The 144,179-nt window shown below is 41.5% G+C and overlaps 2 protein-coding genes across 3 annotated transcripts; both read left to right on the forward strand.

The window, feature by feature from the left end:
- The first annotated feature begins 37,584 nt into the window (after positions 1–37,584).
- SH2B2 (SH2B adaptor protein 2) lies at positions 37,585–118,720 on the forward strand. Of its 2 annotated transcripts, none has more exons than XM_063449908.1 (9): positions 37,585–37,732; positions 83,123–84,000; positions 91,875–91,976; positions 105,696–105,787; positions 107,938–108,032; positions 108,549–108,734; positions 111,374–111,567; positions 114,338–114,509; positions 116,912–118,720. In XM_063449908.1, the coding sequence occupies exons 2-9, from the start codon at positions 83,149–83,151 to the stop codon at positions 117,205–117,207; spliced, it is 1,989 nt and encodes a 662-aa protein (XP_063305978.1). In that variant the 5' UTR covers positions 37,585–37,732; positions 83,123–83,148; the 3' UTR covers positions 117,208–118,720. The 2 variants fall into 2 exon arrangements, with proteins under 2 accessions (XP_063305978.1, XP_063305979.1); XM_063449909.1 differs by having other exon boundaries at positions 108,552–108,734.
- Positions 118,721–125,220: 6,500 nt separating this feature from the next.
- Positions 125,221–135,659, forward strand: PRKRIP1 (PRKR interacting protein 1). Its single transcript, XM_063444158.1, has 6 exons — positions 125,221–125,375; positions 128,344–128,422; positions 130,256–130,356; positions 130,673–130,758; positions 132,141–132,193; positions 135,162–135,659. Exons 1-6 carry the CDS (start codon positions 125,253–125,255, stop codon positions 135,233–135,235), a joined length of 516 nt encoding a protein of 171 aa, XP_063300228.1. The 5' UTR covers positions 125,221–125,252; the 3' UTR covers positions 135,236–135,659.
- Positions 135,660–144,179: the final 8,520 nt, after the last annotated feature.

Raw genomic sequence — 144,179 nt, forward strand, 5'->3', positions numbered from 1 at the left:
CGGTGGTTTGATTTTTACCACTCAGCAGTTTATTATTCTGCACTATTTGTATCTGCCTTTAAGATTGTTTATTGTTATATAAACTGAGGTGTCTATATGATAGGAACAAGAGTTCTTACATTTAAGATGTATTTGTACACAATAATCTATAAACTTGGTGAAATGTTGAAAAAAAGTATTAGTAAAACCAGCTTTCTATGTTGGTTCAAAAGAAAATCCAAAACAGTGTACATATGGTGTCTTTTTGAGGGACACCATCAGGGTTATTCAATTTAAGTCAAATTGAATTTAAATTTTAAGACCAAAATAGCTGAACGCAAAAAATTCTCAAAGTCAGTTATGCTTTCAGTTTGGCTACTTGGTCTGAAATTTTAAATTAACGTAGAATGCTAGACAATTCTCTTTTTAGCAGAAAATCATCCATGCTCTATTTAGTGTTGAGAGATTTAAAGTACCTTCAATACTTTATTAGACTGCATAAGAGATTTTTTTGTTACTTTTTTATCCTCCACTTTATTTACATGTCATTATATATATATATATATATATATATATATATATATATTATATTTATAATGATAGTTCAAATTCCCTTGCTCCACTGCCTAAACCACACAAACAATTAACTGTAAAGCACTATTGCAGGGGTAGGCAACCGTTTAGTAGTACTATGACAAAACAGGTTCTTAAAATCCCTGGGCGTGTCGGTCCTAATTTCTTAAATAGAGTTGTGTATGTTGCCATATTCAGTTTGTGTTTTTTATGGGTGCTGCAGTTGTTTTGTAACATTGTATTTCTGCGTATGCAGGCTGTTATATTGTATATATTCATGAGTAGTTTGTTGTATTGTGTGTGTGGATGACATGTCGCATTGCGTGCTTGGTGGTGTTTGTATGTGTGGGGCTGCTTATGGTGTTGTGTGCATGTGGATTGTCAGTGGTGTTGTGCTTGTGGGGACTGTGTGTGTGTGCTGTTTGTATTAGTTGTATGAGTGAGAAACTTATTTTGCTGCTATGTTTATTTTTAGGAGTGTGGTTGGCTTCCCTGGAGTCCAGTGGAGAACCGTCTGGCCAGGTACAGGTCAAGGGGAGGAGCTGTGATAGCTGCTGCTGGCTGCTCTTCTCCAGTGTTCACAAGTGCTAAGAGGAAGTGATCTGAGATCACTTCCTCTAAGTGCTGCAATGCGTAAATTGTGGATTTTCCCTTACCACCTGCACTCACCGCTCGATTTGCAATAGCAGATATCTGAATCCCACTGGGACTCCTGATAGACCAGAGCCTATTTGTCTCTGGCAGCCTTGAGTGCCGTGCAAAGGTACCTCGAGTGCCGTGCACAAGTGCCATATGTTGCTGACCACTGCACTAGTGCATCAGTGTCATTTCATTGTAAATAATACCAGTGGTACAATTTTATCTTGAAGCATGTCTGTGGGGACCATGGTTTCTACCTAATATTTTACATATTTAGTGATGTAACTGTCATTGTGAAGTCTGCACAGAACTGCAGGTTAGAAATTAGATTTTCTTTACCTGAAACTAGAGTTTAAATATGTTGTTTTGGATGTTGGAGAAAAGGAAACACCTGGCACAGAAATAAAAACAGTTCACTAAAGTCATATTTGAATATTTAGAAGAGAACACAGAAAACTGAGTTACATTCAGTTATGTGCCTAAGCATAGACATACTCCTGTCTCTAATGTCTACAACAGATCACATACAACATAAATGAGTAATCAAAACTGACCAAAATTGGGCCCCACACAGCAACCATAACCATAGAACAAATTAAATGTGAAGTACTCCTCTTCCCAGTATGTTGCATTCTTTTATTATGTCCATAATAAAATAATTTTATTACATTGGACAGAGAGGTGCTGGGCCTTCTTTTATTTCTTCAGCCGTCATTAAACCAACCAAACCTAAGTAATTTTGTATGTGTAAATAGTGTCCTAATCCATGGATTTACACAGATGTAAAGCATTATATCAGTATCTGACACTGGATATCCTCACGCTCTGCATGAGGACATCCAGCTTCAGAATTTTGCATTTGCCACGCACGTGTATTAGGACCTGCTCGTTGTGGACCGTCAGAGGGGATGGAGCCTCGACCCAGCACAGAGGGACACCGGCGCTGGGAAAAGGTAAGTAAATAAATAATTTTTAACCCTTTATTTACCACAGGGGTGGCGATGGAGCGGGTTGCAGAGAGAGCTATAATGCCGGGAAAACAGCTTTGCATTCCTGGCACTTATAGTATCCCTTTGAGAAGATATTTTTTCAGTGATTAGGGTTTTTGCTATAAAGTCGTAATTTGCTCTGGCTGTGCCTTATCTGAAACTCCTGATAAAGGGGAAACCAGGTGTTTTGGGATTCTGTAGAGCAGATATTCCACTGCCGATATTAAATGTGACAGTACTAGAAACTGCTTAGTACTGACTCAACACAGAATTTAAACGACATGAACAGAATTTATTGAGGAAAACAAAAAAGGTTCTAAAAGAATGAAGAGGAGTAAACATGAACACAAAAAATTACAGTAAACGGACATCAACAATAGAGGTGGCAATTAAATCAACCATTGAAGCAATGGCTGTTCTGAAGACATAGGCACAAATGAGAATGTGTTCCTGGAATACATAATCAGAACATGCACAAATCCTACACCCAACAAAATTCAGAGTGCTGTAGAGCGAAAGACAGAGAGGGAGAACAGGACAGCCCATGGGATGGGTTTGGCACAATGTATTTAGGAATGAATGGAAACAGTATATGGCTAGCACATCACAGGAACAAAGACATTTCATATGTTTACAGTGCACCTCCTTCCACTTCAATAATTAACTAACAAATTACTCACAACAAATTGACAGTATGAGTGTACCCCCTTAGGGTATGATATGGTGTGTGGAGGGTTTGTGTATTGAATATTGTCTACCGATGTATAAATATGCAAGACAGATATAAAAACAGCCAACCATTGTAATGGCAAAGAAAGAAAATAAAACAGATCTATGCAAACGTAAATTCAGAATATTTTACAATTAAAATAATAATAATATTCACAACCTTTGGTGGAGATTGATAGTAATTTTAAAACACCTAAAAAATAAATAAAAAAATAAGATGAGTAAAAACACAGCAAAATAAAGATACATAATGTTAGCTAGAAAATAAACAAAAATAAAGTGCCCTCATTAATGTGAAATAGAAATGAATCCTTCAATAACCACTGGACATGAAAACAGTGTAAAATGTTGGAGACTTACAAATTAGAGACTGTAAATCTGACATATATATATTTGTCTTTTCAAATCCAATACTGCTCTATTCCAGTGGTGTATCCTGGTTTTGTGCTGCCCTAGGGAGGACAAAACTCAGGCGCCCCGCGTCACCCCCACCCAACCCTTCCCCCCCCATCCCGCCTTCTAAATACACACACACACACATTCACTGACAGATACGCATACACTAGCTAACAGACACACACACTCACAGGCAAACATACTCACACTAACAGACACACACACAGTCAGACACACATTAACAGACACACACACAAAAACACACACAGTCAGACACACACACACACACAGTCAGACACACACACACACACACACAGTCAGACAAACACACACAGTCAGACAAACACACACACACACACACACACACACAGTCAGACAAACACACACACAGTCAGACAAACACACATATATATATATATATTTTTTTTTTTTTATTTTTTTTTTTAATTTAACCTACCCCCCAGCCTCCTTACCTTTGGGAATGCTGGGGGGGGGAGGGGGTCTCTTTCTCCCTGGTGGTCCAGTGGCTGCCGGCCGGGCGTGCAGGTTGCTGTGCGCTGGCGGGTAGGCGGCTGGCGAGGGAGCTCTTCCTCTAAGCTCTCTGCTCAGCTCCCTCGCGCGCCGCAGAGTGAGGCTGGGAGCCGGAATATGACGTCATATTCCGGCTCCCAGCCTCACTCTGCGGCGCTTGAGGGAGCTGAGCAGACAGCTCAGAGGAAGAGCTCCCTCGCCAGCCGCCCGCCCAGCCCATCAGCCCGACCGGCAGCCTTGTTAGCCGCAAGGCTAACAACTCATTTGCCCTGGGCATTTGGGGGCGGCGTTTTTTGCCGCCCCCTGGAAAATGCCGCCCAAGGCAAATGCCTTGTTTGCCTTGCGGTTAAAACGTCCCTGCTCTATTCATTATAAAACCATACTGCGTGTTGTGACAGATACCCTGCAGTGTGTGGGCTCTGGCACTGGCAGGACCACTTTATCAGAAGTGCTAATGAAGTTGCAGCTCCAAGCCTTTGCTCTGTTAATAGGCCCACAGATCCTGACTAAGAACTAACTAAACATATTGTAAAAAAAAAAATATATATATACACACACATATATACATATATATACTGATCAGCCACAAGATTAAAACCACTGACAGGTGAAGTGAATAACATGGTTTATATCATTACAGTGGCATCTGTCAAGGGGTGGGATATATTAGGCCGCAAGTGAGTCAGTTCTTGAATTTCATGTGTTGGAAGCAGGAAAAATGGGTAAGTGAAGGGATCTGAGTGACTTTGACAAGGACCAAATAGTGATCGTTAGACGGCTGAGTCAGAACATCTCCAAACCGCGTGGGGTATTCATGGTAGGCAGTGTTTAGTACCTACAAAAAGTGGTGCAAGGAAGAACAACTGGTGAACCAATGTCAGGGTCAGGGATACCCATGGCTCATCGATGCACGTTGCGAGCAAAGGATAGCCCGTCCGATCTGATCATAGAAAAGTTGTGGCTCATGTTGCTGAAAATTCGAATGCTGGCCATGATAGAAATGTGTCAGAACACACACTGCATTGTATTTTGCTGCGAATGAGGCTGCATAGCTGCAGACTGGTCAGAGTGCCCATTGTAACACAAAAAGAGCCTTCAATGGGGACATGAGCCTCAGAACTGGACTCTGGAGAATTGAAAGAAGGTTGCCTGGTCTGATGAATCATGTTTTCTTTTAGATCAGTTGAATGGCCAGGTGCGTGGACGTCGTTTACCCGGGGAAGAGATGGAAGCAGGATGCACTATGGGGTAGAAGGAAGGCCAGAGGAGGCAGTGTTATTCTCTGGGCAATGTTCTGCTGGGAAACCTTGGGTCTTGGCATTCATGTGTATGTTACATTAACACATACCAAGTAACCAGAGATTGTTGCAGACAAAGTCTCCGCTTCATGGCAGTGGTGAAACCTGATGGCACAGAACATCCCCACTCCTGTCTTTCACTGTGCTTCGTGTGGCCTTGTGGTCTGTGGTATAGGAGCTTCATTATTTGCCTGGTCTGAAAATGCGGTTCTTGACATGCTGGGACGAGAAGGGGCAAGGGTATGATGTCTTTGTAAAGGATAATGATGTTCATCTACAATGGTCCATGAGCAGGGTTGTCATCATACATTTTTGGGCCTTGTACTAAACCATTGGTCAGGGTCCACTTCCATACCCACCCACAGACATAAAAGCGTCACCCCCTGATGGCTATTCTACCTACTGGGTCCCATGTGGGCCCCAAGCCTGGACTGTGCTCCCAAAGAGTATTGCCTGTACTCCCTGATGGTGGCTTTGTCTCATGAGCCACGCTTCAGAAAAGTAAGAGAAATAGTGGGGAGTGTTAAAACATGAGGGGGCATAAGAGACACAAGAAAGGGAGTAGGAGACACAAGAGTTGAGACAAATGGGGCATAAGAGATGCAAGGTGGGCATACAGTTTTGGTGGGTGTCATCATACAGCTTTGCAGCGGGTTGTAAGAAACCTAAGTACACCTCTGACTCTGAGTGCCCTGGCATCTTTCCACAGTAAGTAGTCAAACCATTTTAGTAAGGCTCAAAAACTTAACAGGGTTCTACCAGACACCCACATGCCCCAGTGTTGAATTAAACAAACACTCCAAGCAGCATTACCACGCAGTTCCACAGCTTGCAGTCACAGCTCCTGCATCTGGTGTTCTCCAGCTCTCAACTGTCCTGCATTGCTCTGCCAAGCTCTGTAAACCTAACCATGTACAGGAGAAGAATATTAGCAGGGGCTGCACATACAGGTACTCCCCGTGACCGAGGTACTAAAATCGTATAACTACTTATCGTGGAGTGACACTAGGGCACTCCTGGCACCATAACATTCATATAAAAACCCTTTACAGTAGCTGCCACCATTTACGTGACCCATTTCTCCATAACAATATTCCAGGAGAGAGGCTGGGGAGAGAGAGACTCCTATTCTACCATAATAATGATTAGGAGAGGGGCCTAATTAAGGGCAACAGCCACAAGTAAAAGCATTTGCTTGAGAATGTCACTACCACCAGTCTCCATGATATATTGTATTTTCCTGTGTATGAGTGTGTTTGTGTTTCTGTGTGTGTTCATGTATATACAGTATGTATGAGTGTATTTGATTGTGTATGTTTGTGTATAAATGTGTGTTTATATGAATGTGACTTAGTGTGCTGACATATTTACACACACACTTACACACACACACACTTACACACACACACACTGACATATTCACACAAATATTCACACTTTCAGACACATATATAAACATGTTCTACTTAGAACACAGTCATGTAGATGAAAGAAATCCAATAAATTCTTGGACTAAGAATGTATGCTAAGCATGCTAAGCTTCTTTCCCTTCTCCAGGATCTCCTCTTACCCCTCTAAAAGCGGCTCTGTTATGTATTTTTTTTTTTATTCAATTTTACTTTCCTTATGCTTTTTTGTATATTAATGGTTATACTTCCCTCTTTGTCACTTGCCTTTATGTATATTAATGATCTTTCATGGGATCTTAATATCTGGACGCCTCCATTTTGTTCTCTTCTATCCATGATGTCTGCAGTGTGTCCTACGGTGGGATTGTTTAAACTGATGGATTGTGGGTAAGTTAGCTTAGTAGATGAAAACAAACCTTGCTTAAGCTCCGCCAATTACCAAAATATGCCGAAGCTAACGCTCCTCATGAGAAAAAGTAGTTCCTACCTTTTCTTATGTCTAACTAAAAAACTAAGTTCGAAAAAAAAGGACAAATAGAGTGACAAAAATTAAGCTGGAGTGTGTCCCGGGTAATTCACCCTCCCGTGACAGTCCCAGGCATCTTGCAGGGCCGGAGAGAGGTGCTGGGAGATGCTGGGGGGATATAGAGAGGTGCTGGGGGCTGCATTGAGGCTGTTGGGGGTGGGAGGGAGCAGCTTTCACAGCACACAGCTTTCACAGCACACAGGCTCCTGCTTCGCCTCGCGGACGCAGGCTCGGCCCACACGATGCAAGCTCCATCTACGTTTGTTAACCCCGTCCCTGCTAAGCAGCAGAATTGCTGCAGGAGGAAGAGACCCAAGATGGCTACCTGACCTCCCAGCAACAGCCTCCAATACCAAGTAGGCTTGAAATACTCAGGGTGTGTGTGTGTTAGTGAGAAAGCTTGTGTGTGTGTCATTGAGCTTGTTTCTAGTGAGCTTGTGTGTGTGTGTGTGTGTCAGTAAGATTGTCTGTAGTGAGCTTGTATGTGTGTCAGTGAGCTTGCCTGTAGTGAGCTTGTGTGTGTGTCAGTGAGCTTGTCTGTAGTGAGCTTGTGTGTATCAGTGAGCTTGTATTTAGTGAGCTTGTGTGCCGGGCCCTTTTTCTGCATGGGCACCCTGGGCAGTTGCCCAGGGGCTCCACAAACATGGGGGTCCCTCCATGATGCCCGTGTGCCCAAGCCAACAAAGGAGACCTGCTTTCTTGCTGTGGGCCCTTCCGAAGTGACAGGGACGACGGGTGGACCTGGGAGGCAGAGAGCTTATCCTGCTGTGCGGAGTGTTGACGCATGTTACCATGGCAATGCTCCGACACAGCATTCTGCTCGCGGGAGGAGTAAAGACAGCCTGCAGCCAGAGGAGCTTCAGGCTATAGACAACTTACCACCACCGGACAACAAGGGCACAGCAGCCCTCACACATACAGCACCCTCACACACTCAGCACTCCTCACACACACACAGAATACGTCAAACACACTGCACCCCTTACACACACACAGCACCCGTCACACACTGCACCCCTCACACACACAAACTGCACCTCTCTCACACACAAAGAACCCCTGACACACACACACACCACCCCTGACACAAAGCATTCCTCACACACACTCAGCACCCCTCACACACACACACACAGCACCTCTCACACACACACATCACCCATCACACACTGCACCCCTCACACACACACTGCACACACACACATTGCACCTCTCACACACACTGAACCCCTCCCCCACAAACACGTAAACTTAACCTATCACTGCAGCCTGGGTGAATTCAGCAGTCTGTATGTATTCAGCAGTGTGTGTGTGTGTGTGTGTGTAGTGTGTTCAGCAGTGTGTGTGTTCAGCAGTGTGTGTGTTCAGCAGTGTGTGTGTTCAGCAGTGTGTGTGTATTCAGCAGTCTGTATGTGTGTGTATTCAGCAGTCTGTATGTATTCAGCAATCTGTGTGTGTGTGCATTCAGCAGTCTGTGTGTATTCAGCAGTCTGTGTGTGTGTATTCAGCAGTCTGTAAGTGTTTGTGTGTGTGTATTCAGTGTGCTGTGTTTGTACTCAGCAGTCTGTGTGTACGCCGCAGTCTGTTTATGTTTACTCAGCAGTCTGTGTGCGTGTTTTTAACAGTCTGTGTTTGTGTGTGTATTCAGCAGTGTGTGAATGTATTCACCATTCTGTGTGTATTCAGCAGTCTGTGTATGTATGTGTGTGTATTCAGTGTACTGTGTGTATGTACTCATCAGACTGTATGTGTGTACTCAGCAATCTGTATGTGTGTACTCAGCAGTCTGACAGTATTCAGCAGTCTGACAGTATTCAGCAGTCTGTGAGTATGTATTGTATATATGTATTGCATTTGTTGGAGGTACCAATAAATATAAGCTTAATTTTATCGATAATTAAAATTTTTATTCCTGTAAGTTTTTGTGTAGGAAGGGTCCCAGTGCACTGCTTTGCCCGGGGGACCAGAACGATGTTAAGTTGGCACTGCATGTGTCAGCAAAGCTTGTCTGTAGTGAGCATGTGTGTGTCAGAGATTGTATTTAGTGAGCTTGTGTGTTTCAGTGAGCTAGTATTTAGTGAGCATGTGTGTGTTAGTGAGCTAGTCTGTCAGTGAGCATGTCTGTAGTAAGCTTGTGTGTGTCACTCAGCTTGTCTGTAGTGAGCCTTGTGCGTCTATACAAGTGAGTTTGTCTGTAGTAAGCTTGTGTGTGAGTCAGAGAGTTTTGTCTGTCAGTGAGTCTATTTGTGTGTATCAGTGAATTGTGTTTTGTGTCAGTGAACTTGTCTGTCCTTCAGCCTGTGTATCAGTGAGTTTGTGTGCTTACTGTATAATATATATATATATATATATATATATATAAATAAAATGGAAGATAGCTTGGCACTCGCCTTACCAGAGTTTGAGGTACGATAGCGATATATATATATATAAACACATAGGGCTGACATACATTGCCCAGCCCTGTTACACATGTCTGCGAGCTGCTGTTAACAGGTACTAGTAGTCTACAGATTGGGGCATGGGGTATATCCTCAGCTATCTGTATAATACTGCTCTCTGTATAATACAGGTCTGTGTGTATAATAGTAAGCAGTAAGAGAATGCAGAGTGGTAAGTGGATACCGGCCACCTCTGCTCTTATACTGCAACACCAAATAGACACTCCAGAGGTGTCTTGGAGCTTAACCCCTAATTCTAAATGCAACGATGACAAAATTCTACTTATTCGAGCAAAAACTCCAAAAAGTAATTGTCAAGCTGGAATTCTAATAGATAATGTGCTTGATATTGTATAATCCATACTGTCCCATGTATCATCCACAGATATAGGAGGTCAATAGAGAGAAGAAAAAAATTGGCTATTCCTCTAATTACCTCAAATTGTCAGTATCCCATTAGGTCAAACTTCAGACTTTAATAGAGTGTGTCTATGTTAGACTAGGCTAAAATAATATAGTTGGGTAATATTGAAGGTGATCTAGATCAAATAGAGTAAATGAAATATATGGCTTCATAGAGAACTCTGTATCCCAAAAATCGGGATAAGTATATACCGTCTATCTAATTACTTATCAAATGAAAGATAGGTGTCATACTGCTGATAGATTCATAAGCATCATAGAAAGTAAGCTGGCTGTTAAAGGACCACTCTAGGCACCCAGACCACTTCAGCTTAATGAAGTGGTCTGGGTGCCAGGTCCCTCTAGGACAGTGATGGCGAACCTGTGGCACGCCGTGCCCTCTCTGTGGGCACGCGGCCATAGGTTCACCATCAATGCCGAGTAGGCACCTGCCTGCCTGCCTGCCTGCCTGTTTTGGGCAGGCGCCTACTCTGCTTCCGTGTCGGGAGGTAGGGGGAGGGATCTGTGAAGCAGCTCCCCTGTCCTCCCGCACGATGCTGTGTGGAGCGTTGACGAGCGTTACCATGGCAGCGCTCCACACAGCATCGCGCGGGAGGACAGGGGAGCTGCTTCACAGATCCCTCCCCATGCAGTGCTTACCACCACCGGACCACCAGGGATGGCTGTGTTCCCCCCCCCCACTTCATTAAAGGTAAGAAGGAGGGACGGAGGGGGTACTGACACACAGCACCCCTACCCCCCAGAAGTACCCCTACCCTCCACAGCAGTACCCCTACCCCTCCAGAAGTACCCCTACACTACCAGCAGTACCCCTATGACCCCAGCAGTACCCCTACCCCCCCACAGCACCCCTACCCCCACAGCACCCCTACCCCCCCAGCAGTACCCCTACCCCCCAGCAGTACCCCTACCCCCCACAGCATCCTTACCTCCCACAGCCCCCTAACCCCCACAGCAGTACCCCTCCCCCACAGCAGTACCCCTACCCCCCCACAGCACCCCTACCCCCCACACACAGTACCCCTACCCAACACACAGTACCCCTACCCCAACACACAGTACCCCTACCCCCCACAGCAGTACCCCTACCCGCCACAGCAGTACCCCTACCCCCACAGCACCCCTACCCCCCCAGCACCCTTACCCCCGCCCAGCACCTCTACCCCCACACAGCACAGCACCCCTCTCACACACACACACACACATACAGCACCCCCCCACACACACAGCACCCCCACACACACACAGCACCCCCACACACACACAGCACCTCACACCTCAATGCAATATGTGTGTGTATTCAGCAGTGTGTGTGTGTGTGCGTGTATTCAGCAGTCTGAGTGTGTGTGTGTGTATTCAGCAGTCTGTGTGTGTGTATATTCAGCGGACTGTGTGTGTGTGTATATTCAGCGGACTGTGTGTGTGTACTCAGCAGTCTGTCTGTATGTGTATTCAGCAGACTGTGTGTGTGTATTCATCAGTCTCTGTATTCAGCAGTCGTGTGTGTGTGTGTGTGTGTATTCAGCAGACTGTGTGTATGTATTCAGCAGTCTGTGTGTGTATGTATTGCATTTGTTGGAGATACTAATAAATATAAGCTTAATTTTATCTATTTCTATCATTATTTAAAATTTGTATAATTGAACTCTGTTTTCTTTAAAAAAAAAAAGTTATTAGTTCGGACAACAGTACGAGTTGTTTTTTCTAAACTTTAACCGCAGTATTTGGGTTTAATTGCCGTGTTGGCACTTTAAGGAAAAAAAAGTTGGCATGTATTGCGGTTTGGGCACTCGGTCTCAAAAAGGTTCGCCATCAGTGCTCTAGGATTAACCCTTTTTTTTTTTATAAACATAGCAGTTTCAGAGAAACTGCTATGTTTATAATAGGGTTAATCCAGCCTCCAGAGCCTCTAGTGGCTGTCTCACTGACAGCCGCTAGAGGCGCTTGCATGATTCTCACTGTGAAAATCACAGTGAGAGCACGCAAGCGTCCATAGGAAAGCATTGTAAATGCTTTCCTATGAGACCGGCTGAATGCGCGCGCGGCTCTTGCCGCGTGTGCGCATTCAGCCGAAAGGGAGGATCGGAGGCGGAGAGGAGGAGGAGAGCTCCCCGCCCGGCGCTGGAGAAAGAGGTAAGTTTAACCCCTTCCTCACACCAGAGCACGGCGGGTGGGGGCACCCTCAGGGCACTATAGTGCCAGGAAAACGAGTGTTTTCCTGGCACTTTAGTGGTCCTTTAAGTCTGCATGATTTGTTGAAAAACAATGTTGCAATGATGTTGCCAGTATAGCTACTTTTTGCTTAAGCAGATATGTTGATAGACTCCCTATAACAGTGTACTCAGTGGTTAGTAACCCTGCCTATCTATTGTGATATCGCCAGATTGGTGAGGATATACCTGACTTGGCTAGTATTTCCAGTAAAGAGTACATACAATTACATTGTCCCTCATTGAATGACCAACAGAAACCTCTCTTGTGCATGGCCGACGAGGTGGAGGCTGAGCCTGCGCCGGCCCCGGACTGAAAGGGTGAGACGTCAGTGCCCCCTCGACCCATATGTGATGGCAGTGGACCACTGGGGCCCGACTCACCTGGTATAGGACCAACAGCAGTCAGCAACGAATCCGCCCTAGCAGCATTCCTTGAGCCTCTGGAGCCTGCTGTGGAAGGAGCCTGTTCCCTGCCCGGCCGTCCTCCGTGAGGCGCTTTGTAGACTTTTTTGCTGACCAGTCATCCACCGTGAGGCGCGGTGCCCTCCGTGCTGTCGTCCCGCCGTCCGCCGTGAGGCACGGAGTAATGTCTTCCGTGCCCGCAGCCGCGCCTGTCACAGGATCACTTAGACACGGCGCGGCCACGCTTTTGGCTGCAGGCCCTGCCGAAAGGCTCCTTGCAGCCTCCTTGGTACTGTACTGGGGCTCAATCGCTGGGGTGGCCTTGTCCACCTCGTTGGCTGGCGCAATGGCGCAGTAGAAGGCCCAGGCCCGGGATCCATAGAACCAAGGCAGTCTTGAAGCCAGGAAAGTCCCCTCTCACGAACTGCAGACCGGATTCCGTCCTTCAGAACCTCCATTCCAGGATCCATCTGAAAAATAAAGCAGAAACACACCACACAAATCTGCAGCACACAACAACAGGTAAGTATGGCTAATTAACAAGGCCCCTAATCTAAAATGTCCATTATTAATAACTGATTAACTGATTTCAAATTAAGCCCTGGCCCCCACAACCACCTAGCCAATAAACACCCACCACTCCATATGCCCGCCTCCTAGCTCTGTCAAGGCCCATTCCTTTAGCTTTGCTGGTCCCTGGGCTACAGGAATTCTGTGAGATAGGAGGTAGCCATTTTGCAAGTAGCAGATTCCACTCTTCAGCAGGGTGTTACCCGAATGCATCTTCCCCACCCCTTGGGATGTTATTTTTGGGTTGATAAGGGCAGCTCTTAAAAAATTTAGAAAATAATCCAGGCACTCCAGCGATTTCCAAAAAATAGGCAATTTATTAGAACCAGCAGCTACACAGCGACGTTTCAACCCCTCAGGGTCTTTATCAACCCACAAGAGGAGGCGGAGGTCAAACAAACAGGCCTCTAGGAGGCGAGATGCCCGACCGGCACAACGCCTGCAATACCCAGCGGCGAGCATGGGGTCAGCGCAGCAAGATAAGGTACAGAGCAGACAACTAGAACCCCTACCAGACCGACTGCCTGCACATGCAACACCAATCCTGAGACTCTCCACAAACCGGACTGTAAACAACCTGCTAAGGGCATAGTAAAGATAAAAGAAGAATAAGGTACAAGCGGTTAGGAATAGGTGCTACAATCACCAATGTGAGTCACTCATTCACATAAAACAAAACCATACAATAAGTCAAAATCAGTGGATGGTGAGAGCACACTTATAAGTATAATAATGCACGTTACCCTTATTGCACGTTGAGTTATTACAACAATCCCTCCTATAAATATAAAAACAGGGAGAATACCAACATAGGCTAATAACGCAGCAACTACATATAGTTTCAACTGTGAATTGGTAACACTCACATGGTCAGGAGCCACTTAATAAAAGCTGGCTCAGACTAGAAGCTTATCAGACTAATGCTCCAAGTTGTATCCCCTCGGTGGTCCTTGGTTTCGGCTGCAAAATGAGGAAAGGAACACATAGAAAGATTTCAAAATTTAAATCAAAAGTTACTAGCATGTATACTCTCGTATATTAATTGACATACACTGCTCTCCATGTCTAGTTACCCTTCTCTGAATCACAGCTACAGTCTTTCATAGTACCCAGATGTGTGGCGAGACTATTGAAATAATAATAAAAAATGTGCAGTATTCTCAAATGCCCCACAAATGTTCTACCATGTCTTATGTATGCTGGCAATAGCTGTTGGGGCATTGACAGCTTGTTGTAATGCTGTGCACAGTAAAAACAAAGAATTATATAAAAAAAAAAAAAAACCAACAACTGTGTCTTAAAACATAAGGTTATATGTTCAAAAAAACTAATTTTAAAGCGTAAAAACAATATTGTATGAAAATGACAGAGATGAAAGGCAGTTAAAATATATAATTATTACACATTTTTAAAAAGAATTCTCATGACATGCGCACAGTCGATTATTCGGCAGGTGCGCTGTTTACCCCAACCCCCCAATAACTTACAGACACCGTATTTCTGTTGGAATATAAAAGTCCACAGCTTTATTTATTATTATAAACAAGGTAACAAATTGGGGTCATTGCCACATAATGTAAATTTACCCCCACCCCCCACCGTACATAAATTACCCCCGGCAATGACCCCGCCCAATAACAATAAATAACATTATAAATAACAAATAACACATAACACATGGCCTACCAAAGAGGCCCCATAACCATAACTTTTTTAACTGTAGGGGTGTACCGAGACCCCCCTACACCACCTGGTTCGGAGCCACCGATGAGCTCGAACCCACAAACCATTTCACACTCCAGTCTAATCCAGCCTAACCAATTTATACTCCTCCTACCTTCCAATTACCCAAGCCCTATCCCGCCATAGCAAGAGACTTGAACCCTTAATGTCTCGAGCGACCCCCACCACACATAAATAGGGCTTTTGCAATACCTTCCTGGAAACCTAAATTTAATAGGTCACACCCAACCTCAGACAGGTGCACACCATCCTGCCTAAAATAACCGGGCAACCCGCCCTCCAATTCAAAGTGCCTCACTGGGACCCCCCCTATCCTCCTAATAAAGACAGACATGGCCTTGTTTACTTTACCTCGGCAACGTGCCACAGCCGCCGGGTCCCTGGCATGCCTCCAGTTCAACCGCGGCACCATCTTAGACCACACTATTGCAACTCCAGGGACCAGTTCCCTTACCCTATCCAGGTCCCTCTTCATTCTCCTGACCAACACCTTCTGGGGGACCAAACCCAAGTCGTTGCCCCCACCGTGAATTAAAAGTATATCCGGGGCAAACCCCCTTGACAACATCCCAAAAATCTCCCCACTTATGCTCTGCCAGCTGAAACCCCGAAAACCAAACCACCGAAGGTCCACTGTGTCCAGAAGAAAACCCAGTTGTGTGCCTTGTCTCCGAACTGCGGCCCTCTTCTCCGCCCAGTAGACAAACGAGTGACCCACCAGCCAAGCGACCAAGCCTGAAAGGAAACAAATTCAGTTAACCGGCAGAGCACCCTTTACCCACATCCACAACATTCCATTCACACCAACTTTTCCGGCCTTACATATGCCCGGAACCTGATGGATTCCCATCTCCCAATCTGCTTTATCCGCTCCTCCCCTAGCCCGAGACGCGCCGCCTCAGTCGCAGCCCCGATACGGAAGGAGTGCGTACCAAATTGTCCGGGCTGCAAGCCCAATCTCGTCAACCCCATGCGGAAGACTCGCAAGAACTGAAAGCGCGACAGCGCTTTCCCATCCTCGTGAATCAGGAAGCAACCACCAACCTTCGGGCGAATCTGCAAGAACACGTCCCCACACACTACCGGGCACACCGAGGACCCTGGTAGCGAGGACAGAACAATTTTCTTACCCTTTCCGAAGACGTCCGTCTTCGAGCGCCGGAGCCAAATCACGACCTTGTCCTGTTCGATAACCACATCCTCATACCGGAGGCCCGATGCCCCCGACCTATTGGCGCTCACCAATTCGCCAATACGAAAAGCCCCAAAGAAAGCCCATACGAAAGCCACAGAGAACAAAGTTACCTCAAATGCTGAACTGCACACTTCGCTCAGCAACCCCACCAACCCTTGAAGGGTGGCAAAGGACACCGGCCTCCTCGTATCCACAGACCTCCTGCCCTTCTTGAATCCCTTCAAAGTTTGCTTCACCAAAAAATGTTTTGTCAAGTCTTCCCACCCGTTAAACTTGAACAGGAAAGCTAAAGCAGACATGTAGCGCTCTACCCTAGAAGGGGACGACCCACCTGCCACCAACCTGCAAAGAAGCCACAACAGCGTATCCAACCTACCGGCTGCGGAATCGCCTGCTCCCGCCTGGCACATCATCTCCTCCCATTCACTCCAAACCTTTGTATAAGCGGCCCAAGTCCCCGGTGCCAGCGAGCTCCTTATGTATCGCCCAAGCACAACGTCCCGAGCCGCCACATCTCCTCCGGGCACGCCTGCCCTTTCGCTTGCGCGTCCGGTGCTGCCTCCCGGAACCGCTCCCACTGCGAACGAGACAGAGCGTCAGCGACCACATTCAGCAGACCCGGCACGTGCCGTGCCCTGAAGACAATGTTCCAAGACATACACAAGAGCACTAGCTGCCGCAACAACCTTACCACTGGAAGGGACGAAGCCGATAGACTATTAATTACCTGTACCACTGCCATATTATCCGAGTGGAAGATAACTTTCTTGTCCTTGAGCTCCCTGCCCCAGAGCGATACCGCTACCACAACTGGAAAAGGCTCCAAAAAGGCGAGGTTCCGAATCAAGGGGCTCTCGGACCAAGCCTTAGGCCAAACCTCGGCACACCACTTGCCCCCAAGGTAAGCCCCAAAGCCAACGCTCCCCGAGGCGTCCGTAAACAGCCCGGCATCGCCAGATGCCTTCATCGCATCCCTGAAAAACACCCGCCCGTTAAATTTAGTGAGGAAGCGGTCCCATATGTCCAAGTCCTCTCTCATGCCTACAGACACCCTGATGTAATGACTTGGTAGTCGAACACCACAGGTAGCCCTAGCCAGCAATCTACAAAAAACCCTACCCATAGGGATCACCTTACAGGCGAAGTTAAGGCTGCCGAGCAAGGACTGCAGTCCCCGAAGCGTAACTTTCCTAGCGCTCTTTATCGCGTTCACCTGCTGGCGGAGCACCCTCAACTTCTCCTCCGGCAGCCTACATTCCCCCACGACCGAGTCGATTTCCAGCCCTAGAAAACTCAGGCACTCGGTCGGGCCCACTGTCTTGTCCTCAGCCAAAGGAATCCCAAACTGTTGCGCTATCCTCTGAAAAACCCGTAGTATTTGGGCACATCTGTCGGACCCAGCCGGGCCCACACACAGAAAGTCGTCCAGGTAATGGACCACCGTACCCCCGCCCGTTTCCTTACGCACTACCCACTCCAAGAACGTGCTAAACTTTTCGAAATACGCACATGAGATGGAGCAACCCATGGGTAGGCACAGGTCCACGAAAAACTTACCCTCAAAAAGGCACCCCAACAAATGGTGACAGTCTGGGTGGATAGGAAGGAGCCGGAATGCTGCCTCCACATCCACCTTCGCCATCAAGGCCCCTCGCCCTGCTCTCCGAACCAACTCGACAGCATGGTCGAATGATGCATACGATACGGAGCACAGGGCCTCATCGATGTCATCATTTACTGACGCCCCTTTCGGGAATGATAAATGATGAATCAACCTAAACTTACCCGCCTCCTTCTTGGGGACTACCCCTAGCGGGGACACCCTCAAGTCAGGCAACGGCGGAGCCTCGAACGGCCCTGCCATCCTACCCAGTTGCACCTCCTTCAGCAACTTGTCCCGCACAACTCCCGGGTGCTCCCCCACCGACTTGAGGTTACTGCATAACCTCCCCACATCCCTACTCTGAAACGGTATTGAAAAACCCTCCGTAAAGCCTTGCCATAAGAATTCGGCGTCCTGATGGTTACCGTACTGTTTTAGCCACGGCAGCATCTCGCCTATTTTCACCGGGGTAGCCCCCCGCGGCAGCGGAGGGGGCCGACGCTCCATTGGCTCCCACTCCTGGTGCAGACTTACCTCGCTTAAAACACCGACTGGCTCCATGGGCCCCCCCACAACCGGAGCACTCGTGCTTAAACTGGCACGACGTTCCGCACTTGCATTGGCCCTCGTTAAAGAGCCAACAGAAGCCTTTCTTTTGCCCGGCCGATGCAGGTCCCCCAGGGGCCGCACCGGCCGTCCCGTGAAAGGGCGCAGCCTTCTGCGCCATCATGAGCCGCATCCAGAGGGGAAGGTCCATTTGATCCCACCGCATGCTGGGATTCGCCGCTAACCTCTGGCGAAATTGTTCGTCGTACCGCCACCAGGCGACCCCGCCATAAGTCCGGAACGCTTCCCCAATCCCGTCTAGGTAGCAAAACAGTTGGGAGCATTTATCCGGCGACTTTTCCCCTATCACGCTGGCCAGGATACAAAAAGCCCTTAGCCAGTTCCCAAATGTTTTGGGAATCTTCCGATACCTACGCTTTTTCTCCTCCTCTTCCTTCTTCGCGTCCTTCTTGTCCTCCTCCTTCATGTCTAAGAACTCCTCCAACGGGAGTAAGGAAAAAACCTCCACAAACTCACCCTTCCAAATTTTCTCCTTTATGTCCATTTTTAGATGACAACCTAATGGGCCCGAGAAAGACACGTGCACGTTTTGCCGCGCAGCGTCGGTAATTTCGCCCCCAATACCAACCTTCTCCCCTGACTCCTTAATAGCTTCGGACGCAGATAACCCCACCTCGCTATCCTGTGCTGGACCCACGGCCCTACCCGGAGACCCTTGGCCCTTCTCACACGTCCACACTCTCCCAAACTGAGGTGAAGCCATTTCCCCACCCGCCCATGAGTCTAAGAAAGATTTTAAACAATTCAATAGTGTTCCTGCGTGTGGTGCAACAGTTGACTCACCGCCTGAGCCCGAAGCCGCAGAAGGCCGTGGGTTCGTTTCCCTTCCGTCCGCCATGCTTGGCTCTGGAGCATCCAATTGGCGCCGACTCCTGTCAGCCTGGCCCTGCCTCAGGACCGCGGGTGTAGTGCTGCGAGACCTGCAAGGAGAACGACACCTGGGTAGTGTGTCCACATGATCACATACCCGCCCAACCTCCTTATGCTCCTGCCTGTAGTTCCGCACCATGTCCCGCCTCCCTGCCTGGCCCTCCCGGCCGTAAGCGCTGCGCCGCTGACCTGGCGAGCTCCTGCCTGATGACCCAGACGCACTGCGCCGCTGCCTCCTCCTCCGTTCCCCTGAAACCGAGCTCCTCCTGCTAAGCCTGCTTGTTGACCTGCTCCTCTCTCTGCCCCTCCACCCGTCAGCCTGCCTCCTGTCATGCCTGGCACTGACGCCGCGCTGTTCCCTGCTGCGATGTGGCCTAGGGCTGCGCGAGAGACCCCGCCGTCCCCGGGAGCCGCCCCTGTGGCCCTCCCGCTCTCTCCCAGCCCGTCCTGTCTCCATGCCCTGGGCTGATTCCTGGGAGCTATCCCGACCCGCTGAACCTGGCCCCTTTTGGGCCGCCTTGTGAACTGGGGATTCCACTTGTCTGTCCTGGCGCCTCCGGTCCGCTTAAGCCGCGGGCCCTGCCGGCCCCAAGGTACCTGGCTGGGCGGACCCGCCGTCTGTGTCCCTTGTGCTGCGCCTGGCCCCACTAGAGGCCGCCCCCGTTGTGTCCCCTTGCACAGGGGCTCCCCCTGCCATCAGGGGGACCGCCTGATCTCTAGAGGCCTCCGCTCTGCCCCCCGCCCGCTGCCCGGCCCCAGCGCCATTCCCTGACTCACCGGGCCGCATCTGCTCGCTGCTTCCTCCATCCGATCCGCTCTGTGTCCTGGCTCCTGCCGCAACCGTCCCGCCTGCCGCCTCCCGGCGGGGCGCGCACCGCGTGGTAGGCCTCGGCCTAGCTGCTGCCCGCGCCCGGCCAGCACCGCGTCGAACAGACGGTGCCGGCCGCGTCACCTCCACTCCGCTGGGGCCCGCTACCTCATCCCGGGCCCCAACAGACTCCGCTGACGGGCTCCTCCGTCTGCCGACTTCGGGCTCCATGCCTGGGCTCAGCCGCTGGGGCGGTCTCGCCCTCCTCATGGAACGCCGTGCAGCCGCCGCAGGGGTTGTAGGAGGGGGACCCTGAGCCCCCAGTTGCTCATGAAGCCAGGCCAGTCCTCTATCCCGCACAGCAGCTCTCACTCCCTCCAGGATTTCTTCCGTTGATGCCATGATCTGAAAGACAAAAGAAAAAACCAACACAGACCTGCCAAAACAATTACCAGGTAAGTGTCAGTTTAGTTAAAATGTCCCTTACTCCTAAAATGGCCGCTTAATATACTCCTATTATCCAACCCCCATATACCAATAACCACGCCCCTTTAACTGGTTACTCCCCTGCCTACTCCTGGCTCTGTCAAGGCCCACTCCCCTGACTGCGCTGTTCCATGGGCTTCATTACAAAAATTCTTTATAAAAAATGATTTTCATAAAAAAAATTGCTATTACTAAGGGGCAGAGTTCAAAATCATGAGGTAGCATCGTATTTAAGTTGAAACTCCACCTCATTTCCATCTCTACTATTTGTCCTATTAGGTTTTGTTATGAATTTGCTATTTTTCGGGTTTTTTTTTGCAGGCTCCACATGAGCCACAACCGAAAAAGACTTTTGATTAATTTAAAAAGTTCTTTGTATCTTGTGGTTATGAACTAAAATGCTATTTAAACTTGGAACTCCTCTGTATGTGTAAAATGTCGTCATTTTTTAAAATAGGCCAATATTTTTAAAATATATATTTTTTACCTGTTGGTTTCTACAGTTAAAATCACATATAAGTCAGACCAGGGCCGGATTTAGATGAAAAGAGGCCCTAGGCTATTCCACTTATGAGGCCCTTTCACCTCCCATTTTTAAGTTTGTAAATTACATGAGAGACAAAAAAAATACATCATGTGGCGAAACCGACCTCGCCACGTGTCCTTGGAGGGGGCTGCTTGCCTGCCTCTTGCCTTTGGACTATGGACCAAACTTTATGGGAATGTGATACCCCAGATAGCTATACCATGGAGCCTATTCATATAATGAAAGACTATGGGAAAGACTTTAGCTCCATGGCAATTGTACTGTGTGAGTAGGATCTGCGCGCTATTCGGTAGTTTTGTGCGTGCATATCCCAGCTATCTGGGGATAGGTGAAATGTCTGTGTGTTATGTGTAAATGTGACTTTATGTATTTTAAAGTGTTTATGTCGTTTTGCAACCATGTGGTTAATGGAGTCTGCCTCTAGTCCTGGATAATTGGATTACTTCTCCAATTAACTCCAGGGCAGAAGGGAGGAAACCAGGGTGCATTGTGGGGATGTTTTTCTGCCAGCCAGAAAGGAACAAAAGATACTTTTAGTAACTTTTGAACCCCTGGTCGGATTCATGCCATTTTTTAATATGTTGTTCCCCTGAATGGATTGATTGTGGATATGTATTTTTATGTGAATGTGATGTATGGTTTTAAAGTTATGAAAGTTGTGTAAAAGTATATTTTACACTGTATGCATAATGGGATTATGTGTCCCACTAAGGGGAGGGGATGTGTGGGAGGTAACATCTATGTGATTGGTTATTTTATGCCTCCCCCTGGGTGTGGCCTGTATGTGTGAGTTGGAAATAAAAGCCAGGCTGGATGAGCCAGTCCAGAGTTCCTGTTTAACCCTCAAAATGAAGTGTCGTCTCGTTCTTGGGGGGAAATGGATTGTAAGCTGACTGCCAGGAGTGTAAGCGGATTGTATGCTTTTCTTGTTCAGCTGTTCCAGTTCGGAGTGTTATTTCGTATCCAGATCGGGAGTTTGGTGTTCTGCAGTAGCTGTGCCTGTCTCTAGGAAAGGGGATTATCGCCTAAACGGATTTTATTCCCTTTTATGCTGAGACGGTCCGCAACAATTGGTGGCAAGCGGCGGGATCGTTCCTACAACCAGAGGGACAGCTACAGACAACACCATTCCTGGATTACAAAGTAAGGGCAACACCAGTACTCGTACAGCGTCCCCACCAGCAGTCATGTTCTATCGATATGAAGGCGTAGAGTTTGCTACTGAGGTAATGAGGAGAATAGCCAAATATGGCCCGAATCCCCGGAAGGTGATTGTTGATGCAGCTATACAGCAACTGCTTGAAGAGAACCAGAGGTCACGTGATCTCGAGCACGATTTCATCCTGTTAATGGTGAGTCATGGTCAAGAAGATGAGGTAGCCGATATCCTCCTCCAACACAAACCAGAGAAACCCAAAGTAGAGGACTGCATGGAGTGGTACTGGAAAGGCCCCCAGCAGGCAGGTGGAGATGGGACCGAGGTCTCTCTACCGGCCCTACAGGGATGCTGGGCAGTCGGCCCAGATCCCCAACGGCAGTGTGTACCCCAGGGAGCTGATGGTGTCGTCCATCCTCCCCAGCGGCAGTGTGTACCCCAGGGAGCTGATGGTGTCGTCCATCCTCCCCAGCGGCAGGCTGAGTTACAGGGGGCAGAGGTAGTTGTTCCTGCCCCCCAGCAGCAAAGTGAGACGCCAAGAAGGCAGTGTGAAGTGAAGGGAGCGGAGAGCAGCGTCCTCCCTCCCCAGCGGCAGTGTGTGCCCCAAGGAGCAGAAGGTGCAGTCCTTCCTCCCCAGCGGCAGTGTGTACCCCAGGGAGCTGATGGTGTCGTCCATCCTCCCCAGCGGCAGTGTGTGCCCCAGGGAGCAGAAGGTGTAGTCCTTCCTCCCCAGTGGCAGTGTGTACCCCAGGGAGCTGATGGTGTCGTCCGTCCTCCCCAGCGGCAGTGTGTGTCCCAGGGAGCAGAAGGTGCAATCCTTCCTGCCCAGCGGCAGTGTGTAACCCAGGGAGCTGATGGTGTCGTCCGTCCTCCCCAGCGGCAGTGTGTAACCCAGGGAGCCGAAGGTGTCGTCCTTCCTCCCCAGCGGCAGTGTGTGTCCCAGGGAGCAGAAGGTGCAGTCCTTCCTCCCCAGCGGCAGTGTGTAACCCAGGGAGCAGAAGGTGCCGTCCTTCCTCCCAAGCGGCAGTGTGTACCCCAGGGAGCTGATGGTGTCGTCCATCCTCCCCAGCGGCAGTGTGTCCTGCAGGGAGCAGAGACAGTCAGTCTCGCACCCCAGCAGCAGGACAAGAGAATGAAAGGGGAGACAGCTGGTCTCCCTTTCCACCAGCAGAGAAAGTGGCAGGGAGAGGAGCCTGCTAACCCCTCTCCCCAGCGGCAGTTCACCGTCCAGAGAGAGGAGCTTGTTACACCCTCTCCCCAACGGCAGCCTAACCCACCAAGGGGAGATGTTAATCCCCACAACTGTGCAGATGGGACCATAGTCTCTGAACTTACAGCACAAGGGGTAGGGACGGTCGGTCCTGTCCCCCAGCCACAGAGCGGTGTATCCAAAGGGGAGACAGTCGGTCTCTCCCTCTGGCAGCCGAGCTATGCACCTAAAGGGGAGACAGTCAGTCTCCAGCAACCAGGCTCCAACCAGACTACTCCCGTGGTAGTGCGGGCACCAGGACAGAGTACCGCTGGTCTCTGCCCCCTCAGCAACCCACCAAGGCAGCCTACCAGTCCCCCACACAGCCGTGGTAAGGCACCTGGACATGGACCAGATTCTCCCTTACCCAGGTGTAGTAACCGTTTATTGTGGGTGGGCTGTACTGCTGTTTCTGTTTTGTGGGTGGGCTGCTGGACTTACCAGGGCACTGACCGGCAGGAGGTCAGATACCCTGTTAGTCTATTTGGAAAAGGGGAGAAGTGTGGCGAAACCGACCTCGCCACGTGTCCTTGGAGGGGGCTGCTTGCCTGCCTCTTGCCTTTGGACTATGGACCAGACTTTATGGGAATGTGATACCCCAGATAGCTATACCATGGAGCCTATTCATATAATGAAAGACTATGGGAAAGACTTTAGCTCCATGGCAATTGTACTGTGTGAGTAGGATCTGCGCGCTATTCGGTAGTTTTGTGCGTGCATATCCCAGCTATCTGGGGATAGGTGAAATGTCTGTGTGTTATGTGTAAATGTGACTTTATGTATTTTAAAGTGTTTATGTCGTTTTGCAACCATGTGGTTAATGGAGTCTGCCTCTAGTCCTGGATAATTGGATTACTTCTCCAATTAACTCCAGGGCAGAAGGGAGGAAACCAGGGTGCATTGTGGGGATGTTTTTCTGCCAGCCAGAAAGGAACAAAAGATACTTTTAGTAACTTTTGAACCCCTGGTCGGATTCATGCCATTTTTTAATATGTTGTTCCCCTGAATGGATTGATTGTGGATATGTATTTTTATGTGAATGTGATGTATGGTTTTAAAGTTATGAAAGTTGTGTAAAAGTATATTTTACACTGTATGCATAATGGGATTATGTGTCCCACTAAGGGGAGGGGATGTGTGGGAGGTAACATCTATGTGATTGGTTATTTTATGCCTCCCCCTGGGTGTGGCCTGTATGTGTGAGTTGGAAATAAAAGCCAGGCTGGATGAGCCAGTCCAGAGTTCCTGTTTAACCCTCAAAATGAAGTGTCGTCTCGTTCTTGGGGGGAAATGGATTGTAAGCTGACTGCCAGGAGTGTAAGCGGATTGTATGCTTTTCTTGTTCAGCTGTTCCAGTTCGGAGTGTTATTTCGTATCCAGATCGGGAGTTTGGTGTTCTGCAGTAGCTGTGCCTGTCTCTAGGAAAGGGGATTATCGCCTAAACGGATTTTATTCCCTTTTATGCTGAGACGGTCCGCAACACATCATTACTGTGATATATATCAATATGTTAAATGAAACATGTTGTGATTGGTACTAACCTTTATAAAAAATGTGGGACGTATAATAAATTTAAAAAAAAGTCAAGATGAGGAGAGGGAGGGTGAATGTGAGAGGGAGGGGGGTGATGAGGAGAGGGGGGGTGATTGTGAGAGGGGGTGATTGTGAGAGGGAGGGGGTGATGAGGAGAGGGGGTGATTGTGAGAGGGAGGGGGTTGATTGTGAGAGGGGGGTTGATTGTGAGAGGGGGGGTGATTGTGAGAGGGAGGGGGTGATGAGAGGGGGGCTGATTGTGAGAGGGAGGGGGTGATAAGGAGAGGAGGGTGATGAAGAGAGGGGGGGTGATTAGGAGAGGGGCGGTGATGAGGAGGGGGAGTAATTGTGAGAGGGAGGGGGGTGATGAGGAGAGGGGGGTGACTAAAAAAATTACCTTACCTTAACCTTACCTTAAATCCCTGGTGATCCAGTGGGGGCTGCCTGGTGGTCCAGTGGGGTCCCTGGTGGTCCGGTGGCCCTCATTTCCACCATGGATCTCGCGAGACCCAATCAGAGCATTGCCGTGGTAACCCGCGGCAACGCTCTGATTGGGCAGTGCACGCGAGATCCATGGTCTGCAGCTCTGCACATTGCGGAGCTGCAGATCGCCGGTCTCGGCATCGCGGCAGGAGGGGCATTGCAGTCTGCCCCAGGCACCCCCCTAGTAAGTGGCACCCGAGGAGGACCGCCCGCCCCTTAGTACGCCACTGGTCATATCATATGCGTAGAATTTCTCCTTATTTTCGGTTCAGTGTTTTAGTGTTCACTGTTTTTAGAATAGTGTAATTTTAATTTTGCTAACAATTTGAATGTAGGCCCCTTTTGATCTTGAGGCCCTAGGCTGAAGCCTAGTTAGCCTATAGGAAAATCCGGCCCTGAGTCAGACGAAGAAAACTACCTGCACTTTCTGGTTCATACCATCCTTTCTGGTGATGCTTATCTGATACCAATATATGTATGACCACAAATACTAACTAACATATTCTTCCTTTCTGTACAACATAAGACATCTATTGTGAAGGGGATTTTGCAGAAGCCTATACTGTCGCACTCTTGCATTCCTAACAGTACAAAAATAAAGAATAAATAAAAAAATAAAATAAAATAAATCACATATAAAAGCTATTTCATTCTCCTTATCTTTATCCTTATCTGTACAATTCCATTTAATCCTAAGGAGTTGGGCTTTAGGGACATTAAGTAGCCATGGTGAAAAATGGCACTGTATCCTTGAAAATAACTATTTACTTTTTGAAAAAGGTGCTGGTTTTTAATGTCCCCTTGTCAACATAAATGCTCAAATTCAAGAAGTTTACTCTATCTTTACTGTAATTGGTGGTGAGTTTGATTCCTCAGTCATTTTGATTTAACCCCTTCAGGACGGAGTCAATAGTGCACGTTCTGATCAAAACAAAACGTAAACAAAAACTGGAATTTGCGCTATATGTCTGTTCACCCGTAGTTCCCCTCTTTCATATTATATGCACCCACACTTATTATATATCATTTTGTTCAGGAGAAACAGGGCTTTAATTTATCATTAACTATTCATATATGGAACATAATTCATTATGCCATCATGGGGGTAATTCTCATTCCTGGGCTACCATACGCTCTCAAAGGCAACATAACCAATCTGGCAAATTTCAATGTCAAAAAAATGAAATGCAAGCCTTATATGTGACTCTCTAAATTTCCAAAACACCATGAAACCTGTACATGGTGGGTACTGTTATTCTCGGGAGACTTCACTAAACACAAATATTAGTGTTTTAAAACAGTAAAACATATTACAACAATAATATAGTCCATAAAAGTGCCGTTCGTTTGTAAAAAATGCAAAAAACTTCACTTTTACTTAAAATATCATCGTTGTAATACAATTTACCAATTTGAAACACTAATATGTGAGTTCAGCGAAGTCTCCCGAGTAAAACAGTACCCCCCATGTACAGGTTTTATGTTGTCTTGGAGAGTTACAGGGTCAAATATAGTGCATGCAAATTAAATTCTCTGCACTTTCTCCCTGTGTTGTCAGGTATGTCAATCAAATTTTAATTAATCAAATCACCTAATTATGTTAAAAGATTACTTAAATATACACGTAGAATTTTAATATATATGCATTTATAGGTATTTAAATTCTACGTGTATACTAATGTAATCTTTTATGTAATTATATGTATTTATCTATATATATTTGCGGTTATTTGCATTTTATATATAGATAGATATATATAGAATGTCATTATAAGTGTATTTTGTTACCAATATATATATATATATATATTAATAACAAAATACAGTTAGAATGAAATTACATATGGATATATAATTTATATTAAATTTTGTTTCAATATTTTATTTATTAATTTTATTATTTTATTTATTTATTATTGTAATTATACGTATTTATATATATAATATATGTGTATATATCTATTATATATAATATATGTATATTATATATATGTAACGTCATTCTTAGTGTATTTTAATACTAATATATGTACTTATATTAGTATTAAAATACACTATGATGACGTTAAATATATATAATATACATATATATTATATATATATTATATATACATATATTATATATATATAAAAATATTTATTTTATTTTATAACATGTTTAATTTTTTTTTTTTTACACTACCCACCAGCAGGGGGACTGTCTAATATTTTAGACAGTCCCCCTGCTGGCAGATCCACAGCCAGCTATAGGGGGCCATGTGATCGCTCTTTGAGAGCGATCACATGGGCCCCGGGGGCCTGATTTGCCGTGGGGGGGCTGCCTGGGCTGTGAGGCAGTCCTCCCGAAGCGGAGCGCCGGGAAGGAAAGTATCCCGGGCGCTCCAGGGCTTAAAGCCGTTACGGCGTTCTATGCCGTCGCAACGGCTTTAAAGCCCACTAAATGCGTGACGGCATAGAACGTCGTAACGGCGGGAAGGGGTTAAATGAGATAAAAAATTGTTGAAAGATGATTCATTGCCCTTCCAAATAAAAAACAAATTGTCTATATAACTGCTATATATCACGAGGCTCCCATCTACTGTCCCTGTATATAAATACCTGTTCCAACAGGGTCATCAATAGATTAGTGTAGCTTGGTGCGAACCTTGTGCCCATCGCCATGTCTCAGATTTGAAGATAAAAATTGTTATTAACCAAAAATAGTTGGGGGAGCAAAGTGGCACACAGAAAAAATTCTACAGTTTGGGGCCAAAATACATTTCAGCTACGCTAACCTCCATTAACCCAACATTCTAAGGCAGGGTTGGATTTAAGTGTCTGCAGGTACAGAACTGTCAGACACAAAAACCAAAAAAATTAAGATGTATTAGACACCAACCAAAATAGTGGAGCTTGCAAGGTGTATTGAAATAAACACCTACCCTTACTTATGGACTGGAAAAAATGTCTGGGAAAAAGAGAAAACGGCTAATAGTGTAAAAACGTAAGGTACTTGGGTGTGTGAATAAAACTCAATGGTCTAACTCACATGGAAATGAGCCTCCCAGGATCGGCTCAAATCATATGGGCAGGAGGGTACTTGATGACACAACCCCCTCTTCTTATCCCCTCGAGTGGCATATATGGGAAACAAACGTAGAGAGAACCAGTAGAGATCTGGTGTAATACTTTCACATAAAAGTTTGGAAATTATGTATAAAATGAATATTGTTCATCTTTTCTAGAGCCATCTGAACCTGGCTCTAAGTGGTAACGCTCTGTGCCTATCAGGGGGCACAACCCTACTTTGCAACCAGGAAACATAAGTACCTGACTTTTATCATGAAAAACGAATTATTGCATAAAAACAAATGTATAAAATAAAAACAGTAAAAGACTATGCGCAAATAGTAAAAGTAAATAAATACGTCCTTGCTTCTCCTCCGAGATGAGTTTTGCCCTCTCCTAGGGCTTTGTCAATTGGCATGTTCCGCTTGCATAGTCTCCCCTTCCCCTTTTGGACGCTGTATCCGTTTTCCTCCAATTAAGTACTGGGGTTCTGGGGGTGTGTAGTCTAACCAGGTGATGTGAGTTTTAATCCCGGTCCATTACGGAAGTGACGTGACCACTCTTTTCACGTCACTTCCTTTTGAAATAGCTATATTCCGTCCTAGTTCTATAACCCGGAAGTGGAGTTATGCTACTTCGAGCGCACGTCAATTCCTCTCATGTTCTGATTGCCATATTAAGTCAGGGATGAATCACTTAAAGTAGGGGGAAAGAGAATAAATATATACTCTTAGCTGTAAAGTGGGAAATATCGATCTCGGCACTCCTCATCCGTTTGCAGCTGTGTTAATACATAGGATATAATAAGGAGGCATATATAGCATGAGCATCAGAAAGAGAGAAGGGAAAGAATAAAAGGGGAAGAAAAAGGAGCAAGTACTTCCCAAAATACATAGTATACTACATATCCCCCCAAAATTTGTGCAAAATAAATAAATAGATAATTGTCTGTAAATGGTGATCAATAAAATATAAAAGCCAAATAAGAACTGAAGCCACATAAAGGGCTACTTCAAACCCAACGTATCTTATTTAGATAAAAGGTTATAGAAGAGTTATAAAACATGACATATTTCAAAATCATTGTTTCGGCCAAAAGGAGTAAGGGTATTTAAATTAAAAATCAACTTAATTTCCTGCTGACACATTTTTTGGATAATATTCTCCCTTCTCCAATTCTATTTTTGGATGCCAAAAAATTGGAGTTGTTTTGTATTATTTCTATGTTTATAATGGGATGAAAGACTGTGTCGTTCAAAGCTGTGTTTTATGTTTCTTATGTGCTCCTGTATTCTTACGTTGAGAGCTCTACCGGTTCTGCATACATACATGCAGGTACATGTGATTAGATAAATAACCTTTTTGGAGTGGCATGTGATAAGTTGCTCTATCGAAAATTTTTCTTGTTCATTCTGTGGGTTATTAAACACTTTTATTTGTCTCTTCTTTAAGCCTGTATTTTTGCATGCTCCACATATGCCACATCCATAGAATCCTCTTGATTCTCCCAAAATGTTTTTTTTTTTTTCTTGTTTCTTAGCCCTAATATGGCTATGGACCAAATAATTTTATTTAAAATTGGTCAATATTTATAAAAAAAAAATTTTTTTACCTGGTGGCTTTTACAATTAAAATCATATATAAAGGCGATCCTATTTTGATTTCTCCTTTAATTGTTTATATTCAAGTAGTTCTATCCTCCTGAGTTACCGCCGCGTAAGCTCTTTTTTTTTTTTTATTCTTTTTTTTTTTCACTCGATAGGCATAGCAAGTTTACATTAACGTTTGGGCTTGCGCAGAAGCCAATACATGAATATCATTCTTGGAAAAAACGGTATACAATATACATTTACAATACAAGCCAGTTCCTTAACCTATTGGTACTTCCCTCCTACCAAGGGTTTTTTATTGTAAATTCAGGCATTTTGGTTAACTAAGGAGCCCTATCTTTTTGAAGACTAAACTGGCCTTTAGGCATCCTTGTTCCTCCAACATTTTAATCATGCCTGGGAAAACTATTGAAAAAAAAAACAGTCCCTTGAAATAACCAAGGGGAGAAGAGATAAAAACAAGAAGATAGGAGGAAACGTGAAATTCACAGAAAGCAGAGGAAAGATAAGGTGTAATGTCAAGAAAGATATGGAGAAGAGAGAGGGGAAAAAGATAAAAGAAAGATAAAAGAGGGGTGGGGGGGTGGAGGAAGCAGAGGGCCCCCTAATGTCGAGACTGTTAGGGAGTTTCTTCTATGGCTAGTCCGAATCCGCATCACTTTCCGGTCCCTGTCAGTCTTCACCTGAGCCCACTATGCTATTGTCCCATGGTTCCCAAAGTCTCTGGAATGCCACTGTCACCCCCCTTACCCTTGCTGTCAGGTCATCCATAATTCTACATTCTCTTATCCTGGATATCACCCCCTGAAACTCTGGGACCTCAGGTGAGAGCCACGCAGTTGCTAATGCTCGGCACGCACTTAGAGTTATCTTATGTACTAGTTTCTGCTCTTTTTTAGTCCACCCGTCAATTGATCTGTTTAGCAGATATATCCACGGGTCCATATCTAGGGGGTAAGCTCTTTCTAAGACTTGTTCCGGATACCCTTTTGCTTAAAATCATTTATAATTTCCAGGGACTGTGTTTTAAAAACCTCCTCATCGTACCAGTTTCTCCTAATTCTTAAGAGTTGAGCTTTTGGAGCATTTTGACAACTGCTCTTCTCCACAGAACTATCTGACCCCACTTCCCCACCCACTTCCCCACCCAAAAAAATATCTACATTGTTGCTTGCATCATGTTTGGAGAAGACACAATAGTATAACTCTCACTCCTTAGGAACATATGAAAATAAAAATAATTGTAATTACCAAGCAGCAAAATTATTTTAATTAAAAGAACACTAAAGGGTCAGGAATACAAATGTTAAGGCCCCCAGCCCCTATTAAATAGGTTAAAAAAATATCTTTTGCCTTTACCCTGCATGTGCTCCGCCCCCTTGGCTGAGATCATCAGGATTGATAATCTCAGGCATTAAAATTTAAAATTAAAATAAAAAAAGCATTGGGTGGCTAATGTGCACGCACTGTGCCAATCAGCATCTCCTCATAGAGATGCATTGAATCAATGCATGCACTATCTCTAAACTCCACAACACTACATTTCTCTCTCAGATCACCACCTGTTTTTGTTTGTGCTTGAGAGCCCTCTCACCCAACAGCCTTGCGAAACCCGCCTTAGCTCAGAAGGGACCTGAATTCTATTGACCTCCAGCAACTCTCAGTTGATGTCCATTCCAAACTCTCATCCATCCCTACCTTTTCATGCTCTTGCTCTCTCATTAGTTCATGCTCACGCTATCCTAGATGTCTTTTTAATACCTTCTCTCTCCTTCGCCCACCTCAAGCCACTCCTCCAAACTAACCTTTCAGCCGATAACCTTGCATGCTACTTTACCGACAAGATTGAAAAGCTAAGGAAAGAATTCTACCTCCTTTGCTCCTCTCTAGCACAACCACACCTGGATTGTACCTTCCCTACCCTACAGGCCTTCTCCCCAGCTAGAGCACAGGAGGTGGCTGAGCTTCTCTTCTCCTTTCGTCCCACCACCTGTCCGCTTGATCCCATACCCTCCCACCTTATCAGATCTCTCTCCCCTTGTCTTGTACCATCCTTACCATCCTTAACACACATCCTTAATTGCTTTCTTTCATTTGGTGTTGTCCCTGCTCCACTTAAGCATGCTGCTGTTGTACCCATCCTAAAAAAGTCATTCCTAGACCCGTCTTCCCCTTCCAATTATTGTCTTGTATCCCAGGTGTCAGGGTGGCGGTCCGATGCCCGGGACCCAGACCCAATATGCCTGATGTTAAGTGGGAGTCTTCAGCGTGGAGGTGGATTAGCAGGGTCTGGTGCAGGGTAACCGCACGCCCCCTGGTGTTGAGCACCAGCGTTTGTGCAGCCACATACCAAGACCATGATTCAGCTTCAGCAGATAACAGGAACTAGGAGCTTGGAAATTAAGCAGACCTCCCAGGAGCTGAATAGGGAGGCTCTGCAGCAAGATTGTATCCAGTACTAGAAACAAAGCAAGACTAGAGATAGGCACCAAACATGAAAACAAGACAGAACTAGTAGAACCCAGAACCAGAGAAGGATAGTAAGCTAAACCCAGAACATATACACAAGACATGAGGAAAACATGAACATACCATGGGCATGACTGGACAGGACTGTACGTGGACTGGGTATACAAACTGAAACAAGACAAGATAACAAAACAAGAGGAGAAATAACTAAGTACTACATATGGAAATCATGGGGATTTAGTCACACTATATGATCATACATTGCATAAGCCTGCCAACACCGCCAATGTACCCCATATCTGGCAGGTCCTACACTGCCTAATGTATGCTAAAACAACCAAAAGACATATATATCACTTACCTGCAAGAAAGGGCAGAAGCCTTGAGGAGCTGCCTGCAGGAACACTGAAACAGAGTGAATGATGGAAAACAAACGGGTCTGGCAACATAAAACAAACATTTAAAGGAAACCTGGAGACTGGGAAATCCAGGGACGAACTATAGGAATGAACCCAGAAATCCCAGCATAAAGAAAACCAGACATAGACTAGAAAACCAAAAAAACAAGGAAAACTAAGCAAGAATAGCAAAAAGAGTACTGGATACCAGAAGCCAAGTCCAGACATCAGAACAGAGCAGAGCAGATCATGAAACCAGGTTCCTTTTTCCTCAAAGCTTCTAGAAAGACTTGCCTATACTCATATGACTCACTTCCTAAATTCAAACTCCCTCCTCGATCCTCTTCAATCTGGCTTCCACCCCCTCCACTCTACTGAGACTGCTCTTATTAAAGTTAAAAATGACCTAATCACAGCTAAATCCAAAGGCCACTAATCCAGACTAATTCTTCTGGACCTCTCTGCCGCCTTTGACACTATTGATCATGTCCTCCTTCTCCAAACACTTCAATCCCTCGGTCTCTGTGACACTGTCCTCTCGTGGTTTTCCTCCTATCTCTCCCTGCGCTCGTTCAGTGTCTCCTTTTGCAATAACACCTCATCCTCTCACCACGTGCTAGGTTGGAGTCCCCCAAGGAACTGTTCTTGGTCACCTTCTGTTCTATTTTTATACTGCCTCTCTTGGCAAACTCATTAACTCCTTTGGATTCCACTACCACCTGTATGCCGACGACACCCTGATTTCTCCCCTGCGGTCCTACAATGTGTCACTGCTTGCCGTTCTTCATCTCCGATTGGGCGTCCTCCCGCTTTCTGAAAATCAATCTCTCTAAAACGGAGCTTCTTATTTTTCCTCCTCATAATGCAGATCCTACTCCTTCACGTTCCTTGCAAGTTGATGGTACTTGCATCAGTCCATCCTTGCAAGCTCGTTGTCTTGGTGTTATCTTTGTTCCTTGGCCTCAACTTTGCGCCTCTTATCCAGTGTGTTGCTAATAAAACCTGTTGATTACACCTTAAAAACATTGCCTGCATCTACCCCTTTCTCACGCAAGTGTAGCGGTACTTACCCTTTCCAGGGGCCGGCCGGGGTCCTCTGTTCGAGCCGCGCGCGGTCCTGCTGCTGCACGAGCCACGTGCGGCTCATCCGACGGCTGGAACAGAAAGGCGGGCAGTGACCGCGAGAAGCGGTCACGTGTCCCGCCTGACTCTAAGAGCGCACCGCGGGTCTCGGGCGCGCTCTTAAAGGGACAGTGGGAGCCTAAATTGGAAAAGGCCTCCCATTGGTCCCTGTCATACCACATTCCCCATACACTTACCTTTTGGGGGCGTGGATATGACAGGGGCCAATCAAAATAGGTGTTTAGTTATATATACTCACCTTTTTCCCTTAGTTCCTTGTCCTATCGTGGTTTCTGTTTCAGTTCCCTTTTGCGCTTGTTGTATTCAGTTGTGTTCCTTCGTACTTGACCTTGGCTTTGTTTTCTGACTACGTTATCTCTTTATCCTTATCTGTTCTGTTTGCCGGCTTGCTGTTTACTGTGTACCAGACCCCGGCTAGTCCTAGTTTACGCTGTCTCTTTGTGCCCTTGACCTCGGATCGTTCCTGACTCTGTACTTCTCCTATATACGTCGAGTCCAGCCACTCTAAGGTCCGGTAGACGTATCTCCCCTCTGTGTTGTCTTCTGTTTAGCTGAATCCTTCGTGTTGGGGTATATTTTCGTTACAGCAAGATGCTGCCAAGGAGCTTGTTCATGCTCTGGTAATCTCTCGCATGGATCGCATGGATTACTGTAAGTCTCTCCTAGTTGGTCTCCCCAGAAGCCGAACTGCCCCACTACAATCAGTAATGAATGCTGCCGCCAGGCTTATCTGTCTCACCAGCAACTCCTCCCATACCTCACCCATTTGTCGACCCTTCACTGGCTTCCTGTATCTTATAGGTGTCAATTCAAAATACAAACCCTTACCCTTAAAGCTCTAACCAACTCTAGCCCCTGTTACATTTATTCACTGATTCATAGATATTATTATTATTATTATTGCCATTTATATAGCGCCAACAGATTCCGTAGCGCTTTACAATATTTTGAGAGGGGGGATGTAACAATAAATAAGACAATTACAAGAGAACTTACAGGAACAATAGGTTGAAGAGGACCCTGCTCAAATGAGCTTACAGTCTATAGGAGGTGGGGTATTAGAAACATTAGGATAGGAAATATCAGGTAGGAGTGAAGCAGAGCTGGAGAAGAGAGCAAAGCACTATCCCATAGGAGAGAGCAAGAGACAGGTATGTAAGGGAGAGATTACTCTGGGAGGCCATACGCTTTCCTGAAGAGATGGGTTTTAAGGCCCTTCTTAAATGATTGAAGACTAGGGGAGAGTCTGATGGCAGTAGGCAAGTTATTCCAAAGGAGAGGAGCCGCCCGTGAGAGGTCCTGCAAGCGCGAGTTGGCCGTACGGGTGCGAGCAGCGGTCAGGAGGTGGTCGCGGGCAGAGCGGAGGGTACGAGGAGGGGCATACCTCTGGATCAGTGAAGAGATATAAGAGGGGCTGGAATTGTTCAGTGCTTTAAAAGTATGGGTTAGCACTTTGAATTGACTCCTATAGGATACAGGGAGCCAATGTAAGGACTGGCAGAGGGGCGAGGTGTGAGAGGACTGACTGGATAGGAAAATCAGTCTAGCTGCAGCATTCATTACAGACTGTAGCGGGGCAGTACGGCTTTTGGGGAGACCAATTAGGAGAGGGTTACAGTAATCCATGCGGGAAATTACTAGAGCATGGACAAGCTCCTTGGTAGCATCTTGCGTAAGAAAGGGGCGGATGCGGGCTATGTTTTTGAGTTGGAACCTACAGGACTTGGCAACAAACTGGATGTGAGATATGCCCTATCTCAGTCTCTCCACTCTGCCGGTGACCTTCACCTGTCCGCTGCTCACACCCTTACTGCCAACTCATGCTTGCAGGACTTCTCGCATGCGGCTCCATTCCTTTGGAACAGCCTGCCCACCCCATCAGACTCTCCCCTAGTCTTCAATTGTTTAAAAAGTCCCTCAAAACACATCTTTTCAGAAATGTTTATGGACTCCCAGAGTAGCTTATCTATACTTAGCCATATCTGTATCTTGCTCTCCTAAAGAGCCACACTCCACTCTCGCCTCCAGTTCTGTTACTTTTCAACCTTGTTTGGTGGCTGTTACCCTTACTGCCCTGTTATGTATTTGTACCCCACCTCCTCTAGACTGTAAGCTTGTTTGAGCAGGGCCCTAATCTACTTATTGTTCCTGTGTCACTGTATAATTGTCTTATTTATTGTAACCCCCCCCCCCCCCTTTCATAATATTGTAAAGCGCTGTAGAATTAGTTGGCACTATATAAATACCAACAATAATCATAATAATGCATCTCCATTGGGAACGTTCAGCACCTCCATGCAGAGGGTGGAGACACTGAACGTCAATGACCCAGGAAGCACCTCTAGTGGCCGTCTAAGTGACTGCCACTAGAGGTGTTTCTAGGCACCAATGTTTTTTCTATGAAAAGGCAGTGTTTACATTAAAAAGCCTGCAGGGACAGACTATAGACACCAGAACCACTGCATTAAGCTTTAGTTAATGTGGTGACTATAGTGTCCCTTTAAAAAGCGAAAAACGCAAATTTTTGCTCAGATTATGCACCCCTAGTAGCCAGGTGCCTATAGGCAAATCAGGCCCTGCTCTAAAATCATTAGCTTACATTATAGGGTGTGCCATTGTGCCCCACTGGTGCTATTTTTATAGTGAATCCAATCGGTTTTCTTTTAATGATGCTCTATAAATCAATTCTATTCTTATTGTCTTACTGTTAAATAAATTCTATATACATTTAAAAAAAAAAAAAAAAATTCATAGATTAATGTGCACTCCACGGGATTTTTTCAATCACTGTTATTTTAATAAATTTAGAAAAACATACACAAAGTCATCTTGAGAAAGACCCTATTGGGGTCGAAACGTTGATCAGGACTTTTTTTTTTTTACCTATAAGGTGAGTGCCAAGCTTGCTGTATGTATATATATATATATATATATATATATATATATATATATATATATATATATATATATAATTAACAGAATAATAAAATATTATGCAGCACTGCTCACTGGGATTGTTTGCTCTAATCTTGACATGATATTGTACAGTTATTGCCTCTCTAATACATTTCTCTCATGTCTGGGTGTGGTCTAGAGACACAAATACACGTTTTAATTTGTTTTATTAATGATCCTCCTTACAAAAAAAAAAAAAATATATATATATATTAATAAAAAAAAAATACACGGTGACTGCAATTCATTCACAAAAAAAAAACCAAATCCCTTTTTGTATTGCCATCGTTTAACCCCCATCCTGTGTATTATTACATGACACGCTTTGTAGCCGATCCTGCTAATGCTAACGAGGTTTATTAAAGGTCCACTAAAGGGAGCCAGCGAATCCCCCCCCTGTGACCCGGCCGGGCGGCCACATGCCTGCTGTCCGCTCACTGTGAGTGGCAGAGCGTGTCACATGTGCAGCCTGTCCCTTTAAACCCCGTGCAATGCTCTCGGTCTGGCCACCTCCTCCAGCACCGGGGGTGTGGAAAACAAGAAAGGGATTTGGGGAAGGTGCTCGTGGGCTGGTGATCTTGTTCTCGCTCTCTCGTTCCGGTGAGATGGGATAGTGGGACCATGAAGACTTCAAAGCAGGGGATTTAAATCCCTCTCAGCCTGCAGCGCCAGATATGATCCTGATCACAGAGTAAGTGCATCGTACCCTGCCTGGGCTTTAATTCCCCTCCTGTACTAATATACCCAGATAATACGCCTGTCTACTCATTGCCTGATCAGGATTCAAAGCATTGCTAGCCACACATCTTACCATGGCTAGGGAGGCAGGGAGCCAATGGATGTGCACGTGCATATATAGCTATTTATTATTATCATTATAACTATTTTTATTTATTTTGTATTATTATTTTTTTGTGCATTTTGGTTCTGCCTTTTTTTTAGTGTTCGAATTCTATCCAGTGAATGTGTTCCAATAAAACATCTGTCCCTGTCTCACTGCCCCTAATTCTGTGGATCATGGTTGTAATCCTGTTTAGCTGTAGCAGCTCCTCCTGCCTAACATGACAGGGCTTATCAGGGATCCTTGGCTTGGCTGCTGCTTTATGTTGATGCTAGTTTGAGGATCCCCTCCTTTAACACAGAAAGGGGGGTCTGCAAAAAAGAAAAAAAAAAGGTGGTTTGGGTTCAGCTGCCCTGCATTATTTATAGAGGTTAGAGTGTGGAGCAGCTGAATGTTCTCCCAGGCAGATGTTGTTGTATGTGCCCTTCTGCTTGTCTTTGGGGGAGGGCACACAGACATTGCTGCTACTGCTGTATAATGAAGACACAGCTCGCTGTTGTATAACATGGGATTCTGCTGTATAATGGGGGAACCAGAGAGGGATATGTGTAAACATTACACTGTGGGAGATACTAATCCCTAGCATTAGAGAAGTGCAGAGCCCTCTCACTGCATACTGCTTCAGAGAGGTTCACATCGATCACCAGTCATGTTTTCTCTTTATAATACTATTGATTTGTGAGATCTGTCTAGTTCCAGAGATGGGAAAGCTTTTTTTTTTTTTTTATAAATATTATTACAATTATTTGTATAGGCTGCCTGGATATCATTATGATTATTTTTTATTTTAATTTTTTTTTTTTTGGAGTCACACATTTTGGAGAAATTATTTTTATAGACCACTTTATAAACAGGACGTAGATACAAAATTCCCCACCCCCAAAACCCAGGTATCTTAACTCTTTCTTTGCTGTGCATATCGTGTAGTAATACTAAGGTATTAAATGTCTGTGTGTAGTGTCTGCCCAAATTAACACCTTCATTTATATAAAAAAAAAAAAAAATACAGTAATATAATGATTGTGTGACGTGTTTTGATTTGCCTACAGTGTTCTGTAAATCGGTGATTTGTTGTTTATGGTATGGTTTTATTACAATGATTTATGCTGAGAAAATAGGCATCTTTTCACCCCTTGCAGTTTAATGAAGCTTGTATTTAAAAAGATGAGGTCTGCATTTTCTGATTGGCATTATATAGTATATTACACATGGTCACATTGTAGCTAGTTGGCCAGAGAGAATTCATTCATAAAATTCTGGCTATAAAGCAGAGTGATTGTTTTTCTTTTGCAGCCTGGCCTTCACAGAGCATTTGCTTAAATAAACACACGCACTATGCTATTCCCTTTCCGCCGCAATCTATTTATTTAACTATCTTTGAATATCATATCAGATTAAATTAAGATTTAATAATCTATTAACCTCTAGCATGCTGTGTTCCAGACGTGTTACAATAATTTTTAAGTGGGCTGCAGCTTGCTTCCCTTACATGATATGGAGATTGGAAACATCTCTGTTCCAATTGAATTATTGGCTTTACTATTTTATTGTAACAGTGCTGACTCTACTGGGGGAAGTTGTCATTTAAAGGTTTAATGTAGTTATGATGAGGATAAGACTAACTGTGTATCCAGGATCTCACATCACACAGCAGATGGGTTTCAAAGTATAGATGTTCATCACACAGCTGCTCCCCTCTTCATCATAAAAGATTCTCACCATCCCAGTATTGACTAAGGAAATGGACTGCAGTGTAGCCAAGACTTCGGAATAAAGCTTAGTCTTGAGTCCAAAAATAATTTCAGTTTGTAATACATTTACTTCACTTGATAATGAACACATACTTTATTTACCTGTTCATAATTGTTTTTACAGTGTGAAGGTTTAAATGTGCAGATTAAATTTCAGTTTAAATTACAAGTAGGTCAAACAAAGACTATATATATACATTTTTTTTTACTCCTCGGACCAGATAAGAAATGCTCATATATTGGGTTATTCTATATACAGACATTAATATATGTATGCGCACTTGTGCAAGATTGCTGTGGGTTTTACTGTCTGAAGTGGCCACTTAAGGCTCGAGATGATAAAAACTCATTATATTTTTATTACTTGGACAATAAAAAAACAGTCATAATAAGATGAATCATATTTTATGTAATATATGTTCATTAATATCATCATGTTCACTTGTGCAAGGCCCCCTGTGAGTTTAATGCTTGAAGGGTCCATTCAAGGCTCTATGCAATAAAAGTTCATCTTATTTTATTGCTTTCAAGAACTGGCTCTGGGAAAAAAAAGGATGAAATTGTTCTTGCACTATTGAATCATCGTTTATAATTCCACTTATGTATATTGTTATCTTGATAAAGGCAGAATATATGTGTATAGTGACCGCAGTGTATTAAAGTGCTTCCTTTAATCTCACCCTACTGTTGTTAGTGCAATGCACGAGACACAAAAGATGTTCAGGGTTACATCTACCTACCAACTTTCCTATATTTTTAGGGAACTCCCAGTTTTTTCTCTCTACCATTCTAAAATGCTTGTTCAATCTAATGTTGTTTTTCTAAATAATCTAAAAGCCATGTTGCTTCTCAGTGTACACAGTACATGACACTGTGAACATTCTAATTTCATGGCACGCGTACAGATTGAAATTAGTGGAATATTTTTTAATATCTGTTTTTAACTGCAAGAACTTCAATCGTTACACTATCCCTTTTTATGTGCACATTTTGTTTACTCAGTAATGCTTTATTAGATATTACTGACCTGGGGCCCCTCCCCATAATTATAAAAACTAAACCTAATAAAACGATTTCAACGTACCTTTTTTTTTTTGCTTATTTTTTTCAAAATTTTTGTTATATTCTTTATTTATTCCCAACTCACGATCGGGAGAGGGACTGACTCTGAGTTACAAATACTCATGTTTGCAAAAACATAACAAAATATAAGGCATATATTAGGTAGCATTAACATGTATGGAGTTTTTTTTTGTTTTTTTTAGATGCTTAAGACCTCAGTATGGGGTCTAGCATGCTCATGTTCTCTCCTAATGATGGTCATTTCTAAGGCGAGTGTATGCTTTGCCCGCTGGTGGCATGTCTTGCTAGATGGGGTTGCCGGCAAATTAAGGTCCTTGTCAGGAGATATAGACCTTACAAGCAATATAAACAATAAAAAGGAGAAATAATAAGAAATCTTGGATGGTATTAGTTGGTAGTGTATACCCTCTTTGCAGCAATTCCATAGTTGCCATTACCTGAGTGCCCATGAGGAGTAGCGTGTGAGAATGCCAAATTAAAAACACGTCAGGCTAATAGCCCTAGGGTAGTGATGCGCCTCTAGGTCTCATTGGGGTATGTGTTAGCTGTCAGAGTGAAGAGGTGTGTGTGTGGGGGGGAGAGAAATCTAAACTGTGGGCTAGTTCTGTCATCTGTAAAGTTTGACATGCAAAATACATTATATGCTAGTAATTTACGCTTAAAACAGTAACGACAGTTCTAAGATTTTAAGAGGGATCACTATGCAATTAGGTAAGCATGCTTAAAGAGTGTTTGTGTCCTTGGGGTAGAAGGATGTTCAAGGTGCTTCAGGTTGTTGCCGAGGTGGATGCTTCGGTGCGTGCCTCCCGGGGGGAATGCGGAGCGACCCTTGACAGATCCCAGAGATGTGGCTTCGCGGGAGCCTCTTGTGGTCTAGGTCGTGCTGCTGGGTGTGTTTGCCCGAAGGCCCATGGTCTCCAACAGAGCTGCTGCCTGCTGTGGGTCCTGGACTGTGTGGGTGGTCTCTCCTTGTTGAACGTCCAGCGTTTGTGGTGATCACCATCTGTAGCAGATCTCATGGGCCCTGAGCTGTGTGGTGAGGGGCTGTAGGGATCTCCCCCATTGCAGGGTCTCCCCTGTGAGATCTGCATAAAATGTAAGACTCATGTTTTCGAACGCCTATGGGGAGTACCCTCTTAATGCTGCCTGCACCGCCGCTTTATCCTTGTTGTTATGGAAGCGCACCACTACGTCCCTGGTGGCCGACTCCGGGGCTCTTCTGGGCTTCGGCACATGAAACACTCCATCAAACTGGTGCCTTTAGCTTGTTTTGGTGGCAGTAGCACTCCCACCAGCCTTCTTAGTAGGTCCGGGGGCTGCGCATTTGGAATCCCTTCCGACACTCCCCGGACTTTGAGGTTAGTGCTGCGTCTTGTGTCTTCCATTAGTGTAAAGCGTTGCTCAAAGATTGATTTTTTTCTCTTTTGAGCGCCTGAATTACAGCCTGGAGTGATGAGATTTGCTGCTTGTGGCTTTCCAATGTAGTTTCCACCTCCCCCAGGCGCCCAACAAGGCTTGAGAGGTCTGCGCACAGCGCTGCCACATCTGCCTGAATAGTTTTCTGGAGCCCGTGGAGTAGTTCCTTTAAGGTAGCCTCCGTGACTGGTTTTGCGGCTGCACTCCTTAATTCAGTCGGAGGTTGTGGAGAAGGTAGTAAGTCGGCAGTGCTCCTGCTTTGCAGTAGGTCTTCCAAGGAATCTTGGACCCATAGGCGCCATGCGCTTGATGGAGAAACTCTCCGATTTTCATGCCCTGTCTGGGTTTTTCAGCCCTTTGCTTCTTGGTCTTGCAAATCTTGGTAGTTAGGAGCCGCGTGTCCCAGTTTTCTGGGCGAAATTGCTGTAGTAATTCGCTATTTTGGTGTCCCAATGCACAGTGCTCATCAGACGTGCGACTGATCTGTTTGGCTGCTTGGCTCCGCCCCCTCATCCTAATTTTATGTCTCCCAATAATATGTTTTACAGAAATAGTGGTATGTACCTGCAATATCCTTGCACTAAAAGAAGCAAAGGATGGTAAAGATAAAACTTTAAGGCATGTTTCATTTTGGCAATTGCTATGAGTGGCAGAACCTTTGAGGGACTGCACTCACACGGAATAAGAGCTCCTCAGTGTCCAGTATGGTCAAAATGGTCTAAAACACCAAATGTGCTAATGGCTATGTGAGTATGTTCACAGTCCAAGGTGAAGATGGGCAAGGAAGAATGAAGTTGTGAAAAGGAACTAAGAGCAATGCAGGGGAGGACTGGTATTTTTGGATCTGACGGTCAAGCGCTCATCAATGGCTGTTTTTTGTTGGCCACTAACACCGCCATGCCATTCTTTTATTTATCTATTTTTATTTATTTTTCACTTCTTTATTTTTGGGGTGCAGTATTACATACAGGAGTAAGCAAAGATTCATAGCATTAGATATGTTATGTTAACAAGATGCGTGTAAGTATGCTTAGTCAAAATATGCTGCACTTTTATTTTTTAGTGAAAGAAAAAACAATAATAAACATCCTCAGGTAAAATAAGTCAGTAGATGAGTGGTAACTATATAATCAGACTGTGTAATCTGACAGGATGGGTACTCAGACTTATAAGGTAAAGTATAAACATGCTTAGAGAGATGCCACCAGATAGAATGTTGAGTTCAGATCAACCAGGTACAAATGGTACAGAGTTCCCAAAATCATGAAATAGCTAGAGGCAAAACAGTGTAGGTAGTAAGAAGCTACCATAAAGAAGAATAAAAAAATAAGTAAAACTGGTAGGATAGGTTTGAGACAAGCCTCTTCAGCCAATGCCACAATTTTGTTTTACTTGGGAGCCAGTTCTGCTGTCAGTCACAAGGTGCTGGGCATGACCTCCACTGTTTTCCTGGCACAGATTGAAATCCCTTAGGCAGCAGGGGCCAGGATGACAGCTTTTTCACATCTCCACTCCACATGCCGGTAAGACTCTCGGTGCGGCAGTCCCATATGGTTGCGGATAGCTGATGCGATGTGTCTGTGGACCGTCTTGGTTTATAGCCCAGAGGAGGGAGGGAGCACCAGACCACTGCTGGAGACCTCTGAAGTGGGCATGTGTCTCTGCTGGCGGGACTTGATTCGGGTCCAGAAGGCTGCGAACAAGGCTTCAAAGAACGCATGGAATTTGGCTTCAAAGTGTGACTGCAGTGCAACTGGCATCTTAGGTGCTCCACAAGGGTTTGGTTGACAGGGTGCGTAATAGCTTCTTTGCCTCCTGGGTGTGATTGCGTTCTTTGGTGAGGACCAGGATATCCCCCAGAGGTTTCAGTGAGTAGCGTTCAGCAGCACGGGAGAACGGCCGCTTCCCCCAGTCGCTGGTGACACTTGGCAGCAGATTCCAATAAACTCAGGCTTATAATGGTACAGGGGATTACAGTATCGGTCTTCAGCCTCAGCAAGTGGTTTTCTGCACCACCAAAGTGCAGTTTAGAGTCATTTTTGAGTTTAGAGGGCTAGAGCTAAGTGGAAACATGTCGGGCCATCTTGAGTGCCGGCCCCATCCCCCTCCATGCCATTCTTATCGTAATCTGGCAGCCCTAGATAATGCAGTCTACCTGTGAAGGTTGGTTAATCCACTTATGGAATGCATTGAGGTTGTAAACAGCCAGATCAAGTACAAACTCATGCTAACAAGGCTCTTTGCAAATCCACCCCATTAGTGTTCTAACAGAAATCCCTGCATCTGCTGATTTAAATCATTAGAAGAATATTGCTGTGAGTCTGCTGCCAGTTTACCCTGTATGCCAGTGGCCTTGGGGACTGTAGCCCCGTGCATCCTTTACCTGCCATCCCCTGGACCATTAGAAGTCAAAACTGGAGAAAATTAGCCGAAACCAGAAATGCCTGAAGATTGTGCTAGATATGAGTCATTGTCCAAATACTTATGAACTACAGAATTACTGTTCTGTGTCTCTGTTTTTACTCATAGGACTATGGTGAAATACAGAATTTGCTAAATTCATGTGAATATAGCTAAGATGAATTGTAGAATATGTCCCACTAGCCTATGTCACGAACGTAAGCTATTGGCTCAGCCGAGACAGTTGGGAGAGTGTGGAAGCGAAAGAGTTATTGACTCCAGACCCCCTGGTTACCTGTTGCTAGTCCCAGCAAACACTAAATTAACCCCTGCAATCCCTTCTACACTAACACCCTAGTACACACTTTACTGCCACCACAAAGATTTTATACCTGGTGTCTTAGGTTACCCCACACACAGTAGAATTATAGTATCACAACCGTAATTTACTGATCAGACATATATAATCACTCCTTTTGGTAACATGTTTATCTGAGCTTTTCCTTAGGAGAGGGAGCTCACAGAGAACAAAGACACAAGCTGATTAAGTAAACATTTAGTCTGACAAAAAGGATTCACAGTGCTGGGTACAAAAATACAGAAATAAATGATATACTGAAACAGCGCAAGGTCTCTAACATCCACCAGCTCCGTGATGTCATCATGGATGAGTGGAAGAGGACTCCAGTGGAAACCTGTGAAGCTCTGGTGAACTCCATGCCCATGAGGGTTAAGGCAGTGCTGGAAAATAATGGTGGCCACACAAAATATTGACACTTAGGGGTGTACTCACTTTTGTTGCCAATGGTTTAGACATTAATGGCTGTGTGTTGAGTTATTTTGAGGGGACAGAAAATTTACACTGTTATACAGGCTGAACACTTACTACTTGACATTGTAGCAGAGTGTCATTTCTTCAGTGTTGGCACATGAAAAGATATAATAAAATATTTACAAAAATGTGAGGGGTGTACTTACTTTTGTGAGATACTGTATATAGATACTGTGTGTGTGTGTGTGTGTATATATATAATTTTCTTTACTTTTTCTTTACAAAATGTAGTTATGCAATTAAATTTTTTTTTGGATAAAGTGGTTCAGCTGAAACAAATTTTTACACCGTGCACAAGTGTACAATTTACATCTGTATATTTTTTAAATGCCCACCAATAAATACCATCTAATGTCATAGTACCGGGGTAGGCAGCCTTCAGCACTCCAGATATTGTGGACTACATCTGCTCTGATGCATTACCAGCATTGTGGTTGATAAAGCATTCTGGGAAATGTAGTCCACAAGATCCTGAGTCCAAAAGGTTGCCTACCCCTGTCATAGCGTCTGTTTAATGCATCCCCATATTTGTTTTATAAAACACCTTTTAGTCTGATTTAAAAATGATAGCTAGATGACTGTGACAACATGGCATTTAACCCTTTTGCTGCCATGAGTTGGATGTCCAGAGGACTTCCTCTGCCTCTCTTTATGTGGCAGTAAAGCAGATTCATAATATTGAGTTAAATTCATACCGTACAGGAAGCAGGGCGCAAAATATGGAAAATAGCAATATTCCATATAAGTTTATAAGTTTATATAAGTTTGCTGTTAGACTTGCACATTTCAGTAAGCCAGCCTGGTACTTCTGTCAGCTGGGGGGTTGTATTTTGCGGGTTGCTATTGGACTCAAGTTTCCCAGATTTTTTTATTTTATTTTTATTTTTAATTTTTTTTTGTCATTTGTTTTCTATATTTTCAAATAGTGGTGCAAATGTGGAATCATTCCAATCAGGATATTTGTGTAATTTCATGGATTTAATGCCGTCATAAATATTCTTGATACTACAAGTGATATGCCATAAGAAAAAGAAAAAAAAAAGTGTTCGGAAGTTTCAGAGACGCAGCTAATTTGTACAACTACACTTTTTCTCCAACTGACTGTCAAATTTAAATATACACTTTATATACATCTATCTCTGTGTTTTTTTAGGTTTCCAACACTCGACGCATAGAACTGTTTTGTACTTTTTTCACGAACTAACTACAAATTATAATATTTAATTCAGGGTTAAAAACTTCCACTCGCCCATTAGCTATTGGGGAGTGAAAACAAAGCCCCGTCAAGGCTTCTCCAGGCTTGCAGTGGCAAATAAATGTTAGGCCTGTCTAGGACTTCAAATGTTGAATATAATACATTTAATATAAATGCTCAATATTCTTTTCATGAATCAGATTTGGATGTTTTGGAGATTACATTACTTTTTTTTTTCTTAGCAAAAAATGTGGTATTGAATGGCAAAGAGATGAACTAGGAGAACCTCGCAGTTCATCCAAGTTTGGTCAGGAGAACAATATCTGGTTTTCTATTTAATACTCTCAGTCAAACCCCTCTATTCCTTATCCCATAGAGACTGTTCTGCAAATCTGTCATTCATGTAAGCCATCAAGAAATCCCTTTTTTTCTACAATAAGTATATTTCTTTACCGTTCTACATTTACATGGAGTTATGTAATAGCATCAAGGTACCACAACTATGGTTTATTTTCTCATTACATTGGGGACTTCATATAATGGTTTAAGTAATTGAATGTTTTTAGAAAATAGCGTACTGTTCCAAATATCCATCCTTCTAACTGTCAGTAGAACAGTCTGTTTTCGATAATGTTGTATAATTACTACTGAGCACATATGCTTTTAGACTTTACATTTACAGTCTTACAGGGTCCGCAACAGACTGGAGATTAGAATCAAAAATAGAATTTCTATCTAGTTTGCATTAAAGGGACTCCAGAGCCACCCAGACCACTTAATCTCAATGAAGTGGTCTGGGTGCAGTGCCCCTGTCCCCTTAACCCTTCAATTGCAATGATTGCAGTTATTGATAAACTGCAATTATTACCTTTCAGGGTTAACTCCACCTCTAGTGGCTGACCCAACGCCAAGGGAAATCAGCGCTGGAGTCAGGTAAGTCACAAAAGGATTTCTAACCCTTTCAACGCTGCCATGTAGGAGGGGGCCACTATAGGGTACAACTTTGTATTCCTAGCAGTATAGCTTGCCTTTGTCTTAATATATATATTTTTCAAATAGTTGTAGAACATAATTGTCTAATTTAGTTACCCGTTTTAATTAAGATATAATTTCCCTTGTAAGGTAGCTGTGAAAGCAATGGTAAGGAAATGAATGCATGTTGGCATCAGCACAGAGGTTTGCCCTATTTGAGGAAGTATCCCTCAGCAGGGCCAGTCATAGTAGGCAGGGGCGGCACTATAACACCCATAGATCCCTTGGAATCTTGGAACTGGAGTGAGGGACCACTGACAAGTAATTATATAACAGTTCCCAAATCACATAAATATTTGAAATATCACTATTATAAATAATGTATTCAGTACCTTGGGAGTACCTTGGGAGCTATTTCTCTTACAGTGAACCTGCCACCAAAGTTCAAGTGACTATAGTTACCAGAACCACGAGAGCTTAATGGTGTCTGTAGCCTGTCCCTGCAGGCTGAGCACTGTAAACGCTGCCTAGGAACACCTCTAGTAGCAGTCACTCAGAAGGTTACTAGAGTTGCTAGTCCAGGGCTTCAGTGTGCAGTACTGGCGTTCAGCATTTCCACGCTCTGCATGGTAGCGCTGAATGCTCCCCATGTAGATGCATTGATTCGGTGCACCTCTATGAGGATATGCTGATTGGCACAGCGCATGTGCAATAGTCTCATAAGGCTTTCTTTTGGGAAAGCATTGGTTTGGCTGAGATCAAGATTCATGATCTCAGCCATGAAGGTGGGGCCAGCTGCGGCAAGACTGGCGCGGGAGAGTAGGTGAGTAGGATCATCTTTTCAGCACAATTGGAGTGGTGCTGGTTACCCAAATAGTTAAGTACTGTAGGGTCAGGAATACGTGTTTGTATTCCTGACACTATAGTGTTCCTTTAAATAAAAAATGTTTTTGTACTTGTGGGGTCATTTACTTAACTGGGAACTGTGGAGAAATGACAAAACATTTTCACATTTTAAGTTAATATAGAAAAAAATAAATAATTTCAACTCTAATAATCTAGATTGGGTTTTGATAATAAGAAAATATACGCAGCACCGAGAATGATAAAAGCAATACAAGAACAACAAGCCGAAACTAACAACTCCAAAATATACACATTATTTATAGAAATTATTCAATGAGTTCAGTGAATGTTTTCCAAAAACAGACAACAAAAATGTAAGCATTGAGCATGCGGTGCCTTTGTTATACTGAATATCATCATAACCACATACACCACATAATGCCAATCATAGCTTTAATGCACGGGATCAAATGCAAACTCATCAACTTGGAGTATGTAAATAGATAACTATTAACTCTGACAATTTCAATGTATTATATAGTGTAATAGGAGGGTGGATAAATTTAATGATTTAAACCAGTTTTTCTTGTTTTAAATCTGATTTAATTTTTAATTCAATATATTTGTATTTAAAGCGGCTCTGTCACCTTCTAGGGTCTTTGCATATTTTGCAAAGAACCCTATTTGTGAATTCAGTATGTACCTTTTTTATGAATGGAGAGCTACTGAATGGCATAGAGCATCAGTTGAATGCTTTAGCCAATCACGGACACTCTTGCCCGATGGCACTCCGCACTACCGGACTCGTCAATTTCAGAAGCCAAATGTTGCTGGGGGAATTGGAAATCTGGCACTGGAGACAACCTTTGGGGTTAAACCGTGGGAGTATGGTTTAATCCCTTCAAGTAGAAAAGTGCCTGGGTACGTTCTGGCTCCATAACAACTTCACTTCAATGCGCTTTTACCTCTTTTTGGTTGTAAGCTGTTATGTTGCCTAGAGTCTTCCTTTAACTTACTTGTACCATGTGTTGTGATTACCTTTTAGTTACCTAGTAAAATTTTTTCTTTATAATGGAGATGGCATAGTGAAGTATTTTTTGGTATAGATTAATTTCCAGGATGTTATTATCTGTGAATAATATGTTAACTGCAGTGGGATGTTTTGTTTTTCAAAGATAAATATACAAGTTCTTATAACAAGGTTAAGTAAAACACATCTACATTTTACACCACCAAGTGACAAGCCAATAGTTATGGATTTATTTCACTTGTAAAGAAATTTGCAAATATTCTAGTATAGCCTCAGTTTTGCAGTTCAGTTTTTAATTCACTACAATTAATTGTTTTGTGAATTAGAATTTGAGAATGATACAGACTTATTCAGGAGCCATTTTACTAGATTGTATTTGTCATGAAAAATATGCATTTATATGTACAAATATACATAGAAAATTCCCATAAAAATTAAGAGCAAGAAAGACACAAACAACTAGGAGGGTGAGGAGAAGTAATGAGAAATTAGATATGGTTTGTGTACATGAACAGCTGACTGCTGACTATCACAGCCGCTATTGCTGGTATGAATTGGGATGACTAATGGTATAATCTAATCCTTAGCCATACCTCCAGTGCCCGGGAGGATCAGAGAGCTGGCTGGCTGGCCACCTTGGGCCCCCCCGAGGCTGGCATCTGCTTAGGATGTAGGCAGGCGGTGAGGGAGCACTCTCCCCTGAGCTCTCTCTCATGCTCAGCTCCCTCGCGCACACCGCAGTGATGTCGGAGCCGGAAAATGATGTCACTCCGAGGTGCGCAGTGGGTTCAATAAATTTGCCTTTTTGTATCCTGGAGTGCCTAGAGCCTTTTTCTATTCTTCTTCATCACGTATTTGGTCCCTGGTATTGTGACTGGCCTGGATGCACCCGGATACATACTTGGGATTTAGTGCAGTTCCACATCCCTGCTATATTATATTTAATGTGTAGGTTTCAGTGATAGTGTGTGTTGGTTAAACAGTGTGTGTGACAATGACTGTGTATCTCTAAGTGAGTATATGTCAGTGCATGCATCAGTGAGGGCATGTGCCTGACAGGAAGAGAAATTTGGAAAGGGGGTGGGAGCTGAGTTTTGTCATGCCTAGGGCAGCACAAAACCAGAATACATCACTGCTCCAGACACTATAACCAATTCATTGAGTTAAAATGATTATAGTGCCTACAGTGTCCCTTTAAAGGGACACTCTAGGCACCCTAACCATTTAATCTCACTGAAGGGGTTATAGTGCCTGAAGTTCTTTGGTATCATTACTGATAGAAAATTATTATTGTCCCTTTAATCTTTGTTGTAAACCCCTACATAAAAAAAAAAAAAATGATTCAAGTATTTACCAGGCTTAAAGGACCACTCTAGTGCCAGGAAAACATACTCGTTTTCCTGGCACTAGAGTACCCTGAGGGACCCCCTCCCGCCGGGCTCTGGAGAGAGGAAGGGGTTAAACTTACCTCTTTTTCCAGCGCCGGGCAGGGAGCTTTCCTCCTCCTCTCCATCTTGATTGCGACGTCATCGGCTGAATGCGCATGCGCGGCAGGAGCCGCGCTCGCATTCAGCCGGTTGCATAGGAAAGCATTTACAATGCTTTCCTATGGACGCTTGCGTGCTCTCACTGTGATTTTCACAGTGAGAAGCACGCAAGCGCCTCTAGCGGCTGTCAATGAGACAGCCACTAGAGGATTTGGAGGCTGGATTAACCCTTATTATAAACATAGCAGTTTCTCTGAAACTGCTATGTTTATAAAAAAAAGGGTTAATCCTAGAGGTACCTGGCACCCAGACCACTTCATTAAGCTGAAGTCGTCTGGGTGCCTAGAGTGGTCCTTTAAACATATATATTTTAATATTTCACCAAATGAGTTTTGTCACAGGTGCAAAGATCGGTTTTAAAAAATTAAAGTGTTTTGTTATTTTTGGTTTTAATTAAAAAATTTTCACCTGAAATAGACAGCCAAGAAAAGTTAATATTGGAGAATTGCATTACACGGTCTGTTTTTCTCAGGTTTAAAAAAGAATGATCTAAATGATTTGGTAACATTGTGATTCTGGTAGCAGAGAGAGAAAAATACAGGATTTGTGTGGGTGTAAATAGCAGGAGGCAAGCAAAACAGTTACTGGGTATTAATGTGCATTTCACCAACAGAAATAAACCAAGTATTGACTGACTCATCCTGTGTTCTGTGTTAGCAATTAGAATTTCTAGGAACCTTGAAACAGAATTACGTTTTATATCTATATGTACATTACTTTATTGCTACACATCCTTAGTCAACTTTTCTCTTTATTATGAAATAAACATAAAACACAATTTAACAATTAGTATAGTCTTAGATGGATGGTTTAAGCAACATAACAATTACAGCCTGCTAGAATACTTTCTATACATTCTATATTTTATAACTGGGTGTGTATGTGTGTTTGATTGTAAGCTACTGAGGTTATCAATGGATTGTGCAATACATATAACCTCTCTGAAATCTACGATAGTCCAGTAGGGATTTGAAAAATATCTTATATGGTCCATATTCTGGGTAAGATGTAGACATCATCACAAGTGTTCTTATACACTACAGTTTTTGATGGTCAAATTCTCTTTTATGTTGCCTGCTTCTTTGAGGCTTTCTCCCTTCGTTAGTACAGCAGTAATATCAGCTGTTGAACATTATTATTATTATTATTATTATTATTATTGCCATTTATATAGCGCCAACAGATTCCGTAGTGCTTTACAATATTATGAGAGGGGGATTTAACTATAAATAGGACCATTACAAAAAACTTACGGGAACAATAGGTTGAAGAGGACCCTGCTCAAACAAGCTTACAGTCTATAGGAGGTGGGGTGTAAAACACATCAGGACAGGAATTTGCAATCAAATAAGGTGGGCTGCCCTTTAGGAGAGAGCAAGAGACAGGTATGTGAGGTAAAGGTTAGTCTTGGAGGCCATAAGCTTTCCTAAAGAGACGGGTTTTAAGGCACTTCTTAAAAGATTCAAGACTATGGGGAGAGTCTGATGGCGGTAGGCAGGCTATTCCATAGGAAGGGAGCCGCCCGCGAGAAGTCCTGCAAGCGCGAGTTGGCCGTACGGGTGCAGACAACGGACAGGAGGTGGTCACGGGCAGAGCGGAGAGACCGAGAAGGGGCATACCTATGGATCTATGAAGAGATATAAGAGGGGCTAGAGTTGTTTAGTGCTTTATAGGTGTGAGTTAGTACCTTGAATTGACTCCTATAGCATACAGGAAGCCAATGTGAGGACTGGCAGAGGGGTGAGGTGTGAGAGAACCGACTAGAGAGGAAAATCAGTCTGGCAGCAGCGTTCATTATGGACTGTAGCGGTGCAGTACGGCTTTTGGGAAGACCAATCAGGAGAGGGTTGCAATAATCCAATGCGGGAAATTACTAGAGCATGGACAAACATCTAATGGTATTCCTTTCAGCCAATGAATAATGTCCAGACTTGGTATGAGTTTGTGTGATATTGCGGCTTAATTCGTATTAACCTTTTTTTTTTTTTCTTTTTTTTTTAATCACATGGTGCTTCATTTTTTGTAAACAAATATAAAAGATTTAACAATTTATATCACAATCCAGTTCAGTCCTGATAACAGCCCGGACACACATTGCCTCCTTCTATATGCTCTCTCTTTTCTGATTGACAGACCTGCACGGGTCACAAATGGCAGAAACTTTACCAGTAACCACTCCAAGATACAATCACTCAATTCCAGGAAAGAGCAGTGTGGATTTCTTGATATAATGTTTATTTTTCAGACCTCACAAACACGATTTGTTAAATATAGGGGAATTAAATATAATGTTAACAATAATATAACATCTGTGCCTTCGTAACCCAATTAAATGCCCCTTTTGTTTGTTTACTTTTTAGTTATTTTTTTGCAATTTAGATTTTTATTGAGATGATAGCAGATAATGAATGAATAACCTATTCAGCTGGAATCGGCATAACAATAAAATCAAACAACAAGAATCATAAGCAAATCTGAATGGCATGGCTACTGGTCCATTAAAGACAAGTTCCGGAAGTGGAATGTCTGAGATTCAGACCTGGGCACGGATCTCTGGTTAACAAATTCCCATCAATGGCACAGTAGTGACAAGTCAAATGACCATAGGCCTGTGGGTAGGAGGTACCTGTCCAGACTGACAGGTTTGTTGGAAGAGATTCACTATTTGCTTTGGCAGCTGAATAGGGAAGACTCTGATCACGCAGTGTGGACTAGGGGTGATAGTGACATGAGTGTTCAGCTCTCAGTAGTATTAGGGGCATACATATCCACGGCCACCAGGCTCTCCAGAAATATGAACTCTGGCCCATGAGTGGATATACCTCTTAGTTTGCTCAGAGGAGGCCTGCGATGCTGGGGTTGCAGGAGAGGAAGGTATGCGTTGCTGTGGTGAGAGAGGTTGTAGTCGGTAATGGAACTTATCCCAAAGGTATGCAAACAGATTAGAATGGGAGACTGCTGGCCTCCGGAGTACAGGTGGCATTTGGTGTCTGCCACGATAGAGTAGATGCCACTCCCATGGCTTAGTATGGTATTGGTCGCTAGGCACTACAACACCAGTCATATGTGCCAGGATAAACTTCATCAGTAGGTAGCATGGATTTCAAGGGCAGTGGGATAAGTTGATAAAAAAAATGCCCTATAGGGCCTTTTAGATAAAAAAAAATAATAATTAAAAAATGGGTTGGATTAACCCTTTAAATATAACAATAAAGAAAACAAATGTGGAATAATGGTGCACCTACAAAATATGCTTCAGACTCTTTAATAAAACTGATAAAACTGTAAAGTTGAAGGCACAAGATACCATTGTAAATTATTCTATTTTTCATAATTCAATGGTATCATTATTCTATAATGAAATTCCCAGAAATCGAGGCACAGTGGGACTTTTTTTTTTTTTTTTTTTTAAATGTATTCCACATTGGATGATTTTCTCTCTATGTATGATATCCCCTTTCCCTTCCACAGTCAGAATACTGACCTTTTTTGTTTACCTCTGACAGCACTTGAAATGCTGTACGCCCCAATTTTGGGCCTTTACATCTCGTATAGTTCTTGATTACCAAGTCCGAGAGCTCTTCTTCAGCAGGAAGTTGATAAGAAGATCAAATTTGGGAAAAGGACAAAATCATACAGATATTTTAGTTTGTAAATAGTGTTCTTTCCGGTTTAGCATATTGATATATTTAATATTTCTGTACAGCTTGTAGGAAGATTCCCTTTCCAAATATATATGGAATGAATCCCATGTCAGCAGCGTGTTTTTAATTATTTCTAAGGATATGGTCAAGGGATTCAATACTTTTTTTTTTTTTTTTTTTTATTAAACCTCAGGACATGAGATGGATCAGTCCTTCCACATACATACATTTAGGTAGAATAGCTATCCCTCATCTGCTGATGTCATATTTAGTGAAATATATAAAACTCCAATCTGGTACTGATGAATCTTTCTGTCTTATTATCTCAATTATTGTTACATGCAAAGTTTTCTATAGTGTGAAATAAAATGAGTAAATTATATTTGTATCTGTCTGGTCCATAAACAGTGGGTCTCTTCCGGATCCCACGACCACTCAAGGCACCCGCCACAGCTCCACGGGATGTGATAGCAAAATTCCAAAGCGGGCAAGACAAGGCAGCGGTGTTGGGCACACTCAGGGGAAACTCCCCATACAGCTTTGAAGGCTCCTCACTCTCATTCTATGCCGATCTATCAGGGAGCACCCTCGCCTGGAGGAAATCGCTACAGCCACTCACAGAGGTATTGCGAGCTAACAACATTACTTACCGCTGGAAGACCAACCGCACACTGGTGGTCCAGAAGGGAGACACCTCCTATCCGATCAGGAACCTTGCCGGAGCAGAGACTATCCTGGAGCCTTTAGGTCTCCCGAGAGAATCCCTCAGCCGCAGAGGACCAACCACGACCGGTACACATGTCTGGGACCCAGCACACACAGCCCCGTTTGTTTCACAGAGAACCTCAGCCGATACCTATGAAGCAGCCACCTCATGAACTCCCACGGCTACAAAGGCGGACTAGTCCTCATGCCTTCGACAGAACTCTCCACCATACTGGCTATAGACCTACCAGGTCCACTTTGACGCCCACCCCCCTACACAGAACATTACATGGGAACCCAGGGGACACTTTAGCTACCTGCACCCTTTAGGGATCTACACGTGAACACAAATAGCCCGCTCCTACCTACATAGCTACTGGAACTTCCCCAAGCAAGACAAGCCATGCTCTCGAGTGCCAACAACACTGACTTAGACTAGTTTAAAGGGCAAACTAACCATCTGCTAACCAGCTCACGGTCGGACACCCATCACCAGACAGCAGCATGTGTACTGACATTACCTGGTTGCTGGTCCCACGACCAGATGCAGATGCAATAGGGCACCTCCTTATGCCGGCACTAGTACAAAACATGTACGTGCACCCCCCCCACATGACCAGCCAATATAGCTACCCTCTTGTCACACACTACTCCATCTCTCCCCAGTTAACACTCCTTTCCCAGCCCAGAGAGTTGGACAAAAACTGTCTGCACACCTCACCAGCATCCACGTGTACAGCAATCTATTGTGTATGTTCCACCAGTTATGATTTGGTTTGTTTATGTTGTTAGTGTTTGTCTCTGCCTGTAATGTAACCGACCGGACCTGTATTGCCTTTCTGTGCCATAAGCATAGTGGATAGGCTCTCAGGAACTATACCGGCTACTCACGAGGTTAAGCTTGTTAACGTACATAAAAAAAAAATGCCACTAACTATCCCGCATGCGACTGCATGAATACACTGTTGTGGCATCCTGACACAGCTATTGTTGCTAACCCACTGCAGTTACTACAACTGATCTAACTCAATTGTACATATTTACCTGGCTTATTATGTGTCTTTTAAAAATAAAAATGTGCGAACCCTTAATGCCACTGATTATCCTATGTTTAACTACGAATGCACGCTGTTGTGGCGTAAGACTACGCTTTTTAATCACCTGCACGATAAAAATAAAGAATTAAAAAAAAAAATCAACCCATATGAATCAGTAACTAATCCCACATGTAAAAATGCAATGAGATGATGTTATTTAAAGAAAACAAAAAAAATTAAAGATAAATGAAACCGCACAATGATAATTTTATAATAGTGTAGACTCGTACAGTATTGACAATGTAACTAACAATGACAAACTCTGATGGTTCTACACGAGGAGACATTAAATCAGGAAGAATTATACATCATTCAATAAGATCTTCAATACCAGTTTCAGGAAGACATTGATAATGTAATTATATGACATATAGAGCCTTTTTCTAAGCTAGCAAATACAACCAGGTAATATGAGAAGAGGATTAAATAAAAATAGCCTAATAGACATAAACATACATTATAGTGACTGAAAGGGTCCAATTACACTACCTAGCCTGGCCATTACACCATCTCAGCCTGTTTTTTCTCATTTCTTTTTCGGGATCATCTCATGCACATTTGAAAAATTCTTAAATTCCTCTATTGTGTTTCAGTTTCCAATGGAAGGATATCCTAGTTATCTGTTACCTTTTCTGAAAGTAACATTTGTGGTTCTTTTTAATTTTTTAGTTTTTCTGTGCATGGTTTTTTTTTTTTTTTTTTTTACATCTGTTGCTGTCGGTGGCTGTCGGAATTGTCAGACACGACGGTGAAAGATCTGCATGTGTCAAGTTTTGGCAACTTGACGTTCGACCATAAGAAATATTGGTTCCTATTTCAAAAACAATCAATATAAGTATTTCACAAAATGTATATCTTCATGAAATATTTAGAAATTATAGCATACTCTATCTTTTACTCTATCTTGTTATAGCACAACAGCTGTTAACCAGCTACGGAAAGATAGATTGAGTACTATGGGATTTGTAGTTCATGAACAGCTGGAGAACTGCATGCTATTTTAAGGGACTTCCACCCTTGAACGATATTATGTAGTTGGTCTATGATTTATGTTTAGATTTTTTTTTTATGCACAGTAATGTTTTTCTTCCTGTCTATTTTAATGTCCAGACAGACAATCTGTAAACAGCAACAATGTAAAATATCATCATAGTGACAATTAGCTGGAGCAGATATTCTCTGCGAGAGGGACTTTCTCACAATTAACTTCCTTATTCTGAGCTGGAATTCACCGAGTTGGATCTGTAGACACTAGAGCTTTTATTTCAGTCCAGGTCATGCTTGTTAATGTTATTATTATTGCAATTAATCTAATGGGAAGCTATAAATAAAATAGGTTGGTTAATTAACTACGTGCAATGTGTAGTTCCTCCTTCCTACAGACATTTAATTAATGTGGACAGCCGTGTGTTTTTACTAGTAGACTACAATACACAGAATTGATTAATGCTCTTGTTAATTAAAAATATTGAAAGTATTTTTACTGACTAACCAAATCTTTAAACTCTCTAGCATTCAAATGAGCCCAAAAAACAAGAGTTTATGAGATCGCTGGGAACAGTAACCAGCTCAAGTAGTTTGCGTTCGGTGGGTCCCCTGTCCATTCTCATACAAGTTTTAGCTTCTAAGATTCTTTTGTCTCTTGCTTCCAAGGAAAATGTTTTTCATTTGATAGATCATTTCTAGTTCTCTAAAGCAGTGACTGTTTTATGGGAATGTTAAGGTCTCCCAGAAGGTATGATAACCCGTTTACCCACAACAACACATTTTTGAGAATATCAAAGTATGCAAGTGAATGGGGTCCAGTGATAGCTCAACTACATGTTCACACATTCACATAATTCCCAGAAGTCCTAACTTTGGGACTCTGTCCCACCACTCCAGGTTGAGTATACCAGGGAAATGTCCCCAATTAGCATAGCACATGTACAACAAAAGTCATGCGTGCACTAAGTAAAATTCAGTTCATTTGCTGCGCATGTGCTGAAACACTCCTTTGGGTGGCCTGGCATCATTTCCAGAAGGAACCACACATTTTGGGCATTGCCTGTCATGTGAGTGGTGTCATTATCACATCCCCATATGCCCAACCACTCCTTTTTTCTTTTTCATATAACAGGTAGCTGCTTAGATCTTTTCCATATGTCCTATCTAGTAAAGACAATAATACATTATCCACCTCCGTGATCCTATTTTGTTTATCTGACCTAAAACATATAATGGAAACAAAAGAAAACGAAGTGATTTCGCTGCTGTCACATGCCTTTATACCAAACAACACATATTTGTGAAATAAATTATCAACATAGTTTCTTGACAATTACTAGGCTCTGTTTACAGTAAGTGACCTCGCCATACAAATTTGTAATGTTTGTCTCATTAAACATCTCTCTTTTAACTTGTTTTTAAATGTTCTCCTCATATGACACTGTCGGGGTTAAAGGTGGCATACCTTTAAAGGTGTTTGCTTTGAGTAAATAAGTCAGTAAATGAGTGGTCAATGTGTATGTTTGACACTGTGTATTTAAGTACTCAGTTACAGCTACAAAAATGTGTCCTACTTGTAATTATTGCTATAAAGTGAAACTGGCTATTTAGACGCAAACATGCATTATAATATTGTTTTGTATATGTATCCGTGTTGTGCTTTTAGTTTTGCTGTGCTTGTCCGTTGTATATTTTTCCTAAAGAATTGATGAACGTCTGGAGCAAGAAAGTTCCTGAAAATATGGTACTACTAGGGCCTAGTGTTCTAGAGTGTTTGATGTAGAACTTTTAGATTGTAAGCTCACAGGCTGTCTAACAAAGCACTTTGTATAAAAGAGATTCAGCGCCTAGATCTCCGTTCTTGAGCAGGACCTCTTTACCGTTTTTATTGGTCTGTGTATATTGTAGTGTGTTTTTTTTTTTTTTATTCTTTATTTTTGTAGTGCGTGAGTTAATAACAAGCAGTTGAGAGGTACCCCAAAGGCATTCCTCCAACGTAATGTTGTCATATGAACATAGAGGTACATGTGAAAACAAGCACATTTTTTGTATTTAAGGATTCTCGTTGTAGTTTTAGCAGGTTAGGGTTGCCACAGTAGTTTGTGTTATCTAGCAAATTATTAGTTAAACGTTTACTTGGCAATAGTAGATGAATTGAAACTAGCTTGGCTCCGGTCTAAACATACATTCTGATTTAGGTACAAGCTTGAATCATGCTAATTCGGCATATAGGGTATAGAGATGCAAGTTAAACAGTTTCAACTAGAGATGCAAATAGTTGCGAGTCTGGTAGATAATCATTAGTGACATGCTAGGCTGTATATGCATTGTACTGTTTTTTTGGTTTTTTTTTTTATTCCCAAATTGCTCAGCACTGCAGAATACGTTGGCGCTTTCTAAATGCCAGTCATAATAATAATAACTCATCAGATTTTAGTGAAAATGTTAAAGTTTGCTGGTCAGTTCTGTGCAGTTCCTGATTTCCTGGTGAATAACACTGTGTGAACTAACTCCTTTGCTTTGGACAAAAATCTGATCCTTTCTAAAAACCTGCCTGGATTCCAATTTCTACGCATGTTTGTTAACCCTTCCCTGTATTAAACTAAGAGAGTGCATAGTGTACCAGGATGAACATATTGTGATTCAAAATATTAAAGGAGATTCAAATACAAACCATGCTATAGTCACACCAAGCATTATCCATGATGATGACATGATGTGGTTTTTACAGAAGTGCATTTTCCGGAAAACCTCTGTCCACTGATTATTAATAGAAATTATTTACAGTCAATGTCCTCATGTTCAAACCAGCAATAAACAGCAATTCATTTATGGAACTGCAATTCATGAAAACCATTTGCACAAGTTAAAGGAACACGCCACCAGGTTGGTTTTGACCCATTACTTTTTCAATAAACTTCATACATAACATGTTTAAACATATGCAAAAGCATTAAATTGAGAATTGTTAAGTATAAAGAAATGCTGCAAGTTTGCAGGATTTGCAGCTTCTGCAATGAGCTTCCACTAATCCTCCATCGGTGGAATGAGAAGCATTGGATGCGCGTCTGGTGTGGTGGATGCCACGCTTGTGCACCAGATCTAAGGTGGTCTTGAATTGGACCCCTGATGGAGGAAGCGACACCTCCTCTATGACGGTGCGGAAGGTGAAGAAGTGAGCAGCTCAAAGAGAGTCTCAACCCTTTTGAAACAAAAATATTTTCATGGCAAGGGGAGTGGGGGATGGAGCTTAAATCTATCCAGGGGCACAGGCACTGTAGCTTTAGGAATACAGGTTTGTATACCTAAAGCTATATTGCTCCTTGAAGAAAAGTAATTAAAAAAACAATGTCATTTATCTTCTAATCCAGGGGTCCTCAAACTCCGGCCCCCAGGTGTTGCTTAACTACAACTCCCATGATTCTCTGGCTATCTATGTAATTCAAAGAATCATGGGTGTTGTAGTTTAGCAACATCTGGGGGGCCGGAGTTTGAGGACCCCTGTTCTAATCTATATGTTTTCTCTGTGCTGATGTCCAGGTGCAAAGGACACCGCTTATAGAAGTGATTGACAGGAAGCTATTATGTAGGTGCCCTATTGCAGGGTAAAGAGAGGTGGATTTCTTCATTTAATTTTTTTTAACACCTTACAAATACATATTTTTTCAATACATATATTAATAAACATATTCTATAAAATCCTGCAATGTGTTAGCTCCCTTTTAAATGGTCTCAATTTTTTTAGTTTTTTTTCTTTTTCTTTTATTTTTTTGTTATGATTTGCCATCTAAGATTCATGTTCATATAGACACCGTGATAATAAGAATTTGGTCTTGTCTTTAGACTGTGTTGTAGTTAATATCCCCCTGTTTCTTTTTCATATGTTACATACTTTCAGTTCGCTTTTTTGCTTGGGAACAGGAGACATTTTAGAAGAGATTCTATTCCTCTTTTTGATCTTACTTATGCACATGCGACCAGTGTTTTTTTAAACAAAGAGCTAAATATAAAAGTGCTGATTCTGAGATCCCTGCCCATGAATTCTATGAACTCATGTTCTCGGTCTCTAAAGAGAATAAAAACAAGTTTCCTTTGTGGTGGTTTAACGTTCACATGTAGTGTAAAATTTGGAAAACTTTATATCATATAGCTTTAGACTCTCTCTGCTTTAATGAGAATTTGTCATCAGAATCTATTGATTTATGTATTTATTTTTGCTACATTTACCTGCTGTGGTAAATGTGTGTGTGTGTGTGTGTATGTGTATATATATATATATATATAGTAGAAGGGAAAACCATTATGTCACCATTTTGCTGGCAGAATTGCTTGCAAAAATCTATAGGGTTTCCATAACCGGGCGCCCTGCCTCCACCAGAAAAAGAAAAAAAAAACACACACACACTATAAATGTGAGTGAGCTTGGTCCAGGGTTAGTAGTCCTATTAGCCCTCACACTTAACCACCCATTGGGAATCTCTGATCAGGGGCCTAGTTGAGTCCTGCAGTTTTTGTTATAGTGCCCAGGGCCGTGCCTCTGTCACATCATCCCTAAATGTAGCGATGTACATTATAGTATACATTTGGCTAATCCAATTTCCGCTGATATGTCTGTTTATTCTTTTCAATATTTCTGACCTACCTCTGCATGGTGGGCTGTACTACATCCTAGCACAGAGGGGTTTTAGCATCATCAGTCAGATCAAAAAAACACAATGGAATGGGATGCTAAAGGCTAATTAGCTCAACTGTCTCAGTCCCAGGTTGTGAATTGTTTCTGATATCACATGCTTTTGGTGGCCATTTTGTTACTCTGTAACTTTTTTTTAGATATAAAAATGTAAACACAATTCCACAAGGACCACTACAAACAGTTACAACATTAAGGTAACTAAATGTAAATATACCAACGTAGCTTTTTGGAGTAAATTATATTTATTTGTAGAGAATACTGTTTCAAAATGAATTATGCACAGAATTATTCCTACAACAGTTCCTTAAACTGTTATATTAAGAGAGTAACAGATGAGGTCCCTAGGTTAATTACACGAAAGCATTATTATTTCTCTAGTGTTTATGACATTGAACCAATATGTGTGCTGAACTGATATGAATAAAATGATGAAGATTTACTACACTGGACAGATATTAGTTGAGATCAGAATTAGATTTAAAATGTCATCGTATAATGGGAATTAAATAAAATTGTATGAAGGTTATTGAGGTAGTGAAGACCTTTTTTTAGTAAACAATGCAGTGTGTCCTTATTTTCTTTGTATTATGTTTAATCTTCTGTGCATTCTGTAATCAAGCTGTACCGCCATTCACAGCTTTAGCTCAGTAAACTTCTTGTGACATAGGTGACACTGGTCACAGCTGACTGCGAGGCTTAAAGGAACACTATAGTGTTAGGAACACAAATTGATATTCCTAACACAACTCTGTATTCCTAACACTATAGTGTCCCTCTGTTCCCCCCCATTGGGCCATACCCCCAGCAACGAATAGACTAAAAAAAACTTTTCTCACTTACCTTATTCCAGCGAGCAGACTGGAAACCTAATGCACGTGTGTGGTTAGTGCCATGCGCGCATTAAACCTTACGAATAAAAAAATTATTGATTTCAGTGTGTTCCTATGGGGTATTTAGAACATGCTGGATGTCCTCATGCACAGCGTGAGGATGTCCAGTGTCGTTTCACAGTGTCAAACAGAGTGACATAGCAGTAAGCACCTCTAGTGGCTGTCATGTTTTACACTACAGGGCTAAGAGGGACAGGGACACTGCACCGACACCACTACTAGTGAGAGGGTTGTGGTAACTTAAGTGTCTCTGAATCGATGGAACTGGTTGAAGGAGGAGACCTAGATATGTGGGCACCTGAAAATCAAGGATAAGTTAAGTACCTTAATCTGTCACTTGCCAGGCAATGGGATTAGTGAAAAAGTGATAATGTAAAAAAAAAAGAGGTTAATTAGTTACACATGTCCCATGTCATGCCCTGTCTCTCCTGGTGTGTGTCTTCTAGTGAAATGTCCTGACATAACCCTGTGTACAATTGCAGAACTTTAATGTCAGCAACACAATCTTATATGCAGCCACTAATTGTGTTTTCTCTTTATTCACTTCAGCTTTGATTATACAAACCATTTTTTATTCTTAGAAAAACAAATTCTCTGTGAGGTTAAGCATAAATATTAAAAATAGTGATGACCCTGAAATCAAGTTATGTTCCAGCCAATGGAAATTTTTTTTTTTCCCCATCACATACTTTTACCGTAAAACATAACGTGGTTGATTTTGTAAATGTAATGTCTTATAAAATACATCAGCAAGTGTTATCTGTTATTTATAAAAAGCAATTGTATATTAGAGTTCCAAACATTGAAATTAGCTTAGTGTTCTTGTTGTAGCTTTGTGTGATGTGTGTGTGTTGTGGCTCTGAACTGACACTGTGTGTGACAATATGCTGTTTGGGTGGTCATAAGGGTGGTAGCTGTGAATGATGTGTTTTGCTGTGCTTGGGTACGGTGAGGGATGTGTGTAGCTAGCTGCGACTGATGTGTGTGGCTGTTTGTGGGTAGCTTTAATTGATGTGTGTTGCTCTGTGTAGGTAGTTGTGAGTGATGTGTTTAAGAAGCTGTGAATGATTTGTCTGGTTATGTGAAGCAGTGACAAGTGTGTCTGAATCCCTTGCGCATGCATATTACTTTAAATGTTACTTCCCATCCATGATTAGACTGTAAGCTTATTTGAGCAGGGTCCTCATCAACCTATTGTTCTTGTATCATTTTGTAATTGTCTCATTTATTGTTAAATTTCCCACTTTTATAATATTGTAAACCACTGTGGAATATGCTGGTGCTATTTAAATGTAAAAAATAAATAATAATGATTGCAAGGGAGCATTTGCAGTGATCTGCACACACCCTAGGTGCAGACCACAGAGCCCGTCAATAACATATTTTGCCCTCCCTTCTGGTTCGTGCTGCAGCTGGGGTGTCCTCTAAGAACTGTCGCTCCAACTGCATTAGGCTGTGCTTACGCACACCCAGACACCCATGCGTACGTCTATGACGATGTGTTGAATATGAGATTGTAATTTCCCTAATTGTAAAGATTAGCCCACTGGTACAGCCCCAAAATGTATATGAAGAGCACAGAAACTATTTTTGTTTACTCTCATTTTTCAATGCATTGTGTGTTCTTTTGCAGTGCAGTATAATGTTATATATGTTATACGCTGGGTTTTCCTTCATTTTGTACATGATGCAAATAAATTGGGCAATTATTATTACTATTAAAAGAAAGTAACTGTTTCAGTGAAAGACGAGCGTGTATAGCATCAAAAGGTTAGATTATTTAGCTTTCCTGTGTACCTGTCTCCCTGCTGCTTATTTTGCTAATTGAACATTGAGATGCAGAGAGGTGTGTGTTACATTATGCATCCTTGTTAGTCTCAAGGGACTGAAGGAACATGGGAGTAAATTGTGATTATTTATTTATTACATTTAGTTCAGAACCAGATTTCCCATTAGCTGGTTGTTTGCACATGCCTGCTGTGCCTTGGATTTCAGACAGTGGTTGGCTAATGGGAACTATGTTTAACCCATTAAATCCCAGAGTAATGAGCAAATCTTTGAGCACATCGTAGGCTCAGACAATTTAACCCGATTCTGAGCAAAACAACTCAACATTGTGTAAAAACATTTTTTTTCCCCTTCAATTTGACAGGGTTTTTCAAAGCGAATTTTAAAATTAAGGCCAGATTAACCAAAATGGAAACATAGCTGACTTAGAGAATCTTTCCGGTTTTGATATTTTCACCTTAAATTTAAAATTCACTTTGAATTCACCTTGATTTGTCAGTTTAGGAAATAATCCTGTAAGTGTGCATTTTACCACAAAGTTGTACCATGCTAATTAGTTATGTGTTTGTCAAAATGCATGTATCGTAATGTTATGATGCAGTTCATATACTCCCAACTGGCCCACATCCAGCAGAGCAGTACCGATTTCAGGCCCCTGTTCCGCTTGCTGGGACACCAGGGAACTCTCCCCAAAAAGCATAGGACTATAAACGTGATTGACAATCAGTCTAGGTGCAATCACGCCAGGCTGACATGCCCCTTCTTCACGAAGTCCCAGACCCTTTTAACAAGTGTGCCCCCTTTGGATAAAGACAGTCCCACAGGTCTCAGACACTGGGGCCCCCTTTAGACCTGCTTGCCAGGGTCCCACTTAACATATGTTCCTATGTTTAAAGGTATGCTCTATATAGCTATTTGGAACATTCACAGCCACGAAGCCACAGCTGTAATTCACTACAGCTTTCAGATACAGAAAGCTGAAACTGAAACTTGCTTTTTCTCAGTTAGTCAATGCTGCCAGTCTGTTGCACTACATCAGTATTTCTTAACCTTTCACAGAGAAGTGCCTCTGCAGGTCTAAAAAAAAAGTAAGTGCCTCATGAAAGTAATTTCTATTGATTTTAATACTAAATTAAACATGTAGATATTGATATTTTAGTTCATCCCATATTGGAGTAGAAGCTTCGTTAAAGACAGTATAGATGTACATGTTGGAGTTATAGGCACCACAGGTTGAGAAAATGCCTTGTACTAACTGTAGTTCGAAGGAGATTAAAATTCCTGGAAAGGTTTCATTCCAATCACATTGTATGTATAGAATAGTATAAAACTGGCACACACATTTGCAAACAGAGGACACTGACACACATACATTTACACCTAGAGACGAGGATACTCACATACACGTTTACACCCAGAGGACACTGACACACACACACACATTTACAAACAGAGGACACTGACACACATACATTTACACCTAGAGACGAGGATACTGACACACACACACACACACACATTTACACCCAGAGGACACTTGACACACAGACACATTTAGGACACTGGCACACATATTTACACACAGAGGAAACTGAGATACATTTACACACAGAGGACACTGACACACACGTTGATATACAGAGGACCCCTACACACATACACACAGAGGACTTTGACACAACACATTTACACACATAGGACACGGACACACACATTTTCACACAGATGAAACTGACATATACACATCTACACACAGAGGACACTGACACACACTCACTTACAGACACATTTACTGACACACACACTCTGCTGGGGCCAGAGTGACATTATAACCGGGCTCCCAGCATCCTGGCAGGGTGCATTAGGGAGCAGTGCTGGAAGATCACAAAGAGTTCAGCTCCCTTGCAGCCTCCATTCTCCTCTGAGCTGGCTGCCTATGTGCGCGTTCTCCCGGGGATATATGTACCGCAGATTGAGAAACTAGGCACTACACAACACGAGGCCAATTTGCTCTTTCTCCACTGCTCTTGCCCAACCCCAATTGTGCTGTAATTACGGTTCTTCATACTGAAAGGATCACTATAGTGTCAGGAAAACAAAGCGGTTTTACTGACACTATAGTGCCCTGAGGGTGCCCCCACCCTCAAGGCCCCCCTCCCATGGTGCTGAACGGGTTAAAACCCTTTCAGCAGCTTACCTTAATCCAGCGCCGGGCTCCTTCACCCTCTCCTCCCCCGCCGACGTCAGCGAAGAAGAATGTGCATACATCCGCGCGCGCATTCAAAGGGTCCATAGGAAAGCATTTCTCAATGCTTTTCTATGGACGCTCTGCGTGATGGAGGCGAAATGTGCCTCAAGCGTCGCAGATGCGCCTCTAGGAAGACAGCCACTAGAGGCTGTATTAACCCCAAATGTAAACATAGCAGTTTCTCTGAAACTGCTATGTTTGCATCTGAAGGGTTAAAACCTGAGGGACATTGCACCCAGACCACTTCATTGAGCTGAAGTAGTCTGGGTGACCATAGTGTCCCTTGACACAACCCCAATAATCACTCCTGATATTCCCTCCCTGCTGTAAACCAATCATTTCTCTTAAGATATTTCCAGGACTGCAATAATCCACAATGCTTGCATTTTACTACTTTTCTAACTGCAGGATATTCTCTGTGACAGTTAGCCCAGTGCTGCCAGACTATCGTTGCCCCTAAATGTTGATGGAGTAATGTGGAAGATCACTATTGCATTATTCAACTGCAGCAGAATGGTTCCAAAACTCTTAGACCCAAAGACTCTACGCACCATCAACACTGCAATGAGCTGTAATATCATTCTAAACAATGCTCAAGAAGACTGCCTGCCCTTGTGAATAAATCTAATTTATAGATTTATATACATCAGCGTAAAATTGTGAGGTGGACGGGAGCAGATTAGGCTTGATAAATATTTTAGAGGAACATCACATGATATTCAAAGAGGTGGATGTAAACATAGCTTGAATTCAATTATCTTCTGTTTTACAGTTTCAGAATTAGGCCAAGGACGGGAAGTACAGTTTTATAGCAAAGTGGTCGTTAAAATGCAAAATTTCAGACAGCAAGTTGCTAGAGATTTATTTTTACTATCGCATTCGGTTGCTTTAGACACTTGTGGTGTATTGAAGAAATCCTCCAAGGGCCCCTTTCTGCTTAAAGTTTAAGAGAGCTAAACATTACTAAAAATTCATACTTGCAATTCCTCTGATGGTGGTAGCAGCAAAGGCAACATTGTGTCTCCTGATAGCCAGGTTGATGCAGCAATATTATAACTCAGCCTTAACCATGTCTTGCTAAGGTCTGATTATTACCAATTATTTATTACTACTTATTGCTAGTAATATTATTGATTCAATAATTTCCTATGTTGAAGCACTAATGCACGCGTGACGCTTTCCAAGCATGCCCATTAGGTTCCCTCATTGGTGTGACATCACAGAAGGAGGAGAGTGATCCAGCACCAAAGGACCTTGGCGCTGGAAACAGGTAAGTGGGAAAAAAGGTGTTTAAACCCTTTCATGGCCGCAGGTGGAGGGAACTAATAAGGTAGAGACAGGGTATATTATAGTGTTGGGAATATAGTTTTGTATTCCTAATACTATAGTGTTCCCTTAAGTATGTGCCTGTAGTATTACAAGGGAAACTTGGTATAAATGTGTATCTCAGGAAAGAAGCAATATTGACATTTGTAAATTTGGTTATTTATGAATTTTTTTATTAAAGGGTCCCTCCAGACCCCTAAATAACTTTAGATTTCTAAAAAGCTTTGTATGTAAAGAGTGTGTCCTCTTATTTTCATTTTGACACGTGGTCTGCAGCTCTGCACACTGCGGAGCTGCAGACCGGTGTCTGCGATGGGCGCTTTTGTCCTGGGCTTACGGCACGGAGGGGCCTCGTACCCGGCGGCATATCCAGCAAGCCGCCAGGCCCCTTTCTGGTGTCTGGTCACAGTCTGCCATAAGGCGGTTTAGGCGGCCGGTAGGTCCCAGACAGCGCAAGGCCTTAGGCGGCCGCCTAAACCACCTAATTAGAGAGCCGCCTCTGATTGGAGTGTCTGTGATTGGACAGCCACAGAAAGTCTTAGAACTGGAGGGTTTGCAAAGGCAGCAGACAAAAGAACTGCATGTTGTACAAGCTGTTTTTAGATTTACTCCTAATAAAAAAAAATAATGCATAATTAAATAAATGCATGTTTTAATTTGGGATATATCTACTAAAGAGTGATTATTATTTATTTTGTATTTGGGCGGAGTGTCCCTTTTTTGCCTTCATTACATTTTATTATGAATGCTATTTTCAAGGCACTGTGCATTGCTGACTGTAATCTGTCTTTATCAATTGACAGCAATTCTTTAATAATTTGCACATTTATACTCTCAACCTTTCAGTAACACAGTACCACTTGTGTTCGATTTGCCTAGCCAAATACCCTCTATGTTAACCTGTGTATTTAACAATTACTCATAATATCAGCAACTTCCATTAAATAGTATTATTTGAAATATCTACTTACCATGTAAGAAGTACATGTTGGGGTTACAGTCACCCCACATTGAGACAATGGCTTGTACAAACTGAAGTGTGAAGGATATTGAAATCCCTAGTTCTCTACAGGTTGGAGCTTCCTTCTTCATATATTGTATATTGTTACATAAGTGTATCCTTCAAATATTAGGGAAGTAATGGTTAAAGAAGTAAATGAAACACTCTACAAACCATAACCACTACAGCCTGCAATTGTGGTGAATGTGCCAGAGTTATGTGTTTGAACTTTTTTGGAATGGTTTAACACTAACTGTGATCGAGCCCCTTATTAGAACCATGGGATGGCAGTTTGTTGTGGTTATGGTGCTTAGAGTTCCCCTTTAAAAAGTTACTCCAACCGCCATAACCATTTCTGCTTTAAGAAGGTGGTCATTGTGGTAGAGGTCAGTGCTCAGTGTTTCTGCTTGTTCGGTTAATATAAAATATATATTTACTTTTCTTTGCTGACTGTATGGTAAAACTGTTATAAAAAGTTTCTTAACTTTAGGAACTGTGTACTTCATATTCTCTGGCCTGTAATAATAAGATTATTTAAGAGAACATTTATCTATATTGCAATTTCCCAACTATTACTTCAAAGAGGCCCTAGGCATGAGTAAGTTCTAATCATTAAAGAAAGTGTCCCATCACCCCTGCAATGCAATCAACACGCTTTATTAGTGTTTACCTCAAAAACAATAATATTTCATCAAGGCAGTGGTTATTGACACACCTTGATTGCTGGTCTTTTGTACTTTCATCTCAAATAAGTGCGTATTAAATAGTTTTCGTGAATACGGGTAAAGGCAATGCTTCCTAATAAATTCCGCCGAGCACACAAATGGTCCACGTTTTGGTAGTATCTCCCTTGAAACAGAACCGGGAAACGTCTTAATCCCATAATTGTCAACATTTGGGAAAAAAAAAGTCCAGGAACACTTTTCAGCAGAACAATCAAGAATACAGTTTAGCAGTGTTGACCATAGAGAATGAACGTTCCCGGGGAATAATATAGTGGGACAGGAATCCACAAACTGGACTGTCCTGTAAAAATTAGAACAGTTGGCAATACTGTATTATTGGTGTGCGTGGAGAACTGGATTGGACCTCACCATGCTATTCATGTTGATGCCATAATTTGATTTGATAATCAGACTAGTATGGCATATTATTGTTTTTTTCCGCTTTTTTCTGTTTATGTTATTTCTTTAATGTTATATCCTAGTTTCTGTATAAATTAGTACATACTGTCTGTAATAACTAATGGTGGATTCATTTTTGTGGCAACATTTTTTTTTGTTTGTTTTTTTATATCTTTATTTTCATATTGGTAAAACAACATGCGGTAGCAATACACTGAGCTATTGCACTATGGTGCACGCAAGAAGGATAGTTATTACAGAAATGGCATCGGGTGTCGCAGCACCCTTACAATTTGCAGTATATAATTAAAGTGTATACATTTTGTTACGAATAGTCGTTCACTTTGTGTATCTTGTATAACTGGGTAGAATAGCCCATTCATCACTTGCGGTTGTTCGCCAATATATTTTAACACAGAAACATAAGTAGAGGACTAACACCAGGGGCTAACATTAGTTTTGTATAACTTTTTGCATGCAATAGCAGGGAACTTCCGAAGCTGTGGACGGAGACGCGGCGGGGGACCCCCAGGTAAGCGTGGTCCTGACAAGAACCTACTCTAGTACATATATCATTGGGAGTCTTACAGTAGGCCACTCACAATTAAGACTCAGAGGTTGAACTCTACATTCATAATACAGTACATATGTAATTTTTAAATCTGTTTTACAACTCAACATAAAGACATAATCTTTATGAAAAGCTTTTTTTTGTGTTGGAATGTATTTGATTTACAATTACAATTACCTAATATTTTAAGCACTGTGATATCCATCATACAGTATGCATCTTGGGGCAGAGCCTGGATGCAGAGCTGATCAGACGTGCATCGGCTAAGCTCCACAGACTGGGACTGATAAACTACGAATTACCGGGGCCACTCGCCAAACCGACCAGCCACCGACGACTTCCCAGATAAGGGAACGACGGTGCATCCAGGGATGCCAAAATCCAGCCGTTGCGGCACGGAAAAGCTGTCGTTCAGGCTTGCGGCCTACACAAACGTGGGCAGAGGACAGGCGGCCACTCTCCGAGACCTATACCCGGCGGAGTACCCCCCCTGACATACCCAGCACCAACAAGCCGGCTACAAGAAGCCATCAAGCGACAAGATTAAGCAGCAACCGTCAAACTTAAAATGGCAGACAGTCCTGACACACAAGCTCCTGACACAGAACAAATTGCGATGTCACTCCAGAGCACGTTTGAGCGTTTGCTCCACAACATAGACAGGCTCTTTACAAACTTCTGGGCAAAGTTAGAGGCCCGCGCCATGGAGACACCGCGTTGGAACCAAGAGCACAGCAGAGTGAAGCGGGAGGTGAGCAGGCCCCCTCAAGGCAAACTCCCACATCAAATGCCTGACACAGCGCAAATGGACTAGACAAGGCCCAAGGCCACCAGGGGCATACTACCCCGACATCTGCAGCGGAGGCTGAGAATCCACCACCGCTGGCGGCAACGCTACAGCAGGAGCACCAGCCGTCCCTTACATCAAAGAGACTTGGCCTCGAGACAGAGGACCCGAACCTCTAACCCTGCGATGCTGCTCTTCACCACGACCCAGAGCTGGAGGGAATTCAAGCCCAGCTTCCACATGGCACAACCCATGGACAGCCTTCATTCCCCCCCAAGCCTGGGCATCGGCTGACGCTGGACTCTCTAAGCCACCCTTATTCTGACACCAACATGTTAGAGAATAAGGCGTAAAGTATTTTCTGTTCCATTTTTTTTATTTCATTTACATTTTTCTAAGACCTCTCACACTGCTTTTCATATAAACTCTAGCGATGTGGTCACTAGGAATCCTGAGAAAACATGCATAACGTAGGTTTGATTAAGAGTATACAGCCTAGGGGGTTACTCATACTAGCCATGCAGCCACGCCTGACTACTCACATACCTAATCTACTTAACATTATACATGTCTGCTATACCCATAGGTTCCACCAGTTTTGTTTTTCACCCAGACTTGTATTATGTCCAAGCTTTTAAATATACTGTGATAGGATACAGCAAAACAACTCTAACTCACCCGCAAGCTAACTACATTGCAGTTACTGTTAACCAATGTTCAGCCTGTTATACCGCCTTTGTTAATATTTTTAAAAATGTGCCCGCACTCATGCCACGAATAAGTTTATATGAATGTCTATATGTCTGTATGCACTATATGTTGTGGTATATGGAATTGCCATGTACCTACCTGCACAATAAAAATACAGAATTAAATAAATACAGTATGCATCTTAATAAATCTTGCGCAAATGGGTCCTCACGGAAGATTTAAGCAGTTTTTAGGTGTCCGTTCACTTGAAAAAAATAAACTGTTTGTAATATGGAAAAAAACAAAACATTTCACATACATGCATGGAAAAAACATTAGATTATATAACATTGTTTTTCTTTGTTGGAATATTCAGCAGTCTGACATCTTCTATAGTTTGTTTCTAAAATGTCTAAAGCAGCTGACAAAGAAGCATAGAAGTAGATTGATTTTCAGGAATTAAACATTCTCTCCATCCAACAAGGCTGCCAAAAAGCCTAATATTGGTAAACCAATTAACATGGCCAATATAATCAATCTTTCTAGCTGTCTCTTTCTGTGAAGTTGGCAGGTATTGTATGCAGTACTAGAAATGCCTGCTTGATATTCAACATATATGTGTAAAATATAGATTATATTAACCACTGCCAAATTCTTTTTAAGTCGAAAATATTTATTGAAACATTAACAAATAGCACATGAATAAATTTTTGCCATATACTAGTACAAAAACAGATCAATTGATTTAAAAAGAAAACCCTGCTGATGTGCATGAGTGAGAAACCTGGTGGTGTTACTGGGATGTCAGCTTTTTAAAAAATCTCTTGTGCCCTGTACCACTAAGCATTTGTACTATACAGGGCTATGCAGCTTGTTATTGCAGCCCTGAAAGAATTACATACGCATTTTGCTCAATACACTCCCTTTATTTATTTATTTATTTATACAATATTTTACCAGGATGGATACATTGAGATTTCTCTTGTTTTCATGTATGTCACTTGCTGCTAGAGTGCAGATATGAAGTTTGACCTACAAAGGCTGCAATTGAGTGAAGGAGGAGGGGAAAGCCAACATTTAAAGGAACACTATAGTCACCTAAATTACTTTAGCTAAATAAAGCAGTTTTAGTGCATAGATCATTCCCCTGCAATTTCACTGCTCAATTCACTGTCATTTATTAGTTAAATCACTTTGTTTCTGTTTATGCAGCCCTAGCCACACCTCCCCTGGCTATGATTGACAAAGCCTGCATGCAAAAAACTAGTTTTACTTTCAAACAGATGTTTGACCTTAAATAATTGTATCTCAATCTCTAAATTGAACTTTAATCACATACAGGAGGCTCTTGCAGGGTCTAGCAAGCTATTAACATAGCAGGGGATAAGAAAATCTTAATTAAACAGAACTTGCAATAAAGAAAGCCTAAATAGGGCTCTCTTTACAGGAAGTGTTTATGGAAGGCTTTGCAAGTCACATGCAGGGAGGTGTGACTAGGGTTCATAAACAAAGGGATTTAACTCCTAAATGGCAGAGGATTGAGCAGTGAGGCTGCAGGGGCATGTTCTATACACCAAAACTGCTTCATTCAGCTAAAGTTGTTCAGGTGACTATAGTGTCCCTTTAACCCCTTAAGGACCAAACTTCTGGAATAAAAGGGAATCATGACATGTCACACATGTAATGGGTCCTTAAGGGGTTAAACTCCGTTTGTGACATACATAATGGAGCCCTGACACAATTAGTGCATTTTATTTCTGGAGAAATAAAATATACTAAATGGGTCCATTTGGGTTAAATTCAGTTTTACATTGCCTACACTTATCCAGTTATCTGTTGTATATGCTGCGTTGGGAGGGAAAGGGTTAGATGTACACACTGAATGAAAGGTACATGACAATAAAACATCTATGTGTGCTTTGACCAACATCATATTTTTATTTCACATTGCACAGTATCAAAACATTAAAGGGACAGCATCTTAAAATGCATCTTCAGAAATAACAATGTTTATTTTGTGTCTATGATTTTAGGAAGAAGTACCAGTAAGGCCTGTAGAAAATGCATCTATTTAATTCTAAAGCTTTCATTAAAAATCTTTCTAGGAAAATGCTTGCATGTGTGAAAGTACTGGCATTACGGTTTTCACAATGTCCATTTTTGTCCTCTGATGATAATTATTGGTGGTGAACTGATGATAAGACCTGGCCATGTTATTACCCCTGCAGCCCCCACTGTTAAATCACAAAACACTGGAAACCAAAATCAATGTTACTGCACATGACTTATGTTCTCTGTGACTGAGGACATTCTAATTCAGTCAGTCAGGCCTGTTCACAGAGCACTGTTGCTATCTCTTTTTATGATGTATTTGTGTTTGCCCTTCTGTAGACTTTTCTCTGATGTTGAAACAAGTGTGGAAACAGATTCTTAGATCTGGAACAACCCAGCCCTGTGCATGCTCTAGCATCTATAGGAGTATCCAGTACTCACCCTGCCCTCCTGTCCCATCATCCTCAAAAGTCGTGTTTGCACCGGGCGTGTTTAAACAAGCATAAGGGAGAAATGGTTAGTGACAAGAACATGATCATATAAAAGGAATTGATGATCTTGCTGATATATTGTGGTGGTACATTCGCCGATGCCTGGTGTGCTTGTGTTTTTACACTCCGAATGTGAAAATAAAGATTAAAAAAATAAAATAAATCTGTAACAAGGGGACAAGGCTTACACTTCAGGAATGTTGCACCTTATCTGTCATGGTTTGGAGTATGCACCAGAAATATGGGTTGTTGTTCTTCTTGGATGTTTTTTTTTAGCATACAACAAATGCGGCACACTGGTAAATGAACATCTCATGTAACAAAACATGAGCACTTCACATTAGTAAGGATTCCAGAAAACATGTTGGTCCAATAACCAACTAAAGGAAAAAGAGGGACACTTTATTTTTAGGGTTGTGAGTGCCGGTGTGACCAGTGATGGATGACTTTTCTGGAACTTTTAGATGACTTACTAATAAGAATTTATGAAGCAAATACGTAATTTAAACTAAAACAACTTTACTGTGAGTATTATTGCTGTGGAGCTCTGTTATAAACTAAGACACACCAACAATATGGAGCACCTAAAAAATAGGTACATTAGAATAGAAAAGAGGGACAATGGGCATTTGGGCCCAAAATAGGGACTAACCCTCCTCAACAGTGACACTTGGGAGGTATGCAATAAACAGACAAATGTAAAGAAACATCAGGTAACTACAGTATTTTACATTAAAGATATATTTCAGAAGGAGAGCGGAGAAAGGGAAAAAAACAAGGGATTAAAAAGACTAGGGTCACCTGGACGTACAGGAACAGAGAGGTGAAGGGCCCTGCTGAATGAGCTTACATTCTAGATTCCTCTGTCCATTTTTCTTTTGTAGAAGTGTGACTTTAGCGTTTTCCAGGGGTTGCATAAATCCACAGTAAATAAATTCACAAGAAGACACATAACCCGTTCGTAAATCCACCATTGCAGTAGGTCAACTACCTTAGTGCAGTGAATGATGGATTAAACAATGGATTAAACAAAGTACTGTCACCCCCCCACTCAAGACGCACATACTTACAGTGCAGTGGAGATGAGTGTGTTTATATTTTACTTCGTGAGCAAAAACATAACTGACATTAACAAAAAGGTGACCGTTCTCCATGAACTATATTTCATTTTAGTTGCTTAAATCAAACAAAAAAATGTTCTGGTTATTAGAAAGGAAGGCACATGGTCAATTGTCTGCAAAATGTGCCTTTTGTCCTTCGTCCCAGACCTACAGAATGTGTTTAGTATGCAAGCTGAAATGTTGTTGACAGAGTTTTCTATGCCACTGCTCCGGGTCATTGTGCACATATTTACAGCTATTACATTGAACGTGTTTCAAATTAGATGCCTGAAGCTGGCAAGAAATGCCTTTTTGCTTTTTATTGCCGTCATTAGCATCATGCCAGCACTAGCTTTGATTGTGAATGCACATTAAAAGAATTCTAATTAAAGGGACATATACTCTAAATGCAAAAACAAATTGTTGGACAAGTAATGTAAACAAGTGATGTAAACGTTGCCTTGCGCTGACAGAATTTTACATATTTCATGCTTACTAATCTTTCCCCAGTATTCGCAAGGCGAATATGTCGAAAACGCTGAATATATGCTGCAGTTAAGCTATTCAAGAAACAAATGGAGTTTTCTGAATATTAAATGCTTGGAACATGCTAGGCAGATATGGGGAGGCAGAGACTGTTGGAGCCACTGTGATACTAAATGGAGGGAGAGTGGTGTGTGATGTGTGGGGGAGACCATTAGTGGAAACAGGCTGGGTTCATGGCATATCAGACCAAACGGTGGTACTTATGCTGCAAATAGGCTGGTGTCTGGTATATAGTATGTCAGGCTAGGCCTTCACAACTTAACATCCTAGGGGGATGTTGCCTAGCGAGGAGACAGGATTCTAGGCTACAATAGATCCTAGGAAAATTATAACAAACTTATGCGCTATGGTTTAGCTAATCGGAAGGTGTGTTACCCAGCACTCCAGCCAGAGTTAACTTAAGAGTCTCAGTGCAGCCCTCAGCCCACGCCAGCTGCTGGTATGGTTTTGGCCCCCAGAGTGGCCTTGTCAGAGTTGCCCAGAGGTAATGTCCACAGGTTGGTATTGTTTCTCCCAGTCAGGGTCTGTGTGCAATGGCCACTGGAGACAGGCGGGTATGTTGTGTTTTGGCGGATTCGCCGTTCCGTTCGGGTGTTTCCTCTGCATCCCAGTTTCCTGCCTCTCCGGCTCCGGGCCTTAGTGAGAGCCCTCGCCTTGTGTCCATGGAGCTTCCCAATCTCGGTGGTTGGCTCGGGGGCCCGCGGGTTCTCCCTGTCCCGGGTGTCCCCACGGGTGTATGGACGGTATGGAGTGAACTCCTGGTGGGCTCCCAGCCCAGAAGGGTTTCGGGCAGTCAGGACTGCAGTTTCGAACGCCCTCTTGATGGGTGCTGCTGTCTTAATTTCCGTCTTGGTTTCACAGGCTTCCCTCCGCTCCAGTGTTGATAGGCCCAAGTTGCTCCGCTTCAGTTGCGGTATGGCGGCCATTTTGGTAGCGCTGTGCTGGTTGCTCATGTGTCGCTCGCTTGTCTGTAATGAGGTAAGTGGTTGTAGTCTGGCCTCCAGCTTGCGCCAGAAATTGTCAAAAATTGCATCCAACCTCTGTAGGGTCCCTTGCTGTGGATCTGCAGGCTTGGGGGGACGCGTGGCATCCGCCATGCTGGTTGCCGCGTCGTGTTGCGTGCTTTGCAGTGCAGTCCCCCACTGCACCCTCTCTGGTCTTAGTTTGCCTCCCTGATGTGGACCGCGATCACCCCCGGCGGTCCAGGGGGGGAGTAACGGGGCTCCTGCTTGCTATGCACCGGCATCTTGTGGCGCCGGACCGGGAGATCGGCCACCTCTCCCGCTCTACGAGCGCCAGGCCTCATGTTAGAAGTCAGTCTGCCAGCTGGCCTCAGATTGGTTGCAGACCTCAGTGTCCGTTTAGTGCCCCTTTGTGGGTCAGGTAAGTCTATTTGGGTTGCCAGTTTTGAGTTGTTTAGGGACATAAATGACAGAAATTGCCCTATTGTCTGCAGTAGCACGTCTGTCTTCCATGCTGGTCAGGCCCCGCCCCCCCCCTAATTTTTTTTCTTATAGTAACACAAACTCCACAGCACTAGATACCTTGAGAGAGATTCATAAATGTGTCACGAGTAGAAAAATGGTGCAGATTATAACATTGAGGAAATTGCTAGTAGAATGTTCCTGATGGTTAAATTATTGACCATTATAACTCACTTCTGGTGACATCAGATAAAATCCCCTGCTAAGCACAGCATGAGAGCATCATTAAAAGGTACAATCCTAGCATCATAATGAGTAGAGCTCTCTGTACTGGTTACAGTTCTATATCTATAGCCACTATCTGTGGAGCGATTTGGCTGTAAACCAGAAGCTCCCCTTGTCACCCGTAGCCAACCCCCTCTGCAACCACACTGATTCTACAGTCCTTGAACTCCAGGGGACAAAGGCCTGCAAAGCCCTCTATGTCAGTGTTAATGTAAATGTAAAAGTATGAGTATATAAGTGCACTGGGAGGTGTGATGCCTGAAACCTTTTTTCAGTTTGACAAATTAGACAAACATAAGGGTTTCCAGGACAGCACTGCGCCACCGAAACCACTGCTAAGGTGTAGTATTTATGTCTACGCTGTCCCTTTAAAACAGTTTTTCAGTACAAGAAGATGCATATGACAAACACAACTAATGTGTTTGGTAACAAAGAGGAAGTATCTTCAACAGTAAACTCATATAAATAGATCAGTGGATTCAAAAAATATTTTTCAAACTAAACCCACTCAGGGAAATGCTCCACGTGTTTCTGGAATAGTATGGTTTCATTGTCTGTTGAGTAGTATGGTTTTATTGTCTGTTGAAGCTCTGTACTTTTCTAACATTTGTATATGAGCAGGGTAGGGGATTATTCAGCTACTGGTACAATTTTGTAAGAGGAGGGGAACTGGTTACTGGTACTTGGCATTACGGGGGGAGAGGGCTGCTGGTACAGGGGATGGGGAGATGGACTACTGGTATAGGGAGGGCACAAATGGGCTACTGGTACAGTGGAGGGGGATGGGCTTCTGGTACAAATAGGAATGTCATAGGTTACTGGTATTGAACAACGGAACGGGGATGAGCTATTGTTAAAGCTGAGGATAGGAGATAATTTGATATTGGTACTTGGCAGGGAGAGGAGAGAATGGAGTACTAGTCCAGAGCAGTGGGAGTGGGCTACTAATACTTGGCAAGAAAGAGTTGATTGGGCTCCTGGAACAGGTCAAGGGGGCTACAGGTACTAGGCAAGTGATGGGGAAATAGAGTACTGGTACTGGGCTGGTGAAGAGGAAATTGAGCACTGGGCTGGGGAGGAGAGACTGGGTTTCTGCTAGTGGACTGGGGTTGACGGAACAAGGTGTTACTACTGGGCAGTGGAGGGGGAGCATTAGATAGTACTTTTTGGAATTGCTACTGGTGGGGTTGTTCTGTCTTGTGGGATGCAAATACACAAAATGCCATGTACACGCACAAGTTCAGATTAGTATATTTAAATTCTTCCTCCGCATGCTAACATGTAAGCGGATATATCCTCTTATGAAGTCTTTGCAAAATATTTTTTTATATGATGCCCCAAGCTGGGTGGGCGGGTTTTGGATTCCAGGGAATGTTTATTGTTTTTGTTTAACAACTTGAAAATGGTTACTCATAGAGTAAAAACACTTCAATAAGTTCTAAAGGTTATGGTGCTTGGAATGTGCCTTTAGAAAGCCACATTAATCACTATAATCACTGCTAATATAACTAAATATAGTGGTGATGGTGCCACATTCCCATTGTCCTGTTCAATCTGTTTTCAAGCAATTTGACACAAACCATGTCCCTGGTACATGGCTATTACAGGAGTCACACTGACATTTAGCTGACACAGTCAGTAAATGCTATCCAAATATGGATGGTTTTGTAATAGTTATGGTGCTTGCAGTGTTTCTATAATGTCAACAACAGACAGTAATTCTCTGTCACTAATGTTGAGACTTAGCAGTTTAGTGACAGCGAAATCTTGCTAACGTTAGTGGCAGCCACTTTAGCAAATAATGGCTGGTTGATAAAACTTACCAACTACTTTTTTTTATTTATTTTTTTAACGCTTTACTTTTGCAGTGCATTGCATAAGCCATAATTTGAGAAATAATGTTTAGGTAGAGAGATGACGATGCATAACATGGTATGGGTGGAAAACATTGGAAAACTGCACCATTTTTATAATTGTCTATATCAAGCTGACACAGGCCTAGGTATTTCTATAGGAGACATAACATGTTGTGGGTGTTCAGGTGTGTAGTACGCCAACTTGGTCCTAAGGACCGATGTCACGTTATGCCAAAGGGATAGTGAGGAGGTTGCGCAGCTAAAGTTTCAGCATACGTGCGTGTAGGGGAGTTTGAAGTGAGGATGCAGTGGGTGCATAGAGGCGTTAAATCCCATTTGTGTGATGTCAGATGTGCTTAGGATCCTGACAATGTATTTCCAATACAATATGACCAACATATGTATGTAATGTTTGGTAATTTGAGTATGCAGATATGTATATGGCTAATAAATTATGTGAGCATGGCTTGTTAGGTGTGTGCATGTAAGTGGATGATCTTGTGTATGTGAGCATAGATAACTGGAGGGTGGAGTATGCAGCCTTGCACATAAATACTTAATTGTGTGCATGCTTTTGTCTCTCTGTATATGTGTATTTGTGTGTGCTTGTATCTGTGTGTGTATTTATATATATATATATATATATGTGTGTGTATGTCTGCGTTTGAGTGTTTGTCTCATTTGTGTATGAGTGGGAACGTAAGTGGAAGTGTGAAAATATGATACTAGTTTTATGTTTTTGATTGTCAGAGTATAGGTAAGAGCATAGGAGACAGAGACATAGTACCTGCTCTCTATCGTCATCATTTAGCTGTGCATGTTGATGTCACTACTACACCCATATTAATGCAGCACATCATTTTTCAACTCCAAAAACCACTGCATCAATCTGCCATCATAGACCACTCATATTGTGATGCTGCCTAATAGCGATTCACTATAGGGTATATAGCTTATGGGTTAACACTGGTTCCTGTATACCCGAGAATGCGTTCCTTGAAAGACTAGTATATTTGGCTTCTGACTCCGGATTGTTTGACTATTCTTGATGTCTGTAATCCTGACTTTGTCCCTCATACGTATGTCTTTCTGTACCTTTTTGACCTCGGGCAGTCTTAAGGTTACTCTCTATCTGCTTGGAGACATTCTGCTTATCTGTACTCTGCACCATCCAGATGACTCTAAGGACTGGTATATTCATCCCTCCTGTCTTTACCTAGGTTTGCATGTTAGATTTAGGGACAAAACGCAGGTGTTTACATTACTCAAGGAATTGAGTTTCGATGTTTCTAGGAGCAGGGGCTTGGTCATGGGCCTGGGTTTGCTTTGGGTTCCAGCTCAAGGTACCCTGCTCAATTGCCTGTCCGTTCACATGTGGCCAACATTTGCAATTAAGGGTTTAAACCAACCTGGTCCCTAGCGCCCACTAGTGGGCGGTCTAGGATTTCAGGTGGGCGGTGGTGGGTTCTGATGAAAACACCCCATGGGCCTTGATGACCGTGGACCAAGGCCGGCATGGGAGGTCCTTTCATCTCCCCTGGTGGCCCATGCGCAGCCAGCCTTGCAGTAAGCCCTCCCAGGCTGGTGAGGAGATCAAATATCTCCTTCACCAGCCCGATGGCACTTAGTTCGGAGGGAAGGGCCTGGGAGGCTCTTTGATTCCTGCCGCAAGCAGGCTGGTCGGAGCTTTGACGCATGTTACCATGGCAACGCTCCAATACAGGCAGGAGGACAGGAGAATCAGCTTACAGCCAGAGGAGCTGCAGACTAAAATAAACATGCCACTACTGGACCACTGGGGCTTTCAGCATTATGTCCCCCTCCCTGGTAAAAGGTAAGAAGAAGGGAGGGGGAGACATTGAGATAGATTTTCACATCTCACCCACCTACACACAGCATAGACCCTATGCACCCTTCACACAGAAATGTGAACTGCCCCCCTCACATATGCACAGCACGCTTCACACATGCACAGCACCCTTCACACACACTGCACCACTCACCCACATACAGCACCCATCACACACATCACCTCTCTCTCACACACACACACTGCACGTGTCACAGACATACCGCACCCCTCACACACTGCACCATTTACAGACATACAGCACCCTCACACACTGCACCCTTCACACACACACTGCACCCTTTACCCACACACTGCACCCTTCACACACTGCCCCCTCACATACACTGCACCTCTCTCACACCCACTACACACACACACACACACACACACAGTACCTCACAGACACACATAGAAAAAACAGATAAATTTGAGTACATAGTTAAAAAACAAAAAGCAAGAAAAAAACTTGCACTTACGCTGTAAAATTAGTTACTGCGGCACTGGTGGGCGGTTAGGAAATGTTACCATCAACAAAGATACAAAAGTGGGCGGTAGGTATTGAAAGGTTGACTACCCCTGGTTTTGAATAGTGGTGAATTGAAAACTGAATTGCAAGATTCAGAGTTACATAGAGAAGCTATGATAATAGCTGGACATACCAAATTCAAACAGAAACATTCTATATCTTGTGAAACTGAAGCATAATTTTCTACTATAACCACAAACCTTTGCTGTGGTCACTTTGGCTGCCAATGGAAAAAAAAAACACTCTATAAGAATCACTGTTCTAGATTTTTTGATAGTTAGTATAGTTTCAATACTGTTTATTTTGGTTTAATGAGGGAGAAGTTTCTTTCAGAGGCTGCAGTCCATATAATGTCATATTTTTGCTGAATAATAAACGAAACTGTGGCTGTTTATTTCAATTTCAAATATTGCAACATCTGTACTAGTAACAAATTACCAATGTGTATGTTGTATTAATCAGTTCTCCATTTGATTTGCCTTTCAGTTTTCTAAAAGTGGAATGGAATAACCATGAATGGTGATGCTCCAAATCAAGATTCCTCCTCTCAGCTCCCTGACTGGAAGGAGTTTTGTGAGCTTCACGCACAAGCTGCCGCTGTTGACTTTGCACAGAAATTCTGCCAGTTTTTAAGGGAGAATCCTCATTATAATACCCCTGGGGCAGAAACCTCATTTTCTCACCATTTTGCTGCCAATTTTTTAGACTTTTTCAGTTTTGAGGTCAGCAGGGTATATGTGTCTGACTCACCAACAAAGTATAACATTGTGCCCTTTGTAGGTCTTCAGAATTGTCAGGTGCCTTTAGCCAGAGATTTTGTGCCCAGGAAAGAAGAAACATCATCAGAATCTTTGGACAGCATGGATAATCCACTCACAAGCAGATATTTAAACCGGACACAGGGCCGTGTCCTCAAGGTCTCTTCTTATGGCCAATCACGCAGTTCTGAAGATGTTTCAGTCCATGGGAACTCCAAGCCAAAATTCAAGAAAGGGTTCTCTTTGAGAAATATGAGCTTGTGTGTAGTAGATGGGATGAAAGAAATGTGGCACAGAAAGTCTTCTCCGGAACCAAGTTTGGATAATGGACAGATAAGAAAGTCAGAGCGTGAACATTGCACTGTAGGGAACAAAGAACATGCTGAGCCACGTGAAAAATGGACTCACAAATTGCGACTGTCAAAAATGCAGGCATCCAAAATAGATGTTGTTGACATTCAGAGAGAGGGAACTCTCAGGTATATGGTAGCAGATGATACAAACTGTGTTGGAAGCACTCAGTGGCAAAAATGTCGTTTACTTTTACGGAAAGCAGTAAAAATGGAGGGAGAACGATTTCTGCTTGAATTTTTTGTGCCTCCAAAGGTAATATCACTTTTTCTTTTCTACTTTTAAATTATATACCTATAGTTGTATCATCATTTGGATTACGCAGAATGTTAAACTCCTTCAAATATGTTATATCTCATCCTGGAATGCATTTAAAGAACTAGTAAGTTTTAGGCCAAGTTCTGCATACAGAACGATCCGCCTTCAGTGACGTCAAGCACTATCGTTGCAGAGGTGTGACTGATGTGCTGCACATACAGATTCAAAACACCTTGACCACTTAAAACTACTGACGTGGCCATAGTGCTTGGGGTAACCCTTTAACGTAAACATAAATAAATGTAAAAGCACAAATATATTGGTGATAGAATCAGTTAAAATAGCACTGTCACCGTATCTGGACACAGCCGCTAAAGGGGGGCAACTAAAGGTAAAATTTACTTACCAGATCCTGTCCCTTGTAGGCCTGGCCATCTTCCTCCAGTGGGTCCCCTTTTGCTTTTCAGGAGCTGACATCACGCTGGACTCTCACACATGAAGTCTATGGAGGATCCGACAAGACCGTGGGTTCCTCCATAGAGAAAGCCATTTCCCTGCTGGTGACGGCTAGGGGGGATTGACAATACCAGACGGCGATAGATTTGCCCATTGTCTAGAAATGTCTGGAGTGAGAAATATACTGAGACAGAGTAGTAGTATATAGTAGTATATCTTTTGACTGAGTTGGATTTTCAGTGAAATCTCAACACCGTCAAAATGAGTACTTTCGTAAAGATTCTATCTTTCTGAAATACACATTTTTCAAGGTGGGGTGACCGTGCCGCTTTAAGATAAAGATTTAGAGAATTAGTGATGGTAATTAGACTGACATTTTAAAAGGTATGCACTGTATTTCTCAGCTTAATAAAGTGGTGTTGGTGCATAGATTATAATGTCCTTGCAATGTAACTGCTCAATTCTCTGCTGTCAATCACACACTCTTCCTACACATTTCCTGAAAATATATGTTGTTTTCTCCTATCTTATGTTCAGTATCAGTACACAGAATGTTTACTTTAAAAGTTGTAGGGAAGGTTGGTGCACTCTGTGTTCACAGCTCTGTTAATTTCAACTAATGGGTAGTAAGCATTGCCCTTGCCAGCAGACTCCTGAGTGAGATAAGATAAGAAAGAAGAGAGCATGAGGATTTAAAGTGTTGTTGTGAGTATTTTATAATGCTCCCTGCTTCCACAGTGCTTCTATGTAAGAAGCATTTCATTAGGCACTGCCCAGCACAAATAAAGACGTTTATGCTGGGTAAACACAGATGAATCAGCAAGGTTGCAGATGCAGATTTTGCAAGTAAGAAAGTGTAGGATTTTAGCTAGGAAGACAATTTTTGAAAACTAAAAAACGTGTATTATTTTAACTGTGCAGTCCAAATGCATTAAAAAATACGCATTTTGTAAATTAGATATTTTCTAGTCTTTATAGAAGGTTTACAAGTCAGAGAGGGATATAATTGCCATCTTGGAAACACAATTTGTTTCTTACTTTCGAACAAAACTAGTCACTGATTCTTTTTGAAGGTTTTGTCTTTTTTTTTTTAATTTTTCAACTGCTGTTGATTGCTGAAAGGTTCTCACGTATCATTATTAGGGGGAAAAATAGGGAAATTGAATGTGCTGACTTTTTATTGCATTACTGTTTGCGTATGCATATTCATAATATTTCCATGGATAATTTCGTAATGTTGTTTGATCTGTCAATGCCCTAAGAGAATGTACCAAATATCATCTGTTAAACCATCACACGTCATCTTCCTTTTGGTGTTTTATATAAATTTGCTCTTTGAGTTTTACCAAAGATTAGGGGATATATCTGAAAACTCTATAGAGAGTTAATAACAAATAAACAAACAAACAAACATACAACAAAAATATATTCTACTCTGGATAGAATATGAAATTTAACTTTTACATTCTCACTACTCATTATTTAAAATCAATCTAAACAATAAAATAACAACCTGTATTGAAACCAGTAAATTGTGGTGAATTGAAATGTTTTTTTTTTTTTACAGCTTCATAATTTTAGATCAACTTATAAACATGGCTATCAACATTTTTTTGTGTATAACTTAACACAATGAATTACACAATGATCTAGCCCTCGATCATTTAAATGAACTATATTACACTAAAGATTCTAAAAGTTGAATCTGCTCCATTACACCCCCTTCTTCTCACCTTTCCAGCCATTGGTTGTCCTTTGTGGAGTAGCACATTAATGGAAGCTGCAAATCAAAGGTGTCCATTGTAATCAAATACCGTTGGAAGGGTATGTTTCTCAGTGAAAAGGTTATATTTAGGTTACTGGGCATGAATGATCTGCTTGCTTCCTTACAATTGTGATGGGTAAATGTATTCAAGACTCCTGGGATCAGTGGTCATTTCTCATTTATGTCCTGCTTTTATTTAACTAATTTACCATCTGTTAGCTCCGTACATACCACCTGAACCCCGCACTCTAATAAATGGCTAATTCATCACCAGACCCCTACTCCCAATCATGTACAGTACTAGCATTTCCTCTAGAGTCTAGAGCAGGAATCCTTGTATGTTGCTATTATAAATGACTTGTACTCGTCGCAGTATTGCTTTTTTGTTGTTACGCAACACTGTAGTTAAAATAAGTATTTTGAGTTAATGCTTCTAATACAGAAAACACATATGGGGGTTTAAATGGATTTATTAATGCAAATATTTGAAATATTGTTATTACTCTCTTTATAAATTAATTGGAAGGCCTAAGATTTTAACTCTAGTCCTTAAGGGTAATCCAAATGTGGGCCTCATGCTCATTGTACCCAAAGGGGGGTTAGCTGTATCTCACAGACGTGGCCCAAAGTCTACATTTTTTTCATACCTACCAGCATTTCAGCTTGACAAGGAGGGACACTTTAATTTTAGGGTGTGAGTGGGGATGTGACCAGGGGTGGGGATGTTCTAAGACTACTAAAATGCAATTTAGAACAAGAACAATGCATCTCATTTACACAGACTGGTTTATTGTAGTTTAAATACACATTACTGTGAGTAGTATTGCTGTGGAGCTTTGTTATGCACGCAGATACACCAATAATATTTAGCTCTTATAAAATAGGGAAATTAGGGTAGAAGAGAGGGACAGAGAGCTTTGGGCCCAAAATATGGACACATGGGAGGTATGCAAATACTGGTCCCTCCATTGTTGAACCAAGATGGTTGTCCATTGGGAGAGATCACTGCGCTAAGAAATTGGAGGTGGCACTGGTCAGGCCTCACGAGAGCAAAGCTTATTCACTAATGCATTGATTTTACAGGCAATTGGTCACTCTGCAGAGCAGGCTTACCCAGAGACCTCAGTAGCCGCATCCCTTCTTTTGGGGATAGGGTGTGCGTTTTCTGTCTTTAAGACAACTGGAATATTATTTCGATTTCAGATGTATGCAATTCAGACTTTTTTTGTGCTTGCAGTTTTATTTATTATTATTTTTGTATTTGCTTAAAGGGACACTATAGTCACCTGAACAACTTTAGCTTAATGAAGCAGTTTTGGTGTATAGAACATGCCCCTGCAGCCGCACTGCTCAATCCTCTGCCATTTAGGAGTTAAATCCCTTTGTTTATGAACCCTAGTCACACCTCCCTGCATGTGACTTGCACAGCCTTCCATAAACACTTCCTGTAAAGAGAGCCCTATTTAGGCTTTCTTTAGTGCAAGTTCTGTTGTATTAAGATTTTCTTATCCCCAGCTATGTTAATAGCTTGCTAGACCCTGCAAGAGCCTCCTGTATGTGATTAAAGTTCAATTTAGAGATTGAGATACAATTATTTAAGGTAAATTACATCTGTTTGAAAGTGAAACCAATTTTTTTTTTCATGCAGGCTCTGTCAATCATAGCCAGGGGAGGTGTGGCTAGGGCTGCATAAACAGAATCAAAGTGATTTAACTCCTAAATGGCAGTGAATTGAGCAGTGAAATTGCAGGGGAATGATCTATACACTAAAACTGCTTTATTTAGCTAAAGTAATTTAGGTGACTATAGTGTTCCTTTAAGTTTTAAAGATAATTTTAAAAAAATCATTATATGGACCATAGGCCCATATAATCATATAGTAAAAGGGACCAGGAGTGTTTGTTTTGACTTTGAGAAAGGCTATGACTGCAAAGAAAGCAATTTCAAGGGGGAACTACCGTATATACTCGAGTATAAGCCGAGTTTTTCAGCACATTTTTTGTGCTGAAAAACCCCAACTCGGCTTATACTCGAGTCAATAGTCTGTATTATGGCAATTTGCATTGCCATAATACAGACTAGGGGCTGGCAGAGAGTTTACTTACCTGTCCTGCAGCTCCTGTCAGCTCCCTCCTCCTCCGCGCCGTCCGTTCAGCACCTCTGTCAGCTCCCAGTGTAAATCTCGTGAGAGCCGCGGCTCTCGCGAGACTTACAGTGTGAGCTGACAGAAGAGCTGAACGGACGGCGCGGAGGAGGAGGGAGCTGACAGGAGCTGCAGGACAGGTAAGTTACAGCTCTGCCAGCCCCCCTCTCCCCCCCACTGAACTACCAATGCTGGACCACCAGGGAAGGAGAGCCCCCCTCCCTGCCATATATCAAGCAGGGAGGGGGGACGAAAAAAATATATAGTAATAATAAAAAAATATATATAATTAAATTAAATAATAATAATTAAACTAAATAAAAAATAATAATAATAAATAATAATAATTAAACTAAATAAAAATAATAATAAATAATAATAAATAATAAAATAAAAATAATAAAATAAAAATTAAAAAAAATTGCCCACCCCCCCCACCAAGGCTCTGCAACACACACACACACACTGCACTCATACACACACACACTGCACTCATACACACACACACTGCACTCATACACACACACACTGCACTCATACACACACACACTGCACTCATACACACACTGAACTCATACACGCACTGAACTCATACACGCACTGAACTCATACACACACTGCACTCATACACACACACTGCACTCATACACACACACTGCACTCATACACACACTGCATTCATACACACACACTGCATTCATGTACACACACTGCATTCATGTACACACACTGCACTCGTACACACACACTGCACTCGTACACACACACTGCATTCGTACACACACTGCATTCATACACACACGCTGCACTCATACACACACGCTGCATTCATATACACACGCTGCATTCATTATACACACACTGCATTCATTATACACACACTGTAAATAAATATTAAATTAATATATTTTTTTTAGGATCTAAATTCAGGATCTAATTCAGTTCAGACAATGTAAAGCCAGGGCAAACATTGCAAATGAAAAGGAAAAATAAAAATGTTGTTCAATTTCTCCCTTTTCTCTGTATGCTCCCTCTGCGCTGTCTGCCAGGTTTGAAGGACATAACTTGTAACAATATACAAATTAAGGAACAGCGCACACATTAAAATACGTTTTTACATTTTATAAAGCTATTTAATATCACCTATCACAGCAAACAAATGTTGGGATTCAAAAATAGGCTTTTGCTTATTTAGCACTAGCACTATTTAATTTGTCTACCACGTTGTAATTAGTGTAGGAGCCATCGATATTGGGGTACTGTGAAGCAGTGGTGGGCTTATCCCAATATGGCCATAGGGTGGAACTGAATCCCTATGTTTGTTTGCTAAAATAAGTAGATCCATACATAGATTTTGGCAGCACCATTCCTGCAAAATGCATGTCCTGGGTGTGCCCCCAATTCCCTTTTCTCAGAACTTGTAATAATGGCTGACAATTCAACAAGGAGGAAAAGTGTAGGGTAAAGTTGTGGATATTTACGTTTAATTTTATTTTTCACACCTTGCAAATACACATTTATTAAATATAAGGATGAGTATAGTATTGAAAAACCTGCAAGGTGACAGTTCCGCTTTCATTCAGTGTGGCCTTAATAGGTTTCCTGCTGTGTGTTTCTCTGTCGTGTTAGGGAAACGTACAACATTAACCGTGAATCAAACTTACAATCAGCAGGTTCTGGCTGAGAGTAAATGGTATCTGCAGTGTAAACACTGTTTTTAGGGGTACACTGGCCCATACCTCCCAACATTGTAAGGTATGAATATGTGACAGGGGTTGGGGCGCTCCAAATAGGGGCATGGTAATTATTTGATGAGGATGAGACCACCCACTAAAGGACAAATGCACACCTAGCCGACAGGCAGCTGCACCGACAGGGCACCGTCCTCACATGTACATTGGTTTGGAAACTCTATCATATGAGCTGTGCCTGGGTACACTTTACACACTTACACACTGCATGTGTATCTAACAATGTGCTGCATTTATTCTGGACGCTTGTCTAGTGTTCTCTGAAGCAGGACACCAGACAACAAACTAAGCAGTCTCGAATTTTGCGAAGTACAAACAATTGTTATCCCCCAAAACTGAAGGACATGGGATGTAAAATGGATAAATGCTTTTGCAGAATCAATCAGTCTAGAAACCTCTTTACTTTCTGACATATACTCACACTGTATTTATTTGGGTACTCTCATGTTTTACTAATGTCTAGCACTTATCCTTCAAGTCATACATGTCTGCTGTTCATCCATCAGTCATCTTTACAACCCTGTCAAGACTGAGTCCATTTGTGAATATTTCGTATCTTTGACTATATTCAGGCTCTGAATGATGTTTTAATAGTGGGCTGATAAGGTTTGAATGATTGGAAATATTGTTCAAGAGCACTTTATCTGGTTCATCTTAGTTTTCTAGGCCTGTGGTTCCCAACTAGACTTGTGCATGGCAAAAAAACATTTGGGTCATCTGAACCGATTTATCTGAATAAAAAAATAAAAACATTTTGTTTAAGGTGAACTGAATTTCATCCATGTGGCGTTTTATTTAGACGATTTCTGCCATGCAAAGTGATTGTCGAACTTCTAAATATCTAAAAAAAAAAGCCTTTAGTGGTCAATATTACCCCCAAATTTGTTTGTGGGAGGTATAATAGCATGGCACGTTGTGTGGGAGTATGTCTACTAAACAGTGAGCAGCCAGCGGCTTCTCACAGGTATTAAAAACTAGCAACGTGGCATCTATTGCTGCCTATAGTCACTGAGAAAGGCATCCCAAGTGGGGGCAATTATGTAATAAGCATCAGGAAAGTCAGCCTAATGGCTCCCACAACCTACACCTATTTGTAGAGAGTGGGGGCTATTTAAAAATTAAAGAAGGGGAAGATCTGCTTACTTCTAGGTAAACTGACTTATTGGTTTTAATTAATTAATTACTGAATGGGAATCTAACTTTTAATTCTGATATGTATCAAAAACTAATTCAAGGACTGCATTACAGCCCTAAATTCAAGGTATTTGTAGCACATCGATTATGGAAACAAACCAGACTAGATAGATATATATATAAACTGTGGGAGGGTAATTTTGTCTGGGGGAGATTATGGATATCAATTAGGGAGCACAAGGGGATGGGGAAGGGGGATATCCATTATGGGAGATCATAGGAGAATTTTGAGAATGTAGATTCTGGGGGCACGCTTTTAGTGGACTGGATAGCGGCAGCATTGTGTCGTAGTACTCCGGTAGCAAAATGTCATGGGCCAGATCAAGGCTATTGTAAACATTAGAATACCAGCAACATATATTAAATGATACTGTGTTTTAAGAATGTAGGCAACCCTACATATAACATATCCGTATAAAGTAATATTAACAAGGATGTATACTAATAATAAAAACGTTATTTCATATGGGATGTAAATACAGATTTTTACAAGAAACCTATTTTTCTAGAAGCAATACAAATTGGTATTTTTACAATAAATCCATCTATCTATCTTTTACAGTCCTCAAAACCTAAAGTAAGCATTCCTCTTTCTGCAATTATCGAGGTTCGGACTACTATGCCACTGGAGATGCCAGACAAAGACAACACATTTGTTCTAAAGGTATTGCATCATATTACTTACTGCTTGTTTGATTGAGATTATTCCATTTTTATGCTTGTGATGGGAGAACGTTCTTTATGCAATTGAAAAAGCATACAATTGTTAGCATCTTTTGTTCAAACAAATTGTCTGACAACATTCCTTAGAACATTTCTTTGAACATTTGTCCATTCTTATTTACGGTCCTACGTTGAGTATGGCTGTTGGCTAACCTTTGACTCTGCAGCACATGTGGTGTGCAGGTCTCCATGATGCTCTGTCTTCCAGAACCATAAAAAAATAAATAAAAAATAGGCATAACCCACAACAGCTGGAATGACAAATGGTAGATATGACTGCTGCACAGGTTGTGTGTTTAAAGGACTGCTGGTTGTGTGGTCTATGCGTGTCCCTTATGATCTCACTTAATGTGTTATGTCCCTTAACCTGTTTGGTTGCACATGAATGAAATACAGTGTAACTATGAGATGCAAAAAAAATCTGGACAAAATCTTTTGTAGCAAATCCAGCTCCCTTAAAGGAACACTATAGCATTAAGAATACCAGCGTGTATTCCTAATGCTGTAGTGCCATGTTTTGCCGTTTAGGTAACTGGCCCCTGCCTGCAAGGAGAAAAAAAGTATTTTACTCACCTTTTCTCCCTCCCAGCACCAGTCTCTATAGTTGGCCCATCTCCTTGGCTGATTATCTCAGCCAATCTAATGCCGGGCGGAGGGGGGGGGGGGGAGGGGCAGGGGGGGGGGGGGCGGGGGGGGGGGGCAGGGGCAAGTGTGCTTGTGTAGCAAAACACTGTGCTGTGCCCATCATATTTACTCTGCTCTCTAGCTGGGAGCATCTCTTGCAACTAGAGGGATGTAAACCCTGCAATAAGGTATTGCTGTTCAGCAGAGTAGAACTGTTTTCAGTTGCAGGGTCAAACCTGAGGGGGATTCATGGCACCCAGACCACTTAATTGAGATGAAGTGGTCTGGATGCCTACAGTGTCCTTTAAGGGAGCATACGTTAAAACATTCAGTATTCTGTGGGAAAATGATACACCATTACTGGAGATTGTATCAGTGGAAGGGGATATAGATCTATTTAAGCTATCTGACTTCAGCTTTTAATATGTATAAATATGCAAAACCCCCAAAAATGTATGTTGTTCAAATCCGGGAATAATTGCATAGGATGTAAAGTTAAACTGCTCTTTAGATCAGCAGTTGACATACATCATACAATATTCCAAGCTACCAATGTTAAAAACAAACAAACAAAAAATCCTATGAAATTTGTATTCTTATTGAAGTAAAATTGTATTATTGTAAATTACATTTTATTTAGGAGGACTTTGTTATATACTATAGTAGACTGTAAAGGACAACTATAATACAGTGGCCTTTAAGAAGTTTTATGCTGCCATCTACAACAAAGAAATGAGTTCTAACTAGGTACAGTGACTTCAAAGAGGAACTATCACTTCTCTGGAAATTACACTATTAAATAAAACATGGAAATTACCTATAACTTGTGTTAACCTTTTTCATGCAATGCTCCATTTTCTTTTGAAATGTATATATTTAAAGGAACACTATAGTGTCAGGAATACAAATGTGTATTGCTGATACTATAGGCCTAAAGAGCTGTAGGGGCCCTGGCCACTAGCTCCCCCTTATTGCTGGGTAAAAAGGGGATTTACGCACTTTTTTACAGCGACCTATGGGTCCAGTCACTGCTGGCCCCTTCAAGGCTTTGCTCCTTTAAATAAGGCCATCAAACTTAGGAAAGCATTGGGAGGCTATCGCGCATGCGCGGAAAAACACAGCTCTGCGCCAGTCAGCATCTCTTCACAGAGATGCATTGACATAATGCATCTCTATGGGGCAAGTTCAGCTCCTCCATGCAGACCATGGAGATGCTGAACGTCACAGTACAGACCTAGAAAGCACCTCTACTAGCTGTCTAAGTGACTGTTACTGGAGGTGTCCCTAGACAGCAATTTAAACACTGTGTTTCTCTGAAAAGGAAGTGTTCACATGAAAATGCCTGCAAGGACAGGCAGTTGACACCAGAACAACTGCATTAATCTGTAGTTGTTATGATGACTATAGTGTCCCTTTAAAGATTTAGCAATTTACATCACAATCTGGTTCAGTCCAGGAACAGTGTTGGAGAGGCTGAAATCTACTCACAATTATGGCTGCCAGAACTGCAAAATCCGGACATTGATACATTTTGTGATATGTCTGGGTTTTGCAGTGGAAACCAGGTGGTTTTCCCCATACAGCATAGTCTGTGGTGTATTCTGGCTTTGTGCTGCCCTAGGCATGACAAAACTCAGCCCCCCCATCCCCCTCCTCCCCTTTCCAAATGTATTTTCCTGACAGACACACACCCTCACTGATGCATGCCCTCACATACACTCACTTACAGATACAGTCATTGTCACACACACTGTTTAACCAACACACACTTTCACTGAAACATACACATTTACAGACATACACACTCACTTATTCACAGTTACACACACACACACTCACCAACAGACACACATATACACTAACTGACAGACACATACACACTCACTGACAAGACACACACATGCATACTCACTGACAGATGCACACTCGCTCAGTATCACACACACACAATGGGACACACATATAGTCACTGACAGATGCACTCTGACAAGCACACATACACACTCACTGACAGACATATATACACTCAGTGTCAGACATACATTCACTGACAGACACACACTGACAGACACACACTCTCAGTGACAGACACAGATACACACACTGACACACATACACACACTGACACACATACATACACACTCACTGACAAACACATATACACTCTCAGTGACAGACACATACACTCTTACTAATAGACACACACACACTCACTAACACACACGCTAACACTCACTGACACACACACTCTTACTAACAGACACACACTAACACTCACTAAAATACACACGAACACACTCACAATTTTTTTTTTTCTTACATTTTGGTGGATTTTTCCCTGTGATCCAGTGGGGCTGGCTGCAGCTTGGCGGGCAGTGAGGGAGCTCTGATCCTTCTGCTCAGCTCCTTCGCACACCTCTCAGTGGCAAGCCGGGCAGGTCTCTGGTCCCCCAGGGCAAGAGGCTGGCAAGGCATTTGCCGGGACATTTGGAGGGCGGCTTTTTTTGCCGCCCCCTGAACGTGCTGCCCAAGGCAAATGCCCTGCCAGCCTCGTGCTAAATACAGCGCTGAGTACAGGGGCATTGATTGGGTTATTCACTAAAGGGAGAATTCAAAGTGAATTTCAAATTAAAGGTTAAAATAGCCATGCTTTCACTTCGGCTTCTCTAGCCTTAAGGAACACTATAGTGTAAGGAATACAAACATGTACTCCTGGCACTATAGTACTGGAGAATATGTGACCTGCCCCCTCACAATGGAGTTATACGATATTGAAACTTACCTTTCCTCCATCTCCGCAGTGGTCTTATTGCGGCTGGCCCCGCCTCCATTTCTGAGATCATCAGTCTTGATTACTTCAACCAGTCCAATGCTTTCCCATAGGCAAGCATTGGGATGCTATTCGACATGTGCTGCAAAATGCTGTACGCGCTGCAGAATGCTGTACTGTGCCAATCAGCATCTCCTCATTGAATTAATGCATATCTATGGGGAGCATACAGTGGATTCTTGCAGAGCGTGGAGACGCTAAATGTAGGTCCTGCATACAATGCAGCACTGAAATAGGAAGCACTTCTAGTGGCTGTTCGAGTGGCTTGCACTAAAGGTGTTACTAGGCAGCAATGTAAACACTGCCATTTCTCTGAAACTTTGCTGAGCCTGCAGGAACATGCTATGCAGTGGTTTTGGTGACTATAGTGTCCCTCTACATTTGAAATTGACTCTGAATTGACTTTTAATTCTCACTTCAGTAAACGACCCTGACAAACTTTTCTGAATAACCCTGTTTGAGGATGTCCTTGCTATTGTCATTTGTTGCTATGGTTATTGTGAATGATCTATATGTGATGGTATTTACATTCCTGGAAATTATGTGCAATATATATTCACTGTAATTCACCTCATCAGTTTTGTGCAATTCATTATAATAGAACCTGGGGATATTGTGCAATATTTGCCATAAGATTTCAATGTCTTTCCTTCTCACATAGTGTACACTGTTATACATGTTTTTAGGTTTTAATTGGTGTTATTTGATATACCATTTTTAAATGCTGCAAGTGTTTACATTTTACAGAGTAATTGAAAAGAAGCAACATATTTTATATTTGTGTGTTTGTACGCATCTTCTCTGCACATGCCATGTCCCTGTGTCATTCTTTATTAACATGTCTTGTATCCATGTATGGCCTGGATTTACTATATCTGGATTAGCTTTTCAATTGACTTAATATTTTTGGATAAACCTTTTAAAATATATATTTTTTCCAAATATTAAAATATAAAAATAAAATACCTTTTTTTTAAAAAATATAAAAATAATCAAGTATGAATATATATTAAATATTATATTTAGGTTTATCTAAAAATATTAAAAACTAATTTGAAAAGCGTATACAAAAATGTCTTACCACATCATACACAGACACTACTGCAATCACTCTCATCTTTACTATCAGCACAATGAGATGAGCTAAACAAGAAGAATAACTAAGTTAGCAAAACCTCAGTGTTACTGATATTTATTACATTACATTGCATATCTGTACATACATTACCATGAAACAGCCGGAACCTCAGAGAATAACTGCATTAGCAGAACCTCACGGTAATTGCACCTTACTACAGTTCCTGATATTCTTATATACATTACAGTGGATATTTGTTTTTTTTTTATTGCCGACTGATGTATAAAGTAATAGCTTTTATTCCTCTACTAAAGATATGTTAACAAGCAAAAATGTAACGCTCACATTTCTACACTACTTTACACGACCTACTGTGAGGAAAAAAAAACATTATATGTGTATTTAAATGCAGTGTGGCAAAGAGTAAAAAAAATGTAGTTTAGTGTTCCTTAGGATGGAATTGGTCCAAAATGCAAATACTTTAAAGCAGGGGTAGTCAACCTTTTTCTACCTACCGCCCACTAATGCAACTTTCTTGATGGAAAAATGTCCTTACCGCCCACCAGTTTTCAACTTATTTTTTTTTTTTTTTTAGCGCAAGTGTGTAATATTTTTTAGAAAGGAGGATACTTAAAAAATAAATAAATGTACGTACATTTATCTTTTTATTTCTACTTAATGCATGTTTATAATGTTTTTAACTTTATAAAGTTTAATGAGAAAACAATAAAGTAAATTGAAATTACCTTTACTAGTGATTAATGAGATCCTTAAGGTTGATGCTGCGAGACTAAATATTTGATATCTGATTCAATTTTCTTAAGGAAAACAACGGTCTCCTCTTTCGGTGATATTCAGACGGTTTCTCTGTTTGCTCATAATATGATTTCTCATCCGTGCATCAGCTCCCCTCCTCTCCCCCCCACCCACCTTTTTTATTTACTTTTTTTTCCATTTTTTTACCTTCCTTATAGCAATGCCCAGGAAGGTTGAGCTAGGTAGCCCACTTATTATTATTAGCCAGCAACAATTCTCTCCTTTTCCTTTTTATATTTTTTATTTTCCTTTTTACTACAATTCTACAAGTACTCTGCTCCTTCTTTCTCCTATTTTACAAGACTCTGCTCCTTTCTCCTATTTTACAAGTACTGTGCTCCTTCTTTCTCCTTTTTTACAAGTACTCTGATCCTTCTTTCTCCTATTCCACAAGTACTCTGATCCTTCTTTCTCCTATTCTACAAGTACTCTGCTCCTTCTTTCTCCTATTTTACAAGTACTCCACTCCCTGCTATCATGTATCCCCCTACCTACTCAAACTCCTCCCCTTCCTCTACCCGCGTGTTACACTCGTTCACAAGCGCACGTGTTTGTATGTGCGTACCTGCGTGATACAGGCGCACATGCACATTCAGGCACACACGCTCGCGCTTTCGTGCACTCGCATTTGCACGCCCGCACTTCCTGCTTACCACTGAGTGCGCGAGAGATGAATAGTGCGTTCATCTCTCTGGATGGAGGGAGGATTCTGCTACCGCCCACCTGAGAATCCTAAAAAGCCCACTGGTGGGCGGTAGGGATCAGGTTGACGACCCATGCTTTAAAGGGACACTCTAGATCCCTAAGGCATTTTAGCTTGCTTGTGAATAGTGTGTCCAATGTACAGAAAGGACAGATAACATTAGAAATTGGCACTTTTATAAATTAACCTTGTTACACCCCCTTTCCAGGCTATCAATCAGACAATGTAATAGAGCCAGCAGGAAATGCTAGCAGAATGCTTAGTTGTATAGGGAGAGGTATAAGCAGTAGGGGAAGTGCACATGCCATTGTACAGAACACTGGTGAGACCTCACTTGGAGTATTGTACGCAGTACTGGAGACCGTATCTCCAGAAGGATATTGATACTTTAGAGAGAGTTCAGAGAAGGGCTACTAAACTGGTTAATGGATTGCAGGATAAAACTTACAAGGAAAGGTTAAAGGAACTTAACATGTATAGCTTGGAGGAAAGACGAGACGGGGGGGGGGGGGGGGATATGATAGAAACATTTAAATACATAAAGGGAAACAACAAGGACCATGGGCCCTGCAAAAAGAACTGTAAAAAACATTTTGAAAGACTCCGTTCATTTGGGTTCCCTGTGCTGTTCGGGAACCGAACAGATCCACAAACTAAAGACCACCCGGGAGCTTGTTAAACATTATTCACACCTTGAAACGATTCTGCCAGCAGTGTTCTAAGTGTTTGTCTGGGTAGCTGCTGTTCATATGCCCGAACACGTGGAGGTGTCCTTCTTGTTCCCACGAACACCGCTGAAATTCCATCCCGCCTGCGTTCGATATTTTACATCCTGGAAGAGTGCTGTTCGGTGGAATCATTCGTCTGAATGAGGTGAACAAGCTCCACATTATACTTATTGATTATGTTCGGTATTTTGGTAGCATGGGACTCCCGAACGGGACCGGTTGCAACCCCTGAATTCATGGAACTGTATCGGGCATATGACCATGTTTGCGGTCGGTCATAACTTTATCCTTGGTGGCGATTTTCGTTGATCGTTCAGAACTTTACCCCGGTGGCTGTGTTCGTGGGATCTGAGCGCTTTTCGGATATGTTGGGCGCTCAGATCCTGGCTATCCATGGAAGTATAATGAGACAAAGCAGTTACAGAGTCCCTTAAAGGAACACCTAAAGCACTTTAACTTCCTGAAGTGCTTTACATGTTATGTGCCTTGGGGCTTCCCAAGAAATAAACACCTTGCTCACTGTGCCTATAGGAGCACCTCATCTTACTAACGAAGAATACCAAAGTCTAAACCGTCATCTAGGGTTTCTGTATCTCTAATGCAGATGGAGCCTGCCAGCATTTAAAATTTGGACTGCCCTATTCAGGAGGATCAGTTGGATATGCCACTGGTTTTGGTTTTCTCTGTAGTGGCACAAATCAAGCTAAAACTAGCTTGAGAACTGATCAAGGGCACCAAACGTCAACAAATTTGAGTTGTTGTTCGTTCTCAAGATTTTTTTTTAATCTGTTTTGATTTGTTGATTTATGACATACGTGTATGAACCACTGCTAGCATGTCAAGCAACCTGTGTCTGCTCTCTGCAAGATTCTAGAGCGCAAACTAATTTTATGACTTATTCTGGCATAATATTTAGGGAGTGTACAGTAGTGACTCATATAAACAAGGTATCATCAAAGGGATGTTCCTTGACTTATTGTTGTAGATACATTTTAATTGCCTTTACCAGCAAAGTGAAAGACATAAAGATACAGTATGTAAATACAAAAATTTTCTAAAGAAAGCACAATTTAAGGATATGTTATGAAATGTAACAACTGGATTGTTCCTGTATTCGTCAGCACAGTGCAGCTATTTTAAAGGAATACTCTCAGAACCAAAACAATTTTAGATTAACCCCTTCACTGCTGGGATCATGTATACACGGTTCCCAGTGTATATTCCCATACCCTGAAATCATTTATTCAATATTTTGCCAGCTCTGCTGTGCTCTCCCCTTGCAGCTGCTCGGCCGTTGGGAAGCCACCTGAAACTGGTTGCAGTTCAGTGCTGATAATCCCTTCCAGTCACACACAACACAGTGTGCAGTTCCCTCCTGCAGACACACTCATATATACAGTCACCCTCATACACATGCAGTCACACACAGCACAGATCCACAACTCAACACAACACTCACCAGTCTGCAAGCAGCCCTCCCAAACAGACAAAACACTGCAAGCAGCTTCCCCACACATACACTTAATGCAGATGTGTGTATTCCTAATTCAATAGTGTTCCTTTAGTGGATAAAAACAAACTTAATAAAGACACATGACAATATAATAACATTAACGGAAGGCCATGGTGACAATTTAGTAAGGGGTTATTATACATACGCTCAATAACTTAGTAATAAATATATACCATACATCAACAATTAAATTACATATCACCCATAATTTAGCCTTATCGCCTTTTGCTAATGCTAACACTTCATCAGAGGCGGCTCTAGACTTTATGAGGCCTTAGGCGAAATGCAAACATGAGGCCCCACTAACAAAAAAGTGTCACATATACACATTGATGCACTGTCTACCTGTGTATGTGCCTGAGAGTGTGTCTGACAGAGAGTATCCTTGTGTGTGTGAATGTATGTCTCTGTGAGCATGTTTGCGTTTTTGTCTGAGACCCTATGTGTATGGGGTAGTTGCTTTAAGTGTGTTGTGTGTATAGAGGGGGTGATGGTGAGAGGGAGAGACGGGTGATGGTGAGAGGGGGGTGATGGTGTGGGGGTGATGGTGAGAGGGAGAGGGGGTGCGATGGTGAGAGGGAGCGATGGTGAGAGGGAGCGGGGGACAGGGGGTGCGATGGTGAGAGGGAGCGGGGGACAGGGGGTGCGATGGTGAAAAGGAGTGGGGAAGAGGGGGTGCGATGGTGAGAGGGGGTGCGATGGTGAAAGGGAGCGGGGGTGATGGTGAGAGAGAGTGGGGGGGTGATGGTCAGAGGGAGTGGGGGGTGATGGTCAGAGGGAGCGGGGGGTGATGGTAATGTGAGAGGGAGGGGGGGTTATGGTAATGTGAGAGTGAGAGGGGGTAATGTGAGAGTGAGAGGGGGTTAATGTGAGGGTAATGTGAGAGTGAGGGGGGTAATGTGAGAGTGAGTAATGTGAGAGTGAGAAGGAGTAAAGTGAGAGTGAGAAGGAGTAATGTGAGAGTGAGAAGGAGTAAAGTGAGAGTGAGAAGGAGTAATGTGAGAGTGAGAGGGGGTAATGTGGGAGTGAGGGTAATGTGAGAGTAATATGAGAGTGAGGGTAATGTGAGAGTGAGGGTAATGTGAGAGTGAGGGGGGTAATGTGAGAGTGAGGGGGGTAATGTGAGAGTGAGGGGGGTAATGTGAGAGGGGGTAATGTGAGAGTGAGAGGGGGTGATGGTGAGTGGGGTGAGGCTGAGGGTGGTGACGGAGGGTTATGCTGAGGGTGGTGAGGGGTGATGGTAGGCTGGTGAGGGTAGTGGGGGGTGATGGTGGGGGGTGAGGCTGAGGGGGGTGGGGGGTGATGATGAGGCTGAGGATGGTGGGGGGTGATGGTGAGGGTGGGGGGTGATGGGGGGGTGAGGGTGAGGATGGTGGGGGGTGAGGCTGAGGGTGGTGGGGGGTGAGGCTGAGGGTAGTGGGGGGTGATGGAGGGGGGTGATGCTGAGGGGGGTGGGTGGTGATGATGAGGCTGAGGGGGGTGGGGGTGATGTGAGGGTGGTGGGGGGTGATGGGGAGGGAGAGCCTACCTTTCCCTGGTGGCCCAGTGGGCTCCCTGGTGGTCCGGTGGCCACTGTTTCCGGTCTGCAGCTCCGCAGAGCTGCAGACCGTGTAGTCTCGCGAGATTTCAGAGCGTTGCCGTGGTAACCCGCGGCAACGCTCTGATTGGCCAATTCTCGCGAGTTACATGGTCTGCAGCTCTGCACACTGCGGAGCTGCAGACCAGTGTATGCGATGGTGGCTGGGCAGCCAGGAGGGGCCTCGCACCCGGCGGCATACCGGGCAAGCCGCCGGGCCCCCTCCTGGTGTCAGGTCCTCGGTCAGTGAGGCCTTAGGCGGCCGCCTAAACCGCCTAATTAGAGAGCCGCCTCTGCACTTCATCTAGTCTAGTGGGTAATTATCTAACAATAAAAAAGAGCAACCTTAACCTAATACAATCACCAAAAAGTTATGTAATCAAGCATTAAAAGTGTATGATTCCAAAATAGTGTTTTTTTTCAGGAGAGAGAGAGCATTCTTTTTCCCAATTGCTTGATTGACAGCCGTATTGGACTGTTTATAGGAGCTGGAATTTTAACAAATCACTGCTGTCGCGACGTCGCCTAGTTTCGGACAATGATGCAAAGTGTGTCAGGTGTTTTGTGTGTATGGAGCACAGACTGTTCTTTTACAAAAAAAGTGTTATTATTAATAAACCACCAGTCCATAGACTGCACTGCACAATGCCCAACATATCTCTATGCCAGCATCAGTAAATGAAGAAGAGTGATAAAGACATTAGAGGGATTACATATATATTTTTTTTATATAAATCTTGAAATCCCAGCTCGGAACCTTGCAAGTCATTAGATCCAGACATGGGAACTGTGCTTAAATCATCATGTATTCCTTTGGTGAGTCCTAGTATGGTTACACTGGCATTTCCTGTTGCCTGAAAGGGTCTAAAGAGGTTGTCAGGGGAAAGTAAGGATAAACTAAACCACACAGGTCTTCAAAAGACATCAAGCATTGAACACAGGGGTTTATTATACTGAATGTTTCTTTTGAAGAGCAATTTGTGTGGACTGGAAGAAAATATATGTACAAATAAATATATACAAATATTGCAAGACATTCGCTTTAAATCAGGGCTGACCAACCTGTGGCCCCCCAGATGTTGCTGAACTACAACTCACATGATTCCTTGGTTATCTGTTTCATTGAAAGAATCATGGGAGTTGTAGTTCAGCAACATCTGGGGGGGCCGCAGGTTGGACAGCCCTGCTTTAAATCATGTTAAAGTAATAAAAAATTCTCTAGTGTGGGAATTACAGTTTGAGACTGCTGCAAAGTCCTTTGAGAATTTAGCTTTCCTTAAGCACACCCATTATTTGTTATGCACTCGGTCTCAGAAAATCAGATTTGTATTTTACATTTAAAGGGATACTCTTAAACACGAAAACAATTTTAAAAATACAAAGAGAAGAGCGCAAAATATATATATATATATATATATATATATATATATATATATATATATATATATATATATATAAATAGTATACAAAAACATTTTTTTTTTAAATCCAAAAAATTAAAATAGCTGCTATACACATGAAGAATATTCCCTAATTCTCCCCAAAACAACTTAGTCCTTAGTCAGTAATCACCTTAGTCACCTCCTGACATCCCATCTGTAATAAATCCACTGCTGTGGAGGTGGTATTTATATAGCGCCAACATATTCCGTAGCGCTGTACAATGGGACTTAGGGGATTACTGACTAAGCACTGACACTTTTTTGTTAATACTAAAACAACTTTAGTTTAATGAAGAAGTGTTGGTATATAGATCAGGCTCCTGCAATCTAACTGCTCAATACTGTGCCATTTAGGAGTTAAATCACTTTTGTTTATGTTTATGCCGTTCTAGCCACACCTCCGCTGACTGTAACTGACACAGCTGCATGAAAAAAAGGATTTGCGTTTAGTCGGTTCAATCAAAGTAGTGAACACTACATTGTGTTTATTTTAGAAGTTCTTTCTTCTGCTCTGTTAATTGAACTGTAATCACGTACATGAGGCAGTTGCAAGCTGTTAACAGAGCAGAAGACAAGACATTCTAAAGGAATTCCACTGTCAATAAGGGAAACAAAAACAATTTAGACTCTTATTTAGGAAATGTGTAGGGACGCTTTCAGAGTCTCAGCCTGGGTAGGTGTGGATAGGGCTGCATAGCCACAGTGATTTAACTAATACATTGCAGAGATTTGAGCAGTGAGACTGCAGAGGCGTAATTTATACACCAAAACTACTTAATTAGGTTATATTAAAGGGACACTAGAGTCACCAGAACAACTACACCTTAATGTAGTCGTTCTAGTGTCTATAGCCTGTCCATGCAGGCATTTTAATGTAGACACTGCATTTTCAGAGAAAAGGCAGTGTTTGCATTACAGCCTAGGAACACCACTAGTGGCCACTCCTCAGACGGCCACTAGGGGTGCTTCCTGGGGCACTGTGCAGCACTGCTGTTCAGCGTCTCCACACACTGCATGGAGACGCTGAACTTTCCCCATACAGATGCATTGATTCAATGCATCTCTATGAGAAGATGCTGATTGGCCAGGGAGGTGTTTTGCCCTGCCCCCGCCTCGCCTCCTTGGCTGAGTTAATCAGAATTCACGATCTCAGCCAATACAATGCTTTCCTATGGCAAAGCATTGCAATTGGCTGAGATCATCAATTCTGATTATGTCAGCCAAGGAGGCAGATATGGGTGGGGCCAAACACAAAGACCCCCCACGCGGCGCTGTAAAAAGGTGAGTATATCACCTTTCTAACCTGAGGTAAGGGGAGCCGACCACCTAAATGGTGGTTTTAGAACTGTAGTGTCAGGAATACATGTTTAAATTAAAGGGGCGCTGTAGTGTCAGGAACACAAATTCCTAGGTGATCTCTATTAGATACCCTGCTATATACAATTTCATTGTCTGCTGTGTCACAAAAAGGGAATTGAGGTTAGTTTGCTGTCCAGCTTGCAACTTATGCCAAAAAAAACCCAAGGTAAATTAGTTCAACAGAATTTAAAAAAATGATATTTAATGAATAGACAGTGATTCTCTCTCTCATATTATGTCAGTTTTCTTGTTGTCTGAGTGATTTCATCTCCTGAATATCCCCCACTCTCTGGACTTGCCCTGGTATTTCCTCTGTGCCAACCTACCTTCACATTTATTACATTTATTTAGCTTGCACTTAAAGGGATTCTCCAGTGCCAGGAAAACAAGCCCGTTTTCCTGGCACTACACAATCTTGCAGTGCCCCCCTCCCTCCCTACCCCACATCCCATGTTAAAACCCCTTCAGACACTTACCTGAATCCAGCGCCGATGTCCCTCGGCATTGGGTCAGGCTCCACCCACGCTCCTCCCCCGCCGACGAGAGAGACCTAATGCGTATGTGCGACAATGGCCGCACGCGCTCATTAGACCTCCTTGAATAATGCTTTCCTATGGGGATTCCGGCGACGCTGTCCAGCATCATTTAGATGACCAAAAGTCATCTAAGAAATCGGAAGTCCCTCTAGTGGCTGTCTGGTAGACAGCCACTAGAGGAGGACTTAACCCTGCAAGGTAATTATTGCAGTTTATAAAAACTTGTAGGGTGAAGGGTGATGGGAGTTGGCACCCAAACCACTTCAACGGGCTGAAGTGGTCTGGGTGCCTACAGTGTACCTTTAATGAAGTGTTTTACAATAACTGATCTTTTTAGTGGTTAAGGTAGGAGGAAAGCTGATTTTTCAAAATCAAAATCTTAAACATATTTTATGTGAAATATATATTGCAATGGTTATATCTGAATCAAATTGTGGTCTACTTTTTCTCTCTAGGTAGAAAATTGTGCTGAATATATTTTAGAAACTATCGACTCTCTACAGAAACACTCTTGGGTAGCTGATATACAGGATTGTATAGACCCTGGGTAAGTGTGCCTAAAACATTACTAAACAATGAGTTCTGGTAAGATGACATCAGACTCTAAATATTCAGGTCAAAATAGTTGAAATGGAAAGAAATGAAGCGTCGAAGATATTATTTTTTTACAACTCCAAAACACGCACTTAAATGGAGACTATAGTCACCAAAACCACTACAACTTGGTGGTTTTGGTGTATATAGCATGTCCCTGCAGGCTGAGCAATGTAAAGCTTCCTTTTCAGAGAAAAGGCAATCTTTCATTGCTGCCTAGAACACCTCTAATGGAAGTCACTTAGACTGAGACTAGACGTGATTCCCAGTCCAGTGCTGCACAATTACGTTCAGTGTATTCACATTCTGCATGGAGACGCTGACCGTTCCCTATAGAGATACATTGATGCAATGCATCTCTATAAGGAGATGATGATTGGCGCTGCGTGGTGTTTTGCTGTGCATCAAAATAACATTCCAAGCATTTGATTGGCTGAGATCATCAAAACTGATGATCTCAGCCATGGAGACGGGAACACCTACATGGTGTGGGAAAAAAGGTTTGTTTAATCACCTATCCCATGGAATCTAAGGGGCCTGGGGACCTAAATAGTTAGTTTAACACTATAGTTTCAGGAATACATGTTTGTATTCCTGGCACTATAAAGCTCCTTTAATAATACCTTTATATTTGTATATTTATTAAGATTGGTTTATATTTGTATAAACCAATCTTAATGACAGTATGTGTGATTCTTAAAGGTAAAATTATGTTTTCATTTTGTGACTGTCTCCACTGTTTTATCAATCTCTTCTGTAGTGATATTTTCTTCGTGGCATATTACACAACCATTGTTGAATTCTGATTTTCCTAGAAGTGAATTTACTAAGTTACAAATACAACTATTTGTATAGCACCAACATATTCAGCTGAAAAGATTTTGGACTACAATCTAATAATGACTGTGGATGTTTGACTGCTGCATTTATACAGAAAGAAAGAAAAAATGTATACTTAAAAATAAACTAAAAACAAATACACAATTGTATACATTATATGTTGCTAAATTCAAAGCTTCCCTCTAAGCGCCATCACTACATAATAGTGCGTTTAATTATTGATGGTGGTGCACAGTGCACTTTACAGCCAAACCAAATTGTAGCAATCACCACAGCCCTAAGCTTGCCCTTCAATGCTGTCAAACAGCTGGGACACAGAGCCGAGCCTTGGACCACTCTTGAACTGTGGCTCTGCCAAAAGCTGCAAAGATATAATCTGAGAGCAGATGCATCGTGGCTGCTGTCAGTTTTTAGAGCAGTTCCACTTATCCTATGGGAACTGTTCTTTAGTTAGAAACTAGTTAACACATAAACCCCTGCTGGACAGACCCCATAGATTAGAAGGAGATCCTACTGATTAAAGGTCTCTCTCTGTACCAGTCATTAGACTCACAAACAGTGATTTGTCTGGAATTTTAGTTTTTCAGAAATATTTTTTTTTATTGATTTGGCTGGAAACATTTTTTTTTTAAATATTTTTTTTTTACTTGAAAAATTTATTTATTTGCAATATTTTTTAAATGCATTATTTATATAAGAAACTCTAACATTTCAGCTATTTGACTATTTTTATTGCCGTCAAACTAGTTTATTTCATGTATAAAAAAAATTAGCAACATCTCAATTTCCACATACAAACACATGTAAAGTATGACAAATTACACTAACTTATTGTCAGCAATAAGGTTTTTCACTTGATAAAACATAATTTAATGTAGATTATTTTAGAGGTGGATGGATCTGTTGACGGGCAGTGGAATCTGCTGTTTGAGTCCTTCCATTCTGCTAGCACACATGCTTAGTTGGGGGTCTTTTGTTCTATGTGCATTACTCTAAGAAGCAGATGTGGGGTATAGCGCATGAAGTGATATAATCATATTACAACAACTCTAAGAAAACAAGACCACATATCTCACAACGATGGTTCTGCAATTGCTGCAGTTGTTGGGAGATATGTTTGTCTATGTCCATATTAACACTCTATTATATATTTAATAATATATCTTTTAAAACATAAATTTGAAGCATTCTTTTTAAAATAATTGTTTTAGGCTAAAATATCATGAAGTCTGTGTAAAATAACAGTTTTGCTTGTTCTTTCAGAGACAGTGGGGACGATATAGAACTCTCATCGTGTGAGCAGGGAGCTTGTCTACCAAACAGAGCTTCGTCATGTAGCTGCGAGTTTCTGGCTGAGGGTAAGATGTTTATTTTATTTTTTGTACGAAAGTATGAAAGTGCCCATTCCTTGTCCGTTGAATGACGTGTGCATGATTGTATTCCAGAACTCTACATTAAACAAAGAGCTCAAGTAGTATGCAGTGTGTATGCGCATATGATTCACAGCATTAGAAAACTAAGTAATGTGTAGAATGTTTGAATGTCCATGTCTCATGTCTTCTGCCTACCCTACCCCAGAATCCCTTCTTTCACTCGTCACATTTTGTATATCTGTTTATAAATAAAATAGCAATTTTAAAACTTTACTAGCATATTTTTTTCTTTTAATATGATTGCATATGATATAAACCTGAAAACAGTATTCTGGAATGTTATTGCTCTATGCCAATATAACATCACATTATTTTTAAATTAATTGTGATGCACACACTTCTAATACCGAACCAATTATAGATAAACTAGAAAATCATGATGATCTTCAAATATAAATATATATATTTTTAAGAAGATTTTTTTGTTGTCTTTTATGTCAGCAGTATATCGTCCTCTTGAGGCAGGAGTACCTGATCTTACCGCCATGTCTGCTGTTTCCCTTCCTCCGCCTGCTCTGCCTCCTCAAGTAAGAAGTAGGGATCAGGCTTCTTCAGAACAGCTTGTGCATGTTCCACTGGAGAATTTTCTGCAGACCTTGGAATCACCATCTTCTAGCCATGCACCAGGTACTCTACTAAATGGCTGATTTAATGTTGAATGAATTGCTTTGAGGTATAGTGCTTTATTGCAAAATGTTGTTTTAAAAAAAAAATGGACAGTAAGCAGTCTGAGAAGAAGCAACATTACCTTAAGCCATAAATAGCATAACAATATAGAATAACATAAAAAAAAAAAAAAAACAACAACAATACAAGAATAAGATACTTCAATAGGAATTTGTTTACCTTACTATAGGTAGGGAAGGTAGATTAAGATAAAGAGGAGAAGAGCAAAGTAGCGTTAGATGGGTATGGAGGAAACCTAATGAGAGTGGCACCTTCCCTCCATCCCCATCTCCATCAGAGAACAAGGATTGATCTGATACGATCAGCTGTTATTTACAATTAATCATGAACATTGACATTATTATGAGTGGAAGTACCGGTGTAGCAGCTGTAACATGCTCCATGGTGAAAATGAAAACATTTTTTGTATAGTAGGGGCAGCAGATTTCCAATATTTAAAGGGGCACTCCAGGCACCCAGACCACTTCTGCTCATTGGAGTGGTCTGGGTGCCAACTCCCACTACTCTTAACCCTGCAAGTGTAATTATTTCAGTTTTTTATAAACTGCAATAATTACCTTGCAGGGTTAACTCCACCTCTAGTGGCTGTCTTCTAGACAGCCACTAGATGGCACTTCCTCCTTCATAGCACAGATTATCTGTGCTAGAGCGTCTCTGGACGTCCTCACGCTGTGTGAGGACCTCCAGTGTCGCTCATTTCCTCATAGGAAAGCATTGAAAATCTTTTTCAATGCTTTCCTATGGGGAGCGCTAATGCGCATGCGCGGCATTGCCGCGCATGCGCATTAGGTCTCCTCGGCCGGTGGGCGGGATCAGTCTCGCCCACCGTTCGACGGAGACAGTAGGAGGAGCGGCGCAGAGGAGGAGACAGCAACGAGGGACATTGTCGCTGCCTCAGGTAAGTGACTGAAGGCGTTTTCACCCCTTCAGTAACCGGGTATTGGGGGGTGGGAGGGAGAGGGTACCTCCAGTGCCAGGAAAACGGATTGTTTTCCTGGCACTGGAGTTTTCCTTTAAGGGAAGTATGTTTTTTTTTTATATCTCTTTTTAAAAATACCTTTCCAAGGGTCTGGGGTGATTCCAGTTTGTAAGATATCGATAAGAACCTGGGAACTTTGAATGAATTATTTTAGCTTTACTCCGTAATGCTGGTTTAAAATGATCAAAATAACAAATATAGGTTTCACCAAAATTGATATTCTGTATTTCCTGGTTTCATGATGGCCTTAATAATAATTGTTAAAATAAATGTTGATATTCCTAAAAATACGGAGCTTTTATGCGTTACTCTGCGGGAAAATATACTGTGTTCGTTTCATACAATGATATAATTCAGATTGTTAAAATGTATTTCGGGTCTCTGATTTAAGTGGTCGTGGTGCCTGGAAGCTGTATGTGCAACGTTTCGCCATGAAGTACTGCACATACAGAGATTAACCCCTCTGCTGCTGGGGTTGTAACACCACCTCTGGCCACATCATTAGGACAGAGTATTAAGATGTTAATTTAAAATGTGTAGTATTTAAAAAAAAAAAAAATGTACACTGGAGTGGAGTACATTTAAAAATTGTCATTATATCCCTTGATGCTAGTCTTGCAGTTGCTTTCATTGGGTGCAGTGTATATTTCCCACAGCAGATCTGTAAGTGCTGTGGACCACTCTCCTGTAGAAATAGTATGGGGGAACTGTTTGCTTCCTGCTCTCTTGTCTTTCTCTTCCTCTGTAAAGAATGGCATAGAAGGGTTATGCAAAAGTAGTCAAGGTTGAAGTGCTTATCATGCTTGTGGCATCTTGCAGATATATCAAAATAATGTCAAATGCTGCATTTTACCTCGAATACCTGTAAAAAATATTCAGGTTTCCAGCTAGTGCAAATGTTTTGAGTGCAAGTGTGCAGTTTTTGTTATACATTTTTTTTAGCTGATAGACAGGCAAACTACCCAGCCCAAATGTAGAAGGCTCTAACCTGTACCCCTAACTAGGCACATCTTACCATGGTAGTTTTTGGCACGGTATAGAGTGTGTGATTTTTGGCCAAAAGTTTTGTTTGAGGAGCAAAACAAACTCGCTATGAAAATGTCTCCAACTGTATGTTGAGTTTCATGAACTAGAGAGGACGTTTGGATGGTCTGTGGTTTCAGTGTGGAGGACTGTGCACAGGAGATTAACGATTAATTTTGTAATACATTATTAAATGAATTATGCAATGCAAAACAACCTGTACATTTGTTATTCAACAATGAGGTAAAAAAAAAAAAAAGTCTGTTCATGCATACCAGTTTAAAAAGTATTTTTTTCTGGGGAAATGAAAAGGCTGAATTTGGATGCAAACAAGTTGGAACATTCTTCAATGGTCAATCATACAGAAAAAAATAGAAATGTCAAATATACTGAATATATGTATTAGTGTGAAAAAGAAAGCTTTTATCTTTAGAAACCTCAATTCACCCTGAATACTTATCACTAAAGACAATAATGGGATTAAATGTGTTTTAATGGGCTTTTTTTTCCCTATAAGTTTTCTCAATAAATGATATTGTGAAGTTAATGTATCTGATTTTATTTTTTGACATTAAAGGTGAAGACGTTGAGAATGAAGTAGACATTAATCTGTTTGACTTTCCCTGGTTCCATGGGACATTATCTCGAATTAAAGCTGCTCAATTAGTACTTTCTGGTGGACCTCGGAGTCATGGGCTATTTGTCATCCGACAAAGCGAAACCCGTCCTGGAGAATATGTTCTGACTTTTAATTTTCAAGGCAAAGCTAAGGCAAGTAGACTCCACAAGAAGAATTTCTGATAAATTAAGGGTATTTTTATACAAGTAACATCACATTTTATTGGCTCTACAAAAACAACATTTATCATTAATTTCTGATATTTATTACTTTTTATTGGTGTTTACGAAAAAATACTCCCAGTATATACGCTCATGCCCTGTCATAGACAAAGTATATTTTGAATGTTATTTGATTGTCCTTCCACCAAAGATCATTAGAGAGTTTCAGTAAGAGTAATGCATTTGTAATTTGTGGTTTCTATGAAATTTTTAAATCAAATATACCCAGATCAGAAAGGTAATTCACTCTGCAGAAATGTTTTACTTCCTTGAGTTGGTATTTTCTGACATGTTTATATAATTTTTAAAAATTTATTTTATCTTAACACGATTGGGTTCACTTTAATCAGTAACATTTCTGTTATATTATTTATTTAATTGTTCAAGGGATATTCATGAAAGACGCTTCTAGAGCATTGTTGGTACAGTCATAGATGTTGCCTTAAAGGGAAACTATTCCCCTTACCTTTTTTCCAGTGCCGAGTCACAGTCCTTGCAGCCGGCAGCTCCTTCTTCAGTTTTGTCATCTTGCATGTTGAATGCTCAGTGACTTCTTGTCCAATCAAATGCTTCTGTTAGAGAAGCATTGTGGACAAGAAGTGCATGTGAGGCAATGCGATACGCTCTTCCAATCAAATGCTTCTCATACAGAAGCATTGAATCAAATGCTTCCCTATGAGAAGTATCTGAGCTACAGGCATTGTGAAGATAGGATGTTCAATGTTCTCATGTAATGCGAGAGGAGGTTGTATGTCAAAGAATCGAGTCAGGCTCAGTTGTGACTTTTAGCTGTCAAATGTAATGATGCTATTTATTGGGGATTACAGTGCCTTGCAAAAGTATTCACCCCCCATGACTTTTGACCTATTTTGTTACATTACAGCCTTAAGTTCAATGTTTTGTTAATCTGAATTTTATGTGATGGATCAGAACACAATAGTCTAAGTTGGTAAAGTGAAACCAGAATATATCTACATAAAACTATTTTTTAGAAATAGAAAACAGAAAATTGCCATGTGCGTATGTATTCACCTCTTTTGTTATGAAGCCCATAAAAAGCTCTGGTGCAACCAATTACCTTCAGAAGTCACATAATTAGTGAAATGATGTCCACCTGTGTGCAATCTAAGGGTCACATGATCTGTCATTACATATACACACCTTTTTTGAAAGGACCCAGAGGCTGCAACACCTAAGCAAGAGGCACCGCTAACCAAACACTGCCATGAAGACCAAGGAACTCTCCAAACAAGTAAGGGAAAATGTTGTTAAGAAGTACAAATTAGGTCCAAATCTTTGATGATCCCTAGGAGCACCATCAAATCTATCATAACCAAATGGAAAGAACAATGCACAACAGCAAACCTGCCAAGAGACGGCCGCTCACCAAAACTCACAGACCGGGCAAGGAGGACATTAAGCAGAGAGGCAGCACAGAGACCTAAGGTAACCCTGGAGGAGCTGCAGAGTTCCACAGCAGAGACTGGAGTATCTGTACATAGGACGACAATAAGCCGTACCCTCCATAGAGTTGGGCTTTATGGCAGAGTGGCCAGAAGAAAGCCATTACTTTCAGCAAAAAACAAAATGGCACATTTTGAGTTTGCGAAAAAGGCATGTGGGAGACTCCCAAAATGTATGGAGGAAGGTGCTCTGGTCTGATGAGACTAAAATTGAACTTTTCGGCCATCAAAGAAAACGCTTTGTCTGGCGCAAACCCAACACATCACATCACCCAAAAAACACCATCCCAACAGTGAAACATGGTGGTGGCAGCATCATGATGTGGGGATGTTTTTCAGCAGCCGGGACTGGGAAACTGGTCAGAGTTGAGGAAAGATGGATGATGCTAAATACAGGGATATTCTTGAGCAAATGCTCTGTGCGTGATTTGAGGCTAGAACGGAGGTTCACCTTCCAGCAGGACAATGTCCCCAAACACACTGCTTAAGCAACACTTGAGTGGTTTAAGGGGAAACCTTTAAATGTGTTGGAATGGCCTAGTCAAAGCCCAGACGTCAATCGAATAGAAAATATGTGGTCAGACTTAAAGATTGCTGTTCACAAGCGCAAACCATCCAACGTGAAGGAGCTGGAGCAGTTTTGCAAGGAGGAATGGGCAAAAATCCCAGTGGTAAAATGTGGCAAGCTCATAGAGACTTATCCAAAGCGACTTGTGATTGCCGCAAAAGGTGGCTCTACAAAGTATTAACTTTAGGGGGTGAATAGTTATGCACATTGACTTTTCTGTTTATTTTGTCCTATTTGTTGTTTCCTTCACAATACGAAAAAAAAACACCTTTAAAGTTGTGGGCATGTTCTATAAATTAAATGATGCAATCCTCAAACAAGCCATGTTACTTCCAGGTTGTAAGGCAACAAAAACACGAAAAATGCCAAGGGGGGGGGGGGGTGAATACTTTTGCAAGGCACTGTATATGCCCGATAAATGAAATCAAATTACTAAAGACGATATTTTCAATGTAGACTACAGCTATTGGTTTAAACATTTGAACCTATAATCCTTTAACGTAATCAAATTAATCTGAGTCGGAGCCGATTAACTGTAGGTAAATGTGATTGGCTCTAATTATATCAAGGCCATTACTTGAAAACCACTGGTATATTGGTAAGGCATTAGAGAATGCTTGTATTATCTAAAACTTAAAACCTACTCTACAATTTATTTGTTTTGCTGTAGCACCTGCGATTGTCGCTGAATGAGAACGGCCAGTGCCATGTGCAGCATCTCTGGTTCCAGACCATTTTTGACATGCTAAAGCACTTTCATTCTCATCCGATCCCTCTGGAATCCGGTGGTTCTGCTGACATAACCCTTCGAAGCTATGTTGTTGCTCAATATCCTTCATCTGGTGAGAAATATTCTTCTTCTCTAAACTTCATATGGTTTAGCATGATGAAAAAAAGAAATCTGAGTCAACATATGGAGACTAGAAATAGATACATGTGAATCACCAGCTTTATATTGTTTGTAGTACTGTTTGTTTTTAAAGTATGACTCAAAGCACCATAACCAGTTGATTGATTTGAGTTGGTCATGGTGCCCGGAGTCTGTATGTGCTGCTGCTTGTGTAACTCCACCTCTGGTCTCATATTGGCATAATTGGCATAATTAGCCAGTCTGGAACAAAAATTCCAGGTGGCTAATGTAAGTCCAGTGCAAATTTGGCATCTAGCGTTGGCATGCACAATTTTCTGGGCCAAACAGCTAATTGTAGCATGGCTGAGTTTTAGCTTTATTTACATTTTTTTTTTTTCTAATTTGGGTGCTCAGGCGGAGCGGCACAGTATGGGTTACTCTAAACAAAACCTGTGTTTTATGAAAACACTGGTATTTGTACAGCGCTGTGGAATTTGTTGGTGCATTACAAATAATAATTTGGTTGTAATATCCCTTTAAAAAAAAAAAAAAAAAACACTTTTTATAATTTCACACTGTTTCTAAGTAAAAAAGTGAACTAATAATAATATATGTGTTTTACCAATTGTTGAAGTTTTATTTTATTTTCCCATAGTGAAAATGCTATTATTTAGCAGCTTACTGCTCAGTCATTGTATTGACCTCTAAAAATGAAAGGCTAGAAGTACTTTCTCTTCAACCAGTGATGCTCCCTACTTCCCCAGCATAGTTCCCAACCTCTATAGCTTGTGCCTGGTAAATAATGGGCATCCGAAAATGTTGCTGCATAGAAAAATTAGATTTTAAAGAATGTGAAAATCCTTCTATGCACTTCCATATCGTGGGGTTAATCTAGCATTGTTACAGAACTATCACCTCGATTTAATAAGATTTCCAAATGACCCCGTAATGTTACAAAATGTTTCCAAATAATCTATCTACAAGAGTCGCTATTAAAGTCTATTAGACTTTTCGTAGATTAAATCATTTGGAAAGGTTTTCTAACAGTATTGAATCGTTTGGGAAACTTTTTAAATCGAGGCCTTTGTGTTGTAGATATATATATCAGTTCCGCTGGGAAGTCAAGATATTTTCAGTAATATATTGTCTAAGGAACATTCCAAATGGCTTTTTGTTCTGCGGGATTATCAAGGACTTAAACAGTGGATCCATCATCTCATCTACTAATGGTTACCTAGTCAATAAATAAAGTGTGCATCATCTTTCTTTTCCCAAAAGCACTATTAGCTTGGACGTGCTTTTAGACCAACATTACTTAGCATATTAGAACAGGCTTTACCTTATTAACAAACACTTCCTAATCAATGCCATAGATCAGGCTTACAATTTGCTGTCCTATGCTACTAGCCAAGCCCTACTGGTTACTTGCCACTTCAAGCCATAGCATGTCCTCTAGGGGTGATGATCACATTTTGTTAAGATGCAGCATGCTTCTCTGTGTAAGTGACAGTTAATAAATTACTTTTGGAATGAAAATTCAATAAACATTGAAAGGCATCCACTTAGTTCATGTATGCATATACTTCCTTGTAACTGCAACATGCCTTGCGATTTGAAGCAAACTAAATAATGGACACAACAGTGTTTCTACCCTAGCATTGGTCTTCATCAAAGTGGCTAGGATGTTTTTAATTTGAAAATAGTTACTAAATATATTTTTTATTCTTACCATTTATATAATTTTCATTTAATTGATGCATTTCTGGAAAGCCACAGACAGGCATCTGGGGCAAATTAATTTCCTACATTTAACACGATTTAGGCCCAGACAGGTCATTGCAAATTCCTGTTAGGCCAAGCTAGTATGTCAAGACCTGCCCACCATCTATAAGTGGGTGGGATTTTTTTTAAGCCCTACAATAAACAAGTACCAAACAACATGCTGCAAAGTTCCTGCTGCACAATCTATTGTAGGATAGCTGGTACCTGGCTGTAGAGAACGTAGTGCGGGGAGTTTTTGCACTGTGCTCCTGATTGAAAGGGCCGCAGAGGTCCTGGTAAAGCAGACAGGAAACCCGCTTCCTTACTGGGTCAGGCCACCAGGCTGATTAAACCACCATTCAGTAAGTGACTTCCTTTGCTTCAGGTCACTGAGAGAGTGGACACCAAGCAACATTATAAAAGGACGGTGCAGAAAAGTTGGTTGATGGTTGTATAGTTGCTAATGCTAAAAACAAAATGTTTGCCCAAATATGCATGCACACAAACACACTTTAGTGAATACACAAACACATCATCAATCCATCAATCCATCCATTCAATAGGCATATATTATTTAAAAAAAACAGGAAAACGTTTGGTAATATTATAACCAAATTCTTATCTTATTTATAGATCCTGGACCATCCCCAAATATGGGATTCCAACAAAGTTGTAGGACTGAAAACCAACCCCAACACTATTTTTCAAGTTCTGGAGCAAGTACTTTGCCATCTGTGTCTCCGGAGAACTCTGCATCAGCCTCACATCCGGCATATCACAGAGTGGACAGTACTCTAGGAACCCGGAGTCGCAGTAACAGTGCAGAACTTTTACTAGAATCCCCAAATGGAAGCACAGAAGATTACCACGAAAGTGATGGATCTCGAAGTCGGACCAGAGCTGTAGAGAATCAGTATTCTTTTTACTAATTCAGACATAAGAAGTGGAAGTATTATTGACCTTGTCTTCAGTTCACGAGCCATGGCCTACATTTACAAGTGGTTGTATGCCCTAAATAAGTCTCTTGTGATCCCAGAGGATACATTGCCCACTCATCTGTTTCGGGAGGTGTCTTATGTCATAGCACATTAAATCAATATACTCTTAATGTACATTTTGTTCACTTCAGCAGTAGCCAGCGTTTGTCATTGTTCAAGTTTCTTTTTGTCATCTTCAAAAACCAGGATTTTAAAGATACATGAACAGTTTATGAAAGTCATCTCTCATTTTACGCAGCTGATTTAAATAGTAAATGGTTTTACCTTCTACCATAATTTAATCCAGCTAAAACGGTTATACAAAGGGTGAACAAGTACTTGAGTAATTTTGAGTTTAAGGGGTTTATTAATTAAAGTTTTTATGAGTCACCAATCCACCTACAGAATTTATGTAAAAATAACTGATTTGGAAAAAAATATCTGGTAATGTATTCAGCCAGTCAAATATGTTTTACCTAATTTAGAGTCAAGTGATGGCAACCCACTGTTTAGTGCATAAACACCGTATGGTTCATGTAGCACAACAACAATTTGACAATTGAAGCGGCACTGTCACGTACTGGGGACTTTGCTGAATTTGCTAGGGGTCTGGTGGCTAGGGGGGGACTGGTAAAGGTGAGATTTACTTTACTGAACCTGTCCCTTGCATGCACAGCCATCTTCCTCAGTCTGCTCCTCTTCAGTGAAATTTCAACAAAGTCAAAATGAGTATTAAAGATTCAGTGCCGCTTTAATGTTGTCCAGAACAACTACTGTAATTCTGTAGGTGATTTTGCCAATGGATTGCTCCCAGTTGTCCCATAGTAGCCAATATTTAAGATTTTTTGTAAAAGTACAGTAATGACTGAGCCGCTAACATATTACATCTTACATCATATAGCCCATTGTATTGTTTAGGAGTATTGTATATACTTAATATACATAAAGCAACTGCAAAAAGGTCAGTATAAAACATACAGTCATTGGCATATTTTTTTTACTAAATAGTTGTGAGTTAACAACTGACAGAATCTAGACCAAGATTAGGGGTTTAAAAACACAACTCGGTTGAGTTAGAAATTTATACAACTCAGCTGTTTTTTTTACTTTTTTGTCAAGGTGGTATGTTCACATGACTTTTTTCCCTCTTTTAACAAAAAAGCACCTTTAAAATCGAATTATTTCTTGTTATACATGTGAAAATGTTCTAAGATTTCTGCAAATACCTTTTTTTTATACATAAAAAAACAGAGCAGAAAAAGCTTGTATGTAGACCAAGTGTATACATTTGTTTGTGTTGTAGATTGATTATTAAGTAATTTAAAACTGCCAAAAACACTCCTGTGAAATAAATTGTCCAGAATTTTTAGTAATGTAATCAATATTTGTATGATTTATTTTCCATTAGTGCATACTTCTGATTGATTTACAACCTAATAAAATATACTTATGTCAGGTCTTTTAAACAATATCACAAAAATGTGCGATTTACAAATAAATAATTTATATGTGAAAATTCTAGATAAAAATTCTAAAGAAACTTCTTCACGCTGTATTCCTTTATTGAGATAGCGGCATTGTCCAGATTACTTGGCGAAACAATATAATAAAGGAACACTATAACTTTAGGAATACAAAACTGTATTCCTAATGCTATGGAGTCCCTCTGCAGTTAAAGTGACGCTATACTCACCAAAACAACTTTAGCGTAATGAAGCAGTCATGTCCCGTAGTTTCACTGCTCAATTCTCTGCCATTTAGGCGTTAAATCACTTTGTGCATGCAGCCCTAATCACACTGCATGTTATTTGCAGAGCCTCCCTAAACACTTCCCGTAAAGAGTCATCTAATGTTTATACTTCCTCCATTGCAGATTCTGTTTAATTTAGAATTTCTCATCTTCTGTTCTGTTAATAGCTTGCTAGACCCTGCAGCAGCCTCCTGTGTGTGAATTAAGTTAATTCTACAGAGCAGGAGATAAAAAATTGATAACGCAGTCATTTTGTTTTCATGCAGGTTGTGTCAGTAACAGCCAGGGGAAGTGTGGCTAGAGCTGCATAAACATAAGTAAACGTGATCTAACTCCTAAATGGCAGTGAATTGAGCTGTGAGACCACAGAGGCATTATCTATACACAAAAATGATTCATTAAGCTAGAGTTGTTTTGGTGACTTTAGTGTTCCTTTAACTATAGGTCCACCCCCTCCAGGTGAATAAAGTGTTATAAACTTTTTTTCACCTCTTTCCATGGGAGAATGTAATACGCATGCGCAGAAAGCACCATAGGCTCAATAAGCCCTCCCTATAGGAAAGCATTGAATCAATGCTTTCCTATGGGTAATTTGAAGACACTGGTCGTCCTCATGCAAAGCGTTGTTTCATGGAGTTAAACTCTGTGAAAAGTCAGGAAGTGACCTCTAGTGGTCGTCTGGAAGACATCAACTACAGGCTGTCATAACTTTGCAATGTAAACATTGCAGGAAACTTCATTGTTTTACATTGTAGGTTTAAGGGGACAAGAACATTGCATCCAGACATCTTCAATGAGATTACGTAGTCTGGGTAATTTACCTTTAACATTGTATGATAAGGGAATGAGAACACAACACAAGGTTTAACATCCAGTTTTGATGTAATAAAATGGGATGCAATTCGAATAAGATTGTAGTTGAAACATCAAAAAATAGCATCTATTCCAAATAATTTAAGCGACATATCTAGAAAATATTTAAAAAATCTGTAGTGATTCAATGGTTAATGCACCAGTGATACAAAATATTCATGCTTCACGGACACATTGTTTCCTGCAGAATAGACTCCTGTATTGTCACCATTTTGTTGCAACAGTTTTCAATTCACACACTTGCCACGGACTTAAAAATGTCCCTGACTTGCTTTCTGAGATCTGATTTTCAGCACTTTTTCAGAAAGACTAGATTAGAAGCTGCATTCTTCATCTTGATTTCCAGTCCTGTGGCGATGTTACCCAGCAGTCAATACACAACAACAGCACCTCCTGGAGGGAAGAGAATGAGAACGCAAATCTCCAAATCTACGACTAGAGATTCTCTACCACACTAGAAAGTTATAAATTGAACCACAAATGTGAAGTCCTAAACCAAAACAGGTGTGGATTTAAATATCAGTTGTTGGCAGATGCTAAATTATTAGGCACCCATATCTTCATTCCAGTTCTCTGTTGCTTACTCCATGATTTGGGGGATGCTCATAAGACACAGGAAGCTCACCTCTCACTCCTGCCATCCACAAATTAGACAGAGGTTGTAAAGGATCAGGAGGTGTTGATGGTCGGCAGTATTAAAAGCAGCATACAAGTCAAAAATGGTACATTTGTGACCATTTGATTTGCAATATGTAAGCAGACATCCCAACTCTCCCGGAGTTTCTGAGAGTCTCCCGCTTTTTCATAGCTGCTTATATACAATATCCCGGATATCACTCAAACACACATACATAATCTGACGTACAATGTATGCAGATTGTGGGAGTTCTGGGATATTGTATATAATTTGCGAGCCACTTGATGAGTATTCTTGCTAAACAGGGACCCGGTTGGGTATCGCGGCCCTTTAATGAGCTCGACCAGGCCCATGTACTATCGGAAAGCTGGGAGGAAGTCACTTCCTCACAGCTTCACAGAGCACCTTGCGGGAAGGAGGAGCTGGAGGTGGTGGTGTCACCACAACCAGCATGGAGGCAAAGGAGAGACTGGGGTGAGCTGCTGCATGCTCACTACCGTCAGCTTCAGCCATCGTCACCACGACCCAAAGCAAACCACCCTCCTGGCCTCAAAAGGTAAACTAACAGGAGGGTGGCTGCAAATATAAACATTATAACATGTATGTGTCTATGTATGTCAGATTGTGTGTGTGCCAAAGTGTGTATGTGAGTGTATGTGCCAGGGTGTGTATCTGTGTGTCAAGATGTGTGCATGTGTCCAGGTGTGTTCATGTGTCAGTGTGTTAATAGTGTGTGTAAATAGTTGCAATATGTTGTTAAATAAATAGTTTGTGTTCTTTTATAATAAAATATCATGTCCTTGTTCATACATGTTTGATGGCTATGTGTGTGTGGGTGAGGGGGACGGCACAGTAGCTGGTAAAGCCACCACCCTGAAATTAGTTTTGGCATGTTGGGATGTCTGTATAAGCAATTATTCACTTAGGTCAAAACTATTCAGCAAAATGATAAAAGCAGAAGCCAGAGTAAAGTGAGTCAAGAAGAGAGATAAGTTAATCAGCCTAGTTTACACAACCCTCTCAAGAAGTTTGGTGTATGACGTCAGTAGGGAAATGAGGCTTATGTCTATTCCCTACATGCCAAATTTGTAAGTTTACATAACATTCAGTCAATAGTTGAACTTGTTGGACTTTAGTCTTTTTTTCAACCTGGATTACTGTGTAACTATGTATCTATGACAGTACACACAAGCTTTGTGATCCAATGGACTTTTAACCCATTCAAAACATATTTGTCAGTTCAGCAATGGTGAAATACATTATATGAGTAGTTAGCCAGGAGAGGCACTTTGAGCTTGTCCATTGTTTTTAAATACAGCTTGGGTATTATTATAGAATTATATAGAATTATTACCCAAGTATATGGTACTCATCAGAAGCTTAACTGAAAAACACTGAGCCCCAGTGCGAAAATTGTCCTGGGCCCCTCCATATGTCTCATTCCCTCCCAACCCATCCAATAGTCTCATCCCCTATCTCCCCCCCCCCCCCCCCCAGTGTCTCTTTCCCTCTTCCCCCCAGCCACTCCATTTGACTCATTCTCGCACCAGCCCTTATATTTGTCTCTTTCCCTTTCCCCACAGTCCCTTCAGGTGCCTAATTTCCACTCCCCCCAACCCCTCCATGTGCCTAATTCCCCTCCATGTGTCTCATTCCCTCTTCCCCCAGCCACTACATGTGTCTCATTCTCTCACCCCCCCAGTTCCTACATTTGTCTCATTCCCCTCCAGCCCCTTCATGTGTCTCATTCTCTCTTCCCCCAGCCCCTGCATTTGTCTCATTCCCACTCCCCCACAGCCCCTCCATTTGTCTCATTCCCACTCCCCCCAGCCCCTCCATTTGTCTCATTCCCTCTCTCCTCCAGACCCTCCATTTGTCTCATTCCCTTTCCCCCTTGCTCTTTCATGTGTCTCATTCTCCCTACCACCAGCCACTCCATGTGTCTCATTCCCTCTCCCCCAGTCCCTCAATTTGTGTCATCCCCCTCCCCCTCAGTCCTCCATTTGTCAGACCCGCAGGTGGGGAGCAGCACAGCACAACACTCCCCTCCTACTGGTGTCCCGGCAACAGCGTGGCACGGCTGGTATGGCAGTGCACCGGGCATGAAGTTATAGTACCGGGCCCAATTGCAGCTATGACCCCTGTGACTGTGGTAGGTATGCCACTGATACTCGTTCTTCTATTGACCTAAAAACACGAAAGACAGAAGGCTGAGCAATCTCACTATTACCATTTCATGTATTATCTGAAGCGCAAATATATACACAAACGAAGTGGAATTAAGTGTGGTGGCAACAAACAATTGCCACAAATCACCTCAGTGGAAACCCCTTACACCACTCGAAAAGATACAATCATAAAATCCATACAATGTAGTAGGTGGATGACACTTCTGATAATTTCTGTAAAAAATATATAGAGAACAATATAGTGTAATATTGTCTATACAGCTTAATAGGAGTGGGAGTCAGGTACTCACAAGCCTAGAACCAAATCACAACATATGGCTCTCATGGATGTTGCCTTGGAACTCTTTGTGCAGGGTGTCCCTCTCCCTTCTGGTTCCTTCAGTTAGGAATATATTTCATGTATTAGTTACCATTCAAAACAAAGCCAAATTCATGCCAAGTATGCCCTTTCTATTTTTTATTTATTTTTTCTCAATCTTTCTTTTATTAAGGCATGTAAGATGGGTTACAGAATAGAGAAAGGGAAATATACAAGTGGTACACAAAATAGGGTTAATACAGCAATAACATTGATGGTTTATATTTCCGCGATATTAATGCCCCATTTTTGTTTTTATGTTAATTAACGAAAACATATTATAAATAGGCTTGAATAATATGCAATGGCACTTATGTGACAGTTTCATTATATATCATAACCTAACGTTGCGGGAGATACATAAAGCCTAATCTATGAACATGAGGGTTATGTTGATAAGGTCATTGAACATACTGCCATTTTTATATGAAGTGAGAACATGTGAGAAATGCAGGATACATCTGGTGTAAGGATTATACGCTAGATACATGGTTCATCAGGCGAGATAGGCTCAATGTACGCAATACAAGAGGTTTGCTTCATGGAGTATTAGGTTAGAATTGCTATGGAAGCATATCATAGGTTATACAAGATGGAATATTTTGACAGGCGTTTACACTAAGATACGATATGCATTGATTAATAAATCCAAGAAAAACAAAAACAAAATCAAGAGCACCTTGTTACCCCCTTCTGAACCTAGTATGAAGCGCTTGTACTTCGCTAATCATAATGCTTATTGGTAGGGCTTATAGCACTGCAGGCTAATACACAAAGCTAAACAATTGCTAGGCAAACATGAATAGTAAAAACAGTATGCTTTGGTGCGCGATTTTTCTGGGGCTGCAGCTGCATTCCAATAGATTTTTCCCTCTTGGTCCTCTGAGGGTCTGGGTCAGCCATTGTGGTGAGCTTGGTGTCACTAACGTGTGTTCGTCGGTTCGTGGGTCAGTTTGTTGCAGGCTGGGTGGGAGGTAAGTAGGTGGTCTGTCTCCATGCTGTGGTAACCCCATTTGTCAGCATTCTGGTGGGAAAAGACGGTGTCTTGGTAGTGTGCGGCAGTAGCTGCTGTGTCTCTGGTCCAGACTTTTGAGGGGGGCTATTTCTGGCTGTGTGCTGGGTGAGTGGTAAACTTGTTCGGCCCCCCAGGTCAGTGTTTGCGGGCCCAGCGGCGTTGGGGGTTCGGTGGTTGTTGTGGCTTAGTGTTATAGGGGTTAGCCTGTAGGGTCTTGCTCTTTTGATGCCCCCTTTATCTATGCTCGTCAACTGTGGTTGTACCTTTGGTGGTGGGCAGCCGACATATCACTGGGGCCGGCTGTAGTGTTGAAAGGCTTCCCCCTCGCTCCGTTTGCGGGTAGGTCGCGCACATGGCTGGCTGGCGTGCGGCAGCCATCTTAATGAGGAATGCCCTATGGTCTGCGGCAGGGTATTCATTTGCTTGCCCGCTTGCTGCACCTCTGGTTGCCCATGCAGACCGGGATAACCCCCCCGGTCCCAGGGGGGGGGGAGGCCAGGCACCGGCCGGAGACCCGGGAGAGCGGCCGTCTCGTCCTGGCTCAAGCTCCCATGTACCCCAGGCCCTTGTAGGGACGGTGCTGGTGGTCTTGGCAGGTGTCCCCGTGTACCTCTGCAGATGGGGGTCAGTTTGGTTGCCGTTTCGGTGTGCTGGGTGAGCTATTTCTAGCGGTTTGCGCCGTTTTTCCAGTCCCGGAGCAGGAGCTCAGACAGAACGCGTCTGATCCCGCCGGCGGCCAGGCCCCGCCCCTCTATTTTTTTTTAATATTAGTTTTGGCATTTTCCACAGCGCTTTACGATATTATAAAAGGGGGAAATTTTGCAATAAATAAGACAATCACCAAATGTAACAGGAACAATAGGTTGACAAAAGCCCTGTTCAAACAAGCCTCTCCATTTGTTTAATTCCCCACCCCTCACAATCATATCTTTATAACACCAGGCATAATTGTACATTGGGAAGTGATAATATTTGAAGATAATACAAATAAAAACGGTATTTGTATTTGATGATTTAATGAATAAGCAAACTTCAGCCATGTGACCCACTCTAGAAGTGGCATGCAGTGCAAAGTCCTACACGTCAATCATAGTGTTGGCTCCGCCCACCAGATGGGGCACTTCCAGTGTCGTCATTAGCCCGCGCCGATGTAAACAATCAGAGACGCTTACAGCATGGCGGCGGAAAATGCGGTTCCCAAGCCAGCGCGACCGAAAAAAGAGCCGCAGCCCCTGATCATACCGAAAAATGCCACGGACGAGCAGAGGCTGAAGTTGGAGCGGCTGATGAGGAACCCTGTAAGATTCTAGTATTTGGTTCAGGGGAGGGATAAGCGATGCAGTGACTGAGGATCAGATTGAATGAATAGAGACATAGGAGAATGTGCCAAAATAATGTAAAATATGTTAGAATTCAGTTATATTTAATATCTGACCGCTTGGTATGTTCCATACAAAACCCAGCCATCCTGGCCGACTATCATGTGATGTGTAGTCCACAGCAGCAGGAGTGCAAAACAGAAGTAGGTGCTTTGTTTCCCAATCTATATATACAGGGGGAGTTAGGAGAGGGGGAGGTTGGTGATCTGTAAATACAGGGTTTATTTCCAGTGGTGTCTACAAGACTTTAACAATATGTATTGTTTTGGAATACCGTTCATTATCCCTGGGAGTATTTAAAGGGTCACTATAGTGCCAGGAAAACTTGTTTTCTTGGCTCTGTAGGGTCTTTGCTTTCCTATGCGGAAGCGCCTCTAGCGGCTGTCAATGAGAGCCACTAGAGGCTGGATTAACCCTATTGTAAAGTTTACAGCTGCAGGGTTAACACTAGGGGGACCTGGAACGCAGACCACTTCATTCAGCTGAAGTGGTCTGGGTGCCTATAGTGGTCCTTTACGCACAGTTATGCTTAACCCCTTGAGGACGCTAGACGGTTCAGGACCGTCATCTGCATTTTTCCCGACGACGGTCCTGAACCGTCCTAAATTTAAAATGTACTTACCCGATCGCCGTCGTTCCCCCGGCGGCGATCGGCGGTGCTCCCGGTGTGGGGAGACAGCCCAGACAGTCTCCCCATGGCGGATAAGGACCCCTGGGGCCATGTGATCGCCCAACAGGGCGACCACATGGTCACAATAGGTGTCCTAGTCTCTGCCTGCAGGGGGACTGTCTGTGCTGACAGGCAGTCTCCCTGCAACTGTAAAATCATAAAAAATTTTAAAGTGAAAGTTAATAAAAAAAAAAAATATTATTATATATGTGTATATATATATGATATATATAGACATATATTATACCTATATAATATATGTCTATATATCATATATATAATGTCATGCTAAGTGTATTTTTATATTAATATGTACATATATTAATATAAAAATACACTTATAATTAATTTACACACGTATATATATAATATATATAACTATATATATATTATATTATAAAATACGAATAATAAATAATTTAAATTAAATTAAAAATAATAATAAAAATAAAAAAAAATGATATATCTATACGAAATGTTATTCTAACTGTATTTTGATATTAATATATATATATATATATATATATCTCAAAATACACTTGGAATGAAATTGTATATATAAATAAATAAAAAGAATGCAAACTATTCATATGTCCCTATACAAAATTACATAAATAATTATATAAATATACGTAGACTTCAAATATATAAATATGCATATATATTTAAATGCGTATTTATGTAATATTTTTACATAATTAAGTTATTTTATTGATTGCAATTTAAGGGACCTGCCTGCCAACCCAGGCCGAAAGTCCAGAGAATTTAATTTGCTATCACTGTATTTTACCCTGTAACGTTCTACGACACCCTAAAACCTGTACATGGGGGGTACTGTTTTACTCGGGAGACTTCGCTGAACACAAATATTAGTGATTCAAAACAGTAAAACATATCACAGCGATGATATTGTCAGTGAAAGTGACTTTTTTTTGCATTTTTCACACACAAACAGCACTTTTACTGATGATATAATTGTTGTGATACATTTTCCAGTTTTGAAACACTAATATTTGTGTTCAGCAAAGTCTCCTGAGTAGAACAGGACCCCCCATGTACAGGTTTTATAGCGTTTTTGAAAGTTACAGGGTCAAATATATGGGTCAAATATTTTTACATTGAAAATGGCCAGGTTGGTTACGTTGCCTTTGAGAGCGTATGGTAGCCCAGGAATGAGAATTACCCCCATGATGGCATACCATTTGCAAAAGAAGACACCCCATTTGCAATACCTTGGGTTATGTCCAGTCTTTTTTAGTAACCACTTAGTCACAAACACTGGCCAAAATTAGCGTTCAATTTAGTTTTTTACTTTTTTCACAAACAAATATGAACGCTAACTTTGGCCAGTGTTTGCGACTAAGTGGCTACTAAAAAAGTCTGGACATACCCCATATTGAATACCCTGGGTTGTCTACTTTAAAAAAAATATGTACATGTGGGGTGTTATTTAGCAATTTATGACAGATAATAGTGTTACAATGTCACTATTGATACATTTTAAAAATGTATGTTTTGAAACCGCAATATCCTACTTGTACTTATAGCCCTATAACATGCAAAAAAATAGCAAAAAGCATGTAAACACTGGGTATTTTTGAACTCAGGACAACATTTTGAATCTATTTAGCAGTTTTTTTCATTCGCTTTTGTAGATGAGTAAAAGATTTTTCACATAAAATTCAAAAAACGTGTATTTTTTTCAATTTTTCATCATATTTTTTTCATTTTTTTTAAATTAAATTACATGAGATTATATAAATAATGGTATGTAAAGAAAGCCCCTTTTGTCCTGAAAAAAACAATATATAATTTTGTATGGGAACAGTAAATGAGAGAGCGGAAAATTACAGCTAAACACAAACACCACAAAAGTGTCAAAAAGATGCCTGGTCGCAAATGTACAACATCGCAAAAAAAGTCCGGTCCTTAAGGGGTTAAAGGGGATGCTAGTCTTCAACATGTGTTCTAAATTTTTCAGTTTTTTTTTTTTTTCTCTATCAATTGGTAGTTTCGTATTGGTTTTATAATTTCAATTTGGCATGGTTTTGTCAAGCTTGTGTATGATATTCTTGTTATCATTTTTAATCCCACTTCTAAAACTGCATTGTGTTTAATGTGCCCCCTCCGTTGGCAGCATGAGGAATAGTTCTTGTTTTAGGACTGAAACAAATTGAGAATGTTCGTGTTGCATAATATTGTCTTCTCCCACTACAGGATAAACCTGCAACAATCCCAGAGAGACTGAAAGAATGGTCTCCAAGATCTGCTCCAGAATTTGTCAGAGATGTTATGGGTAAATATTCTTATGTTTTGAGACAAATTATTATGGTATTTCTGACTAATTATAACTTTTCCATAATTCTTTTGTTGCATTACTTTTATGTGAAGCATCCCTATATTAATATTTGCAGATAACAGGTACTCTGTTTTCTAGTGTTTTTTTAAAGCCACTTTTATCTTGGCATAGAAAATGAAGTATGATGAGCATAGATGATTAATTTGTGCAGTTTTCTCTTTTTTTTTTTTTTTTTACTTTTAAAACCGTAAAACTGATTTTGAGCTTTCTCCATGATGCTTTTCAGATAATGTGTATACATCCCCCATTGCATTTTGTCATGTATTAATACTAGAGCATCACTGCATCTTAAAGAAATATTACATGTGTTTGGACAACTTTAAAAGGACACACTAAGCACCCATAGCACCACATCTTTATGTAGTGGATTTATTGCATAGATGCTGTATCTAAATTTCAGACAATGGAAAAGTTAACAATTAGCATTGTGACATTTCTGAGAAACGACAATGTTTACATTTGTCTGAGAGAACACCTATATGGCTGCCAGGCTGACCCCTTCCAGAAGCACTTCCATCTTAAAATAACAATTACTTGAAAAATAATTTACATTACTGTCCCTCAGAAGCTGCTGCGTAACCATTAAAGTCATACATAAGCAGTCGGGACATAGGACAGTATGCAGCAATCACCATGCTTCACCAATCAAATGCTTTTCATACAGAACCACTGACTCCAGTGCTACTCTGTGCAGGATTTATGAACATCATCATTTTGGGTTGGATGACACTGAATGTGAAGATCTTTTATTTTAGAAAGTCTTCACGAGAAAGGACCTTTAGTGGCTGTCAGTCTTAAAGACATAAGAGGTGTGGTTTGTTAAGAGGAAATTTATTTGGTGCTTGGTGTCCCTTTTAAGACCTTTGTCTTCACATACAGGTTCATCACTCAATGCGTGATAAGAGTGCTGCTATTGCCTCTAATAGTGGAGGATTGGATTCGGTGCTTCTATGAGAGCTTCAGATTGGCAGAGTGGGATATTTGTTGTACATAAACCTATAAATATAAGTTAATCTGTTCATTTAAAAATCACACAAAATAAGAGAACACTCCCAGTGTAAAAGATGATTGTAACATTCTACCGTAGTACATATAGCACAGAGCTCCTTATACTTTATGTATTCAATGCTAGTGTTTGAGCTCTTGCACTTTGTTGGCTGCCACTATTTTTAACATGTAACTATTTTAGAATTTTTTTGTACTGGGCAATGTGTCCCTAATGCTTCTTTATATGAATGATTGGAGAGAGGTCAGCAGTTAGGATAATCTCATCAAGGGAGCCACTGCGGTGTAGAGGAACATGTCCTGGTGCTGGGTTACAGGCTTAATTGCTGCTTTTGTTTAAACTACCAGATTCTATTTTTATTTTATTTTTACATTTAAATTGTAGGGATTCTCTATCTAAAAAAATGTATTTATATTTAACGTTTATGTGTTCATGTAAGTGGTTATTAAGCACTAAATTAAGAGCATTAATAGCGTAATGTGCATGCTAAGTTTTGCCCAAGTACTGGAAACAAATCTTGTAGTTAAAATATACACATACTAGCACCTCTTTCTGAATCTGTTTGTCGCAAGATTTCAGGCTTCTGAAAGCTGTAAAATAAGTCTCCTCATGCAGCACTGTTATGTTGTGGAGATAGTGATCAACATAGAACTGCAAATACCAGACATCTAAGTGCATTGCCAACTTTGTTACAGTGTGTATACATATGATATCACATTAACTTGTCTACTAATCTCAGCTGGAAAACTATTTTTTTTTTTCAGGTTCCAGTGCAGGGGCAGGAAGTGGCGAGTTTCATGTGTATCGGCACCTTCGTCGAAGGGAGTACCAGAGACAGGAATTTATGGATTCTATGTCTGATAAGGTTAATTGTTTCTTCTTCCTTTCTTCAATTTATTCTAGAAATGTTGCGTGCTTATTTAATATCGATCTCAAATACTAGTCTGTGAACATTTTCACCAAACCTTTACAATGTGCCATTCTACAGTTTTCCACAGTTTTTTTTTTTTTTTTTTTTAATGCGTGTGTCATTTTTGTATGTGACTTATAAAAAAACTATATATATATGTATATATGTATGTGTTATAATCTATCTCCATGCTGTAAGGCAATATTGAATATACTAATTCATACAGTTTTTTTTTATTTTTTTAATGTATCAATATACAACTGTATTACAGCAAAAGCTAGACGAAGATTTTCAGAGAAAATTATTGCAGAACAAAATCTTGCAAGAGGAGAAAATGTCAAAGCGCAGATTAAAACGGTATATGTCTTTCTTTTTGTTTTTTATTTAATTTTTTTTGGTGAACAACTGAAGCTCATTTGCCTGTGGGGCATTACAATGTAATATTAATATCAACATAAATTAAGATGCAGCTTTTGCCCAGAACAGCTGCGCTGGGAAGTCTGTAAATGGACAGTTAAAAAAAAAAAAAAAAAGGCTTGGATTAGTTGGATTAGAGATGAGGGACTGCAAATGCTTCAGACAAGAGATCTGCAGCTATGGCAAGCTGTTCTTAGATATAACCCCAATGAAAAAAAAAATCACTATTAAAGGGGACACTCCAGGCACCCAGACCACTTCTGCCCATTGGAGTGGTCTGGGTGCCAACTCCCACTACTCCTAACCCTGCAAGTGTAATTATTGCAGTTTTTTATAAACTGCAAAAATTACCTTGCAGGGTTAACTCCCACCTCTAGTGGCTGTCTACTAAACAGCCACTAGAGGTCACTTCCTCCTTCATAGCACAGGAAACCTGTGCTAGAGCGTTGCTGGACGTCCTCACGCTGTGTGAGGACCTCCAGTGTCGCTCATTTCCCCATAGGAAAGCATTGAAATTATTTTTCAATGCTTTCCTATGGGGAGCGCTAATGCGCATGCGTGCCATTGCCGCGCATGCACATTAGGTCTCCTCGGCCGGTGGGCGGGATCAGTCATGCCCACTGGCTGACGCAATGCGGAGGAGGAGACAACGGCGAGGGACATCGCCGCTGCCTCAGGTAAGTGACTGAAGGGGTTTTCACCCCTTCAGTAACTGGGGATTGGGGGGTCGGAGGGAGAGGGACCCTCTAGTGCCAGGAAAGCACTGGAGTTTCCCTTTAAATGCATGCATGTTTTCATTGAGGGCATATCTACTAAACAGTGATTTTTATTATTTTTGTATTTGGCAGTGGAGTGTACCTTTAAGTAATTCTCTCTCAATCTCTCTTCTGCTCTCCATTTAAGTACCCCCATTCACAATTATATTATTATATGCATTTGTTCATCGCTCCACCCATCTATCCTACGTTTGATGTTGTTGGTGTCTAGCATGGTCATTCTCTGCTAGGCTGTTGCTTCTCTACAGCCTCAACAGTCCAGTAGATTTTGCGCAGGGAAATAATGTGCTTTGTATTTCTCCTCCTCCACCCAGTCAGAAACTGACTCTTGAGAGTAGAGGATATATGGCTGCTTATTCTGTACAATAGCTTGGCCATACTACACAGTAGTCCTCTCCAACCAATTTTATGATTGTCCATACCATTTGCAGGCCCCAAAGAGCCACAGTCCATGAGTGCTTTGCTCTTGCTTACTTTTTTACTTTTCTTTTATACATAATTTTAAATTCTATTGCGTCATTGTCCATGTTTATTGTTTTTTCATAGGCAAAAGTTGAAAGAGAAGAAGATGGCAAAAAAGGCAAAAAAAGATGAAAAGGGTTTGGATTTTTTTTAAGTTCTATATGTATTATTTGGAGTTTTGTGGATAAAGGTATTATATTGGCTTTTTGCAGCAAGTATTGAGTCTGTATGTTGTTGTCCTGTGTAGAATAACAATGTGAATCTCAATGTGTAAGCTGGTGATCTAGTATGCTACGTGCTGCTTTCTTCACAATCTTAAAAATTTTGAGTGAATTCTGATCCTGGATTATTATTATTTTTTTCTCTTACTAAAACAAAAGCTGCCCACAATCCCACACGGACTGATTTGGTTAATTCATCCGTTTTCTCGATCTGAATTGTAAATATATAATAAATAACACACTGCTTTAAAGAAATTAAGGATAAAATAGACCATTTAATTGAAATAATTTTTAGAAATATCAAATGAACATTCGAATGATAAACAACATTTTTCTTAATTATTGCTTCCACTATTTATTTAAAAAAAAAAAAAAATGATTTTAAACTTTTATTCCTGCTCCAAGACATACTCCTCATTGCAGCCCATTCCACCTACTGTGAAGTCACTAAACCTGAGGATTTCTGTCCTGTTTCTAACAAAGAATCATTGCGAATATATACAGCATACATAGCTGCATTACGTGCTGACTCTGGATGTGAAATAGATTCAGTTATTGAATGGATATTAATCTGAGGCCCCTAGTGGCTGTCTGAATGACAGACAATAAAATATGTGGTGATTGCAAATAGAACAACCGTTCTAACGGGCATCATGTATGCCACAAACTCACTTTATTAAAATGAAGTAATTTCTTTTTAGACTTTCCCTTTACCAAAAATGTTTATAAAACATCATAATGGAAATATGTCATGCAACATATACATGTTTTACAATCTGGGGCTAATGAGCATGATTTAAATTTTGATTCATCCACACTTTGTGCATGTGGGATATATTTTGTTAAGAAGTATAAAATAAACAGTCCTGTCACTGTTAAACTTGATGGCTTTGTGTCGAATAAAGGATGTTATGTCATCTTATACTATAAGGGCTCTAGTGCAATGATATATATATATATATATATATATATATATATATATATATATATATATTGCATAAAGGAACACTCAATTAAAAATAAATTAAAAAAAATAACAATTTAGTAGATGTAGTCCCATGGCACACCTACCGGGGCTGAATTTTTACCTTCCAATAGCTAGTGCATGTTATTCGTTTAACATGGTTTTTATTGAGGATATATGAAATCTTGGCTTGCAATAGCTGCAGCTCTAATACCTGCAGCTACTGCAAGACCTTCTCTTTTTACTGAGCACAATCACAGACTTCTTAGTGAAATGTAGTGCACCTCATTGTAAAATCTTTGGAAGGCATGTGCTCTGAGCAATTCACAAAAACACAGTAAGGACCACTTAGATAGAAGGGGACAGGAAGGAAGGAAGGAAAAAAAAAACAACTAAATTGTATTGAAATTAAAACAGTGTTACAAAGTACTCTAAATACAGTAACAAATGTGGCCACTAAGAGCCATGTAGAGATGCTTGGTAGTAAACCACTCTTAAAAGTTGGAAGAAAACTACAGACCACCAGAGTCAAACAAGTCCCCAGTTATCACATGCAGGGACTAGTTTAGAAATAAGAACAGGTAGGGATCAAGAGAGAAACATGATCATATCACCCCCAAAGAAATTTAGGCGAACAAGAAAGGTCCCCAACAGAGCCACAAATTGACTGGAAATGCCATCTAGTGAAATAGATATGTGAAGGCTGAACCAAATCGGCAGAAGAAGAGCCTAACCTAAGCTCTCATACTGTCCCTAGTAACTCATTACTGTAGCTAAACTAATCGTGCCTACCTAAACCACTAGTTTTAAGACTGAAAGTATATACATAATTGTAAAAGGGAAAAAAAAATGCTACCAAAAAAGTGACAGGGAGCAAGGAGACCTGACGTGTGTCTCGGTTATTCCCTGTTTGAGGGAGTACAGCAAAAAGTGAACTGGCAGCAGCTTCCCCATTATACTCTTTTTAAAGGGACACTCCAGGCACCCAGACCACTTCTGCCTATTGGAGTGGTCTGGGTGTCAACTCCCACTACTCTTAACCCTGCAAGTGTAATTATTTCAGTTTTTTATAAACTGCAATAATTACCTTGCAGGGATAACTCCACCTCTAGTGACTGTCTACCAGACAGCCACTAGAGGGAACTTCCTGACTCATAGCACAGATAATCTTCTGTGCTAGAGCGTTGCTGGACGTCCTCACGCTGTGTGAGGACCTCCAGCGTTGCTCAATTCCCCATAGGAAAGCATTGAAAATCTCTTTCAATGCTTTCCTATGGGGAGACCTAATGCGCATGCGCGGCATTAGGTCTCCGTGGGCGGGATCAGTCTCGCCCACCGTCCGACGGAGTCAGTAGGAGGAGTGTAGGAGGAGGCAGCGTCGAGGGACATCGTCGCTGCCTCAGGTAAGTGACTGAAGGGGTTTTCACCCCTTCAGCAACTAGGGATTGGGGGGTGGGAGGGAGAGGGAACCTGCAGTGTCAGGAAAACTGATTGTTTTCCTGACACTGGAGTTTTCCTTTAACTCTAACTCTACTACTTAGGTGCTTTGAGCAATTGCTTGCTTCTTGGATTTAGCTAAACTAACAGGAAGTATCATGATTGATTGGTTGTCTGATTTATTTTAACATTTTTCTCTGTGTGTAACTGCCACTGAGGGTTGAAAACTGTTGACCTAATTCTAAGGTTGATATACCCACACTCAAAAATGGACAGAACTTTAAGTGGTAATAGCTGTTAGTCTCACCTAAAAACCTGAAAAATATTGTTTTGAATTGATCTTATGTAAGGCAAATTTAGTGACCGTGTCACCTTAAAATGCAATCTGATATGCTTCTAACTCTACTTTGCAAGACTTTTGTATTGGTATGTAAATTGACTGCATGCAACCACTTATTTATTGTTTCCCTATATCAATTTTAGATACTAACAAGGATGCTGACAACTCTCCAGAGCCAAGTGATGATGACAAATCGGAAGAGGAAGATGAAAGTTAAAAGGCCACCGTTGCCTACTGACAGAGATGATCTGAATTGGTGGGATTTACAGAGAAACAGATCTAGCTATGAACCATAAAACAGAGCTCTGTCAATAGCAGTTATTCCTTGGTCTCCACAGTGTCCTTCTCCGCTTTAAGACAATAGATTAAATAATTTGACTGACCAGGAGTTTGTACATTTAAAAAATATATAATTTGTTCCCTCAATACAAATATGATTTAACCACTCTATAGTTCAGAAAAAGTAGCTGGGATGATAAGAAATGTCCTGAAGGTTCAACCGTGTGCTGCTTCATTCAGGAAGCTTTTTAGAAAGTTTTTTGTTTTTTCTTCTTATGTCAGAGGGGGAATAATGAGTTTGTAAAACAAAACATGTTGGATGACAACTCAATAAAGTAACAGTTTATTTTTAATCTGTTTAATTTGGGATGGCTCAAGATAGATATATATCTCTCCACCTAATATACACTGTTTTTATATCACATACGGTTAAAAAATGTATGTGAATGCTATTGTACATTCATCTTCTGCCTTTATTTGCTGTAAAAATCCCAAGAGTTGTTTTAGGCCTTAAAGTGGCACGGTCACCATCGCATGCGCAAGAGTACAGCATTGAGGTCCTATGGGGAATCCCTGTGAGACCCTCCATAGACGCAGCCAATTCCCTGCAGCCGTCACTGGGATTGGCACATAGGCTCAGTCTTGTGTCAAGTTAAAGTCAAGCGGAGAAAAAGACAAAGTAGTTACTACTTTGTTCTCTCTCTCTCTCTTCCCCCCCCCCCCCGAGTAAATGTGTCGAATGGCTCTTATCTGCCGTCACATTCTATGTTTATATTCTGTAACAAAGATTCTACAGTGCTGCTTTAACATTTAAGCCAGGTAGCCAGGTCTTACAAAAAAATTGCTGTTTACACCTAGGGAGTCCATGGCACACTTACCAGGGCTGAATTTTTACTCTCCAATAGCTAGTGCCAAGTGGAAATTTTGATACACTTTCTTGGAGTCTTCAGCCTATTAAAATACAACTGTAACTTATATCATGGACAGTAATTAGAAAATGATAAACGGTGCACTATGCAGACAGGTTCCGATGATGGCATAGTCTGTCAACTAGAGTAGGGTTGAATAAAGATGAAAGGTAGAATATAACAGGAAAATAAGTTACATGCTTTTCTGATGAGTTGGGGTTTTAAGGCATTTGTGAAAGTTTGAAAAGTAGGTTAAAGCAAGACTGCAGCTGTGGAGTAATCTTGAAAACTGATGTTGGCTTTGTGGTGCAAACGAAGAGAAGTTGTAAGTCATCGGCAAATTGGTCTGGATGGAAAGAGAGAATATGTAGGTTGAAGCACTGTTAAATGCTTTATAGGCAAGTCCTAAGGTGTTGAATCGAAACTTATATGCCAGGGGTGCCTTAAAGGTAGATCCCTCAGATTATATGCAATATTACCACCCTTTTACTTAAAGGGACCGTTTAGTTCCCTTGAGGCACCATAAGAACTTCATCTAGATGAAGTTATGATGCCAGGAGGCATCCGGTCACACACTTACCTTCAGGGGTTAAATGTGTTTCATGAATCTGAAAATCAGGAAGTTGCAGTGTGGGGAGCTGTGCTCGACACTGGATTCATCTTCAGGGTTTAACCCCTGAAGGTAAGTGTGTGCCTGGGGGTCTCCTGGCACCATAACAACTTCAATTAGATGAAATAGCAACAATACAGCATAAAAGTACACGCAAGAGTGTCATACAGAAACACAGTACAGAGAAGTCAGGCTAAATAGTAGAGTAAGTAGGAGTAGATTAAAAAAATAAATAAAACCTGAGAAAGTAGCTCAAAAACTGGAAAGATGGTCACCAGTCCTCTAAATGTACATAAAACCACAAATATCACTTACTTAAAAAGATGAAAAGATACCAGGAGCTACAGATGTGAAGTGAAGCCGTATCCTCATGAAACACGTAAGGCAAAGCATTGGACGTTTTGGATGACTATCAGGCAGTCCCACCTCTCACTAACCTGCTGCTACTTTCCTTTGGAGAACTACCGAAGACTGATCCAGAGACAAGTTGGGCGTACCCTGGAGTGAGGCTTCAGGTGGAAGACTCTGTGGAACGCACGCCCACCTCACCGGCGGCTCACACACAGCAGACTGCAGCTCCCACTAATCTCATCTATCTGCCGTATCGTCATACCAGGTTTAAGTGAAGACTGTTCAGAGTCAATTTTTATACATCTTTGCACTTTTATTATGGATTATTTTAACTTTATCAATTCATTAAAGTTTTTTGAAGAGCATCTTTTTTTGCTTCATCTTTTTTTTGGCACATATAGCCTCTGTTTAGCATACAGTTCCTTTTTGTACTGTTTTGCTATCTATTTGATTGCATATATTTACTAACTTTTTGGTAAATTATGTTCGTGTCATAAGGGTCACTTGATTGTTTGTCATCTATACACAATCTATATATAGTGCATTTACCTCTATGCTACACATTGAGGAGTGGCCATTTTTATTTTATTTCTGTCTTTATAATTTATTTTTTTCTTTATTTTATTTATCTTCTTTTTCTACCATTTTTGACTTATTATTCACCATTTTACACTAGCCTTCATGGACTTATCATATTATCCCATTATAGTTATTGTGGACTTATTATTACTATTTTTATTCCATTTTTAGTATTGTGGATTTACCTTTTATGATATTATCTGCGTTGGGTTTTATATGCCTATACTATCGGAGTATTACTATCAACATTAACTATTGGTTATCTGTGAGTTTACTGTAGCTCCTTGTATCTTTTCATCTTATTTTTTTAAGTAAGTGATATTTGTGATTCAATTAGATGAAGTTGTGTTGGTGCCTGAACACCATTACCACTACAGTTTGTAGTATCAGCAAGACTCCAGGATGGCAGGAAACACATTTGTCATAAATGGTATAATATAAAGTCAACTATAATTTTATAAGGACTGCTGCTCCAAATGTGTGGGTGAAATGGTGGTAACTTTCTAGGATGATACCAGACGGCTTAATAACTAGCAGCTGTATATGTATTTAAATGATCACTATAGGGTCAGGAACACAAACATGTATTCCTGACCCTATAGTGTTAAAACCACAATCTAGCCCCCTGGGCCCCTCATGCCTCTCATTAATATAGCAAAATCTTACTGTATTCAAGCCTGAAGCTCTGCATGCTGTTTGCCTCAGAAAACCAAGCTGTCTGCTGACATCATCAGAAGTTGTAGCCTGATCCAAGCACAGTGCTTCCCCATAGGATTGGCTGAGACTGACAAAGAGGCAGATCAGGGGCAGAGCCAGCATGATTCAAACACAGCCCTGGCCAATCAGCATCTCCTCACAGTGTCCACATGCAGAGGGAGGAGATACTGAATGTTTGGATGCATTTTAGGCAGCCATGACCCAGGAAGGATCTCTAACAGCCATCTGAGGAGTGGCCAGTGAAGTTATCACTAGGCTGTAATGTAAACACTGCTTTTTCTTTGAAAATACAGTGTTTACAGCAAAAAGCCTGAACCTAATGATTCTACTCACCAGAACAAATCCAATAAGCTGTAGTTGTTCTGGTGACTGTAGTGTCCCTTTAATTATTATGTATTGAATGTATTTAAATAAATTTGTGGTTGTGATTAAAGGTTTACTCCAAACATCATTACAGGCTGCTGTAGTGGTTATGATAGGAGTACTGTGGCCCATTTTACCGGTAACGGGGCAAACTGTTTTGCAACATTTTTACTCTCTTACCTGGGTCCTTGACTGTTGCAGAAGATCCCTTAGTGGCCAGTGACGAGTATCAATCTTCTGCAGAACTGCAGCAGCCAGAAGCCAATCCCACCGCCATTCATTGACTTGAAGTGTCATCTGACTGCTCTCTGCCAATGAATGCAACTCTGCGCATAAGAATACATTGTGGTCTGTGGTCTCTCGTTTAGCGTTAATTAATCAAGGTTTACCAGTAATTATAGGGATAGCACAAGGGCTTTCCAGACACTATAACCACTTGAATGAGATTAAGTTGTTACAGTGCCTGGAGTCTCCCTTTTATTCACAAAAATGTTCACTATTGTGAATTCTGCAGAAACTGTTTCACTAAATATCTAGCTGAAAATGCTTGTTTTTTTTCAATTCTGCTATTATGGCCTATAATTTGAATTGCCATCAGTAAACAACACTGTCAGAATGATCTTTTAAACTTCAATACGATACGTTTATAGTAACATAATACTGGAGTCCCCAATTGCTTGCACCAAGCAGATCACTTCCAGATTAGGATGAAACATCATGAGTCAGCAGCCTCTCTATCTGATCTAAACAGAGAAAGGATAGGGGGCACTCCCGAGACCTGAATTTTGCATGAAAGGTGCTGCTGCTGTGACCAAAATTTCATGAATGAGAAAATAGTGCAGCGCACTCAGACTACAAAAATACAAAAAACAAAGAAGGCTACTAAAATGCCTAACTAAGTATAAATATGGGGATTTGGTTCCACCATATGGCCATATGTTGTTAAGCCCACCACTACTTTCAAAGTACCCCATTATCGGTGGGTCCTACACTACAATGTGGGAGACAAATAAATAGTAATAGTGTCATAAATAAAATAGTGTTAAATACTAGTAAGAGCATAGTGAGTATACAAACAAAAGTGATGAAAGCAATTAAAAGCAGTGTTAAAACTATCTCTATCTGATCTAGGCTTTTTAATTTTTTTATTTACTCCCATGATATAATAGACTATGAGTGGAACTCATAATCAGGGTCCTCAATAAATGCTTGTAATAGTTTGTTTTTTTCTGTTATACCCCTCACTACAGCTGTACAGCTCTACAGGATATGTTGGCACTATATAAATGTTTATAATAGTAGATTGACGGCCACAACATTGCGATCATATTCACAGTCTGGTTTACAGTGATCTCATGAGCCACCTGTTAGAGCCATAGAATGATAGGTGTTTGGTGTGGATGACAAAGTAGGAAGTAAAATCCCTGTTTTGTTGTCACTCTGCAATAGGGCTGTAATTATTTGTGTATAGAGAGTACTGAGAACGTACCACAGCTCAAATAAATTGCCCCTTTGTGGGTCCCCGCTAAGATCACAAGCTGGTTTTAGATCATCTTGTGCCATTACAAAAAGAACCAGGCCATTTACATATCACACTGATCCAACCCAAAAGGGTGGAAAAGACTCAAAATGCAGCCCAGCTCTCTCTGCATAAACTACATAAACTCCTGACAATTGCTTCAACCTTTTTAGTCATCATCAGTGAGGTATAGCCAATATCCATTTAGGCACCATGAGCAAGGGGTCCACGTCTGGGTTACCCTTTCAATTTAGGGAGAGCAAAAATAAACTAGGTGCAAGAAAGTTATGAGCCAATCAGGACAGGGCCGAATTATAATATATGCTAAGTTTTTTAAGGTGCTTAGAGTTGCCAATTAAAGCGAAGCTATCACTTCTATGGAAATTTTATCCTTAGAAAAATACTTGACATCTCCTTTCCCACTATATTCTTTGGCACAAAATGTTAACAACAATTACTGGCAGGGATTCAAGATGAGGTACTCAGTTCCAAGAAGGAAATTAATACAGCAGCGTAAATTTTATTTTTCAGATCTCACAAACATATTTGCTAAATGTAGTGAATAAGTAAACAGATTACAAATCCTGCAAAGTGAGCGTAACACTCCATGGAAACCATTGTGATGCAGAACTTGAAGGCTTTTAATTACTGAATGTTTTCAAGAAAGTACCTCTAGTGGCTGGTTGACTGATTGACTAGCAACGTAAATATTGCTGTTTCTCATAAACAGTAATGTTTAGATTTGCCAGAGTGCAGGGACAGGGTCTGGGATTAAGATATAGTGTTTTTTTAGTACTTAGAGTCAGTTTAAGTTCTTTGTTTAACCCCTTAAGGACACATGACATGTGTGACATGTCATGATTCCCTTTTATTCCAGAAGTTTGGTCCTTAAGGGGTTAAAATCATAAGCAAAGTTTTTAAAATGTAAAAGGATATCACTATATTTTTGATTTTGCACTATTAGTGCAATAAATTGCATAAAATACACATTTTAATGTTGGTTTCTTTTTTGAATGTACTTGGTTCTATAGTAATTCTATTAATATGTGAAGAGATATAGAGAAATATATATATATATATATATACACACACACACACTTTATTTTGTGTAAAAAAAACAATATATAATTTATTTTGTCTTCATTTTTTTTTGGACCTTATAAGATTTTAGAAATATTTGCACAAAAATTTAAAGATTGAGATTGCACTTGATAAGAGTCTCATTTTAATAAGGTATTTATATAAATTAGAATCACATTAAAATAATTCACTAGGCACTCCACTATAACAACTTTTGGACAAACACAATCAAGACTCTTATAAATGATCTCGGTTTAATAAAAATTATTAAAAATCATGATTTTAAGAAAAAATACAAACAACAAAATTAGGTGTATATAATGGGTGAGCTAAAATTCAGAGTAGGATTTGACAGGTACATTACTAAATCCTCAAATATTAACTAATGTTATAAACAATGCAATCGAAAGAGCCTGACTTTGCGTGCATATGAAGCTCATTTAAAAGATGCCATCTTCCGTAACTAGTCAAGAAAATCTCCATATGCTAAGTATTCATTTTATGTAATATTGTGATGTAATTCCAGTAAAATACAAGTTTAGCAGGCTAAGATTGCCACAAGGCATATGTATGTATATGTGTTTGTAGTATCAGTTAGTTAATTACACGTAGCTAAGATACTGTTATCACTGTACTGACCAGGTGCAGGAATGTAAGAACTGGAATTACGCGTCCCTCTCCTTTGTATCAGATGAGCCACGTGGTTAGACCGGATGGATGAGTTTAGACTCTATTTATTAAATAGGTTAAGGGTATGTGTGGGTGTAGTTAATTGTGGGAGGAGCTACAGTGCTATATAAGGAATGTACTCTATGTATTCAGTACTCAGACTTTGCTGTATTTTGGTGACGCTAGTCCCTCTGAGTCCCGATCGGTGATCCAATAAAGAATCTCTTCCTTCCTGAAGAAACCTGTGTCCATCTCTCTGTGCTTGGCTTCCGTCAGTTTCTCCGGTATCATTTGGTGCATTGGCCGGGAAGCTCATCGTTCAACGGTAGCTGAGAGGCAGAGGCGTGAGACGGTCTATCTTTGCCCACGTTCTCTACGGCTGCACCCCTGAACTTCTGCGTGGACCTCCCTTCGTCTCGGCGCCACTGGTCTGTTGTCCAGGAGATCATCGGCCTCTACGTGAGAAGTGCTGGGGTGTCCCCGTCGATGAGTGTGAACTCAGGTTCAGGAACGAGGAGGTAAGACAACTGCTGTTTTAGACGGCAGGACCCACTAGGGGTATACCGATTGTGCGGTAGGCCCAAAGGGGTTTTGAATCTGTGTATCTGCCCCCTCTGTCGGAGGGAAGGAGCGAAGGCGCACCGCTCGATCGAACGCTCTTTAGTCAGACCGTTTGATTTGGTTAGTCAGGCGGGGTCCTGGTGTAAATAGCCCTAGCCGGACACCGGTGTCTTGTCTAGACTAGCGTTCTAGGGTGTATATTACGTTCGCTAGGTCGGAGGGACCGGGAGACTAAGCGGCGCCTGTGTAAATTCGGTTCGCTAGTTCTCATCCTATCTGGGCTAAGTGGGAAGGCGTGTAAATTTGGAACCCACTAGACTTTTGATAGTGCGACTAAGAGGCGCCTGTGTAAATTCGGTTCTCTAGCTCGCTATATATGTGGTGATTGGGCAGTGTGGCTAACCAAAACGGGTGTATATAGTTTTAGGTAGTCCATTCAAGGTACTGGCCAATAGTTTAGTTGGGAATTGTAAATGTGTTAACGATTGTTTTAGTAAAGTGTATATCTTGTTAGATAGCGCGAGCTCAGCCGTCTAGCGAGAGTGTTAATAGTGTGTTGCTGTATTATAGTGCACGGTACCATAACCCTGTATATTTACTGACATTATATAATAAGTACTAATCATTGTCGTCCATTGCATGTTTAACACCATAACCACTAATAATTGTATTGTGACCTTAACTTGTGCTTTGACCTATGCTAACCGTACTGTAACCGCTATTTGTAAAAGACGATGTTACTGGGGTGTGTTATAGACGGGTAATTCGTATATAGAGAATTATAGCGTGGGTGACTGTATAGTTACGCCAAAGGGCATAATATTGATTATATAGTGACTGGTGTAACAGCTGTGTGTGTACGGGAATTCCCTGAGTGTTTATTGTTATTGTGTACGTTTCACTTGGTAACCGTACCACGTGGTGCTGTTGCCAGAGGAAACGGGTGTGACTGTTGAATAGTACGCGTGTATAGTATTCGTTGTCGACGACGTTCCATTGTTAAGTATGGGTGCGTCGCAGTCAACGATTCCGGATCCCTTAGGATGTATGGTTAAGAATTTTAAAAAGGGATTCAAAGTTTGTGATTTTGGGGTAAAGATGTCTCCTGTACGTTTGGTCACTTTGTGTACTAGGGAGTGGCCTACTTTGGTTGCGGCATGGCCGCCACGTGGCAGTTTGGATCCAACTCTGGTACAGCGCTTACACGTGGCTGTATCGGGTAGGCCTGAACTTTACGGCCAGTTTCCTTATATTGACTGTTGGAGACAGGCCGTAAATGACTCGCCAAAATGGCTCCAGACATGCCACGAGGAGCAGTGTCGCCTCATGGTAGCTAGGACTTGCTCGTCCACTAGGACTGGTGTTAGGCCCATTTTGGACACGCCCCCTGAGTCCGAGATCCCTTTGCCGCCCCCTTACTTTCCGTTAAGAAGAAGTGACGCAAACGCAGGAAGTCCTGCACCCCTCCCCTCATTACCCTCATCCACTTCCGCTTCCTCCTCCAGTACAGGATCCACCCCCCCTC

The sequence above is a fragment of the Pelobates fuscus genome, chromosome 1, assembly GCF_036172605.1.
Source record: "Pelobates fuscus isolate aPelFus1 chromosome 1, aPelFus1.pri, whole genome shotgun sequence".
Taxonomy (NCBI): Eukaryota; Metazoa; Chordata; class Amphibia; order Anura; family Pelobatidae; genus Pelobates; species Pelobates fuscus.

What these genes read in the sequence shown, in the direction of transcription:
- PRKRIP1 (XM_063444158.1), top strand. Translation starts at nt 125,253, where the DNA reads ATGGCGGCGGAAAATGCGGTTCCCAAGCCAGCGCGACCGAAAAAAGAG. An exon ending in AGCGGCTGATGAGGAACCCT is followed by an intron (nt 125,376 to 128,343) that starts GTAAGATTCTAG and finishes CTCCCACTACAG; the next exon opens with GATAAACCTGCAACAATCCC. An exon ending in ATTTGTCAGAGATGTTATGG is followed by an intron (nt 128,423 to 130,255) that starts GTAAATATTCTT and finishes TTTTTTTTTCAG; the next exon opens with GTTCCAGTGCAGGGGCAGGA.
- SH2B2 (XM_063449908.1), top strand. Translation starts at nt 83,149, where the DNA reads ATGAATGGTGATGCTCCAAATCAAGATTCCTCCTCTCAGCTCCCTGAC. An exon ending in ACAACACATTTGTTCTAAAG is followed by an intron (nt 91,977 to 105,695) that starts GTATTGCATCAT and finishes TTTTCTCTCTAG; the next exon opens with GTAGAAAATTGTGCTGAATA. An exon ending in ATCTTCTAGCCATGCACCAG is followed by an intron (nt 108,735 to 111,373) that starts GTACTCTACTAA and finishes TTGACATTAAAG; the next exon opens with GTGAAGACGTTGAGAATGAA.